This window comes from Lissotriton helveticus, chromosome 2_1, assembly GCF_964261635.1.
Source record: "Lissotriton helveticus chromosome 2_1, aLisHel1.1, whole genome shotgun sequence".
NCBI classification, from domain to species: Eukaryota; Metazoa; Chordata; class Amphibia; order Caudata; family Salamandridae; genus Lissotriton; species Lissotriton helveticus.
Window position 1 is genome coordinate 862,960,716 of NC_136059.1, and position 144,179 is coordinate 863,104,894.

The following is a 144,179-nucleotide window of genomic DNA, read 5'->3' on the forward strand; positions in this document are numbered from 1 at the left end:
GATATTCATGCATTGCGGGCGTTTTTTATCGCATTTGCGATAAACCTTGCTAATAGCAACGTTTATTTGCGATAAAAATCGCCGATGTGCGGCGATAATTTTTGTCTCTAAACAAGTTAGAGACAAAAATTATCGCTAGTTGTTGATAATATACCCCTGTATTTGTACCTTGCAGAAAATGCAGACGCTATGTTTCCCGAGCAGTCCCTAATGTGTAACTAAGGAAGACATATGAAGTCGTTTAATGGGTCCATTAGACCATTACACATACGTGGTAAAAGGAATATAATTCCATTTTCTCTGCTCCAAGATCATGCAATAAACAGATTTCATAAAAATGAATGATGCGCAGTAAAAAGAGCCCTTGAGAGAAAATGTCACCACTCTTGAGAAGTGAAATTTATATTTTTTCCATATTTCAGGCTGATGGGCAATAATCCCACATGGCATAGTGTAATAGAGTGAACATATTCCATTTTGCTGAACAGCACGAGAATGGTCACGATTTAGAGAAACACGAAGAGGTGATTTATAAGACATGTCTTCAATAATGTAAACTAATTATTCAACTGCCCTTACGGAAAAAAAATCCGGATTAAGTTCAGCATGTCGGCTGGGGTGAAAAGAATGACAGAGCGCCGTACTGTTTAACGAGCAGAAGTTTATGTCTCTCCTGAGAGGGTTCCCCTTTGTCAGCATGTCTGCACCGAAAGCGAACCCTAAGACTGTCCTGGGTGCACCCTTCAAATCACTAAATACAAAATCACTCAAATAGCCAAGTGAGAGCCGAAAAATGGATACAAATGGGGAAAAAAGTACTGCTTTCTGCAAATATATTTAAAAACGATTAAACTCATGCCTTAAACAGAATACATTATTGCAATAAAAAGTGCAAGCGCTGGCTCAATTTAAATGAATATAAAACAATAGAGCAGCTGTAGCCACAGAGCAGTCCCTGGGACTTCGTTATTTATAGCCACAGCTTTCCCGGCACTAAAGCCTTGAGCTAGCTTTTTAAAGCACAATGTACAACAATTTCATTCACTTTCATGTCAGCGAGCTTCACTTGATAAATTAAAACGGAAAAAATGCTTGGTAAAGCACTGCAGGTCGGAATGATTCATTCTGCAGCAATTTTGTGGCAGCTGCCCGAGTGCGACCTGCTTTTCTCATTGTTTCTTTGTCCTCTTCTCATGCAGGCGTTTCGCAATGCTTATATTGTGTGAGAAGTCAGGGTCGGACAGGGACAGAATATAGGCTAAGGTAAAATAATAAAAGTGACCCTAAGTAACTAATGAAATAGCAAAGCAAAAGTTGCACGTATTTGCAAATTGGGGCAAGACATCTCAAGAAGGTGTTTTACAATGTAGGGGAGACTGAATGCATTTGTGCTTGCTTGCTGCAGGCAATATTTCTGCCATTATCAGGTAAATTAGTAGCAAAAACCGTCCTGGAGATCCTAAAGCAGGCAAAAACTCTGCACACCCACATACTTGTGAAACCAGCCCCTCTGGCACTGACAGCTTGCCCTATCAGTTAATCCCACACTACGAGAAGCAGTTTGTAAAAGACTGTTCTATACTCCACCAAATATCTTATCTTCCAAAAGGGTTTCTACTATGAGGAAAACAAAATAATAATACGCACTTAATCCATCTTCCTCAGCCCAGTGTTTCACATATGAGGTGTTTTACTTTCCACAAAGGGTCCCTTTTAAAAAAGGTCTTCTTTAAGAGAGAGGAAAAATTAAAAACCAGTATGCTAACTGTGGTTATGACAACACTCCATATCAACAGGAAGTCCTGCTTTTAGGTTTCGCCTGCACAGTGTTTGAGAATCTATTGTTTTTAATACAAACTTAAAAGGGACTTAAATCCTGCCTACTCTCATTCCTGGCTTCTCATTGGTTCCTGTGCGGGTCATTTACCTTTCCTTCATTTCTATTAGCTACAGCATATTTTCTGGCATTTACCAAGGCCTGGTCCTCGTCTGCTTCTCTAATCAGTTTCCAGCCGCCGAAATACTGTTAACATCTGCTTAGGCGGATATATATTTTCATAAAATTTTGCCTTTTACTATTTCAGCATATTTACATAACAACTTATTAGGATTTTGTGCGGCGCCCCTGAGACTCGAACCGGGATCACCAGTTCTCGAGTCAGCAGCTCTGGCCGCTGTGCCACATCCTCTCCTGTTATCTGTCAGGTAGCTCTTTTCTTCACCTGGATGATGATTGATGAAAACATCTCTTGATTCATTACATTAACGAAACCGATGCATTATCAATGCTTGTTTTCTCTGTCTCCATTGTGACCGGCTCTGGTTGATATTATTGGCATGTTGACTTTTATTGCTATAGCTTTTAATACATTGAGAAATGTTATTTTGGTGCCTGCTGCTATGCAACCTTCTCTTCTGTTATAAAGTTTTCAGGATAGAAGTCCTTTGAGACTGTTTATTCTTAAAATGCTTAATATCATTAGAAGCTGTGTGCCCTGAGGTGGCCTTCATGTGCAGTTGCTATGAGATTACTTGTGGTCAGGGGTGGCTCCTCATTAATGGCAGAGGAGGGTCACTCCACTGGTCAGTCAGTCAGCGATCAAGCGAAAAATAAAATGACCGCTGACTGACTGAGCAGATGCCAGCAGTGTAGGGAGGGGCAGCCACGGCCGGTGGTAGGTGTAACTGTAGGGCGGTGACGTAGGGAGGGGGAGGAGCAGGGTGGGGGGTTGTAATGTATGGATTACGGACTTTAACAGGTAAGTAAACATATAAATAAATAAAACGAATTTCGTTGAACGCACTGCATTGCATTTGGTGATGCAGTGATCATCCCTGCCTCCGCTCCTGTTTTCCACACTCCCCGCCCATTTTTGTCTGCTGCTGCCCCGTGGCCCCTCCCTCCTGCCGGTTGATCTGCTCCCGCTTCAAAGCTGCACTGGCCTCCCTTTCCCCTACTTAATGGCGGCCACTGTGCGGACGTCTGAACAGGATCTCTGACCTCCTGGTCAAAGACCCAGCTCTCCTCCCGTGCAGCTCCACTGAATGAGCCTCCACTGCTGCTGCCCCTTCCACCTCTGTGCCTGGCAGAGGTTTGAGTCTCCTGTATTTGTGTCCCTGTGACTTGCGGTAGTTTATTTTGCCGTATTTCTTTTATTTTGCCTTATTTGCCTTATTTCTCTTTCTTTTTGCTTATATTCTGTTGCCTTTAATGCTTTTGGCCCCCTGATCATTCCTGACTCTGTTCCTATTTCCTGCCCTCCCGGCCCACTTTGCGCCACTGCTGACCCCGCAGCCCCTCCCATCTGCTGGTTTTCTTACTCCCGCCTCCCAGCTGCACTTCCTTCCTTTCCCCCTATTTAATGGCAGCCGCTGTGCGGATGCACCGCTGGCACGCCAAAGGCAATGCCATCTGCACCTGCCCACAACTCGACTGTGTCCGGCACCAGGGACCCTGGTTCTCTGGCCACCGTCGCCTAGACTCATCTGCCCTCCTTGCATTCAACCTCGAGAGGAACAACAACTGCCACTGTTGATGCCCAACACCACCCTCGGCCAGTTCTCCTGCCATCACTTCTGCCGAACCTTCACCACCCTCCACACCACTACAGCCGCCGCTAACACTACTGCAGCAGTGATGTGCATTCTCCTCAACGTGCGCTCCCTGCACAGACATGCCACAGAGATCTGGGACCTCTTAGACACCCTCTCGCCAGATGTCTCCTTCTTCACGGAAACCTGGACAGACGACTCCTCCACCCCCGACATCGCCACCCCCGACAGATACAAGAACCAGACTGCCCCCACTGCCCGGGTGGCGGGCTCGCCATCGTATACAAGAGCACCCTCCGACTCTCCACCACCAGCACAAGCGAGCCCCTCTCCAACACCGAACACCTCCACTTCCAGATCCAGGCCACCCCTAGAAGCACGCTCCACGGCACCCTTGCCTACAGACCCCCTGGGCCTTGCGGCTCTTTCACCACTACCATTGTGGACCTCATTGCACCCCACACCATCACATCCATGAACTACATATGCATCAGAGACCTGAACTTCCATCTTACAACCGGAGTGACCCCAACTCCGTCGCCCTCCAAGACAACCTCGCTAACCACGGAATGAAGCAGCTCCTCACCACCCCAAGGCAGGACACACCCTCGACCCCATTTTCACAGGAGGGAACAACATCCAGTTAAGCCACACCTCGCAGCCCCTCTGGGCATACCATCACTGCGTACACTTTCCTGTCAACACCACCACCGCTCACAAGCCCACGCTGCACCCACCATGAAGGAATGGGAGCAAGGTCACAAAGGAGCACCTCAACTCGACCCTAATCCATGACCCCTCCTCCACTACGACTGACACCAACGCTGCAGCGAAGGAAATACACCGCTGGATCACGAGCTGTGCAGACAAGCTCTCATCCCTCCACAACCCCGACAGACAGCGTCCCCTGAAGCCACCTTGTTCCCCACCAACCTCTAAGAAGCCAGGCGCTCCTGCAGATGCCTAAGAAAATGATGAAGAAACAGCAAAACCACCACAGACCAGTCTGCCTACAAGAACGTCATGACAAAATACCACCAACTCATAGAATCCACCAAGAGCACCTTCATCAGGAGCAAAATCCTCACAAACTCTAGAAACTCGAAGGAACCTTTCCACATCATCCAGCAATTCACCAACCCCCCAGCAAAGCCATGGACATCACACCCTCCCAGGACCTCTGCAACAAGCTCAGCTCCTACTTCCGCCTTAAAATCAAGACCCTCTACAACTTCACCGAACAGATTCCAGCCAGCCCACCATCATAACCTGGGCCCCAGTCACCATAGAAGATACCACCACGACCATGAAGAGCACTCACTCATGAGCCCCCATGGACCCCTGCGCACCGCATATTTTCCGCAGAGCTGCCGCCGCCATAGCACTCGAACTACGCCGCACCATCAACGCCACCTTCAAATCTGGCATTTTCACAGATGACTGGAAGCAGGCAGTGGTCAAGTCCCTCCTCAAGAAACCCTTCGCTGAACCCACCAACCTGAAGAACTACTGTCCCATCTCTCTCCTTCCCTTCGCAGCCAAGGTCACCGAGAAAATCGTCAATACCTAGCTAACCACCTTCATTGAAGAAAATGTCATCCTCAACTCCTTCCAGTCCGGATTCCGCAGTAACCACAGCACCGAAACTGCCCTCCTTGCGGCCACTGATGACATCCGCACTCTCCTCGACCATGGCCACACCGCAGCCCTCATCCTGCTAGACATCTCCGAAACCTTCAACACAGTCTCTCATCGCACTCTCTGAGACAGACTCCACTACACCGGCCTACGGGGAATCGCCCTCGACTGGATCCACTCCTTTCTTGCCGGCTGAACAAAAAGGATAAGACTGCCACCCTTCCTCTCCGAACCCACAGAAATCAACTGCAGGGTACCCCAACGATCATCGCTCAGTTCCACGCTCTTCAACATCTACATAGACCCCCTAGCCACCATCGTCAGACAGCATGGACTCAGCATAGTATCCTACGCTGATGACTCCCAGCTCATCCTCTCCTTCACGAAGATCCCCAAAGACACCAGACTCAGCTTCCAGGAAGGAATGAAAGACATTGCAGCTTGGATGAGGAGCAGCTGCCTTAAACTGTACTCGATGAAGACTGAGGTCCTCATGGTTGCCCCCCACCCTCGGAAACACCCCCACCCCTATACACCATGCCTGGAACCTCAGCATCATCCTCGACCCCTCCCTCACCATGACTCGCCAGATCAATGCCATTGCTTCCACCTGCTTCAACTCCCTCCAAGACTTTATAGTGGATCCTACCCAAGGACAGAAAGACCGTCACCCACCGCTCTCACTACCACCAGACTCGATACGGAAATACCCTCTATGCTGGAATCAACAAATCCCTGCTACACAAACTCCATACCATCTAGAACAATGCTGCCAGACTCATCCTCGGCACCCATTGACACGAGCACATGAACCAACACCTGCAAGACCTCCACTGGCTCCCCGTAGAGAAAAGAATAACCTTCAAGCTACTCACCCACACCAACAAATCACTCCACAACCTTGAACCCAAATACCTCAACAAAAGAGTCTCTTTCCATGTACCCAAAAGAAACCACTGCTCAACCGACCTCGCCCCAGCAGAATTCCTGCGCATCTGCAGAACCAGAGCAGTTGAATGAGTCTTCTCCTATATTGCTTCCAAGGCCTGGAACGAGCTCCAAGTCAACATCAGACACGCCACTACTCCGCACACTTTCAGGAAGAGCCTCAAGACCTGGCTTTTCAGATAACCCAGAGCTGCACCCCACAGCGCTTTGATACCCTCACAGGTGAGTAGCGCACTTAACATTCCCTGATTGATTTATTGATTATTGGGTGGGGCCAGGCATAACAGGGTGGAGTGGTAGGCACACAGTAATTGCATGTCTGATTGGCCAGCCATCTTAGGCTGGCTAAACAGACATGTGAACTAAGGTTTCTCTAACCAAGCTGTATTGCACAGCTGGGTCGGAGAAATTTCACAGGCTCCTAGACACTGTCTGAGCGGCAAACCATGCCGCTCAGACCAAACTTGGTGCTGCTTGCATGCTATTGAGAGCAGTGCCAAGGATTGGGTGGGGAGTCTGTGCTTCAGTACATGCTGTGAGGAGATCCGAAGAAGAGGACTGAGGCAGCCGCATTTTCAGGTAAGTAAAAAAAAATGTATTATTCCCCTTAATCCCAATCCCGCCAGCAAACCGTAGTAATGGGGCAGCCACCATTGCTTGTAGTCTGTCTCCTCTCCGAGAGTGTGAAGTGTGTTTGCAGCGTTCATTCTTTCTAACACTGGCCCTTGGTCAGGCAAAAGTGGTGGCTTTCTAGTGAGTCGCTGCTGCAATCATAAAGGATAATGACCATTCCTCTTCTCCAAACAAGTGTGCTTTCAATCAACCTCATTTCAGCCGCAAGCAGGACTCTGTTCACCATAAACATTGCCAAAAGCACAGGTGACATTTAACTTTGAAGTCTTCTGACCCTCATTTTGCTCAAATGCTAATAGATGATACTGTTTTCTCCACAACCATGCCTTCATCCTCATCCTAATTTCCAGCCGCCTGCTGAACCGCAGAGAGATGTTCTAAATTACACTTAGGATCCACTTCCTGATAGCAATGATTCATCCGACTTGAAAGCTAATGGTTGTTTTATTACAAATTAAGTGCTGGAAGTGATCATCTTGCATCACCACTCTAATATGTGTTTTGATGATTCCTCGGAACCATTAACTTCTCTGAACTGCCAATATGAAGTGTTTGCTCTCAATCTTACAGCAGAGTCTCTGTGTCATCCCTTGCAAGATATGGAGAAGTTTATGCTGCAGAAGTGGCAGGACCTTGAAAAGGCTTTGATTCCCTAGCCTTCTTCACCTCACATTTCTGTCCCCCAACGCTAATTGGACTTAAAAGTCTAGATGCAGCCCTTGATACCTTCGAAAAGTCAATCTTACAAGCCTTGGACAAAATAGCACCAGTTTCAAAAGTCAATAACAAAGCATTGCACAAGAGTAAGATTGCCTCATGGTTTACAGATTCTCTGAAAACAGAGAAGGAAGCATGTAAGAAAGCAGAGCGTAAATAGAGAGCATCAAAAACAAATGATGACAGACTATCCTAGAAAAAGGCTCACAGACAATATCTAGACAACATTAAGGATGCTAGGAAAGCATACATCTTCAACAGAATTGATAAAGCAGCCAACTCACGTAAGGAGCTGTACAGAATCCTAAAAAATTTCACCAACCCCAAATCCTGTCAGGTATCTATTCCAGAAATCACAGGACGTGGTAGAAAAGCGCTCCATCTTCTTGAGGAAAAAATAAATAAAAATTACACTTATATCAAGAACATGACGGAAGAACAGAATGTTGAGTGCAATAGGATGGAAATCACCCACACATTATTGTTAAAAGAGTTTACCACGGTAACCTAAGAAGATGTTAGGCCCATAGTAAACAGGGTTAGATCAGGATCCCCGGAGGATCCAGTCCCCCTCTATTTTATGTCCACACTAGCTTCCGCATTACTGAATATTCTTACTGGCCCACTTACATGTCACTAAATCTGGAAGCAGTCCCAGCAAAATGGAAATCAGCAAGGATTAAATTAATCCTAAATAAACAAGAGCAGACCTGAATGAATTAATGCACTTTAGACCAATTTCCTTACTCCCTTCCTTCGGGAAGGTAATGGAAACTGGTGAATATACAATTTAGAAAGTCAAATATTGTACGACCCTTCTCAGTCAGATTTCCAGGCTCGGCACAGCACTGTAATACCTTTAGTGGAAGTACTGGACAACGTAAGACTTTCCTGAGATGAGGAACACTCAGCAATGCTGGTCTTATTAGAGCTATCAGCTGCCTTCGACACCATCTCCCACGTAATCCTACCAAAAAAGTTAGAAGAGATTGGTGTCTGGGGAAAAGCCCTCAGCTGGCTAAAGAACTTTCTGAAGGAAAGGACATTTTCCGTACAACTACAGTCATATGTATCCCACACCATATAGGTTGATAAAGGAGTCCCCCAGGGTTCAGCGTTGATCCCCACTCTTTTCAATGTATACATCACACCACTCACAAAAGTTATAAAATCAAATGGATTTGGTGTTATCTCATATGCAGAAGACACACTGCTGGTCATAAACATGGGACCCAAACCAGCAGATATCAAAACAAGATTTAGAAATGACATGAACCATATCGCCAACTGGATGCAGATTAACTGCTTACAACTTCAGGCAAGTAAAAGAGAGGTGGTACTATTCGGTAAAGTGCACAAATTCTGGTCAGACGACAGGTGGCCTACAAGTCTTGGTCCGAACCCCATTCCAAAAGCAATAGTAAAGAACTTGGGAACAATAGCAGATAACAAATTGTCAATGAAGGACCATGCACATTATATCTCGGGTACCTTCTTTCAAATTACCTGCATCCTATGGAAAATATTCCAATGGATTCCACTAGGAGTAAAAAAATCCCTAGTACAATCACTTGGTATCAGTCACCTGGACTATGGAAACACCTTAATGGCTTCCATGAATGAAGAACCATATACCAGGCTCCAGGCGCCACAAAACACAGCAGCATGGTTAGTACTTAATTTCCCTCCCTGTTCACAGTCAAGCCCCATCTTAAAAAAACTACACTGGCTTCCTAAACAAACACGTTTCAAACTCATCTGCCTCACACACAAATCTCTATAAGGAAATGTTCCCCTGTGCTTACAGATAAAACTTAATTGGTATGCGCCAATAAGGAATCTACTGTCTGGTGGAAAACATCTGTTGCTTTCCTATACGACCATTACTGCCAGAAGTGGCAGCAGATCATTCTCATACCTAGTCCCTCAATACAGGAATCAACGCCCCATACAACTCCGGGCCTGTGCCAACCACAGCCAATTAAAAGAAGTCTAAAAACCTGGATGTTCTAATAAATCTCGATACCACTGTCAATATTTATTTATTTTTATTTAAGAAGTTTTACATAGCGGTAGCCTGACCGGAAGGTATCGGATCGCTTCACAACAAATACAGAGCCGTGCAAAAAAAAAACATAATACAGTAAAGCAAGACATTCAAGGTACGCATCGTAGTAAAGAGGATGATGACGAGTTCCAAATACAAGGTCTTGACAAAACGCATTTGAGAGAGGAGCAATGTCGCTTTAAACTCTCCGAGCTGCTCCTATCTATTCGACAGGGAGCGGTCAAGGAAAAGGATTTTGAGCTGGCTTTTGAATTTAGGGAAGGAAGGAATAGTTCTGATGTGGGGGGATAGAGTTCCATATTTTGGGCGAATTTCCGGCAAAGCACCTGACCGCAGTTTTTTGTTTTCGAGCTTTTAGCGGGATAAAAAGTAGGGTATTAGAGCTTCTGAGAGTCCTGTTCTGACCCGCTTTTCTGGGTTTGGATGCCAGATATTCGGGTTTGCCTGTGTGAAGGGCTTTGTGTGTGAGGCAGGCTGTTCTAAAGTTCACCCGCATTTCTATTGGTAGCCACTTGAGTTCTTTTAGTGCCGGAGAGATGTGGTCTAATTTCTTTATTCCAGTGACCATTCTGGCGGCCGCGTTGAGGGTTGTTTTCAGAGGAGCAAGATGAGTTTTGGCTATTCCCGAGAGGATTGCTTTTCCATAGTCCAGTTGTGACAGCACCAATGCTTGGGTGGCTTGTTTGAGATCTTTGGATGGAATGAAAGGTTTGATTTTGTTGAGTAGCTTCAAGTTAAGTAAAGCACTCTTTGCCAAGATCTTAATGTGTTTGGTCAAGTCTAGTTTGGAGAATAGCGTGATGCCTAATGATTTAACAGAGTCAGCCAAGGTGAGATTCCCATTGAGCGCATCAATATCTTTTAATCACTCGACCATTTGTGGGTTCTCTTCTTTTTTCAAGATGAGGAGTAATTCGGTTTTCTCCGGGTTCAGCTTTAACCCCTTCGATGCTGATGACTGAGCGGTTCCGTCATCAGCATCGGTTGGGCTGTGCTGATGACGGAACCGCTCCGTCATCAGTACAGCCCTGGGGGGGAGCGCTGGCGCTCCCCCCCTGGGGCATCGATCATGGTCTTTTTAGCAGGGGTGGCAGCGGAAGACTTTCCGCTGCCACCCCCTGGCCCCGCCACGCTTCCTGGTGACATCAGCGCGCACAGCGCGCGCCGACGTCATCAGGAAGCGCTGGATGCGCTGGAATCCATTTCATTCCAGCGCGTCCAGGAGACAGGTTTGTGTTTGCTGCTCCGGTGGGGCGGGGGGGCCCTTTTTCGGTGCCTTGAGGCATCGGGGGGGAGGAAACTGTGTTTCCTCTCCCCTGATGTCCCAATACAGGGCATTCCTGGTGCACGATCGCGCACAGCGTCGCGATCGTGCACCAGGAATGCCCCACTAGACACCAGAGATTGTGATTTGGTGATTTTATACTGTGCAGGAAGCGGCCCCTTGGGCAAGGGTCGCTTCCTTTTGGGGCCAAATTATTTTTCAGACTTTTCTGCCCCCCCTGGAGCAGATCGGCCGTTTCTTTGGCCGATCTGCACCCAGGAGGGGCAGAAAAGCCCACTAGACACCAGGGATTTGATTGTAATTGTAAAGGAAGCGACCCCTTGGGGAAGGGTCGCTTCCTCGTGGCCCTTATTTTTTTTTTAGACTTTTCTGCCCCCTTGGCCAGCTTTTGCAAGAGGGGTTACCTGGGTTTTTGGCCCCGTGCTCAACGGCTATCTAGGGAAACCTACCAAACCCACACATTTCTGAACAGTAGACACCCGGGGGCTTCCAAGGAGGTATGGCTTGCATGGATCCTCCAACGTTCCTTTACACAGAATCCCTAGCAAACCTCAATTTTAGCAGAAAAAATCTGTTTTTTCACACTTTTTTGTGTGGGAAAGCGTGGCATCACTGGGCTCACACAAATTACCTCCCACTCAGTGTTCCCCCAGTTCTCCCGATAAAAATGGTACCTCACTTGCATGGGTAGGCATAGTGGCTGCAACAGGAAAAGGCCCAATTCGTACGGTGGAGACTTAAAAATTACCTTTAGCAAAACTATCTTATTTTTTGAGGGGGTCACCTGAGCTTTTGGCCCGGGGCTTGGCGGGCAACTTTGGAAACTACCAAACCCAAACAGTTCTGAAAACTAGACACCCGGGGGAGTCCAGGGAGGTATGGCATGCGTGGGTCACCCAATGTTTTCCTACCCAGAAATCCCTGCAAACCTTAAATTTAGGTTAAAAAAAACACTTTTCCATACATTTTTGGGTGGGATCTCCCAGCCGGCACAAATGTCCTACCACCCAGCGTTCCCCTTGATCTCCCGAGTAAAATGATACCTCACTTGTGTGGGTGGGCCAAAGGCCTGTGACTAAGGTGGGGTGCCTAATTTGTCAAACCTAAATACTATATTTTTTAAAATTCATTTTTAGCCTGTTCTGCTTTGGGGCACCCACACAAGTGAGGTATCATTTTACTCGGGAGAACAAGGGGAACCCTGAGTGGTAGGACATTTTTGCCGGCACGGATATCCCACGCAAAAAAGTTTGGAAAAGTGATTTGTTTACCTAATTTTAAGGTTAGCAAGGAATTCTGGGTAGGAAAACATTGGGGGACCCACGCATGCCATACCTCCCTGGACTCCCCCGGGTGTCTAGTTTTCAGAACTGTTTTGGTTTGATAGTTTCCAAAGATGGCCGCCAAGCCCCGGGCCAAAAACTCAGGTGCCCCCCCCAAAAAAACAAGGAAGTTTTGCTATAGGGTATTTTAAATTCACCACCGTACGATTTGGACCTTTTCCTGTTGCAGCCACTATGCCTACCCACGCAAGTGAGGTATCATTTTTTTGGGGAGACCTGGGGGAACGCTGGGTGGGTGGAAATTTGTTGAAACACGCAGATTCCGGAACTTTCCACCACAGAAACGTGAGGAAAATGCATTATTTTCACAATTTTTTAGCTTTGCAAGGGATTCTGGGTAACAGACCCTGGTGGTAGGCAGTCGAGTCACCCCATCCTGAGTACCCCTGGGTGTCTAGGTTTCAAAAATGTATAGGTTTGCTAGGTTTCCCTAGGTGCCGGCAGAGCTAGGTTTCAAAAACAAAAGGTAGTCTCTTTGTCCAAAAAGGCACGATTTCACTGCGAAATTGAGGTGCGACCACGTTGCGTTTTGCGCTGTTTCCTGTCGCAGGCACTAGTCAGACCCAGGCAAGTGAGGTACCATTTTTTTCAGGAGACCCTGGGAAACGTTGGGTGGGTGGAAATTTGTTGATCCACGCAGATTCCAGAACTTTCCACCACAGACATGTGAGGAAAATGCGTTTTTGTGTCAATTTCTTAGGTTTGCACGGGATTCTGGGTAACAGAACCTGGTGGTAGGCAGTCGAGTCACCCCATCCTGAAGTCCCCTGGGTGTCTAGTTTTCAAAAATGTATAGGTTTGCTAGGTTTCCCTAGGTGCCGGCAGAGCTAGGGTTCAAAAACAAAAGGTAGTCTCTTTGCACAAAAAGGGCACGATTTCACTGCGAAATTGAGATGCGACCACTTTGCGTTTTGCGCTGTTTCCTGTCGCAGGCACTGGGCAGACCCAGGCAAGTGAGGTACCATTTTTTTTGGAAGAACCAGGGGAACGCTGGGTGGGTAGAAATGTGTTGTTCCATGCAGATTCCAGAACTTTCCACCACAGAAATGTGAGGAAAATGCGTTTTCTTGTCAATTTCCTAGCTTTGCAAGGGATTCTGGGTAACAGAACTTGGTGGTAGGCAGTAGAGTCACCCCATCCTGAATTCCCCTGGGTGTCTAGTTTTCAAAAATGTATAGGTTTGCTCGGTTTCCCTAGGTGCCGGCAGAGCTAGGGTTCAAAAACAAAAGGTAGTCTCTTTGTCCAAAAAGGGCACGATTTCACTGCGAAATTGAGGTGTGACCACGTTGCGTTTTGCGCTATTTCCTGTCGCAGGCACTAATCAGACCCAGACAAGTGAGGTAGCATTTTTTTCGGGAGACCCGGGGGGAACGGTGGGTGGAAATTTGTTGATCCACGCAGATTCCAGAACTTTCCACCACAGAAATGTGAGGAAAATGCATTTTTTTGTCAATTTCTTAGCTTTGCAAGGGATTATGGGTAACATAACCTGGTGGTAGGTAGTCGAGTCTCCCCATCCTGAATTCCCCTGGGTGTCTAGTTTTCAAAAATGTATAGGTTTTCTAGGTTTCCATAGGGGCCGGCAGAGCTAGGGTTCAAAAACAAAAGGTAGTCTCTTTGCCCAAAAAGGGCACGATTTCACTGCGAAATTGAGGTGCGACCACTTTGCGTTTTGCGCTGTTTCCTGTCGCAGGCACTAGGCAGACCCAGGCAAGTGAGGTCCATTTTTTTCGGGAGACCTGGGGGAACGCTGGGTGGGTGGAAATTTGTTGAACCATGCAGATTCCAGAACCTTCAACCACATGAATATGAGGAAAATTTGTTTTTTTGTCAATTTCTTAGATTTGCAAGGGATTCTGGGTAACAGAACCTGGTGGTAGGCAGTCGAGTCACCCCATCATGAATTCCCCTGGGTGTCTAGTTTTAAAAAATTTATAGGTTTGCTAGGTTTGCCTAGGTGCCGGCAGAGCTAGGGTTCAAAAACAAAAGGTAGTTTCTTTGTCCAAAAAGGGCATGATTTCAATGCGAAAATTGAGGTGTGACCACGTTGCGTTTTGCGCTGTTTCCTGTCGCAGGTACTAGGCAGACCCACGCAAGTGAGGTAGCATTTCTTTCGGGAGACCCGGGGGAATGCTGGGTGGGTGGAAATTTGTTGATCCGTGCAGATTCCAGAACATTCCACCACAGATATGTGAGGAAAATGCATTTGTTTGTCAATTTCTTAGCTGTGCAAGGGATTCTGGGTAACAGAACCTGGTGGTGGGCAGTCTAGTCACCCTATCCTGAAGTCCCCTGGGTGTCTAGTTTAAAAAATGTATAGGTTTGCTAGGTTTGCCTAGGTGCCGGCAGAGCTAGGGTTCAAAAACTAAAGGTAGTCTCTTTCCCCAAAAAGGGCACGCTTTCACTGCGAAGTTGAGGTGCGACCACGTTGCGTTTTGCGCTGTTTCCTGACGCAGGCCCTAGGCATACCCAGGCAAGTGAGGTAGCATTTTTTTCGGGAGACCCGGGGGAACGCTGGGTGGGTGGAAATTTGTTGATCCATGCAGATTCCAGAACTTTCCACCACAGAAATTTGAGGAAAATGCGTTTTTTTGTCAATTTCTTAGCTTTGAAAGGGATTCTGGGTAACAGAACCTGGTGGTAGGCAGTCGCGTCACCCCATCCTGAATTTCCCTGGGTGTCTAGTTTTCAAAAATGTATAGGTTTGCTAGGTTTCCCTAGGTGCCGGCAGAGCTAGGGTGCAAAAACTACAGCTAGGCACTTTGCCATAAAAGGGTCAATTTTTAACTGCAAAATTGAGGTGTGACCACGTTGCATTTTGCGCCGTTTCCTGTCGCAGACACAAGGCCGACCCACACAAGTGAGGTACCGTTTTCATCGAGAGACGTAGGGTAATTCAGATTTGTAAATCAACTGTTATTACCAATTGAGTTTTCATGCCTTTCTCCCTTCCCAATGAAAGACATTGTGTAAAAAAAAAATCTTTTTAAAAAATGACCAATAATTCTCATGCTAGTATGAGTATTTCCAATTTAGAAAATGAGCAATTATATACTGTTTCTAAACTCTATAATTTGTACCCAATTCATAAATAAATAGGTGTCTTTCATACAGATTTTTCCATGTATACATTTTCCAAGAAAAAGTGCTCTATACCCAGTAAATAAAAAAATACCATTGCAAGTTGCTGCTCAGTTTTTGGATCTGGGTTCGTCGGTTTCTTGGTGAAACTACAAGTCCTATATATCCCCACAACCAGGAACGTCTAACGGGTGTAATGGTATATTGCTTTCCAAGAGCTGTCAAAATTACAAGAAGTTATAGGTGAAAACGTTGAGACAAAAGGCTGGTTTTTTTTCAACAAATGTTCAATTATTCCAATATTTAACTGTTAGTTTCTATAAAGAAACCTTCATGGATTTAGACAAATGACCCCTTTCTGAATTTAGAATTTTGTCTACTTTTCGGAAATGTATAGCTTTCCAGGATCCATTATTGCTTTCAAACTCATTTCTACCATTAACTGGAAGGAGGTGGAAAGCTCTAAAAATAGCAAAAATAGGCTATGTCCCAGAAAAATGCCAAAACTGTGTGAAAATATTGGTTCTCTGACAAAAGACTGTCATTCCCTAAAAGCTGAGAAAATGGAGATTTCAGACCCACAAACCCTTTTTTGATAACATTTGCAGGGAATAACTCAGAGGCTTTCATTTGCAGCCCGTTTTTCCCATTTTTCTGAAAAAAACAAAAATGTCACTATATTTTGGTTAATTTCTGGGACCCCTCCAAGGGAATCCACAAACCCTGGGCCCCTTTAGAATCCACATGATGTTGGAAGAAAAGGACGCAAATTTGGCGTGGATACCTTATGTGGTCAAAAAGTTACAGGGGCCTAAGCGCGCACTACCCCAAATCGCCAAAAAATGGCATAGCACAGGAGGGGAAAAGGCCTAGCAGCGAAGGGGTTAAATGGTTGCTTGACAGCCAACGTTGCACTTCCTTTAGTGTTTCATTGAGTCTATGAATGTCTTTGGAAGAGGAGATTTCCAAATAGAGTTGGGTATTTATTTATTTATTTTGTGTATTTTGTAAAGCGCGCAGTTACCCCAACGGGGTGTCCGGCGCTAGTGATCAGACAGCAAAGAACACCAGAAACAGAGTACTAACGGAAAAGGAAGGTTTTGAGAGATCTACGGAATTCAGGTTCTGACTGAATCAGATGACGAGAAAGCAGAAGTTTATTCCAGTAGTTGGTGGCTCCAACTTGAAAGGTTTTACCTCCGGATCGAGCTTTTTTGAATCTGGGAATGATTAGTAACTGTTTGTTATTGGAGCGCAAGGTTCTGGAGTGACTGTATGGGAGAAGACAAGAAGTTAGATACGCTGGACCTGAGCCTTTATTGGTCCGAAAAGCCAAAATCATGGCTTTGAACTCAATCCTTTTGGGGATAGGCAGCCAATGTAGTTTCCGTAGATAAGGAGAGATATGATGTCTAAGTGGAATGCCGCAGACCAGACGGGCGGCGGCATTTTGGACCATCTGGAGTCTGTGACGCAAACCTGCTGTCAATCCCAGATAAAGTCCGTTGGCATAATCCAGGTGCGATGTTATAAGGGCCTGGACTACCGCTTTCCTAATATTGCTGGGCATGTAATTAATGAATTTTTTAATCATTTTAATTTTGGTAAAGCAGGCAGCCGAGACTGTGTGGATTTGATTGTCAAAAGACAAACGATTATCCCATCTGACCCCCAGGTTTCTAACCAAATCCTTAGGGGAGGGGGCAAGACTCAAGTCATCCGGCCACCAGAGATTAGAATCGAGGGGAGATGGTTGATTGAAAAATAAGACCTCAGTCTTGCCAGCATTGAGTCTCAGAAAATTGTGATCCATCCACTTTGCAATGTTCCTCAAACATACTTTAAGGGGGTCAAAGGTCGATGAATCATTGTAAGAAAAGAGAATCTGAATGTCATCCGCATATGATGTCACTTTAATACCAGACTGAGAAAGTAATTCAGCCAAAGGAGTAAAATAAACATTTAAAAGGAACGGACTCAACGCTGAGCCCTGCGGGACACCCCACTTGAGTGGCCTAGCTGAAGAGGTAAACAGGGGAGTATGCACAGAAAAGATGTAATCCATTTAAGGACCGTGCCTTGGACTCCAATGGATCTTAAGCGTTTCAGGAGGACCGGATGGGAGACGGCCGACTCAGTGCTCAATGCTCCATGCTGAGAATCATGAAGGAGGTCATTAGATTCTATGAAACTAGACAGTTGTCGATGGACAATCTTTTCCAAGATCTTAGCCGGGGCGGGAAGTAAGGAAATTGGTCTATAATTTCCCGGGATATCTGCATCAGCATTAGCCTTTTTCAATAATGGTACTAGGAAAGCATGTTTCCACCACTCTGGAAAAGTACCAGAGCTCAGGGATTCATTCCATATGGAATTAAGGTAGGGATTTAAAAATGTTGCTAAGGCTTTGTATTGCTTCGCTGGCCATGGGTCACCAGGTGACCCTGATTTGCATTTAAGAAGTTCCTGAAGAGAAAGGTCCTCTGGGATTTCGGAGAATTCCGAAAAGACTGAAGCTGAGGAAGGTTTAGCTAACTGTTAATCCTCCACCTCGCCACCATCCGTTTTCGGGAAGGAAGCATAGATAAGGGCGATTTTTTCTTCAAAGAATTCAGAAAGTTTTGCACATAAAGACTGAGACACAGGAGGGCGACTGTTCAGGGCCTGTGGATCTGTAAAAGATTTAACAATATTAAAAATCTCTCCAGAGGAATTAGTGGCTTTCTCAATTTTGTCCGTTAAATAATTTCTTTTGTGCAGAATAATCTTTTTTCGATATTCTTTAAGGGCAGTGCGGTACTTAAGTTTGCTTTCTGCTGTGAAATTAACTCTCCAACAGCGTTCTAAGGATTTGCAGACAGACTTTTTTTGTCTCAATTCCTCTGAGTACCATGGTGCCGCTGGAGCGGATCTAAAGGTTTTAATAGGTCTCAGAGGTGCTAGTGAATTGATGGCTTTAGTCACCCACTCATTGAATTTACAAATGCGTAAGTCAAGGTCCGGGACAAAGGGAGGGTTGCAATCTTTAGTGAGTTCAAGAAGAAGTTCCGGAAAAATTTTGCTCCAATTTCTGCCAAGTTTCTTTGGCAGAATAGAGGGTCTATCATGCTGAATCATAGTAATAACGAATGGTATGAAGTAGTGATCTGACCATATCACAGGTCCTTGACCAAAATATAAGTAAGGTTGGAGCAAATAAGAGCTAATGTGTGGCCAGCTTTATGAGTGGGGGAAGTTACCAGCTGGGTAAGATCACCAGCTGCTAATGTGGTAGTAAAATTCGAACAAAATGGCAGGTATCATCATCAACATGAAGATTAAAATCTCCTAACACCGTAAAGTTAGAATACCATGAGCAAGCCTGAATAATATAATCCATGAGTGATGCTAGATGTGAAGAACTGGAATGGGGGGGTCGATAGGTCAAAAGGCCAGAACAGTTGGTCGAGGCCGATATTTTGATACAAAAGAGAAGGCCCTCAATACTATCGATTTGTTCATAGTGAGGCGACGCTATCATCCATTTGGATTTATGTATGATTGCCACCCCTCCTCCCTGTTTACCGTTTTGATGATTGGCACATAAGATATTATATCCATCAGGGATTGCCAGGGAAAGAGCTGGGTTTGTCACCTCACTGAGCCAAGTTTCTGTCAGGAATAAGAGGTCCCAGTCATTATCTGGTATAGACTGGAAGATATCTAGAGCATGCTTTACCAGCGATCTGCAATTTATTAAGCCGGCTTTGAGATTTATTGTCACTCCGGGACCATGGGTCAGAGGCAAGGTGTTCAATCTAGGCAGTCTACATCTATGTGAATCATTATTCCAGGAGAAACCACAGGTCTCACAAGGGGAGTCCGTACTCAAGTTTTCGGGAGTATTGAGCATAGTGTGAGGTCCCCCTGTAGGTCTTAGGGACATTAATGCCTGCTTGCTGTACATGTTCCTTCTATCACAATTAATTTGGGCAGCGTTTCTGGCCGCGGAAGGGTCACGGACGGGCGCAGACAGGCCACTGCGCCAGTCCGCTGCGCGGCCAATTGAGGGGGGCCATGTCAAGCAGAGGATGTCGGGAGTGGCCTGTCCACTAGAGCGCAACCCTCGACCTACCCCCAAGATGGAGGCTAGTTTTGTGTGTCCCCCTTAGCAGCACCTACTCGGCTGGAAGGACCTAGTAGAGTGGGGAAGTATGCGGACTCAAAGCGGAGTCCCCGAAGGTAATGACGTTTTAAAATCACCACAAAAAATTTACAATAAATCACCAGAGTATAAGGTTAAAAATTGTGTCCACTAACTTCCCGGCTTTCCGCCTCAGGAAGTGTAAGCTTGGTAAACACAGCGCGCGATTCCCAGAGCGTCTTATGAGCAGGGGATGTCGGGAGTGGCCTGTCCACTAGAGCGTAACCCACGACCTACCCCCAAGATGGCGGCTAGTTTTGTGTGTCCCCCTTAGCAGCACCTACTCAGCTGCAAGGGCCTAGGCAAGAGGGGAAGTATGCGGACTCAAAGCGGAGTCCCCGAAGGTAATGACGTTTTAAAATCACCACAAAAAATTTACAATAAATCACCAGAGTATAAGGTTAAAAATTGTGTCCACTAACTTCCAGGCTTTCCGCCTCAGGAAGTGTAAGCTTGGTAATCACTCCGCGCGACTTCCAGCGCATCTTATGAGCAGGGGATGTCGGGAGTGGCCTGTCCACTAGCGCGCAATCCACGACCTACCCCCAAGATGGCGGCTAGTTTTGTGTGTCCCCCTTAGCAGCACCTACTCGGCTGCAAGGGCCTAGTAGAGTGGGGAAGTATGCGGACTCAAAGCGGAGTCCCCGAAGGTAATGACGTTTTAAAATCACCACAAAAAATTTACAATAAATCACCAGAGTATAAGGTTAAAAATTGTGTCCACTAACTTCCCGGCTTTCCGCCTCAGGAAGTGTAAGCTTGCTAATCACCGCGCGCGACTCCCAGCGCGTCTTATGAGCAGGGGATGTCGGGAGTGGCCTGTCCACTAGTGCGCAACCCACGACCTACCCCCAAGATGGCGGCTAGTTTTGTGTGTCCCCCTTAGCAGCACCTACTCGGCTGCAAGGGCCTAGTAGAGTGGGGAAGTATGCAGACTCAAAGCAGAGTCCCCGAAGGTAATGACGTTTTAAAATCAGCACAAAAAATGTACAATAAATCACCAGAGTATAAGGTTAAAAATTGTGTCCACTAACTTCCCGGCTTTCCGCCTCAGGAAGTATAAGCTTGCTAATCACCGCGCGCGACTCCCAGCGTGTCTTATGAGCAGGGGATGTCGGGAGTGGCCTGTCCACTAGAGCGCAACCCACGATCATCAGCGTAGAGGTGAGAGGGGATGTTAGCTTTTCTGAGTAGGGTGGTGAGGGGTTCCATGTAGATGTTGAAGAGTTGGGGGGAGAGCACTGATCCTTGGGGCACTTCCCTGTTGACTGGGTGAAGGTCGGATTCAAAGCTTCTGATTTTGATTCTTTGGGAGCGGTTGTGCAAGAATGAGGAGAACCAGTCGAGGACCACGTCGTCAAGTCCTGCCCTTTCTTCAAGAGCTTTGAGGAGAAGATTGTGATCAACTGTGTCGAATGCCGTCGATAGGTCTAGGAGAATGAGGAGGCAACATTGGTCTGAGTCCAGTGATTTGTGTATGTCATCAATTACGTTGAGGATTGCAGTTTCCGTGCTGCACCCTTTCCTGAATCCCGACTGATGTGAGTCGAGGTTGGTATCGTCCAAGTGCCAAGTTAGTTGATGGAGAACACATCTTTCTAGGATTTTGGAAAGAAGAGGACGGTTAGAGACGGGTCTGAAGTTATTTAAGTCATTTCTGTCCAGGCCTGTTTTTTTTTAGCAGTGGTGTGACTTGTCCCACTTTCAGACAGTCTGGGACGACTCCGGTTTTTACGGTGCTGTTGATAATCCAGCACCACAGTGGGGCTAGGGAGACTTTCCGTTTTTTGGTGAGTTGAGCCGGAAGGGGGTCAAGGGTGTGAGATGAAGGTTTAGAGGTGGACATAAGTTTGACTATCTATTCTTCTAGAAAGGGCTGAAAGAGTGACCAAGGTGTAGTAGTTAGAGGGGAGCGCTACCAAGCATCCCAACCTGTCTGCTATGGGAGGGGGAAGAACAGTTGGTGACCAGAGAGCGCTCGATCTTGGAGATCTTATCATTGAAGAAGTTGGCGAAGTTGTCACATCGTTCTTTGGAGGCCTGCCCTAGGAAGGTATCTGGTTTGGAGGTTTGCTGTCTAATAATACTGAAGAGTTCCTTAGGTCTGTTTTTTGCGCTCTCCAGAGCAGAGCAGAAAAACATAGATTTTTTGTTCTTGATCTGATTATTGTATTTCTTCTGGATAGTTCCGAGTTTGTCGCAATGGCAGGTAGTGGGCAAGCTCCTCCAGCATCTTTCTGCGGCTCCTAGTTGTCTCCTTTCTTCATTAGTGTCAGACTCGAACCAAGATGTGAACAGAATGGCTCGATTTTTTCTTATTTTCAAGGGTGCTAATTGGTCAAGAAGGAATACCATATTTGTGTTGTAGACCGAGGTGAGGTCAGTGTGGAGAGATCTTTGTCGCTGGGTAGGAGCAACTTTAGTCTATCTTCCATGACGTCCAGGGGGATCTGGGTGAGATTTCATGACCATTTGGGGGAGCCTTGAACAGGAGGCAGGGCTAGAACTCTTTGGTTGATGTGGAATAAGATCATGTGATGATCCGACCAGTCCACTGGGAGAATGTTGTCGATCATGATTGCGTCTTGGTGGGCAATGATGGCATCCAAGGTCGCTCCTTTGTTGTGAGTTTCTTCAGAGCAGTGTTGGGAAAGGTTATTGTCACAAAGGAGAGCATTGAGAGATTGAATTAGTGTGTTGTTGGCCTTGTTCCAGCAGAAGTTGAGATCACCCAGGTTTATGAAGTTAGTGTCTATGAGAGCGCAGTGGGCAATCAGGTCGGATAAGTGTTCACCAAAAGTGGGGGAGTTGCCAGGTGGCTGTGCGGGCCGTGGATGTGATCGCAGTAGGTTATCCAGCGGCAGTCGCCTGCCACGAGCCCATGTTGTAATCTCAACGTGCACAAATAATTGAAGACCCCTTTTTATCAAGGAGTGTTTCCACGGGAATTCCGTGAGTTTGTATAAATTAATTGTCTATCCCCACGCAGTGTTTGCGCCTTAGGGTGCACATACCAGAGTGGGGTAGTTAATGGTCCTGACGAATGCTGAGCGCAATGAGCTTGTGAAAGCAGAAACATGTTGACCACGAAATTTACATAGGACACTTTGGTTCAAATTGACTCAACCATTAGTTGTCCGTTTTCACTTTGTTTTTACTGAAGGTGAACTGTCCCTTTATTAAAAATCTAGTCAGGGAACAGTTACATCTTCTATTAAATCACTAATTTCACACATGGGCACTAATTCACTAGCCTATAAAAAAAGAACCCAATGAAGAAGCCAGTCACCGATTTTGTTGGTGTATGAGGGTTCATTTTCACAGTGTCTCTGACTAATTTCACCCGTTTTTTCATTTGGCTGTGGGTTTTTAGGTAACAAACTTTTACCCAGGTTAATAGTCCACCTGATTACTCTTCTGTTGTTTGATATAATTTACCTAAGGGGTGTACAAGTGATTGTCTGACCCTTCTCTCTCCTGTTGTTTGAATATGATAGAGAAGGTGACCAACCAACGGGCGGTTATCCTTAGTCTTGATGGTGACAGATAGACATTCAAAAGAGCTGTATTTGCATTGGTCCATCACAGTGATGTCAATGTCATCTTTATGGATGATGGATACACCACCTCCGCGTTGATCTTTTCTATCTTTGTTGATGATGGTGAAAACTGGGGGCACCAGCATGTGTAAACAAGGTGGGGAGATCTCATTTAACCATGTCTATATGATGAACGCAATGTCTAGGTCCTGAGAGTGGATGGCTTCAGCTAATTCCGTTGCATGCTTTAGGGCTGATCTGCAGTTAATGAGCATGCAGTTAGTCGCTAGATTATTTTTGTTCAGATGCTTTCCTAATAGGGCCCTCGGTATGAGGTGAGGGAGGCCGGGGGTTTTGAGGTTTTTCACGAGAGGGAGGTCTCTTCCGAAGCCCGTGATCACTTAAATATTGGAGTTAGAGGAAATTGGGAAAGGGGAATCATAAGTGGTGGCTAGGTCCATAGCTTCTTCAGCAGACATGCTGCTTTCGTTCTGGATGGTGTTTGTGTGTCCACATCTTTATTAGTGTGGCTCTCAGCTCCAGACGCAGGGGCTTTGATTCTTGTGAAAGATTGCTGTGGGATCACGGCGTCGGTCGGTTCTAGAGGGCCCCAGCAGTTGGTTTCCCCAGGCGGGTGCGGTCCCGAATTAGGGTTTTAGGGGGGTAGAGTCAATCGGATAGGAAGCCATTAGTTGGGAATGATTGGGCTTTCGTGCCTTGTCTAGGTTGGAAAGGATTTCATCAAGGTCACTGAATATAATTTCTAGCTGGCTTTCTAGTAGATCGAGTCGGTGCGTCATATTTTCTGTTACCCGCACACAGTTGCTACATCCAACAGCCCGTCAAAGTGAGAATGATAAATTGAGATTTAGAACAACTTTTTCGGGACAAGCACAAGATGTGCGTCGGATACTTAGAAAATATTGGCATATTTTGCTGACTGATACAAATCTTCGTAAGCATCTTGCCAGCTGCCCCCAAATCACTTTTCAGAAAAGCTAGTCTCTTAGAGATGAATTTAGCCCAAACCTTGTGATGGGGAAGGATGGTGCAATGAGCACGAGTCACCCAGTGTTCCGGTGTTGTCACAAGTGCAAAGCATGCAGGTATAGTAAGGACTGAACAACACTTGCAATAACAAGCAGAAAGAGAGAATTTGTAATTAGGAAAGCCCTTACCTGCAATCCTATGTATTGCATATATGCACTAATATGTCCCTGTCAGAAAGCCTACATTGGCAGTACGATTCACTGTGCAAAGAAACGTGTACTCAAGCATGTCAGGGCAATACGTCATAACAACAGACAGTATCCAGCTGCCCGACATTTCTTTGATTACCATCTCCAAGATGAGAAATTCTTGCGAATGGTGGCGATTGATGCCGTACCAGTGAATGTGAGGGGTGGAAATAGACTATTGGCATTACGCTAACTTGCGTCAAAATACATCATTGACCTAGAAACTATGACTCCCCTAGTATTAAACTCAAGTGAAGAGTTAGCGGTACATCTACGACAGTGAGGTTAATGTATTATAAGATGTGTAACTTTTAAGATGCAAAGTTTATCTAATTTGTCTGCTTTTTAACTAGTTTTCTAAATATGGATTATTGATTTTATATAATTTTTTCACATTTTCAGGTGGGGTGCACTTCTTTAACTAAGGCCATGTACACGTATTATGAGGTTGGTAACCATCGCCCGCTGGGGCAAAATTGGTGACTGCATAGAGCAGATATGAAACATAAGAAATGGCCAAATGAAAAGTTGAATTTTGTCATCTAATATGTAAAGATTTTTTTTTTCATGAGATATTTCATATGAGAGACATATAATCCTTACGCCCACTTGGGCACAATTGTGCTACAACTATTGAAATAGATGGCCTAGCTTGTTTTACTGCAGTTATTAGGCAAATATAATGAGGTGTGAGTACAAGCAAGTCTTAAACATATGAGCTATTGTTTTAAATATGCAAAGATGAATGGCTGATGGTAGTTTAAACCACAGGAGTATACAAATGATATACGTTGTAGAACTGCAAACAGCAAGTATTTTTGTATTTAATATATTGTAATGCTACTAGCATCATGTGTGGAGAAAACACCGGTGGCCAGGACATTATATGTAAAACAGGGCCTCTTATGTGTTCAAACTGAATGATATGAACAAAAAGGCTGCCATGCTTATGGAAATTTTCACTTTGGGTTATAGTCCATCTATTATGTTCAGTGCACGTGCAAATAAAAATATGATGTTGCTGCTTGGCCTTCAGCGTGACTAAGGCATAAGCTGAAACGTGTTGCTGGTGCAGTCAGTAATATCTTATACTGCAAATCCCAAGGTGTCCTTGTTTTTCTGTGATTTTTTCAGGATTTGGTGTTACATGTTTCAGGGTTTCCCATACCCTGAGCGAGGACCGTCCCATGTGACAGCCTCTATCATTATCGGATTCTGTGAGAATATGTGAGTAACTATGTATGTTTTTAGACAGTATATGTGAGTGTTGGGGTGTATAATTGACTATACATGAGAGTGCGTGATTGCAAGAGTGTCTACATACATGAATGTGTACTTGTATTAGTGATTGTATAAGAGAGTAAGTATGTGTTAGTATCTATATAAATAAGGGAGGTGGTGTGCATAAATAAGTCAGGTGGTGTATACATATCTGCATAGGTGAATACATGGGTGTGTGATTGATTTTTGGCATGACTGAGTAGATGTGTGAGTAACTCTGTGGATCAGTAGCACTGTGGGAATGTATGTATGGGTGTATGAGTGGATATAATACTGATGTAATGATGAGTGACAGCATATATGAGTGACTGTATCAGTGTATATCTGGCTTACAATATAGAGATAGGAATCAGTGGATGGTTATCTAGTATCGGTGTGTCTATGGTTTCGAAAATGGTAGTCTGTATTTTAGAGTGCGTGTATCAAATGTTATATTAGAGTGTGAGGAGGTGTGTCAGACTATTACGTGGATTATGTCATCAGTGATGTCATTTGAGATGTCATCAGTGATGTCATGAGTGATGTCACTGACCAGGTTATGAGTGATGTAATATGTGGCATCATCACCAGTGCATTGCTGGCGCGCGAGTTATAGTTAGCTCAACTAACTATAACTTGCGATTTTCTCTGGTTTTATAGGAGTCAAATGTCAAAGTAACTATTATGCCTGGGCGGTAAATTATGTTCCGCTCGCGAAATTTGCAGGATTTGGGTAATTTTGCATTCCGCGGAGAACGCGAAATTGCACAAAATTCTGCGTTCCACAACTTTGCGACATTTTTTGCTTGTTCGCTTTCTCAAAAGGTGTGTTTGCAAGATATTCCCCCCCCGAGCATGCAAACAGCAATTGCGAACAGGAAAAAAGCGTGACGAACAAGCAATTTCGCTTGTTCGCGGAATTTTTGCGTGTTCGCTGAGATTTTCTACCGTTTTGCGGAGATTTGCGTAACGCGATTACGCAAATTCCGCCCACCCCTAGTTTTTTTGGTGAATTTCTAAGGTTTTTTAAATGCTAATTTCTAACTATAACGTCCCTGAAACCTATGGGTTTTGTAAGTGAATTTCTAAAGTTTTTTTAATGCAAATTTCTAACTATAACGTCTGTAAAACCTATGTTTTTTTCAGTGAATTTCAAAGTTTTTTAAATATCGAACTACTATTGTGCTATTTGTCATTAGTACTGTCTTTTCTAACTTTTCAACTACATACAATAAACTGCAAAACTGCTATGTAATGTAATATATAACAAATTACAGTGAGTTTTTAAATAATACAAAATAATGTAACATTCAGAAAACAAATTTTCTCCCTTTTATGCTGTCAGCAGCTTCTACTTAACTTTACTATTCAAAGTCATGTCAGTGTAGTTTCATCATGAACAGCAGGAAAAAAAAAACAATCAACTAGATTGTTAAAACAAATACCAAATCCTTAATTCTCGCAAATATAATACAAAATCAACACAAATAACACATCCAATACACTTTCCGATCTTCAAAGATTACCTTTACTTTGTAGTTTCTATTCACATTTTCCCAATACGCCAAATAATGTATCAAAAATTTCGCTTTGAAATCCTCCAGTATGAATTCCTTAAAGTATCTTTACACCTTCCGACTAGGCCGAATGATGTATCTAAAATCTTTGTTTCAGAAATATCAGGTATGAGTTGGGAAATTCATAAGGCCATCTCGGTTTCATTTCCAAGTGTGTATCGTTGCAGTGACTCCAACCATTATTACACTTTAAATAAGCTGTATAATTTCCACTTGTGGTAGCACTTCCAGCATGGAAAACAATAGCAACTGTTGCAAAAGTTCTTCCAGAAATAGATACTTGACTAGCAACAAAGAAATTTTATTTTGGTTTCCACTTTTCTTCCATTTGGTCTACAGCGTTGCAGCATTATAATCAAATATTTTCCATATCTTTGTAGGCATAATGTAGATAGCATTATTGATTACAACGAGAACAGATCATCTTGTGATCAACTTCTTTTACTAATTTGGAAAACGGTACAGATTTGCAGTCAGGTATTGTTAAATATAGAAATTGTGCTCTGTCAACTATAGTGCTTGAAGTTAATGAACACAGTTCACGTTTATGTTCCCATTTGTAACTGAGTCAAAATAAACTCTCAATCTGAATTCCTTCATCTTCTAGTACTCCAAGCATAACCATCAGAAATTCTTGTGCATTTTGTTGTATATTAGCACTGAACGTTAAAGATCCAGTAAATGTATCCAACAGTTGGCGAATACCAGAAGCAGAATGGATCTTACTTCTATCAGTTCTCAATTCTTGAAATAAAGTATAAAGTGCAGAGCATAATCTTTTTTCCTGACTTCCCATAATTTCACCATAAACATCTTCAAAATAAAACAAAATGTTTAGAATTACATTACCATAGCAGTTGACACCAGAAGCATTTTCTAATTGATATCCGACAACATCATCACTTGTTTGTATTTTCTGCTTCTTTACATCTTCTCTTTTCTCTTGATTTTGTTTCTGCTTTTCAACCATAGTTGATTCTTCAACATGTTTGTGTTTTGAACACACAACACATTTCTCATAAATAGGATATTCATCTAAACTTGGAGCATAAAGCCTTCTCAAACAATTATATTCTCTGACACAATTAACATCAGCACTAACCTTGTTCTCAACAAAATCAATTATTTACCAGACAACGTTCTAACTCGAGATAATGCAACATGTACCTTTACCTCTTTGAACACAGTTCTTCCTACATTTACCAAAGCATTCTCTACACTTAAACCTTGAGATTTATGAATAGTTCTTGCATATGCTAAACAGGAGGGAAACTGTTTTCTACGGAAAAAAACAAGCCTTTTTACAAGCAGAAAACGTGCAGCAGACCGCGCAATCTGTCTTACCTCTGTAATCTGATCAAATTTTTTGTTCAAGAATTCAATTCCATTTCTATTTTGATATTTCACAAAACCAACAACTTTCCCCATTGCTCCATTCACTAAACCTTCCTCTATATTCAGATTACGCCTCACAATTACCCGATAGTTTAAACATACATCTAAATTTTTTTGTAAGCCAGCAGTTTTTGATTCAAACTTTTCCAAAGAATCCAACTTAGTCTGTAGATTTTCTGAAAGAAGAATTGTTATTCCTTGATGCTCGATTTTATCAATAGCTTCAATGTAAACTATTTCTTGATTTTCCAATTTCATAAGCTCTATATTAAATGTTTAACACTCTTCCACTGTAGGCATTAAGCAAACTATAGACATTGTTTCTTTCATTTTCTTATACATTACTTCTGCTGGTGTGTTTTCATTTGTAAACAAGTTCTTTAGTAGACAACTTTGAAAAGCTTGTTTACCATGTTTGCTTAGAACACCAATTTTTACATCTTTTAAAATTTTTGCATAATCTTCATCTCTTGCTTGTCATATGTTCTTTATATTCAAAATGTAACCACAGATTCACATTTCCAACACTTCCCAAAGATTTCGTAGTGTCTTCATGTAGAAGAGTTTTAAACACCGGTTCCCTTTTTACAGGGGTTAGTTGTAGCAGATCTCCAAATACAATTAAATATTTTCCTCCAAAGAGAACGTCGTAATCTGTTTTTAATACCTGTGGCATTCTTAAGCGTACAAAAGCAAGCATTAAGTTTGAGACCATGCTCACCTCATCAATAATGAAAAGTTTCATTTTCTTCAGCACTCTTGACACTTCATAAGAAGCATCTCCAGACTACTTCTGATATTCTAATTAATTATCATGCTCAACTGGTAACATCAATAATCTATAAAGTAACTCCTTTAACATTATGTGTAGCTAATCCAGTTGGAGCTGTTACCACACAACATAAATGTGAACCAGTAGTTTTTTTTTAGATAACTGGTTAAAACTTTAATTTAACAACTTTTACCTGTCCCAGCTTGACCACTGATGTACATCAGAAGAGGTTTAAAAGATGAACACACACATTCTATTTTTCACGCAACAAACCATGTTCTATCTGTTCTCTCACTTGTACATATATTTCTTTCTGTTCAAAATGTACTTGTTCTTCTAAGTTTTCCAAAGTTTCTCCTCGTGTGCTTGTTGCATTGCAATTTCAACTTCATGCATGGCAATCGCTGCTTCATTTTCCAGTATTGGTTGTCCAAGAGGATCTTGACTACATGGACCACTACTTTGACTATCTTGAGAACTTTCATTAGCTATTTCAGCTGTAATAGTCTTTTCCTGTTCAACTTCATCATTCAACATGTTTAAATATGTACATGCAATGCTATCTTTACATGCATTAAAAGAATCTTCATAGCAGTCAAAGTCTCCAAGTAATTCACTTTTGCTACGCCATGGTGTAAAGAGTTGGAGAAGTGCTAAATAGTAAAATTCTCGCTTAACAGGAGTTTCACAACTGAGTTTCTTATGGTTTATAAGATTACCCTTTGCATGTTTTACTAAACAACCATGACATCCAACTACTGCATATTTTCCTTCTTTTATATTTGTTTAACATCTCTTTTGAATCTGTAATAATGTTGAAGTATTTCATACAGACATAGCTGTTCCAGATGCCGACTCTTTTTCGGATAGTATGTGTCCAACATATTTGTTTTAAGAATGTCTGTACTGTCTGTACTATCTGGTTCATTTGCTGCTAATTCTTCAATTTCTTCAAATGATTTCAACACTCTATTTCGTTTGCAGGCAAGACCTAAACTTACCCAAATTATTCCTCGTGACTGAATATAAACTTGATGAGCACAAGCGGTCTGAACATTCATAGGATCCAATTTTTCGGTGTGAAAGCATTTTCAAAGTAAAGCTGTATAATTTTTGCTAAGGCTTTTCTCTTGTGCAATTGCTTCCCAAATTTGTTTCATCTCAGTTTTTTCTGATTTTGCTATGTACGATGTAACATAACATGCAACAGCAATTCAGTTATCTGCAACATACTGGATGTCCATGTTCGCATTCCACATTTTTAAAATGACTGAATTGTAGTCATTGATATACTTTTACACTTCTGTTCTTTTAAGTTGTAGGTATTCTTTGGAGATTTCTGAGTTATTGTGTGCCTTACAGAAGAAAAAAAAGAATTTACTCTTCCTTTACAAATGACTGGACGTGGAAAACCAAACCGACATTTGGTGTAACATTTTTCTTTAGGCTTGTATTTTCTTCTGCAGTAATTTCCACACGGGTGAGTTTGGAAACGTAAAACTTGCTGTCTCAAGCTTCTATCTCCTTTTTTTCTTGGAATCTCACATGTCACATACTGTTCGATGTAAGACAATACTGTTTCATCAGAATCAGTTCCAAATTTAGGTGCATCTTTGATCCATAGTAGCAAATGTATATGAGGTGCACCTCTTGCTTGGTGCTCCTTTCTCCAATAGAAATCAGTAACTTCTCCAAGAGGTGGTTTCTTTTTATTGCAGATAAAAGACATCATAGCTTGAAACCTATGAATAAAATATCTGCACAGATTTACAGGATCCAATGAGCACAATTCACCAGGAGTCTTTATTTCCACATTGTTTATATTGGAATTCGCTTCTCTTAGAAACTCAAGCGAATCTTCCCATGCATACTCTGCACAGGTAAGTGTGACAAACAATGCTGGTGTACATAAGTTCCGTAACATACACTTCACTTCTCCATGATGACGATACCAATACTCATTTGTTCCACGTTGACATGCCATCAAATTGATTAACTGTGCTTCTAAATTTTCATCTGTTTCTTGAACTTTCTCCACAAATTCTTTCACAGAAAGAAGTGATTGATGAACTCCAGTTTTAAGTATGTGCTTCACTGCATACGACAGAGAAGACAGATCACTTTCAAATAAAAGGTGAAATATTTATGGAATGCACTGTCAAAATCTAGGATTTTCAGAATGTAATCTTGTTGACCGATATTCTGAAGCTGGAATCCGTACAGGTCGGTCATCATATCGTCCACCTTCTGCAGTAGGAAACAGCTGTGGAAAACAACGATCCTTGCAAGCTTTTCTCCCATATACTCATTGGAGTTCCCTGTGCTTTTTTCATTTGAAATAACTCAATGCTGCATCCTATTTCTTCTTTTGAATGCAAAGGACATATTGTGTAATGTTCATAAATCTCTTCAGTCCTTGACTTGTCAACTTTCTCCATTTGGCCACTTGAAATTTCAGATTCATCTTCTAAACTTATTACCTGTTCATCCACATTTACAGTTTTGTAATAAATATTCTTCTCTATAAGATATATGGTAGCCTTTTCAACTTTATTAACGTCCACAAATTCTTTCCATATTTTCTGACTCTTTGTTGGTACACCATTTACTAGAATGACTACTAACTCTTTTTCCTCTTTCTCTCCAGCAATAGTTTCAATATTTTTCTTAAAATCCGAAGGTAAGTACACCACCCTTCCATTCAGCCCTCTTTGCAAGTCTGTTCGTGGCAGTTTACCTGTTTTAGGCTCCATCCGAATTATAATTTGAAAAGGATGAACAGATTGAATTAGAACCGAATCATATGTATTCAATTCTGCAAGTTCCTCCGGAATAGCTACTAATTCTAAGTTATTAAGTACTGCTCTAGCAGGCATTTTGTTCTCTTCTAATTAGTTGTAACAATCTTTACATATACGTTGATCACTACCTAACTCTAATCGACCTTCTACCAACAAGTAAGTTGAAAATTCTTCCCATTGTTCTCCTTTTCACCTTTCAAATACAAATCAACATTCCTAGTTTGACTTTTAAAATGAGTACGTCGACAACAAACACAAACATAGTTTGGTATTTCAGAGCACACTACATTAAACTTTCCAATTTCTTCTTCAAACTGATCAGTGATAAATCACTTCCCCATCTACTTCAACATCTGTAATTGTCAAACTTTCACTTTCTGTGGACTGCTCTTTTGAACCAAAATATCGCATTTCAATATCATCACACTTTTTTGAACATCTGATAAAGAACCATGTAAAAGACCTGTATTCAGTTCACTTAAACATAATGCAGGATTTTTTACAATGTACAGTTTCCTTACAAACTTCCGCATTTCTGAATGGTGTACTGCTAACATCCTTAAGTGGGGAAAATAACTTTTACACACTTTTCTTGAGAGACAAGCCAGAGAATGCCCATGCTTCTCAGTATATTTTCTTACATTACATGTATCTAGTCCTTGTAAGAACTTAATATCCTGTTTATTACTTTTCTGTGTATATTCTCATAGCAAATTTTGCATTATATCAATAGATTCCTGTGAATAGATTCCTGTGGAATACTACAAATACTCCTACAACCCCATTTATGCACAGCAGCTTGTGTATGTTTCCCTTGTACTTCTTCAGCTATTAACTCTTCTGCACTTTTACCAACCAATTCCTCTTTTGGAAGGGGACAACTATCCTGAACTTTGTAACAACAACCTCAAGTATCAACTGCAAATGGTAAACTATTTTCCTGGAAGTAACTTTCCTCATTAAAAAATGCTCACTAGTAGAAGTATGTTTCCAATGTCCACTAAAGATTTTGCAAAAGTTGGTTCTGTTCACAAGTCTTTTTCTTCTACTTTTCTCTTTCAACACTTCCATTATTTTATCCAACACTTTGATCCTCTTCAAAATCACAATGAATACCTTCTGTTTTAAATTGAAAGCAGTATCCACTATACTTTCAATACGCTGCTTCTGTTTGAATTGCAGCACTTTCTTTTTATATTTGCAGCATCTTTTCATTAAATTCTGAATCACTCTAGTTCAAAAAAGTCTCTGACGAATTTCCTGAAATTGTTTTTGTCTCCGGGTAACAGATACTGTTTCTTTATCATGTTTTCTTTTCCAGGTCGTACTATTTTTTTCAGAAATTGTCTAGTTTTTTACCAGCAGAAACTGTTTGTGTAGTACTCTAATTTTGTTTTAATTAAAAATCTTTCCTTTTGCTCAAATCTATATATTTTTTCTCTTTCCTTTTTTTCAGTTCTCCTAGGCATTATCAAATTTTAATCCAAACGAAATAAGTTTCTGAAAAAGAAAAAATAGATTCAATTATTTTTGACATCTGTTTAATATGTTAAAATCATAACATACAATTATATAAGTTTTACTGACGGCTTCCAGAGGCAGTGCTGCAACGTGATGGAGCAGGGCAGGGGAGCAGTAGGATGACGGGTAGAGCCATAGAACATACAGCAAGTATTTCTTTAATTATTTACATACACCTTTACAATTTATATGTAACTGCACTACCTCATACTTTTCACCTCTCTGCCGAACCCCACCACCCCACAGCACTCCCTCTGCAACCCACCGCAGACAACTTCATAGATAGTATTTTTAAAATTGTGATCTATGTACTTAGGATGATATTATCAACCAAATGGCACACAGAAAAATTATCATTATTAGCCTAACAATTGTATCTACAACTTCACAAACATAACACTGCACCCTAGTAACAAAGAAATGGTCCAAGCTTCCATTTAAATCTACAATGGCACCAAGTTTCATAATTTGCCATCAACGCTGGCACCCTTCTACCAGAGTGCAAGAGTGTCTATCAGCAGGAAGATTTGTTATCCACAGAAATGTTGCGTGATTTACGTAGCTGTCTGCTGGAACACTCATCACCAAAAGGTATTAAAACATGCAAATTTGCGAGTAAAACATATACCATGCCATAAAGCGTTTCATAAATGGGCCCACTGCCACTACACCACCCTCATCCCCATCCTTGCTTTACTTAATAAAATCAAAGAAAGAGCCCCTGCAAACCTGGTAAAGCCACAATAGTAATACAGGTACCTAATTTCTACAAGTGACTGCCAGAACGCTCAGCAACAAAAGGGTTTAAAACATGCAAATTTCTGGAGAAAACATATACCATGCCATAGAGTGCTTTATAAATGGACTCAGTGACACTACATCATCTTTACTAGCTACACATGTGCACGTTACAAATGTCTGTGTTATTATCTGCAACATACCCACCTTCCTCACCCCCATCCCTGCCCTTGCTTAACCTTACGAAATCAAAACACGAGCCCAACAGTCCTGTTAGCTCCACTATAGCCATACATAAACTTAATTTCAACAGATGTCTCCCGAAACGCTCATCAGCAAAACGTATTAAAATATGCAAATTTGCGAGTAAAACGTATACCATGCCATAGGGCGCTTTATAAATGGTCCCAGTGGTACTACATCAACTTTAGTAGCTAGACATCTGCACATTACTAAAGTCTGTGTTTTAATCACCAACATACCCACCTCTCCCACCCCCACCCCACCCTTGCTTAACCATACGAAAACTGAAAGCCAGAAACCAGTCCTTGGATACTTGTTTCCAGTCCAGGGAAGCCTGGCTTGGCAGTTCGGGCTGGACTGTTCCCATGGGGCACAGGGTCAAGACTGATTTGCATATGGCTGGGTTCAAACTGGAATGGCATGGTGAGCAAAAAAACGATGGATTTAGGCACAGATCCCTGTACTGGGGTGAATGTACGACATTGTTCTGCATTCTGTCAATCCACTGTTATTTTTGCATTAACCATACGAAATCAAACAGAAACCCCCACCATTCCTAGTAGCGCCACTATACCCATACAGAGGGTTATTTTAACAGGTGTCTGCCGGAACGCTTAATTGGTGGGTAAAACATTAACCATCCCATAGCACGGTGTATAAATGGGCCCAAGTGGCACTACACCACCTTTACTAGCTAGACATCTGTATGTTACTAAAGTCGTTTAAATACTCTGTAGAGTGTATAGCAGGAGATGGGGAAAGTAAACAAAGTTGTCATTCCCAAACATTTGATATACCGTCCCTTTACTGTATGTATATTAAGGACATTAAATGGAATGAAAAAATTGACGAGTGTCTCAAATGGGATAGTCAAGCTGGGCGCTGGTAAAACCCGGACCACTTAAACTCCTACGTATATTCAGCACAGGGACACAACCTGACAATTAGTATCACTTATAATCACATGTAGTTTACTAATGTCAAGACAGTCATACAGAAAATATACCTAACATTTTAATTTCTTTTTTATCTCTCACACATTTATAAAATATCTCCCCAACCACTTCTATTTCATAAGAACAGACAATCATTAATACGTTTACTACCATATATTTTAGTATATCTACCTTTTTATTATTCACTAGTCAGAAACTACTAAAACTATTAACTATACCCAAATGCAAACCAGAAACCATGTTCATATTATATCTCACCTATGATCAAATGATTCAAACTACGCGTACATATAAAAGGAACATATCACTTTTACTATCTCCATCTCCTCTCCATGTAATCTCCAAACACTGTAGACGGCCTCACAGTACAATAACCTACCTCGACTTATATTTAAATCTACATCTAAGTGTCAAAAATGAGAAGACAACCTGTCCACAAAACATTTCTGGGTTTGGTTTTATAGCTTTTAACTTAATAACACATACATCTCCTACCCTCCCTTCCCAACTATTTCCACAAAAAGTATAAATTGCAAACGTAGGACATTTTGTTTATCTCGCCTGAATTAATTAGCAAACCCAAATTAACGCTGTACCTCATTTTCGAAACCATACAGTACTTTAAAGATGACAAACTACACTTTTTCTTTGTTTAAAATTCCTAAACATATATAAAGTACTTATTTAACAGCAGGTCAAACTTTATGAATATTTTATACCCAATATGAAACACCACACTTTACTAACAGTATATTATTTTGAAATAAAACATAATTTCAAACTTAAAAATATCACCTCAAATACTTAATCACTACTACAGAACACATAACACACCTTGTTCATTTCTACCTCACCTATGTAGTGGTATGCAGATTTCAAATGTCACACACGCATGCAATTCTTTCTTTGTCACACAATACATGTAATGCACTGCTTTCATCAAGAAAGGAACCAGTTATGGAACAATTTATCTGTCCCTCCACATATAAATACAAGTAAAGAACAAATCAGAATACTTCATTCCTTCATCGACATTCCAAAACTTATCTCAATTGGTTATTTTTTAATTTTCCATACGAAAAGCTTCTTCATATTCCACGCCACATACAGGTCAGAAGTCCAACCTATTTTATCACCACACTTTCTGGAACATTCTACGACACCTGCAGGTTAAAAGTTCATAATTTTTTTAAACGTAAGATTTTTTTTCAGTATATTCTCGAACATTTAACAGCACCTGCTGGTTAAAAGTCCACCATTGTTTTAAGTTCCAAATGTACCTTTCAAATGCAAGTAGCACATCTGGTTGAGCTGACAACATTTCATCCTATCGTATGCACTCCACGTTTAGACTGCTCTTTATTAACCAATGACAAACATGCTTTTTCACACAACTAATATGCACCCTAGTGTTTAGTACCCAATGCTTCTTATTTTGTAATCAATTATCGTTTTCTGTGGAAAAAAAAGATTTTTCTCCAACTTTAAACATTTCTCTTACTCTACGAAGGAACTGCATGAGCTACAGACATCTTTCCATACCCTCCAGCCATACCTTCAAAATACTAGTGTGGATCGTAGGAAATAGCTATGTTTTCTGGTGCAAGAGGTATGCAGAGCAGAGACGTACTGACTTAGACCTAGGTTCACAAAATGTGGACATGAAATGGTTTGCACAGAGAGGATTGAAGTGGCACCAATTGCTACCTTCGGTTAAAACCTCTTTGCATCTTCCACACCCTGACCTCATGATTGTGCATTTTGGTGGAAATGACCTAGGCATATTGACTGGGGTAGGTTTGGAAATGCTTATGAAGGACACCTTTGGACAATTGATGTTACTTTTGCCTCAAACTGCCTTTGTATATTCCAGTATATGCCAAAGACCGAAGTGGAAATGGTCAAAAAATGTTGTCCTCAGATTGAAAAATCTAGGAAGAATGTCAACAAAGCTGTGTCTGCATACCTCAGAGACCACAGAATGGGGTTGATCTGCAACAACAACAAACGTTTTGATATGACTGATATCTACAGATGTGATGAAGTACACCTCACAGATCAAGGAAACAGAGTTTTTCTGAATAACCTGAAGTTGTGCATCCGTACCTACATGTAGCTCCTACTAATGAACACAAGGGCTCTTTTTAGAGCCACCCTATAACTGACAACTTAGTCCCGGTATTTTAGGACCAGGTAACGGCAACTCCTGGACCCTCGCCAAAATGTTTTCTCCACACAGCTGTGGCGCAGCGCCAGACCACCTGACTATGCAACACAGAGCTCTCGCTTTCATCACCGGCTCTAGCGACAGCTCAGAATAGCACCATGTGACTCTGGGAAATAACTCACTTAATTTCAACGCTGGACCCTAGCGCCTGAAGACCCGTACGAGTGAGTAGTTTGCACTTTACAAATACCGGATTGATTCAAAACGGCATAATTGTACTTCACACTCCCTCTGTAGCACCCCCCAATCACCCTACAGACGTCACACTGTTTAAAACAAAAGTTCTTCCTAGTACGTATGCACACATTCTGACACTACTTGGAGAGGTGTGCCGCAGCGGCCAGAAAACATGAGTTCAGTACACAGGGCTCACGGTTTATTCCCCTGCTCTGGCAACAGGTCAGCTAAGCACCATATGACTCTGGGCAATAGATCACTTAATAGCTCACATCATTTCCATGTCGGCCTCCAGGGCCTTCAGCCCCATAGGGGTGAGTAGTTTGCGCTTTAACAGTACTGTATTGATTTACCTTCGCACTCCCTGTATAACACCACCTAAGCACCATATATAAGTTACCGTGTTCCAAACAAAACTTCCTCCTACTACGTATAAAATATTGCTGACACTACTTGGACAGGTGTGGTACAGCGTCCAGAGCACATGACTTCACAGCATAGGACACACAGTTTGGGCTCATGGTTTCATCCCTGAGTCCAGCAGCAGCTCAATTTAGCAGCATGACACTCTAAGCAATACCTCACGTAATTTCCGTACCCGGCACTTTCAGACCGGTAGGGGTCAGTAGTTCAGCGGCTTTATCTCCGAGTCCGGCAGCAGCTCAGTTTACGCCCCCAGAGCCATCAGACCTGTAGGAGTGAGTAGTTTGCACTTTACAAATACCAAATTGATTTGATACATGCGAATTTACCTTCGCACCCCCTAAGCACCATACACAAGTTACAATGTTCTAAACAAAAGTTCCTCCAAGTAGGTATAACTATATGCGGACACTACTTGGACAGATCCCCGAGTCCCGCGGCAGCTCAGCTTAGCAGCATGAGACTCTAGACAATACCTAGCATATTTTCCTTAAACCAGGAGTTTCAGACCAGTAGGGGTCAGTAGTTTATCCTAGTAGGTATAACACATGCTGACACTACTTCCACAGGTGTGGTGCAGCGGCCAGGGCACATGACTTCACAGCATAAGACACACAGTTTGGGCTCATGCTTTAATCCCAGAGTCCCACGCTCACCGAAGCAGCATCAGGCTCTAGGCAATACCTCAGTTAATTTCCGTAGCTAGCACTTTCAAACCGGTAGGTATGAGTAGTTCTCTTCGCACCGCCTGTATAGCACACCCTAAGCACCCCACAGAGGTTGCAGTGCTCCTACCCTCCTCTTTCCTACTTTTTTTGCCCTTTTTCCCCTTACTCATTTTAACAGAATCACAAAATGGTTGGCAACACTTCCAAGTTGCAACCTCTCGCACCGCTCACAGCCAATAAGCAGCAAGCTTGTGCTTGTAGCGCCTCCGCCAATCAGATAGCAGAATTCCCAAATATCGAAATCTGTAAATTTTGAAATTTCTCCAAAACTACTGAATGGATTTACACCAAATAAAACAAAAGCATGCTTACTAGACCAAGATCCTTCTCCCTGCCAAATTTGGGGTAATTCTGTTCACCTGTTCGACCTGTAGCCTTGTCTAAAGTTTCCTACAGGAATAACATGGAGAAAACACGGTTTGGGACCCCCCTTTGTTCTCAGCCCCCCTTGACAAATCACCCCCAAACTGTCAACATAGGAGCTGATATAAACTGATAATTAGTTTGCAAAATTTCATGAAGATTTATCAAACGATGCCAAAGTTATAAGCAAAACAAAAAATGCTCTTCCTAAGGAAACTTGGTCCTAACTATAACTACCAACTGGCGACCACCAGTAGGAAAGATATATATATATATATCAAAAGATTTCCTCCCAAATAGAAAGGTAACAAAGCTGTGTCTCAAGCCAAAACACTTTTATTTGTTGGCTGTGTTTCGCCTGCACAGCAGGCTTGCTCACCAATAGTTGAATAAAATTTTCAACCTGTATTTGAAAACCATCACGTGCCACATCACATAAGAACAACTGGATTAGTGCAATGGAAAACAGACTACTAGTTTATCAATTTCTTTCATTGCCAATGTAGAGAAAAAAATCAGGGGTCTTTTTTCTTTTAAATATTTTACATCTATACATCGCACAAAGGTTTTGTTACATTCATAGAATTAATTTCCTTAAGAGTTATAGCGGGATGCATTGTATAGTCCCAAAAAAACACCCTCATTTCAGCAATGTCATCACATATTTGCCTAACTTGATGCCATCAAGCCACAGAGGGCGTTCCTTGCAAATTAATCACTGTAAACCATTCTGCGATTCAGCCCAAGTGGGCAAATCCCTCACCGGACATACTATATTCAAACTATGTTATCCATTGTCACCATCACCATTTAAAACTAGTTAAAACAGAGAGAATTCTGAAGCAGCCAATAATAATTCATTGAAATTCATAAATATGTATGGAAATCTTTTTCCATATTCAGTCCTGAACGAGACTTTGTGTCGAGTTATATTATATAGCTAGGCTTTAGCCTTTTTAACTTCTTTTCACGATTCCCTCCACATATACTTTGTGGGATTGCATCCATTACAAAATAAATTAAATCATCTATATTTTTGTTAGGATGATGATCAAAGTGGAGTGTCACTGAGTATGTTTTGTCACCATTTTTTATTGCCCGTAGATGTTGCAACATTAGGTTGTTAACTGGCAGGATTGTGCTGCTTACGTACCTCAGGCCACATGGGCACTGGAGCACGTAGACAGCATAATCAGTTTTGCATGTAAACTGTCCCTTTATTTTCACTTCTCTTTCTGAGAGCCCTGTTTTGTATACACTAGTATTTTTCCTGTCAACACAGGCTTTACATTTTGCACATTTAATAAAACCATCTCTTCTGCTGAGCCATGTTGTGACTGTTTTTGCAGGTTTGACTGAAGGCAGCATATTTTTAACAAGTGATTGTTTAAGTTATTTAGCTCGCCTAAAAGTGATTTGGGGTCTATGTTGTACAAGTTTTCCCAATACTGGATCTTTGCGAATGGTGTGCCAGTGTTTACATAAAATTGACCTCATATTTCCTGATTATTATATGTAGTGACCATTCTGCACTTGTTAACATTCGCCAACTCTGCTCTAGCCTTAGTTTTACTTTTCTCAAAGAGAATAGATTCTTTTCTTTGCCTTGGTTACAGCAGAATTTATGCATTCATCTGTGTATCCCCTAGCTTTAAAGCTGGTCTTCAGGCAAGCCAATTCCTTTCCTTGTTCCTCCTGGTTACTACAGTTTTTTATAGTTCGCAAGCATTCCCCGGATAGAATCTTGTTGCATGGAACAACATATTGCCCGCTGTGGGCTTACGGAAAAGTTTTGTTTCAAGTTTTTGATCCATAATATAAACCATTAAGTCAAGAAAATTCCCACTTATTGCACTGATAGTGCTTGTGAGTTTCAAATTGAGATTGTTCACCTGCAATTTATTTATGAAGGCCTTTGCTTCCTTTTCTGAGCCTTTCCACACGACTAATAAATCATCAATGAAACAACTCCAATGCATTATATGCTTCTGCCATTCCCCCGGGTATAACATACGGACCACCTGCTCCTCCCACCAGCCCATATGCAAATTCGCATAGCTGGGGGTGAAGCAGGTGCCCATTGCCATCCCATATGTCTGATGGAAGAGTTCTCTATTAAATAGAAAATAGTTGTTATTGAGACATGCTGCCACCATGGGCAATAACATCTGGGTGTGCGACCACAATTTTATCGGTCTAGTTCCCAAAAAATGCTTGATCGCATTCAATCCGACACTGTGTTTGATACTCGTGTACAAAGTAGCCACGTCTATCGTTATGAGTAAATAATCTGGTTCCCAAGGTAGATCATACATACTACTCAAAAAATCACCTGTGTCTTGTATGAAAAACAGTAGTGTTCTCACAAGGGGACATAAAAATGAATCTATATATTACGAGATATTTTCTAGGGCGCTACTTATAGCTGATAGAAATGGGCACCCTGGGAGACAGACAGGATCTTTTTGCACCTTCGCTATCATATAGAATTCGGGGGTGACTGGATTGGCGATCGAAACGCGTCTGGGGCGGACACTTGTCTGTACAACTTGGTGTCCATGCAATAAAACAATGGAACTGTGAACCCGCGTCTCCGAAATTCTTTTTGAACTGTGTTGGCGGTCCGTACCTGTGTTGACTCTCCTCTTGACTGCATCCGGAGGGAACAGGATTTGCTGTATATATATATATATATATATGTATATATTACCTACTGGCGGTCGCCAGTAGGTATATATAGTTAGGATTTTTTCCCTATGGGATTTTTGAAAATTCTATGTCTAATAACTTTGGCGTTTGTGGACAGAATTGGCTGAAATTTTCTGGAAAATGGAACATTTTGTTTCTGAGCAGCCCCTGAAAATTTGGGGGGGGTTCGTCCAAGGGGGGCCGAGAAAAAAGGGGGGTCCCAAAACGTGTTTTTAACATTGAGTTTTCCATAGGGCGGTTGGCCTCACTTTTAGCCCGAACGGCTGAATGGATTTGCATGAAACTTGGCAAAATTGTAGGGACTGGTAGCCCGATGTGCCTTTTGTAGGTCTCAATATATGTGCTCCAGTGGATTTTGAGAAATTAACATTTAAAAAAGATATATATCTGTAACAGCGGACCGGGCAGCTCCCCGGTTCGCGGACCGGGGCGCGTACCAGAACTTCGCGTAGTGAAGCTGATTGGTTCTCCTGCGTCTGTCAACATTCTAAACAGTCCGGAGCGGCCGCCATCTTGTCTCTCGGTAGGATCGAGAGACAAGAGGAGGCCAAAACAAAGGGGGAAATAACCATAAGGGGGCATAGTAGATCCTCCCTGACCCCCTAGGTTTAATGTGGAGGCTTTAAAAGGGCCCCGCGGGGCAAAAAAAAAAAAAAAAAATTGGTTTTTTTGCGTGGGTAGCGCCCGGTCCGCGAACCGGGAAGCGTTCTGGGCAGCGTACTACAATGAAAAATGAATGATAGACTTTTCAAATGCTGTATGTTAATTGATTGTTGGTTTTGTTGATTATTTTTTATTTTCTTTATTTTTTAAGCATTTTTTTTATTGTGATTGTGTTTCATAATTTATTAAACTTTCTAACATTTCATTGTCAGAAATTTCATAATTATCATGGAATATACATTGTAGTCTCTGAGGGTGTAAAATGTCCTCATTTGCAAGGAGGTTATCTACTGCTTGTACACATTGCAGTAGTTCATTGTCCCAAGTTTCATCGAAAAATTCAATGTCAATTTGATCAATTGTATCAATCAATTCTTGGCTGCTCTCTTGCAGGTCCATTTCAAAAGAAACTTGGTTTTCGCCTTCCATTTTGCCTGAAATTTGGATTAAAAAAATATATATTAGTAGAGATAGGGCAATGTTGGGAATAATTTTAGATAGGTATTTTTTATCAGTGAATTTATCTTTGGGCAGTGTATAGTATCAGAGTGGAAGTAGGAATATAAAAAAGTGTATGTGATTTAACGTAAGTAAATTCATAATTATACAAGAGAAGCCTAACTCCATCCATAACTATAACAGAGAAGTCTCTCTAAATCTATAACTACTACAGAGGGATAGTATATATCTATCAGAAAAAGTTTACCATATTAACTTATAGTGTACAATATACTTCAGTTTTAAAAATAAAAACTTACCTTTAGAAAGAAGTTGAAGGAATTAGTGAAAATACTATTGAAATGTACAGCAAGAAGTAGTAGTCAAAATGGCTCTGTTTTCTTCTCTTCCTTTATATATATTCAGGTATATAACCAATGAAATGTCAGGTAAAAAAAGTAGAAAATGAAAGTAACATATTAATTGGTTGTCAATTCCAACACTTCAGATGTGTTTTGTGAAGTAATTTACCTCAGGGTATTTAGAGAGGTCTACAGGCTAAATGACTACATGGAATTCCAATCAAATTTGTGAAAATGGTAGGGATTGGTATGTCGTATGAGCTAATCTATATTTGGTGAAATTGTCTCCAGTAGCTTTTCTGTGAACTACTTTCCCACCTTTTTTGATGGTGCGCTTCCCAGGGAGCGACCCGGTACGCGAACCGTTGAGCGCCTCGGTTCGCGGACCTTAAGCGTTCCGGGAGTCCACCATTTTGTGTTTCGGTCGAATTAAGATACAAGATGGAGGGCAAATAATGTTCAGAATGGGTAGAAGGGGGCACGGTAGAGTTATCTTGACTCCCTAGGTTTTCTGAGGGTGGCTGAGGAGGCTTATATGTGCGAAAAAAAAACATTTTTTTTTAAAATTTCGCGAGGTTAGCTCCCGGTTCGCGTACCGGGTAGCGCCCCAGGGAGCGTACTTTGTTGAAAATTAGTGAAAAATGTTAGAGTAAAATAAAAATTGTGAGTGATTAGATGTAGGGTAGCTCTGAGAAGAGCTTTTGGGTTTATGGTACATTTAGGTACTTATAAGTAGGTACCAATGCACATTCTTAAATTCAGAGTGAAAATTCTGTTGCCCTCATCTGAGAAGTGAACTCCATCTCCTCTGTAGATATCTTGCATGTAGTAACGCAAGTTATTGTTGTACAGGGAGCCCATTCCATGGTCTCTCATGTAAGCTGAAACAGATTTGTTTACATGCTTCCTCGACTTCTCAATTTGTGGACAAAATTGGTTTGACCACCTCCATTTCTGTCTTTGGCATATATTTGAATATACCAAGGCAGTCTGAGGAAAAAGTGCCATTAATTGCTCAAAGGTGTCCTTTAAAAGCATTTCCAGACCTACACCAGTCAAAGTGCCCAAGTCATTACCTCCACAGTGCACAATTAACAGGTCAGGTTTGGGCAAATGCATAAAGGTTTTCACCAATGGTATCAATTGGTGACATTTTAATCCTCTGTGGCCAAACCACTTAATTTCCACATCTTGTAAATTGAGGTTAGGTAAATTCCTGTTTTCAACGTACCTTTGAGCCCAGTGAATATAACTATGTCCAACAATCCAGACAGAAAACATGGTGAGAGAAGGTTCTCCTGCAGTCAGATGAAGTGTGGCAATGAAATGGCAGTTGAAAAAATGAGAGTGTAAAATGAAAAAAAACTGTGGAGTTTCTGTGTTCATGAAGCAGTAACAGTGATTGGTGGATTTTGATTGCTGAAAACAGAAAGTTAGGGTGCACGGATGTGTTCTTTGAAAGATGTATTTTGAGTGGTCAATAAAAAATCATTAAATGAAAGAATGCACTGGATATGCAGGTGCACTGAGAGTTCAGAGTTCAATTGCAACATTGTTGTGTGAACTTGCAAACAACAGAGGTCTTCCAAGAGGTGGTTGCCATGCAGATAAGGCAGAAAGGGCAGAGGGGGGATGGGTTTTCATTTGAAAAAAAGTGAGGGAAGACTTTTGATTGGGTGACATGAGAGATAGGTGTGAAGAATTACAGCATTTCTGTGCTTTTGATAGCTGCAGACTCTGGAGTGCATACCTTTTGCTCTGCTGAAGACAAATTGGTGTGTTTCTGAGACTGTTTTCAAACTCAAAGTATTTGCTAAGGTGAGAAAATATTTCTTTAATTTAGATAGAGAATAGTGTGCTTTAAGGAGAAAATTATGAATTATGTGGCGCAAATTGCTTGTAAATATGCTCCCACCTGTGCATGGAAAATTAGATTTGAATGTTTGTGTTACATAGCCATGTTAAAAGTGATACAAACATGCTGCAAAGGCAATCAAAAAACGCTTTTATGTGTCTTAAGGACATTTTAAGTAATTTTCCCATGTGCAGTGTTTTGAAATTATGATTTGAAAATCGTTTTTGGGGAAAAGGAATTGTTTTTAAATTTATGACAAGGACATAATGGTGTATGCTTCTTTATAAGGCAATTGACTGTCCCTGATGTTATTTTTCCCATTTTAATGTAAGACCTTTCTCTGTGGCGCAAATTGCTTGTAAATATGCTCCCACCTGTGCATGGTAAATTTAGATTTTAAATGTTTGTGTTACATAGCCATGTTAAAAGTGACCCAACCATGCTGGAAAGGCAATCAAAAAACGCTTTCATGTGTCTTAAGGACATTTTAGGTCATTTTCCCATGTGCAGTGTTTTGAAATTATGATTTGAAAATCGTTTTTGGGGAAAAGGAATTGTTTTTAAATTTATGACAAGGACATAATGGTGTATGCTTCTTTATAAGGCAATTGACTGTCCCTGATGTTATTTTTCCCATTTTAATGTAAGACCTTTCTCTGTGGCGCAAATTGCTTGTAAATATGCTCCCACCTGTGCATGGCAAATTTAGATTTTGAATGTTTGTGTTACATAGCCATGTTAAAAGTGATACAAACATGCTGCAAAGGCAATCAAAAAACGCTTTTATGTGTCTTAAGGACATTTTAAGTAATTTTCCCATGTGCAGTGTTTTGAAATTATGATTTGAAAATCGTTTTTGAGGTAAAGGAATGTTGTTAAAATTTATGTGCGCCATATGCCCCCAAATTTCTTTTTCAGGGGTGCAGCAGGGTGTTATTGAGACACCCCTGCACCTTTGGAAAAATTCCTAATTTGCGATGAGCTAATTGCTAATCGCAAATTGCACCTTCATTCCTATGGGCCTCCTGGCCCATGGAAATGAATGGGTAATTTGCAATTAGCAATTTGCTCATTGCAAATTTGGAATGGTAAAGAATCGCTATTTATTCCTTAAAATTCGCTATTTTGGAAATGCAAAATAGTTATATGATACATATGGCGGTTGATGTCTAACAAGATAAGAAGCTTAGGGATACATTTATGATGACTGGCGCAATGAAGTGGACATCACTTACTTCATTGGTAGAGCTTTACATGTATTATGTCCTCTGTATTCTTCATCAAGCGTAACTTTAATCTGCAATCCTGAGTAGGCCTCACTTTAAACAAACCTCTGGATAGGCCACATCTTATTGTCATCCTGAATTAATCATTTAAAATGCTAGGGACAGATTTATGATAGGTGTATGCCTCTTTTGCGCCACTTAGAAAACACTGTCCATGGGGAAATGACTTAAAATGTCCTTAAGACACATGAATGTGTTTTTTTAAAACGTTTGCAATTTTTTTGGGTCACTTTTAACATGGCTATGTGACTCAAACAGTCAAAATCTAAATTCACCATGCACAGTTGGGAGCATATTTACAAGGAATGTGCTACATGGGGAAAGGTCTTATAATGTAATATGGGAAAAATGACATCAGAGACACTGAAATGCCTTATAGAGAAGCATACACCATTATGTCCTTGTCATAAATTTGCAAACCATTACTTTTCCCCAAAAACGATTTTCAAATCATAATTTGAAAACACTGCACATGTGGAAATGACTTAAAATGTCCTTAATTCAAAATTTGCTATTCCTTATTTTGCGATTGCACTGAAGGATTTGCAAATTTTGCGATTCCTTAAATGCAATGTATCAAACAAAAAATATGTAAAAAATGATATTAAGGATTTGGAAACTACCACCAACTTCTAGTTTGTGGTAATTTGCGAATTCTTTTCAAAAAGCATTTTTTTCCCCAAAAAAAAAAGTCACATATGACGCCCACACATGCCCTTAGGGCATGTATGTGTGCCATATGCCCCCAAATTTCTTTTTCAAGGGTGCAGCAGGGTGTTCTTGAGATACCCCTGCACGCTTGAAAAAATTCCTATTTTGTGATGAGCTAATTGCTAATCGCAAATTGCAACCTTCATTCCTATGAGCCTCCTAGCCCATGGAAATGAATGGGTAATTTGCAATTAGCAATTTGCTCATTGCAAATTAGGAATGGTAAAGAATTGCTATTTATTCCTTAAAATTTGCTATTTAGGAAATGCAAAATAGTTTGATGGTACATATGGTGGTTCATCTGTAACAAGATAAGAAGCTTAGGGATACATTTATGATGACTGGCGCAATAAAGTGGACATTACTTACTTCATTGGTAGGCCTTTACATGTATTATCTCCTCTGTATTCTTCATCAAGCGTAACTTTAATCTGCAATCCTGAGTAGGCCTCACCTTAAACAAACCTTTGGATAGGGCACACCTTATTGTCATCCTGGATTAATCATTTAAAATGCTAGGGACAGATTTATGATAGGTGTATGCCTCTTTTGTGCCACTGTGCGTCACTTTTATGATGCAGCGGCGGTGCTAATTTGCAATTAGCAATTTGCTCATTGCAAATTAGGAATGGTAAAGAATTGCTATTTATTCCTTAAAATTTGCTATTTAGGAAACACTTTATCGTCATCCTGGATTAATCATTTAAAATGCTAGGGACAGATTTATGATAGGTGTATGCCTCTTTTGTGCCACTGTGCGTCACTTTTATGATGCAGCGGCGGTGCAAAAGATTTGCTATGAGGCGACAACAGTACAAATTTATGCATTTAGGCAGATATGTCATGGTGTAAAAAAAACGTACCACATGAAACCGATGCAGCAGTGATGCAAAAGATGCACCATGTTGCAAGACAGGCCTCACTTGGGGCCATATGTATCAAGCTAATTAGCATTCGCAAAGATCAAAATTCTACGAATTTCGGCCTTTGCGAATGTTAATTAGACAAATGGTATGTATCAAACAAGTTTGATGCAAAATAAGGAGTAGCAAAATTTGCTATTCCTTATTTTGCAATTGCACTGAAGGATTTGCAAATTTTGTGACTACTTAAATGAAATGTATCAAACAAAAAATATGTAAAAAATGACATTAAGGATTTGGAAACTATTGTGGTAAATTGGTGGTAATTTGTGAATTCTTTTCAAAAAGCTTTTTTTCAAAAAAACAAAAGGTCCCATATGACGCCAACACATGCCCTTAGGGCATGTATGTGTGCCATATGCCCCCAAATTTCTTTTTCAGGGGTGCAGCAGGGTGTTCTTGAGACACCCCTGCACCCTTGGAAAAATTCCTAATTTGTGATGAGCAAATTGCTAATCGCAAATGAAACCTTCATTCCTATGAGCCTCCTAGCCCATGGAAATGAATGGGTAACTTGCAATTAGCAATTTGCTCATTGCAAATTAGGAATGGTAAAGAATTGCTATTTATTCCTTAAAATTCGCTATTTAGGAAATGCAAAATAGTTTAATGCTACATATGGCGGTTCATCTGTAACAAGATAAGAAGCTTAGGGATAGATTTATGATGACTGGTGCATCACCAGGGATGTGTCAGTCATCCTGCGCCGCTGTTCCGCCACCCATGGTGTGCTGCATTTAGAATGCGGGGCATCATGGGGCAAAAATGACACAGATGCGTGACGTATCTGTGCTGTAAAGGTAGTGATTGCTGGAGTTGTATCGCAAGTGCGATGCAGCTCAAGCAAGGCTCAGGGGTGCCCCATCTCCACAATGTTGCGTCAAGACCTATGCCTGCTTAAAGCAGGCGCAGGGTTTTGACGAAGCTTTCTCCTATCTGATTGTAAATACGGCACACCATGGGTGGCAGAGTAGTGGTGCACGTTAACTGGTGCATGCCTGGGGATGTGCCATTTACCATAAATCTGCCCCTTTACATTTAAGTATGTGCAGGACACACAGAGTTGGTGAGGCTTATCCAAGGTTAAGAAGAGATGAGTCCTGTTCACTGAAAATTTAGACATAGTCTTCACCTGCTCAGCATTGTTGGACATGGCTAAATAATAGCTGCAAAATATTACTCTTGTTAAACAATTTTACTATTATAATCTCTGAGATTTGTCTCTTACTCTGCAACATCTCATTGTTGTTATCTTTCTTTAAAGATAAAGACAACCTCAACATGAGCGACAATCTGCAATCAGTTGATTTTGACCTCATCATTGAACTTGTAATTGAAACATCAGTGGATGTTGATCCCTTGGATGATTTAAATCCTGAGGATGAAGAAGAGCGTGATGAGGATGCAGATTTGTCCGAATTATATGACATAGGATGGGAAGCTGACCTGCTTGAGCCTATGGAAATATAAACATTTATTTTTAAAATTTATAATTAATAAAAAGTAAAAAGGTAAACCGTTTAATTTAAAAATAAAGACACCTTCAAAAGCAGGTTATGTGTAGTGTCTTCAATAAAATATTAAAATATGCTCATAAAATTAGATCAGATTCACATATAAAATAGCATAGGTAACATAAATATAAATGTCATTTCTTTTCTGCTATTTCTGTATTGTAAATTTGCAAGGACTAAAAAATCTTCTATTTAAAATGTCAAGTAGTGTGTTAAGTTTTTGATCACTGTTATTGTTTTACTGTTTGGTAATAATGGTTAATAACATTTTTTATTATATTTTACCACAGATTCAACTGCAGATCATTTCAAGATTTCACCATGCCAACAATAGAAAGACAGAGAAAGGCTGCAAAACGTCAAAGACAGCAGGTGAAAGAAAATAAGCAGCAGTCCTCTAACAAAAAGATTTGTCAAGTCACGAAGAAAGCACCGGGTAAGAGCACAAAATATTTCATAAGAAATATGTGTAGTAAAAAAAATATTACTACAGAAAATGTTTCAGTCCATAAAACGAGAAGGAATTCAAATGGAAAGGAAAGGCCAATCAAAAATGTTAGTGCTAGAGCAAGAGATAACTCTGTGCATGATAGTAGAAGGAAACAACAGTTTAGGGAGATTCGTAAACGAATGTTCCGCAACAGGATAATTGGCAATTTGTTAAAAAATATTAAGAAAGGTCAACAGAAATTGGTTTTTTATAAGAGAAAAAAAAAAGTTGAGAAAGTTATTGATCAGGCATTTGAAATTAAACGTAAGTTATTTATTTTGATAATCAATAGAATTAGGAAGCTAAACACGGCAATTTATGATTTCAAAAGAAATAGTAGATGGAAGAGAATAGTTAATCGTAGTAATTTTTGTGAAGTTTTTTCTGGAGAATGGATGCATAGTTCAAGCTGTGAGGCATTTTTTAATGAGGAGAGTTATTTCCAGGATAATGATTTGGTGCATGCAGTTGACACCAGTGGTCGTGCTTATGAAGTGAAAGATGGTTGTCCAGTTGAAAAAGAAAAACTTGTGACAACAGAGGCAGAAGAGGTGTTAGGTAATGAGGTTTTAGGAAGACGTGCTAAGGGTCCTGTGTACACCTGGAAGTGTAGTAGTATTTGCAGTGTGCGACAGGATTCCATCAATTTGCTTTGTGATTTTGTACGGTCATTTAATAAGAAAAGTTTGAAGCAGAAAATAAGGTTGTTGCAAGAATTAGATCCTTGCAGAGTAAGAGAAGTGACAGGTTTGCATGGTTATTCACTGGCTTGTCTTTCCAGGAGAGTATGCCAGAGTGTTTTTCATCATTTCAGGATGCTAGCAGTGCATCATAATAAAGTGAGGAAATTAGTTAGAATGTTGTATTATGCTAAGAGTCCAGCAATTATGCTTAAACAATTATGCGCTGCTCTTTTGCATGGTTCTGAAATAGATGTGAAGAATATATGTGAAGAAATTGAGTTTTGTTACTTTGGAAGTAAAGAGGAGAATGTTGAAATTGAGCAAGAAGAAGAGGGTCATGTGGAAGATAGTGTACAGGTTTCCAGTACAGATAATTTCCAGAGGGAAATTGCGACGTTTGAGGTGAAATCAAGTGAGAGGCCTAATTTCACTTGTGTGTGTTGTCGACGCACTTATTATAAGAATCAGACTAAGTTAGTGGATTTATATGCAAAAAGTGAAAGGGAAAATAATAGTGAATGGAAGGATTTCGCAACATACTTGATGGTAGAAAATTGTTTTGATTTGGGATTGGATCAACGTGTGTGTAGTTATTGTTGTTGCAAATTAAATCAAAACCAGATGCCTGCTAGAGCAGTTCATAATAATCTGGAATTGGTTGAGATTCCTTCTGAATTGAAGGATTTAAATACTTATGAATCTATTTTGATTCAAAGTATCCATCCCTTTCAGGCTATTGTAAGAATGGAGCCAAAGACAGGGAAATTGCCTCCATCAGATTTACAGAGAGGATTAAAGGGAAGAGTTGTTTATTTGCCTCTAGATTTGAAGAAAAACATTAACACAATTGGAGTAGAAAAAGTGGAAGAGGAACCTCTGGTTATCTTAGTTAATGGGGTTCCGACAAAGAATAAGAAAATATGGCAAGATTTAGTAGATGTTAGGAAAGTTAAAAAGGCAACATTGTATTTGAAAAAAAATAATAAATACTATAAGAATGTATATGTTGCAGAAGAGGAAGTAAGTGAGGAAGAGGATAGCGATTTGTGTGCTGGTCAAATTGAGAAAGTAGAACCCTCTACTAGTGAAGAAATATATGAACATTATAGTGTTCATCCTTTGCATTCCAAGGAAGTCATGGGGAATGCTATTGAGTTGTTTCAAATGAAACAAGCCAAAGGGAGTCCCATTAGTGTTTGGGAGGAAAGTTTGGAAGCTCGGTGTTTCCCACAGCTTTTTCCAACAGGTCAGGGAGGAAGATATGATGAGCGACCTCATCAAATTCCTGCTTCTGAATACCGGACTTTGCGATTGTATGCAGGAGATGCTAGGTTTCGACAATGCATTCCTTATTTGTTTCATCTCCTGTTTGAAAGCGATCTGTCTGGACTGTCATATGCAGTGAACCATATCTTGAAAAGTGGTATACACATGCAAAACATCTCGGCAAGTGACTTTATGGATAAAGTCAATGTCCAAGACAGTATTTTGGATTCTCACCTGATTAATCTCATGGCGTGTCAGCGTGGTACTAATGAGTACTGGTACCGTCGTCATGGTGATTTAAAATGTATTCTGAGGAACTTAGGTACTCCCACATGGTTCCTCACTCTGAGCTGTGCCGAGAATGGCTGGGAAGACTTACTTGAATTTCTACGAGAGGCAAATGCTAACGTAGATAACATCGAATTCAAGACACCCGGAGAACTGTGCTCTTTGGATCCAGTCAATGTATGTAGGTACTTCAATCATAGATTTGAAGCTATGATGTCTTTCATCATGAATAAGAAGAATCCACCTCTTGGAGAGGTGTTGGATTTCTTCTGGAGAAAGGAGTACCAAGCAAGAGGTGCTCCTCATATACATATGTTGCTGTGGATCAAGGATGCACCTAAATTTGGAACTGATCCAGAAGACTCAGTGATGAGTTTCATCCAACAGTATTCTATGTGTGCTGTTCCAAACGCAAAGGAGAAGAAAAGCCTAAGAGAAAAAGTTCTGCGTTTCCAAAGCCATCGATGTGGAAAGTACTGTCGTCGTAAATTCCGAAACAAGGACAAGTTCTACACTAAATGTCGTTTCGGCTTTCCACGACCGGTGATTTCTAAAGGAAGAGTAAACAGTTTGATGTCTTCGCTGCGACACAATGTCATGAAGAAATCACCTAAAAACACTTACAATTTGAAGAGGAACGAAGAGTCCAAGTACATCAACGACTACAACCCGGTGATTTTGTCCATGTGGAATGCTAACATGGATATACAGTTTGTGGCTGATAACTGTATGGCTGTGGCTCGGTATGTGACGTCTTACATCACCAAAAAAGAGAAGACAGAATTGAAGGATATGTGGGAGGACATTTCCCATGAAAAGAGCCTCAGCAAGAAGTTGTACAGTTTCAGTCTGAAGATGTTGTCGCATCGAGAAATCGGAGCGTACGAATGTTCTGACCGGTTGTCTTCAGCAAGTCTCTATGCCAAGTCCAGGAGTATCGTTTGGGCGAGTCTTGGTCTTGCTGCAACGCGTAATCGAGTTCTCAAACCTGTGCGGGAAATTGAGTATTTGGCGGAAAAGGAGCCAAACAGTACCGACATTTTGAAGACCAACATGTTGGATACATATTATCCAAATCGAAGCATTCACCTCGACAATGTTTGTCTGTATGAGGTTCTTCAAAATTACATATTCAAGAGGAACATCAAAGAAGATACTGAGAAAGGAGTGTATGCTGTAATAGGAAGTGAGGGATGTCTGGTCAAGCAAAGAAAATGCCACTTGGTAAACCATCAAAAATTGAGTGGCGAATCTCCTGAAAAAAAGGAGTTTTTCTATTTAGCACTTTTGCAACTTTTCAAGCCTTGGCGTGCAGAAGAGGAACTGCTTGGAGATTTCCTCTGTTACGAAGACTCTTTCAATGCCGCCAAGGAGACCATAGAATGTCCTGCTTTTCCCAAATATGTAGAAATGTTGAATGCGGAAATTGAGCAGGAAGCAACGATTGCAGCCGAGATTGCCAGAGACAGTTCTCAGGACAGTCAGAGTTCTGCTTCATTGAGTCAGGATCCACTAGGAGGACCTGTTATTGAAAATGAAGCTGCCACTGCTATGAATGAAGTGGAAAGAGCCATGGCACATGCTCAAGAGGATGCGGTTAACTTAGAAGAGTTGGAAAGACAACTCAACGTTGAGCAGAGGAAAATATATGACGAAGTTACCATGCAAATTGATCATGGATTAAGTCATGATAAGAAAGAGTGCTCATGTACGTCGTTGAAGCCTGTCCGACTGTACGTGAGTGGAGAAGCGGGAACTGGAAAAAGTTTCCTCATTAAAGCAATTTCATGCTATTTGCAGGAAAGGACAGAGTCATCGCTGTCTTGTGTTGTCACTGCTCCAACTGGACTGGCAGCACATAATATTAAAGGGATTACTTTACATCGTTTACTGATGCTGCCAGTGGAGCATGACAATAAATTACAATATCACAAGCTATCTGGAGATGCTTGTTTTGAAGTTTCAAGAATCTTGAGGAAAATGAAACTTCTTATCATTGACGAAGTAAGCATGGTTTCCAATGTCATGCTTGCCTTTGTGCATTTGAGGATGCAAGAAGTTCTCAAAACAGAGTATGATGTGTTATTTGGTGGCAAACACATCATTGTTTTCGGAGATCTTCTGCAGCTGACACCAGTGAAAGGGCAACCTGTGTTCAAAATGCTCACGCATGAAGATACCAGAAAGTGCCTAGGCAGCATTGGCAACGTCAATATATGGTTAAACTTCAATTATGCTGAACTGCATGAAAATATGCGTCAGGCAAAGGATGAAGTTTACAAGACTATTCTACAAGATGTTAGAATTGGAAAAGTGACCGAGCATGGGAAAGAAGCTTTACATGCATGATTACTGTCAAATTTATATCCAGAACAAGATGTTGTGCCTGAGAATATTTTTCAGAAAATTACTGAGAAGAAATCTGGAATATGTTTGATGCCAACTCTTGCAGAATGTGCCAAATTTAACAACAAAATGTTGCATTTAGAAAAGCAAGAGATTGTGAAACTGGAAGCTATTGATAAAGTAGAGCATATGGGATCAACAATTATTTTGTCTGAGAATCTGAAAACAAAATTGGATTCATTAGAGAAGAGTATATCTAAAACTGCAGGTTTTGAAAAGACTCTGAATGTGTGCTTGAACTGCCGTATAATTTTAAGAAGGAATTTACATGTTGAAAGAGGTCTGGTAAATGGATCAATGGGTAATGTTGTTGATTTTGTGAAATACAGAAATAGAGATGGAATTGAATTTTTAAAAATTAAATTTGATGGCATTGAGGAAGTACAGCTAATTGGTCGTTGTTCTGCTAGATTTTTGCTTGTAAAAGACTTATTTGTTCGCCGTAAGCAGTTTCCTGTTTGCTTGGCATATGCGGTGACAATTCATAAATCGCAAGGTTTAAGTGTAGACAGTGCATTGGTGAATATTGGCAGTTCTGTGTTCAAGGAGGGTATGGCATATGTGGCATTGTCACGAGTTAGAACTTTATCGGGATTGTACTTGATTGAGTGTGATGTCACAAACATTTGTGCGGATCTAGATTGTGTTAAGGAATACAATAGGTTAAGAAGAGAGTATGCGCCACATTTGCCTCAGTATCCTTTGTTTGAGAAACGTGTGGTAGGCCGGAAACGAAGAAATGAGAACAATACTGGGGAGGTTGTAGCAAAAAGACAAAAAGTCAATGAACCTAAAATTACAAGCAGAAACAAAAAGGATTCTGTTGAAGATGTTGTTGGTTTTCAGTTTGAAAACAGTTCTGGTGTCAACTGCTATGCTAATGTAGTGGTTAATGTTTTGTTTTCTCTAGAAAATGTAAAAGAAGAGATTGTGGTCAATTCTGATCAAAGATTTTGCAGTTTGTTAAATTCTGTGTTAGAGAAATGTAGCACTGATAGAAGAAACATAGAAAGTGTGTCTGAAATTCGAAATCTGTTAGACAGATGTTCAGGCCAAACACAATTCTCTTAAAATATTCAGCAAGATTGTCAGGAGTTTTTAATGTATATGCTTGATGTATTACATGCTGAAGGTGTAGATGTAGATCAGCTGTTTGGGCTTTCTTATCAATGGCAGCCTGACTGCGAGAACTGTATGGTATCAAGTACTACTAGTGTAGACTCAGAAAGATTTATATATTTAACTTTGCCAGACAGTAAATCAGTCTCCTTTAATAAGCTAGTAAAAGCAGCTGATCACAACATGGAGTGTAGCCAATGTAAATCTGAAATGATGTCCACATTATTTATACGAACATATGGCCAGTATGTCATTTTAATGTTCCAACGATGTAGGCCTGATGGAACAAAATTGACAACTTTATTTAAAAATGTTGTAGCTTCGCAGTTGTCAATATCAGGAAGGACTTTTGTAACTGCAGCAATTATATATCATGACGGCCCTTCAATAACATCAGGACATTACACAGCTTATTTAAAGTCTAGAAATGGCTGGTCATTCTGCAATGATTCTGTTTTAATTTTAAAAAAAAAATTGCCGTATGACCTTAAAAACTCTTACCTGGTGTTTTTAAAACCAAAATTTTAGGGAAATAATCTCGGGATGTGCTCTGTGGAATTTCAAGAAGTTCTAATGGCTCCTACACAATTTGGCCTTGAGGATAAGTGTAGTTCAGAGACATAACTTCTAACCATAGGACTGGACGTCATGGAGAAATACGTGCACTTTTAATGAGTTCAGAAAAACTGTTTCTTTTTATAAGCTAATTGAAGCAGCCAATCAAAACATGGAGTAGAGGGAATGTAAGTCTGCAATGCTGTCTACTGTTTTACATTGCTTTGTGATTAAAAGTGATGTAGAGAATTAAATAATTGTAGTAGTCATAGAGGTAAGGTAAGTCTGCTTCATAGTAAGCAGTATCAGTGTCATAGGAAATGTAGAACATGACTGAGCAATAAGGGGAAGATATTACTATTCCAGGATTGTGAAAATGATCTTCAACATTTTAATTCTGAAAGTTGCGGAAATGCCAAATGACGGGATTGGCTTACAAGAAATCCAAGAGTTATAAATGGCTCTGACCAGATTTGGCCTTGTGGAAAATTGTGGTAGAGAGCAAGAAGTCATTTATTGCATGTAACGTGTTTTTAAAAACGATGGAGATTTTCTTTCAGAAAGTGGCGGGCTGAAAGTAATAACAGCACAAAAGAGTGTAAGCTGTTCATAGGACATCCTTGGACGTCATGGAAAGTAAGTTAACTTTAAGGAGTTCTGAATTTTGATTTCTGATGTTGTATGGGTTTTTTAAACACAATCATTTTGATTGTGTTTTTTTTTCCCCGCTGTTACATGATGAATACCTTCAAGTCACTGTTTTTAGTGAATTTTGATACATTCTGAGAACAGCAAAAATAAACCATTTAACATGTATAATTAATTCTGTATTGTTTGCATTTATGATGTATATGTAGAACTGTGTAGGAGGCATGGAGAAGGTGAGGCTTCTGTAAGTGTCAAAGTTGTTGCATGCAGTTCTGCACTTCTGCGTATTCTTTCATATGCTAGACTACATCTGCACAATGAGATACCTAAGCAAAGGAAACACAAGTGATGTGATTGTGAAATGAGCAAAATAAATTGCACGTATTTCAATTACATCACCTGTGTTTCCTATCATTACGAATCACATTGTGCAGATCAAGTTTAGGTCTGTCCAGGGAAACATAGGAGGTTTGGACTTTGTTGAAGAGTGCAGTGGACATGACTCACTTCATTGGTAGACCTTCACATGTATTATCTCCTCTGTACTCTTCAACAAGTGTAAATGTCATCTGCAACCCTGAGTAGGCCTCACCTGAAACAAACCTCTGGATAGTAGACATCTTATTGGCATCCTGAAGCAATTATTTAAAATTTTAGTGTCTTGCGACACTTTTCTGAAACAACAGCAATGCAAAAGATGCACCATGTTTTAAGATAGGCCTCACTTCATCTGCATCAAGATACTGTTAGTTTAAAATGTATATCTTTAGGACTGTGTAGGGGGCCTGGAGAAGCAGAAGCTTCTGTAAGTGTCAAAGTTGTTGAAAAACTGTTTGTCCTTCAATCTTTTCCCTTGTCTTTTCTAATTTTTAAATACATGTTTTAATATTTTTCAAATGTTTGTTCTCTCTTTCACAGATTGAAAGTATAAAAACAAAAAGTGAGTAATTTAACGACAATTATAAGGTAAATATTTTGTACTGTTTTCGTTACATTTCTATCACATTTAACTACTATTAGTTCCACTGCTTCATTTCTTTAACCCTCAGTTTCCTGCCTTTGCTACTTCCCTCATTCCTTTCTCTATTACCTACTTACTCAACTCCTTCCACTCTTTTTCTCAGTCCCTCTCTTCTCATAGTTCCTCACTCTTGTTCACTCACTGCGTCTCTATTACTCTTAGTGTCTTTGACTGATCACTCTATCACTACTTGTTCATAATGCTTTCTCTGTGTAGTTGAAGCACACTAAGGGGAATATTATGAACACAGCCAATAAAATTATTGCTCTTTTTATTGGCAGAAAACTGGTGCAAAAGTGGTTTTAGTGGCAGTTTTCTGCCACAAAAGCAGCTTTAGCGACACATTTCTGCCAATAAAAGCTACAAAACTTTTATTGCCTATGTTGATGATATGGCTCTATGTTAATTACATTTCTTTGCTGTTTCAATTAATCTTTTTCTGTTATTTTTTGTTTTCTGTTTTCTATTTTTTCTCTCTGTTATTCCTCATGTTTTAATCTTATTTTGAACATTCACTCACATTCTCCAAGAAACTCTTCTTTGTTAATGTTATACTCTCTTTTTTTTTCTTTCACTTCGTTATCTATTTTGTTTTTCACAATTATACCCTCTTCTGTCTTTTCTTCGGTAAATAGATCTATTAAACAGTATCTCTTCTTTACTCCCTATAGCTGTCTTTCTTTTAACATCACTCTCTGTTTTTTTTTTTTTTTGGTTAGCTCCCGGTCCGCGTACCGGGAAGCTAACCCGGAAGCGAACCAAAAGAAATAGAGCTTGCCAGAGTGCTAAACATTCTAGCAATTTTTTTGGAAAGGGAAGGTAGTTCTGAAAATAACTTTTTTTTTTGTATTTTTTGAACGATTTTATATTTTTTTTGTTTTTTTTGGGGGGGGGAAACAACAAAAAACAGGCGTTGAAAAGGGCTCAACAGGAGCAAAAAAAAATTACTGGGGGCGGTTAGGACAATCATGGTGTTCATACGCCAGGTTTAGTGCGTTGATGCTCATGTTGCCACAAGCTAATAATGCACGACAGTGCATACATAAGTGAATCATGTGCCCAAAATTTTCTTGAATATTTGGCACAGTTTCCCGTGCCTCTTCTGGTGTTAGAGAAATCGGTATTGTTGGTCTGGCCACAGGAGTTGGTCTTGGATTGTCGTGCATATCCCTTATTTCCGCCCGGCTGTAATTTAGGGGATGTTTCCTTGTCATGTGCCTGTGCATTGTGTGATTTCCATAGCTATATTTTTTGTCCGTCCCTCTGGACAATTGTTCCTTGCATATGAGGCAGGTGACATACCTTGCATTGACTTTTTTTGGGGCACGAGGTATTGAATAAAACTGCCAGATGAAACTGGCTTTCTTTCTGGAAACCCGGGGCAACTCTTCTAAAAATTGTGGTTCTTCTCCCTCCTCATCCATTTCTTCCTCTTCCTCCTCAGTGTTGGTCAGGACCTGGGGAGGTGGTCCTTTCTTCCCATGAGGAGGTGGTGGTGGTGGTGGGGGTCCACCAGCTGAAGCTACCAATGAAGCCATTTTCCAACAAGCAAAATAGGTCTTCCTCTCACAATGATGAAAGTCAGAGTGAGGAAAGAAGGAGGGGTTTTCATCATTTGGGAAAAAACAATACTTCTCAACCAATGAAAAGTGTTATTTTTAAGTCACCTGACCTAGCCTTCCATCATTATGAAACCAAAAGTGAAATGAACCAATGAAAAGTTTTATTAACAAGTCACATGACCTCTCACGCTCATGTTACGCGCTGCGGAACGCTCCCCGGTTAGCTTCCGGGTCGCTCCGCTTCGCGCCTCGGTCCGCGCCCCGGGACACTTCCGGGTGCGCTAACGCGATACGTCACAAGACGCATTTCGCGGCAACGCGATACGTCGCGCTTTCGCGCCGCGGATCGCTTCCGGGGAGCTGCGTTTCGCGCCTCGGTCCGCGCCCCGGGGCACTTCCGGGTGCGCTAACGCAGTACGTCATAAGACGCATTACGCGGCAACGCGATACCGTCACTATGTTGTTTTCTTACCGGTTCGCGTACCGGGTCGCGGAATCAAATTGAGCTAACGGGAAGCTTCCCGGTTCGCGGACCGGGAGCGAAACAAAAAAAATATTAAAAACAAATTATTAATAAACATATAAAATATATTTTTGGATTTAAAGAAGAATACATTTTACAGCTATAGATATTAGCTTTTAAAAAACCAATGAAATTCACTGAAAAAACCATATGTTATAGACCATATATAGTTAGGAATTAGCATTTACAAAACCTTGAAAATTCACTGAAAAAACCATAGGTTATAGACCATATATAGTTAGGAATTAGCATTTAAAAAACCTTATTTTACTCACACAAAACCATTGAAATTCCATATATAGTTAGTTGTACTAACTATATATCGCGCACCCGCAATCCACTGCTGATCATGTCACATATTACATCATTCATGACATGGTCAGTGACATCACTGATGACATCACTGATGACGTCTCAAATGACATCACTGATGACATCACTGATGACATCTCAAATGACATCACTGATGACATCACTGATGACATCTCAAATGACATCACTGATGACATCACTGATAACATCTCAAATGACATCACTGATGACATCTCAAATGACATCACTGATGACATCACTGATGACATCTCAAATGACATCACTGATGACATCACTGATGACATCTCAAATGACATCACTGATGACATCACTGATAACATCTCAAATGACATCACTGATAACATCTCAAATGACATCACTGATGACATCTCATTTGACATCAATGGTCACATCACTGATGATATCATTCATGTGACAATACAATGCATCTCCTCACACTTTAATATAACCTCTGTTACACCCAGTGTTAAATACAGAATATATTTTTTTAAACAATTGACACACCAATACTAGTTACTACATACGCACTCACTGATTCCTACGTCTACACACACATTCACTCATTCACCCATACAATCATTCATACATACAATCACTCATCTTTACAACACTATCATATGCACTCATACACCCTATACAGACACTCACACTCTGCCACTCATCCTTGGAGTTACTCACACACCTAGTCAGTCCTGTAAAGAATCAATCACACTTCCATTTTCTAATCTATACAGTTAAACATAGAGTACCTTACATTTTCAAACATATTCTAACACATACTTACTCTCTTATAAATCATTGATACAAGAACACATTGATCTGCACAGAGTCGCACATCTCCCAGCCAGCCACACACACACTCAGTCTCCCATACAAATACTTGGACAATCAATCAATAACCCATATAGTTACTCATATAGCTACTGATCAACACATGCAGCAGTTTACAGAATACCAGACATAATGATGCACAAATTAAGACATTTTAGTCACTAACCTATGCATTCAGTGAGACACATTTAATCACTCACTCATACAGTCAGTCACGCACCTACTAAAACCTTCATTCAGACACTTATACATCCACTCATTCAGTTGTGATGTGATGTCATCAGTGATGTCATTTGAGATGTCATCAGTGATGTCATCAGTGATGTCATTTGAGATGTCATCAGTGATGTCATCAGTGATGTCACTGACCATGTCATGAATGATGTAATATGTGACATGATCAGCAGTGGATTGCGGGTGCGCGATATATAGTTAGTACAACTAACTATATATGGAATTTCAATGGTTTTGTGTGAGTAAAATAAGGTTTTTTAAATGCTAATTCCTAACTATATATGGTCTATAACCTATGGTTTTTTCAGTGAATTTTCAAGGTTTTGTAAATGCTAATTCCTAACTATATATGGTCTATAACCTATGGTTTTTTCAGTGAATATATATATATATATATATTACCTACTGGCGGTCGCCAGTAGGTATATATAGTTAGGATTTTTTCTCTATGGGTTTTTTGAAAATTCTATGTCTAATAACTTTGGCGTTTGTGGACGGAATTGGCTGAAATTTTCAGGAAAATGGCACATTTTGTTTCTGAGCAGCCCTTGAAAATTTGGGGGGGGTTCGTCCAGTGGGGGCCGAGAAAAAAGGGGGGTCCCAAAACGTGTTTTTAACATTGAGTTTTCCATAGGGCGGTTGGCCTCACTTTTAGCCCGAACGGCTGAATGGATTTGCACGAAACTTGGCAAAATTGTGGGGACTGGTAGCCCGATGTGCCTTTTGTAGGTCTCAATATATGTGCTCCAGTGGATTTTGAGAAATTAACGTTTAAAAAAAGATATATATCTGTAACAGCGGACCGGGCAGCGCTCTGGTTCGCGGACTTTTCGCGCAACGGAGCTTTGTGAAGCGAAGCTGATTGGTTCTCCGGCGTCTGTAAACATTCCAAACAGTCCGTAGCGGCCGCCATCTTGTCTCTCGGTAGGATCGAGAGACAAGAGGAGGCCGAAGCGAAGGGGCAAATGACCATAAGGGGGCATAGTACATTGTCGCTCACCCCCTAGGTTTGATGTGGAGGTTTTAAAAGGGCCCAGCGGGGCAAAAAAAAATAAAAATAATAATAATCGAACAGCTGAATGGATTTGCACGAAACTTGGCAAAATTGTAGGGACTGGTAGCCCGATGTGCCTTTGCTAGATCTCAATATATGTGCTCCAGTGGATTTTGAGAAATTAACGTTCAAAAAAAGGTATATATCTGTAACAGCGCACCGCTTCGCGTACTTTTCGCGTTACGGAGCTTTGCGAAGCGAAGCTGATTGGCTCTCCGGTGTCTGTAAACATTCCAAACAGTCCGTAGCGGCCGCCATCTTGTCTCTCGGTAGGATCGAACAGCTGAATGGATTTGCACGAAACTTGGCAAAATTGTAGGGACTGGTAGCCCGATGTGCCTTTGCTAGGTCTCAATATATGTGCTTCAGTGCATTTTGAGAAATTAACGTTCAGAAACAAGATATATATCTGTAACAGCGCTCCGCTTCGCGGAGATAAAATTATATGTGTATTACCTAGCTGTTGCTAACACCAGTTAGCGACGGCTAGTAGAAGATAGCGACCATCTTGGGCCCCACTTTGCATGTGAGTGATATTTATCACTAATGACATGCAAAGTGGGCATGCCAAGATGTTAGCGACTGGAAACAGTCGCTAACATCGCTATCTCCTATTATCAACTTTTGGAAATATTCGAGATAAGGGCGAATATCTCTAAAAGCTACCACCTGCCCTGAGCAGTTCTTAGCCATGTTATCCAATGGGAGGTGGATAACATGGCTAAGAGCATTAGCTCGGTAATGCATGAATATCGCTGAGTTTTCAGCGATATTAATGCATTGCGGTCGTTTTTTATCGTATTTCCGATAAACCTTGATAATAGCAAGGTTTATCTGCGATAATTTCTGACGGTAAAAAAATCGTTGCTAAGCATCGTTAGGGATAAATATCGCTTAACTTTGGTAATATGCCCCAACGTCTGTTAACGTTCGATTCGAAGGAAATCAGGAAGTGTTGAAAAACATTGTCTGCGCCATCTTGTCTTTTTTCAAATGCCACACTTTTGTCGTGCACGGCAGCCATTTTAGATGCCTTGACCAAACCCACTCTGTGCACGCTGTCGATCCTTAGCATGGCTCCCCACCCTCGCAAACATCTCCCCCAGGCAGTGGTCACCCCCGCTCTCTGTCTTATGCATGGGTAATAAACCTCCCCCATCTGCGCTGCTGTTCCCTGAGAATCACACCCTGTGCCCGCCCGACACCTCCCTTTCGCCCTATTCACTACCGCACCCTCTGACACTCCTTTTCCTCTGTGTCCAATTGTCCAGGCTGGTCCTAGGGTATCAGCTAGCCCTGCAGATGTAGTTTATGGCCACAGCTGTAAAGAATCACCCCTCTTCAAAGGAGTTATAGTAGATCAAGGCCCACACTCGATGAGATTCGTCACAGCAGAAGCGTTGCTATTATCTGAAAACCATCCTGTATTGTGATTGGGGAGGGGACCGAGCCTGAAGCGGAAGATTCCAGGGATGACTGTTTGTACATCAAAGTTTTTACAATTATGTGTCACATTAAAAATATATAGCACTCCGACAAAGTAGTAAGATTATAAAACTTTAATAATTTATAAATATATACAAGAAAACAAAAATAGTAATAACATATAAACATTTTTAGGGAAAAACAACGAAGTAGCGGTCGGCTGTGCGAATAGTCCCAACGCAGCACAACGTCCAGATTTCCGGCGTGGGGCGTCGCGGGGGGTGGGTCATCAGTAGCAAACTGTTGTGCGAATAGTTCCAAGGCAGCAGAACGCGTTGAAATCTAGATGACACGAAAGTGATGTCTAGTAAGTTGCCACCCAGCAAATAACGGCATGGGGCGTCGCGGGGGGTGGGTCATCAGTAGCAAACTGTTGCGCGAATAGTTCCAAGGCAGCAGAACGATGGCACCAAGGTGATGTCCAGTAAGTTGCCGCACTGGTTTTGGTATCCTACAATGCTGCTCCGAATAACGGCGTGGAGCGCCCCGGGGGAGGCGGCGTGAACGGGCCTCTCCAGGTGGAGTGTCATCTGTTGTAGTGGGGCGCCCCTTTACCGTTTCAGTTGCCATTCCGTCCGTTTTTGGTCCACTGTGTCAAAAGCCGCAATTCAGCTGAGTTGCGCCCACTCTTGCGGTGCAGCGATAGGCGGCTGTCACAGGACTCTCAAAATGGCGGCAGGCTGTTTCCTTTTTGGGCCTGGTCCACTGAAATGGCCCTGGGACACCTTGGAAATCGGACGCTTGTCTGCTAGGTCTTGGACCTCATTCTCGAAAGCGTCCCCTCCGCCTTGAGAATTCATCAAAAGTTTTGGGGGCTCCGACTCCTGCAGGCTTCTGGTGGGGAGCGGCTGCCATGATTGCTCGCGGAATGACCACGACTGAGCTACGAGATGGTGGTGCTTTCATGCTGACGCCAGCTTCAGTCTGAAACATCCAGAAACAAGGTGGGTCTTTCATCGTTTGGGGAAAAAAAAAAGTTTTCATCCTATGAAAAGTGTTGTTTTTAGGTCACATGATCAAGCCTTCCATCATTAGGAAACCAAAAGTAAAATGAACCAATGAAAAGTTTTATAAACAAGTCACATGACCTGTTATGCGGCATAGGGTGTAAAATTAGGAGAAAATACGTTGGCACGTGAGGCGGCGTCAGTAGCGGACCGATGTGCGAATAGGCCGAAGGCAACACAACGCGCCAAGATCTGGATGGCACCGAGGTGGTGTCCAGCAAGTTGCAGCACTGGTGTGGCCATCCTACAATGCTGAAAGTCGGCGTGGGGCGCCCCGTTGGCCTGTGAGTTTGCGTCAGTAGCGGACCGATGTGCGAATAGGCCGAAGGCAGCACAACGCGCCAAGATCCGGATGGCACCGAGGTGGTGTCTAGTAAGTTGTCGCACTGGTGTGGCCATCCAACAATGCTGAAAGTCGGCGTGGGGCGCCCCGTTGGCCTGTGAGTTTGCGTCAGTAGCGGACCGATGTGCGAATAGGCCGAAGGCAGCACAACGCGCCAAGATCCGGATGGCACCGAGGTGGTGTCTAGTAAGTTGCCGCACTGGTGTGGCCATCCTACAATGCTGAAAGTCGGCGTGGGGCGCCCCGTTGGCCTGTGAGTTTGCGTCAGTAGCGGACCGATGTGCGAATAGGTCGAAGGCAGCACAACGCGCCAAGATCCGGATGGCACCGAGGTGGTGTCTAGTAAGTTGTCGCACTTCTGTGGCCATCCTACAATGTTGAAAGTCGGCGTGGGGCGCCCCGTTGGCCTGTGAGATGGCGTCAGTAGCGGACCGATGTGCGAATGGGGCCAAAGGCAGCGCAACAATATTTTCTGATTTGAAGACACCACAAGGCGCTGAGATGCCAAGATCCGGATGGCACCGAGGTGGTGTCTAGCAAGTTGTGGCACTGGTGTGGCCATCGTACAATGGTAAAAGTCGGCGTGGGGCGCCCTGTTGGCCTGTGAGATGGTGTCAGTAGCGGACTGATGTGTGAATGGGGCCAAAGGCAGCGCAACAATATTTTCTACTATATTTTCGGAGTAGAAGACACCACAAGGCGCTGAGATGCCAAGATCCGGATGGCACCGAGGTGATGTGTAAGTTGCGGACGGATGTGCGAATGGGGCCAAAGGCAGCTCAACAATATTTTCTGAAGAGAATACACCACAAGGCGCTGAGATGCCAAGATCCGGATGGCACCGAGGTGATGTCTAAGTTGCGGACCGATGTGCGAATGGGGCCAAAGGTAGCGTAACAAGATTTTCTGTATGGAAGATACCACTAGGCGTTGAGATGCCAAGATTCGGATGGCACCGAGGTGATGTCTAGGAAGTTGTGCCACTGGTGTGGTCATCGTACAATGGTAAAAGTCGGCGTGGGGCGCCCTATTGGCCTGTGAGATGGTGTCAGTAGCGGACTGATGTGCGAATGGGGCCAAAGGCAGCGCAACAATATTTTCTGACTGACACCACAAGGCGCTGAGATGCCAAGATCCGGATGGCATCGAGGTGATGTCTAAGTTGCGGACTGATGTGCGAATGGGGCCAAAGGCAGCGTAACAATATTTTCTGTATGGAAGATACCACTAGGCGTTGAGATGCCAAGATTCGGATGGCACCGAGGTGATGTCTAGCAAGTTGGTGTGGTCATCCTACAATGCTGAAACTCGGCGTGGGTCACCCCATTAGCCTGTGAGATGGCGTCAGTAGCGGACCGATGTGCGAATAGGCCGAAGGCAGCACAACGCGCCAAGATCCGGATGTCACCGTGGTGGTTTCATAGTTGAGAGGCACTTCATCTGCAGTGGGGCGCCGAGATCCGGATGGCACCGAGGTGATGTCTAGCAAGTTGCTGTACTTGTGTGGTCATCCTACAATGCTGAAACTCGGCGTGGGTCGCCCCATTAGCCTGTGAGATAGCTGTTCTTTGGATTTGGGCCTGGTCCACTAAAATGGCCCTGGGACACCTAAGAACTCGAACGCTCGATTTTTTTTTCCTTTCCTGTACATGCAAAAAAAGGTAAATGCCCGGTATGTTACACGCTTCATCTGCCACGATGAACTCTCCAGAGGAACCGAAAAAATATATAGTTGTGGTAACTATACCATGCATCGTCATATGGAGAGGTGGCACCAATTAATTATAGTGCTGCATAAAAGAGAGATTTGGAGGAGAACCCCTGACCTGCTAGTACATTCATCAAAGAAGTGGCACTGAGAGCTTCAGAGGCAAGGGAAACGGTCCCAAATATTTAGAAGAACTTTGGAAAGATTAAAATGACATGTTTAGATTGTGGTAAATTAATTTCATGTGGGCAGATGAGTGTTACTCTAATAAATACAGCATATGAACATCATCATAGTCGATGGTTGGTAGAGACATTTTGACTATATCCTGGACCTGCCCGTCCTCGCCCAAAATGGCGCCGGAATAAATGGGACTCGTAACTCCTTGTTGTGTACTGGTTGCAGAACCTTGAAATCACGAGATACGTATGCAGTTTTGAAGCACATGGCGGGCGGGGACGAGAATTGATTGAATATTTCGACATCCCTATTGATATTAAGTTCTGATGTGTTATTGATTACTGTACTGTTGAAAATTCGAATTAACGTCACCCATGGTACTTGCCCGCAAATGTATATCTAGATAATTTTATTGTAACTGGCCCTGTCGTATTTTAATTATAAAATGTACGTCCACCGATTCCGTAACTGTTAGACACCTTAGTTTTTGCAACCTAATGGCCCGCCCGTTACGTTCCTCTACAGTGTAAATGTCTATTCATCATATACGATTACAGTTTGCTCCGTGGCAGGCCCACGTGGTTATAGGCTCGTATTTGTATAATGAAATTTTCACAATAAAGGTTTTTAAAAGAAAACATGGTAGTAGTGTATACATTGGTAAAGTTTTTAATAATAGTCACTGTTTTAGAATCATTAAAAGGCAAGTGAAATAAAGCAGACCAATTACATGAAGGGTAAAAGGTATAATACGAAGGAACGCAGTAAAGATAAATGGTCAAGGGCTGTTGTGTTTTCTATTCCTGCAACATAAAGTGATCGATAAGAATCTCATATTCAGGCGTATCGGCGACTAAGACAGCAGGTCGACCCTCTTTTGCTCAACGGCTCCGTCATGGGACGAAGAAACGCTCTTTTTCTCGAAAAAAGAATATATTTTACTTGCAGGACAGTTGTAAAATTTCCGGGAAAGTACATTAGCCTGGAACATTATAACATATATTTAAGAGAAAATAATGTTCGGAAGTAATTAAAAGCGTAATTTTTAGGTGATATGACCAAGGCTTTCATCATTAGAATAAGAAAAGTAAAATGAACCAATGAAAAGTTTTATTAACAAGTCACATGACTTGTTATGCTTACGTTACGCGCTGCGCGCCCCGGATGACTTCCGGATGCGCTAACGCGGCGCGTCATATGACGCATTACGCGACAACGCAGGTCCAGAATATAGTCAAAATGTCTCCACCAACCAGCGGTCGAAACACAACCCCTGTTAAATGACAACAGAAAGGACAGGCAACAAGAACCATCAGTCAAAGAGGGGAGGGCTAGTTCTTCTCTACCGGGTTACATTGGGGCGCTACCGGAACTGATCGAATTGGTAGTCTACAGTGTTTCTGGATGTTTCAGACCGAAGCTGGGGTTAGCATGAGAGCAGCACCATTTCGTAGCTCCGTTGTGGCCATTCCGCAACCAATCATGGCAGCCGCTCTTTATCGTTATTTTGGGCGGGGTGGGTGGCGGAGCCGAGCTGTTTTGCAGCCATCATTGTGTGGAGTTCAGTTCATCTCACTAGTTTTGTATTTGTCATGAGGGGTTGTTCCTAATGTTTCTATTTTAGCGAGGTCAAAAAGAGATCCCATTAGTGGCCTACTGATTTTGCTCGATTCCTTTTCTTTTTTTTTACACGATTTTTCGTTATCTGCAAAGACTAAACAGAGTATTGCGACTCTGTGTTTGTTTGTAAATAGAGAATGAACCAAAGAGAACTAATTCTAAAACAGTAAATACTTGGATAACAATCAATCAAATGGAGAGAGAAGCAGGCACGACGGATTACAACGGGGGCAAAGGCCTGCGTTAACTACCTTTCACTATCTGCAAAGAGAGAGTACTCCTAATAGAAATGAGGGGGGGGGGCACCATTCAAAGCAGATCAGTGTGCATAAACACGAAAATGTTTTCACTTACCACGTACTTGACATTCGACAGCTTATGATATTTGCTATTAAAAAACCATTGAAATTCACTGAAAAAACCATAGGTTATAGACCATATATAGTTAGGAATTAGCATTTACAAAACCTTGAAAATTCACTGAAAAAACCATAGGTTATACACCATATATAGTTAGGAATTAGCATTTAAAAAACCTTATTTTACTCACACAAAACCATTGAAATTCCATATATAGTTAGTTGCACTAACTATATATCGCGCACCCGCAATCCACTGCTGATCATGTCACATATTACATCATTCATGACATGGTCAGTGACATCACTGATGACATCACTGATGACATCTCAAATGACATCACTGATGAGATCACTGATGACATCTCATTTGACATCAATGACCACATCACTGATGATATCATTCATGTGACAATACAATGCATCTCCTCACGTTTTAATATAACCTCTGTTTCACCCAGTGTTAAATACAGAGTATAATTTTTGAAACCATTGACACACCAATACTAGTTACTACATACGTACTCACTGATTCCTACGTCTACACACACATTCACTCATTCACCCATACAATCATTCATACATACAATCACTCATCTTTACAACACTATCATATGCACTCATACACCTATACAGACACTTACACTCTGCCACTCATCCATGGAGTTACTCACACACCTAGTCAGTCCTGTAAAGAATCAATCACACTTCCATTTTCTTGTCTATACAGTTAAACATAGAGCACCTTACATTTTCAAACATATACTAACACATACTTACTTTCTTATACAATCATTGATACAAGTACACATTGATCTGCACAGAGTCACACACCTCCCAGCCAGCCACACACACACTCAGTCTCCTATACAAATACTTGGACAATCAATCAATAACCCATATAGTTAATCATATAGCTACTGATCAACACATGCAGCAGTTTACAGAACAACAGACATAATGATGCACAAATTAAGACAGTTTACTCACTAACCCATGCACTCAGTGAGACACATTTAATCACTCACTCATACATTCAGTCATGCACCTACTAAATCCTTCGTCCAGACACTTATACATCTACTCATTCTTCAATATGTAAAACATATTTAAACTTTACAGAAACACACAGTCACTGGATGATGTCATCAGTGATCTCATCAGTGATGTCATTTGAGATGTCATCAGTGATGTCATCAGTGATGTCATTTGAGATGTCATCAGTGATGTCATTTGAGATGTCATCAGTGATGTCATCAGTGATGTCACTGACCGTGTCATGAATGATGTAATATGTGACATGATCAGCAGTGGATTGCGGGTGCGCGATATATAGTTAGTGCAACTAACTATATATGGAATTTCAATGGTTTTGTGTGAGTAAAATAAGGTTTTTTAAATGCTAATTCCTAACTATATATGGTGTATAACCTATGGTTTTTTCAGTGAATTTTCAAGGTTTTGTAAATGCTAATTCCTAACTATATATGGTCTATAACCTATGGTTTTTTCAGTGAATTTATATATATATATATATATATATATATATATATATATATATATATTACCTACTGGCGGTCGCCAGTAGGTATATATAGTTAGGATTTTTTCTCTATGGGTTTTTTGAAAATTCTATGTCTAATAACTTTGGCGTTTGTGGACGGAATTGGCTGAAATTTTCAGGAAAATGGCACATTTTGTTTCTGAGCAGCCCCTGAAAATGTTGGGGGTGTTCGTTGAGGGGGGGCCGAGAAAAAAGGGGGGTCCCAAAACGCGTTTTTCCCATGTTAATTTCCATAGGGCGGTTGGCCTCACTTGTAGCCCGATGTGCCTTTTGTAGGTCTCAATATATGTGCTTCAGTGGATTTTGAGAAATTAATGTTCAAAAAAAGATATATATCTGTAGCAGCGGACTGGGCAGCGCTCCGCTACGCGTACTTTTCGCGCAACGGAGCTTTGAGAAGCGAAGCTGATTGGTTCTCCGGCGTCTGTCAACATTCCAAACAGTCCGTAGCGGCCGCCATCTTGTCTCTCGGTAGGATCGAGAGACAAGAGGAGGCCAAAGCGAAGGGGCAAATGACCATAAGGGGGCATAGTACATTGTCGCTCACCCCCTAGGTTTGATGTGGAGGTTTTAAAAGGGCCCGCGGGGCAAAAAAAAATAAACATAATAATAATCGAACAGCTGAATGGATTTGCACGAAACTTGGCAAAATTGTAGGGACTGGTAGCCCGATGTGCCTTTGCTAGATCTCAATATATGTGCTTCAGTGGATTTTGAGAAATTAATGTTCAAAAAAAGGTATATATCTGTAACAGCGGACTGGGCAGCGCTCCGCTACGCGTACTTTTCGCGCAACGGAGCTTTGTGAAGCGAAGCTGATTGGTTCTCCGGCGTCTGTCAACATTCCAAACAGTCCGTAGCGGCCGCCATCTTGTCTCTCGGTAGGATCGAGAGACAAGAGGAGGCCAAAGCGAAGGGGCAAATGACCATAAGGGGGCATAGTACATTGTCGCTCACCCCCTAGGTTTGATGTGGAGGTTTTAAAAGGGCCCCGCGGGGCAAAAAAAAATAAAAATAATAATAATCGAACAGCTGAATGGATTTGCACGAAACTTGGCAAAATTGTAGGGACTGGTAGCCCGATGTGCCTTTGCTAGATCTCAATATATGTGCTCCAGTGGATTTTGAGAAATTAACGTTCAAAAAAAGGTATATATCTGTAACAGCGCACCGCTTCGCGTACTTTTCGCGTTACGGAGCTTTGCGAAGCGAAGCTGATTGGCTCTCCGGTGTCTGTAAACATTCCAAACAGTCCGTAGCGGCCGCCATCTTGTCTCTCGGTAGGATCGAACAGCTGAATGGATTTGCACGAAACTTGGCAAAATTGTAGGGACTGGTAGCCCGATGTGCCTTTGCTAGGTCTCAATATATGTGCTTCAGTGCATTTTGAGAAATTAACGTTCAGAAACAAGATATATATCTGTAACAGCGCTCCGCTTCGCGGAGATAAAATTATATGTGTATTACCTAGCTGTTGCTAACACCAGTTAGCGACGGCTAGTAGAAGATAGCGACCATCTTGGGCCCCACTTTGCATGTGAGTGATATTTATCACTAATGACATGCAAAGTGGGCATGCCAAGATGTTAGCGACTGGAAACAGTCGCTAACATCGCTATCTCCTATTATCAACTTTTGGAAATATTCGAGATAAGGGCGAATATCTCCAAAAGCTACCACCTGCCCTGAGCAGTTCTTAGCCATGTTATCCAATGGGAGGTGGATAACATGGCTAAGAGCATTAGCTCGGTAATGCATGAATATCGCTGAGTTTTCAGCGATATTAATGCATTGCGGTCGTTTTTTATCGTATTTCCGATAAACCTTGATAATAGCAAGGTTTATCTGCGATAATTTCTGACGGTAAAAAAATCGTTGCTAAGCATCGTTAGGGATAAATATCGCTTAACTTTGGTAATATGCCCCAACGTCTGTTAACGTTCGATTCGAAGGAAATCAGGAAGTGTTGAAAAACATTGTCTGCGCCATCTTGTCTTTTTTCAAATGCCACACTTTTGTCGTGCACGGCAGCCATTTTAGATGCCTTGACCAGACCCACTCTGTGCACGCTGTCGATCCTTAGCATGGCTCCCCACCCTCGCAAGCATCTCCCCCAGGCAGTGGTCACCCCCGCTCTCTGTCTTATGCATGGGTAATAAACCTCCCCCATCTGCGCTGCTGTTCCCTGAGAATCACACCCTGTGCCCGCCCGACACCTCCCTTTCGCCCTATTCACTACCGCACCCTCTGACACTCCTTTTCCTCTGTGTCCGATTGTCCAGGCTGGTCCTAGGGTATCAGCTAGCCCTGCAGATGTAGTTTATGGCCACAGCTGTAAAGAATCACCCCTCTTCAAAGGAGTTATAGTAGATCAAGGCCCACACTCGATGAGATCCGTCACAGCAGAAGCGTTGCTATTATCTGAAAACCATCCTGTATTGTGATTGGGGAGGGGACCGAGCCTGAAGCGGAAGATTCCAGGGATGACTGTTTGTACATCAAAGTTTTTACAATTATGTGTCACATTAAAAATATATAGCACTCCGACAAAGTAGTAAGATTATAAAACTTTAATAATTTATAAATATATACAAGAAAACAAAAATAGTAATAACATATAAACATTTTTAGGGAAAAACAACGAAGTAGCGGTCGGCTGTGCGAATAGTCCCAACGCAGCACAACGTCCAGATTTCCGGCGTGGGGCGTCGCGGGGGGTGGGTCATCAGTAGCAAACTGTTGTGCGAATAGTTCCAAGGCAGCAGAACGCGCCGAAATCTAGATGACACGAAAGTGATGTCTAGTAAGTTGCCACCCAGCAAATAACGGCATGGGGCGTCGCGGGGGGTGGGTCATCAGTAGCAAACTGTTGCGCGAATAGTTCCAAGGCAGCAGAACGATGGCACCAAGGTGATGTCCAGTAAGTTGCCGCACTGGTTTTGGTATCCTACAATGCTGCTCCGAATAACGGCGTGGAGCGCCCCGGGGGAGGCGGCGTGAACGGGCCTCTCCAGGTGGAGTGTCATCTGTTGTAGTGGGGCGCCCCTTTACCGTTTCAGTTGCCATTCCGTCCGTTTTTGGTCCACTGTGTCAAAAGCCGCAATTCAGCTGAGTTGCGCCCACTCTTGCGGTGCAGCGATAGGCGGCTGTCACAGGACTCTCAAAATGGCGGCAGGCTGTTTCCTTTTTGGGCCTGGTCCACTGAAATGGCCCTGGGACACCTTGGAAATCGGACGCTTGTCTGCTAGGTCTTGGACCCCATTCTCGAAAGCGTCCCCTCCGCCTTGAGAATTCATCAAAAGTTTTGGGGGCTCCGACTCCTGCAGGCTTCTGGTGGGGAGCGGCTGCCATGATTGCTCGCGGAATGACCACGACGGAGCCACGAGATGGTGGTGCTTTCATGCTGACGCCAGCTTCAGTCTGAAACATCCAGAAACAAGGTGGGGCTTTCATCGTTTGGGAAAAAAAAAAAGTTTTCATCCTATGAAAAGTGTTGTTTTTAGGTCACATGATCATGCCTTCCATCATTAGGAAACCAAAAGTAAAATGAACCAATGAAAAGTTTTATAAACAAGTCACATGACCTGTTATGCGGCATAGGGTGTAAAATGCGGAGAAAATACGTTGGCACGTGAGGCGGCGTCAGTAGCGGACCGATGTGCGAATAGGCCGAAGGCAACACAACGCGCCAAGATCCGGATGGCACCGAGGTGGTGTCCAGCAAGTTGCAGCACTGGTGTGGCCATCCTACAATGCTGAAAGTCGGCGTGGGGCGCCCCGTTGGCCTGTGAGTTTGCGTCAGTAGCGGACCGATGTGCGAATAGGCCGAAGGCAGCACAACGCGCCAAGATCCGGATGGCACCGAGGTGGTGTCTAGTAAGTTGCCGCACTGGTGTGGCTATCCAACAATGCTGAAAGTCGGCGTGGGGCGCCCCGTTGGCCTGTGAGTTTGCGTCAGTAGCGGACCGATGTGCGAATAGGCCGAAGGCAGCACAACGCGCCAAGATCCGGATGGCACCGAGGTGGTGTCTAGTAAGTTGCCGCACTGGTGTGGCCATCCAACAATGCTGAAAGTCGGCGTGGGGCGCCCCGTTGGCCTGTGAGTTTGCGTCAGTAGCGGACCGATGTGCGAATAGGCCGAAGGCAGCACAACGCGCCAAGATCCGGATGGCACCGAGGTGGTGTCTAGTAAGTTGCCGCACTGGTGTGGCCATCCTACAATGCTGAAAGTCGGCGTGGGGCGCCCCGTTGGCCTGTGAGTTTGCGTCAGTAGCGGACCGATGTGCGAATAGGCCGAAGGCAGCACAACGCGCCAAGATCCGGATGGCACCGAGGTGGTGTCTAGTAAGTTGCCGTACTGGTGTGGCCATCCTACAATGCTGAAAGTCGGCGTGGGGCGCCCCGTTGGCCTGTGAGATGGCGTCAGTAGCGGACCGATGTGCGAATGGGGCCAAAGGCAGCGCAACAATATTTTCTGATTTGAAGACACCACAAGGCGCTGAGATGCCAAGATCCGGATGGCACCGAGGTGGTGTCTAGCAAGTTGTGGCACTGGTGTGGCCATCGTACAATGGTAAAAGTCGGCGTGGGGCGCCCTGTTGGCCTGTGAGATGGTGTCAGTAGCGGACTGATGTGTGAATGGGGCCAAAGGCAGCGCAACAATATTTTCTACTATATTTTCGGAGTAGAAGACACCACAAGGCGCTGAGATGCCAAGATCCGGATGGCACCGAGGTGATGTGTAAGTTGCGGACCGATGTGCGAATGGGGCCAAAGGCAGCTCAACAATATTTTCTGAAGAGAATACACCACAAGGCGCTGAGATGCCAAGATCCGGATGGCACCGAGGTGATGTCTAAGTTGCGGACCGATGTGCGAATGGGGCCAAAGGTAGCGTAACAAGATTTTCTGTATGGAAGATACCACTAGGCGTTGAGATGCCAAGATTCGGATGGCACCGAGGTGATGTCTAGCAAGTTGTGCCACTGGTGTGGCCATCGTACAATGGTAAAAGTCGGCGTGGGGCGCCCTATTGGCCTGTGAGATGGTGTCAGTAGCGGACTGATGTGCGAATGGGGCCAAAGGCAGCGCAACAATATTTTCTGACTGACACCACAAGGCGCTGAGATGCCAAGATCCGGATGGCATCGAGGTGATGTCTAAGTTGCGGACTGATGTGCGAATGGGGCCAAAGGCAGCGTAACAATATTTTCTGTATGGAAGATACCACTAGGCGTTGAGATGCCAAGATTCGGATGGCACCGAGGTGATGTCTAGCAAGTTGGTGTGGTCATCCTACAATGCTGAAACTCGGCGTGGGTCACCCCATTAGCCTGTGAGATGGCGTCAGTAGCGGACCGATGTGCGAATAGGCCGAAGGCAGCACAACGCGCCAAGATCCGGATGTCACCGTGGTGGTTTCATAGTTGAGAGGCACTTCATCTGCAGTGGGGCGCCGAGATCCGGATGGCACCGAGGTGATGTCTAGCAAGTTGCTGTACTTGTGTGGTCATCCTACAATGCTGAAACTCGGCGTGGGTCGCCCCATTAGCCTGTGAGATGGCTGTTCTTTGGATTTGGGCCTGGTCCACTAAAATGGCCCTGGGACACCTTAGAACTCGGACGCTCGATTTTTTTTTCCTTTCCTGTACATGCAAAAAAAGGTAAATGCCCGGTATGTTACACGCTTCATCTGCCACGATGAACTCTCCAGAGGAACCGAAAAAAAATATAGTTGTGGTAACTATACCATGCATCGTCATATGGAGAGGTGGCACCAATTAATTATAGTGCTGCATAAAAGAGAGATTTGGAGGAGAACCCCTGACCTGCTAGTACATTCATTAAAGAAGTGGCACTGAGAGCTTCAGAGGCAAGGGAAACGGTCCCAAATATTTAGAAGAACTTTGGAAAGATTAAAATGACATGTTTAGATTGTGGTAAATTAATTTCATGTGGGCAGATGAGTGTTACTCTAATAAATACAGCATATGAACATCATCATAGTCGATGGTTGGTAGAGACATTTTGACTATATCCTGGACCTGCCCGTCCTCGCCCAAAATGGCGCCGGAATAAATGGGACTCGTAACTCCTTGTTGTGTACTGGTTGCACAACCTTGATATCACGAGATACGTATGCAGTTTTGAAGCACATGGCGGGCGGGGACGAGAATTGATTGAATATTTCGACATCCCTATTGATATTAAGTTCTGATGTGTTATTGATTACTGTACTGTTGAAAATTCGAATTAACGTCACCCATGGTACTTGCCCGCAAATGTATATCTAGATAATTTTATTGTAACTGGCCCTGTCGTATTTTAATTATAAAATGTACGTCCACCGATTCCGTAACTGTTAGACACCTTAGTTTTTGCAACCTAATGGCCCGCCCGTTACGTTCCTCTACAGTGTAAATGTCTATTCATCATATACGATTACAGTTTGCTCCGTGGCAGGCCCACGTGGTTATAGGCTCGTATTTGTATAATGAAATTTTCACAATAAAGGTTTTTAAAAGAAAACATGGTAGTAGTGTATACATTGGTAAAGTTTTTAATAATAGTCACTGTTTTAGAATCATTAAAAGGCAAGTGAAATAAAGCAGACCAATTACATGAAGGGTAAAAGGTATAATACGAAGGAACGCAGTAAAGATAAATGGTCAAGGGCTGTTGTGTTTTCTATTCCTGCAACATAAAGTGATCGATAAGAATCTCATATTCAGGCGTATCGGCGACTAAGACAGCAGGTCGACCCTCTTTTGCTCAACGGCTCCGTCATGGGACGAAGAAACGCTCTTTTTCTCGAAAAAAGAATATATTTTACTTGCAGGACAGTTGTAAAATTTCCGGGAAAGTACATTAGCCTGGAACATTATAACATATATTTAAGAGAAAATAATGTTCGGAAGTAATTAAAAGCGTAATTTTTAGGTGATATGACCAAGGCTTTCATCATTAGAATAAGAAAAGTAAAATGAACCAATGAAAAGTTTTATTAACAAGTCACATGACTTGTTATGCTTACGTTACGCGCTGCGCGCCCCGGATGACTTCCGGATGCGCTAACGCGGCGCGTCATATGACGCATTACGCGACAACGCAGGTCCAGAATATAGTCAAAATGTCTCCACCAACCAGCGGTCGAAACACAACCCCTTTCAGCAGGCTAAATAGTTCTGTTAAATGACAACAGAAGGGACAGGCAACAAGAACCATCAGTCAAAGAGGGGAGGGCTAGTTCTTCTCTACCGGGTTACATTGGGGCGCTACCGGAACTGATCGAATTGGTAGTCTACAGTGTTTCTGGATGTTTCAGACCGAAGCTGGGGTTAGCATGAGAGCAGCACCATTTCGTAGCTCCGTTGTGGCCATTCCGCAACCAATCATGGCAGCCGCTCTTTATCGTTATTTTGGGCGGGGTGGGTGGCGGAGCCGAGCTGTTTTGCAGCCATCATTGTGTGGAGTTCAGTTCATCTCACTAGTTTTGTATTTGTCATGAGGGGTTGTTCCTAATGTTTCTATTTTAGCGAGGTCAAAAAGAGATCCCATTAGTGGCCTACTGATTTTGCTCGATTCCTTTTCTTTTTTTTTACACGATTTTTCGTTATCTGCAAAGACTAAACAGAGTATTGCGACTCTGTGTTTGTTTGTAAATAGAGAATGAACCAAAGAGAACTAATTCTAAAACAGTAAATACTTGGATAACAATCAATCAAATGGAGAGAGAAGCAGGCACGACGGATTACAACGGGGGCAAAGGCCTGCGTTAACTACCTTTCACTATCTGCAAAGAGAGAGTACTCCTAATAGAAATGAGGGGGGGGGGCACCATTCAAAGCAGATCAGTGTGCATAAACACGAAAATGTTTTCACTTACCACGTACTTGACATTCGACAGCTTATGATATTTGCTATTAAAAAACCATTGAAATTCACTGAAAAAACCATAGGTTATAGACCATATATAGTTAGGAATTAGCATTTACAAAACCTTGAAAATTCACTGAAAAAACCATAGGTTATAGACCATATATAGTTAGGAATTAGCATTTAAAAAACCTTATTTTACTCACACAAAACCATTGAAATTCCATATATAGTTAGTTGCACTAACTATATATTGCGCACCCGCAATCCACTGCTGATCATGTCACATATTACATCATTCATGACATGGTCAGTGACATCACTGATGACATCACTGATGACATCTCAAATGACATCACTGATGACATCACTGATGACATCTCATTTGACATCAATGACCACATCACTGATGATATCATTCATGTGACAATACAATGCATCTCCTCACATTTTAATATAACCTCTGTTTCACCCAGTGTTAAATACAGAGTATAATTTTTGAAACCATTGACACACCAATACTAGTTACTACATACGTACTCACTGATTCCTACGTCTACACACACATTCACTCATTCACCCATACAATCATTCATACATACAATCACTCATCTTTACAACACTATCATATGCACTCATACACCTATACAGACACTCACACTCTGCCACTCATCCATGGAGTTACTCACACACCTAGTCAGTCCTGTAAAGAATCAATCACACTTCCATTTTCTTGTCTATACAGTTAAACATAGAGCACCTTACATTTTCAAACATATAGTAACACATACTTACTTTCTTATACAATCATTGATACAAGTACACATTGATCTGCACAGAGTCACACACCTCCCAGCCAGCCACACACACACTCAGTCTCCCATACAAATACTTGGACAATCAATCAATAACCCATATAGTTAATCATATAGCTACTGATCAACACATGCAGTAGTTTACAGAACAACAGACATAATGATGCACAAATTAAGACAGTTTAGTCACTAACCCATGCACTCAGTGAGACACATTTAATCACTCACTCATACATTCAGTCATGCACCTACTAAATCCTTCGTCCAGACAGTTATACATCTACTCATTCTTCAATATCTAAAACATATTTAAACTTTACAGAAACACACAGTCACTGGATGATGTCATCAGTGATGTCATCAGTGATGTCATTTGAGATGTCATCAGTGATGTCATCAGTGATGTCACTGACCATGTCATGAATGATGTAATATGTGACATGATCAGCAGTGGATTGCGGGTGCGCAATATATAGTTAGTGCAACTAACTATATATGGAATTTCAATGGTTTTGTGTGAGTAAAATAAGGTTTTTTAAATGCTAATTCCTAACTATATATGGTCTATAACCTATGGTTTTTTCAGTGAATTTTCAAGGTTTTGTAAATGCTAATTCCTAACTATATATGGTCTATAACCTATGGTTTTTTCAGTGAATATATATATATATTACCTACTGGCGGTCGCCAGTAGGTATATATAGTTAGGATTTTTTCTCTATGGGTTTTTTGAAAATTCTATGTCTAATAACTTTGGCGTTTGTGGACGGAATTGGCTGACATTTTCAGGAAAATGGCACATTTTGTTTCTGAGCAGCCCTTGAAAATTTGGGGGGGGTTCGTCCAGTGGGGGCCGAGAAAAAAGGGGGGTCCCAAAACGTGTTTTTAACATTGAGTTTTCCATAGGGCGGTTGGCCTCACTTTTAGCCCGAACGGCTGAATGGATTTGCACGAAACTTGGCAAAATTGTAGGGACTGGTAGCCCGATGTGCCTTTTGTAGGTCTCAATATATGTGCTCCAGTGGATTTTGAGAAATTAACGTTTAAAAAAAGATATATATCTGTAACAGCGGACCGGGCAGCGCACTGGTTCGCGGACTTTTCGCGCAACGGAGCTTTGTGAAGCGAAGCTGATTGGTTCTCCGGCGTCTGTCAACATTCCAAACAGTCCGTAGCGGCCGCCATCTTGTCTCTCGGTAGGATCGAGAGACAAGAGGAGGTCAAAACAAAGGGGGAAATAACTATAAGGGGGCATAGTAGATCCTCGCTGACCCCCTAGGTTTGATGTGGAGGTTTTAAAAGGGCCCCGCGGGGCAAAAAAAAATAATAATAATAATAATTGAACGGCTGAATGGATTTGCACGAAACTTGGCAAAATATTAGGGACTGGTAGCCCGATGTGCCTTTGCTAGGTCTCAATATATGTGCTCCAGTGGATTTTGAGAAATTAACGTTCAAAAAAAGATATATATCTGTAACAGCGCTCCGCTTCGCGTAACGGAGGTTTGCGAAGCTGATTGGTCATTCTGTCACTGGGCTATAGTTGGGCTACATCTGGCTGATATTTGGGCTACATTTGTTTTTTTGTGTGTCTGGCGGCCATCTTTGGGCTACATTGGGCTACATTGGGCTTCATTGGGCTACATTCGGCTAATTAGCAAATAGCTCATCGCAAACTAGGAATGGTAAAGAATCGCTATTTATTCCTTAAAGTTCGCTATTTAGGAAATGCAAATAACTTTGATGATACATATGGCGGTTCATCTCTAACAAGATAAGAAGCATAGGGATACATTTATGATGACTGGCGCATCACCAGGGATGTGTTAGTCATTTTGTGCCGCTGTTCCGTCACCTATGGTGTGCTGCATTTACAATGCGGCGCATCATGGGGCAAAAACAGCACAGATGCGTGATGTATCTGTGCCGTAAAGGTGGCGCATTGCTGGAGTTGTATCGCAAGTGTGATGAAGCTCCAGCAAGGGTCGGGGGTGCCCCTGTCGCAGGGTTTCTGTTCTCACACAGAACTGTGGACAGAGGATTGGAACCTCGGCGAATGCATTGCTGGAGTTGTATCGCAAGTGTGATGAAGCTCCAGCAAGGGTCGGGGGTGCCCCTGTCGCAGGGTTTCTGTTCTCACACAGAACTGTGGACAGAGGATTGGAACCTCGGCGAATTAGGGTGTCCCAAAACTCACGTTAGTAATCAAAAACTCCTTAGCAAGCTAGGTACAGTGTCACATTGGATATAACAAACTCTCAATGTTTAGACAATCCAGAATATGAACTTATAGTACCTCAGGATACGTGGAACTCATGAACAGTCGGTCGTTATAGATTTCTTAGAAACCAGAACATGGAGTTAAGAAGAACAGATGTGTATTTGAAATGTTTATTTACTAATGCCGTCTTCTCAGGCGTAGTACCTTAGATAATAAAAGTACACATATTATCAGTAGCAAAATTACCAGCATAGTTACTAGTACATAAAAAGTGAATGGTGATAGTATGTTAACATGCTGTAAATGAATAAGAGTTAGCAACACTTATAAGCAGCCGCGGGCCGTGGAGGGAGTTACGGTGAGGCAGGGAGGCGGGGAGGGGGAGAAGCAGGGTGGAGAATACAAGTACACATATTATCAGTAGCAAAATTACCAGCATAGTTACTAGTACATAAAAAGCGAATGGTGACAGTATGTTAACATGCTGTAAATGAATAAGAGTTAGCAACACTTATAAGCAGCCGCGGGCCGTGGAGGGAGTTACGGTGGGGCAGGGAGGCGGGGAGGGGGAGGGGCAAGGTAGAGAGGGCTCCACCCTGCTTCTCCCCCTCCCCGCCTCCCTGCCCCATCGTAACTCCCTCCACGGCCCGCGGCTGCTTATATCTCACCCTCCCTAATACACATATTATATTATTTGCTAAGAAGGTCTCTTTGTGTTGGTTTAGGGCGTGCCCATACTTTAGTGTCTTAGATTTGAAGGAATCACATCAGCATACACCAGCTCTCTCTTCATGTGAACCGCATCAACTGTTGTGTATGTGTGTTCGGCAAAGCAATATAAAACCCGCCTCATGCCCAGAATTGGCAGAAGTTGCACTTATGTTATGAGTATGAAGTCGTGGAGATCAGACCTCATAACAATTCTGTATCGTGTTGTTCTTGAAACTTTAGCACTCGCTGTACAGATATAGTTTAACAAGTAAAGCAGATAGTAGACCAATAACATATTATTCTCATGTAAACCACGATGAACTACTAGGTGGAAAGCTAAAGCAACAACTAAGTGTCGTGTGCAGAAGTTGCAAAAAAGGAAAAATGGCGTTTAAACCGGTAATGAGCCCATGCTAACTTAACACGGTGTAAAGATATCCAGGACCTAGATGACACCTCCTCATGATCCGGAAACGAACTGAATAAGATAATAGAAGTGCCATCTCATGAGAGCAGATTGCAAGTTTATATGTGGACGGTCCGCAAGGTAAAGCATTAAAAACTAGGAAAATTTAATGCTAAAGAAAAATAAAACAGCCAAGTACTTTATCGAGTCTTAAGCCAATAGGCAAGGTAAATAATAAAAACTTGACAAATAAGTCAATGAATTGTCAATGAAATGCTAGTACTCAGCATATCAAACATGAAAAAGGTCTATGACATAACTGTGTATGCAAAATAAGCTGCAACAGCCTCCAATAGGAAGTCACCGTCTTCATCCGAAAACAGTTCAGCCATCCAATTTAAAAGCGGAAAAGAACATACGTGCTCTCCCAGCACCGGATCCTCTATCACCATCAGAGGACAGCTCGGTGGGTTTTCAAAAAAGCTCTGTTCCAAGAAAGACTGTGCTGCCGCCAGTAAATTCCAGGGACCAAGTAGTCCATGCATCAATGCCACAGCCATAATCCTTTCGCCAGGACAAACCAACTCGTGAGTAATGATAGGAGTCATCAGCTGATTAAAGTCGACGTCAGGAGAAACCGGTCCGCAGAGACACAAATCAATGGCCCAATCGAAATCACAGGTCAGGCAGTGAAATACAGGCTGGACACAGGTGAAGTAGGAGAACCGAAAAGATAATCCATATGCCGTGCTTAATATCGCCAACGGCATTGTGCCATAATATTCTAGCATGCGATTGCGGAACAGTGTCAGCAGCTGCAGGGTCGGAGGTTGCATAGGAGGGACATCCATATTTAAAAATGTAAAAAAGCACAAGAGCGTCCGCTGGTAATGCAAGTAAAAATGCCAATCTACGAACCAGAGTGCAGAAAATACAATGAAAGGAAGCAGGGATGACTCCAAAGATTTTCTCAAATGAAGTCACGAGACCACTGGTAACAACTTTAAAAAAGTGTGCCAGGGACTTTGTGGAGGATGCGTTAAAGATAGTCGGAAACATGTTGCTGAAATTGAAAGGCAAATCTTAATTGAAAAGGGTGTGCACCTCTGTATGGGTGTTCGCTATGTGAAGTACGAAAGTTTCACGGGCCGAACTCAAGGCCACCTCTCTCTGAGACAAAAGAGCTCTTATTCTTGCCATGCCGTTGAAACGTGTCCCAAGGTTGGTATTTGTGGCCAGATTGAAAACTCCCTATGTTCATGTGTGGGAGGAAATAGAACATTTCTGCAGCAAATAACCCGTTCACTTACTGTTACGATAAAAGGAATACTTTTAATTAACTCAGAACAATCTTCATTATTGAGCATCAAATAACTACCATTTTCCAACAACTTGAACGTGGGGATGATAGCAGGAACTGGCGTGCCTTGCAACACGCAAGCCATATTTGGTCGGTGTTTGTTGCATGAACCGTGTAACTGTATGTGCCTACACATTAGTGAATGATCTGGCGTCTCAGTGCATTCCTCTCCATTTAGATAAACTTCTTGATCATCTTTGAAACATCTGTATGTGTATGGAAGCGACCAGACCTCATGAAGAAAAGCACTACCTAAAGGTTCATAACGACCTATTGGTATATATTTCATACAATTTGAAAACTTATATAAAGCAAAAGGCAGCGTTATTAAACCGTGGATAAGGCATGTTGCCAAAAAACCCGCAATCCTCTGCTGATGATGTCACTGAGCATGTCATGAATGATGTAATATGTGACATCATCAGCAGTGGATTACGGGTAATGGTATCTCTAGTTTACTCCCTTATAGCTGTGTTTCTTTTAACATAAGTGTCTGTTTCCTTCCCTTATACTTACTGTTTTTGGTTCGCTTCCGGTTCGCGTACCAGCGAGCGAACTAGGAAGCGAACTAAGAGAAATAGAGGTTGGCACAATTCCAAATATTGTACCAATTTTTTAATAACGGGGAGGTAGTTCTGAAAAGAACTTTTTTTTTAATTTTTCTGAACATTTTTTTACTGTTTTTGAATTTTTCGGAACAGTTTTATATTTTTTTGGGTTTTTCTTGGAGGGGGCAATGAAAACGATTCATTGTAAAGGGCTCAACAGGAGCAACAAAACAAAAAAAATAAGTATTTATTATTTTGGGCGTTTCGGACAAACTTGCATATGATAGTCAATAGCTCTGTTGATCAGAGTGATGCTTTTTTCTCCGTAGGAAATGAATCCATCGCAAAATGCGCAGATGTGTTTTACATCACCAAATCTCATTTGTATATTTGGCACCATCTCCCTGCCCTCTGGTCCCGTTACTTCCGGTACAACAGATCTTCTGGCCATAATAGGGAGATTATCTAGGTTGTTCCGAAACTGTGCAGCACTGTAGTTGTTAGGATGCCACCTAGTCATATGGCGATGCATTGTGTAGTTTCCGAAACTGTATTTTTTGTCGGTCCCTCTGGACAGTCTATCTTGACATATAAGGCAAGTTACGTATCTTGCATTTACTTTTTTCTGACCTTTGGGAATTTTAAAAAATTGCCAAATGAAGTTTTCTTTCCGGTGAGACGTCCTGGGCTGCTCAGGCAAAAACTGCCTCTCTTCGTGCTCGTCCTCCTGTTCCTCTTCTTCTTCTTCTCGTTGAATTAGAACTTGAGCAGGTGGTCCACTCTTCCTTGGATGTGGTGGAGGTGGTGGGGAAGCACCAGCTGAAGCTACTAAAGAAGCCATTGCTCAGTGATCACAAAGGGTCTTTCTCTCACAATGATGAAAGTCAGAGTGAGGAAAGAAGGAGGGATTTTCATCATTTGGGAAAAACAAGAGTTCTCAACCAATCAAAAGTGTTCATTTTAGATTATATGACCTAGTCTTACATCATTAGGAAACCAAAAGTGAAATGAACCAATGAAAAGTGTTATTACCAAGTCACATGACTTGCTGTGTTTACGTTAAGCGCTTTGCAGGGCCTCCCGGTTTGCTTCCAGAAACCTGCGCTTTGCGACTCGCTTCGCGTACCAGTTCGCTAACGTAGCACGTCATATGACGTATCACGCGACAACGTGAAACGTCATGCGGACGGGAGGCGTCACGATGTTGTTTTCTAACGCGGCACTTGCGGTAAAGAAACGTTTACCGGCTCGCGGTCTATTTCGCGGCATCAAGGTCAGCTAACGGGAAGCTTCCCGATTCGCGAAGCGGGAACGAAGAAAAAAAAATATTTAAAAAAAAAATTATTCATAAACATATAAAATATATTTTTGGATTTAAAGAAGAATACATTTTACAGCTACAGATATTAGCTGTTAAAAAACCAATGAAATTCACAGAAAAAACCATAGGTTATAGACCATATATAGTTAGGAATTAGCATTTACAAAACCTTGAAAATTCACTGAAAAAACCATAGGTTATAGACCATATATAGTTAGGAATTAGCATTTAGAAAACCTTATTTTACTCACACAAAACCATTGAAATTCCATATATAGTTAGTTGCACTAACTATATATCGCGCACCCGCAATCCACTGCTGATGATGTCACATATTACATCATTCATGACATGGTCAGTGACATCACTGATGACATCACTGATGACATCTCAAATGACATCACTGATGACATCACTGATGACGTCTCATTTGGCATCATTCTTGTGCTAATACGATAAACTTCTTCAGACTCTAATATAACCTTAGATACACTCAGTGTATACAGACACTCACACACTGCCACTCATCCATGGAGTTACTCACACACCCAGTCAGTCATGCAAAGAAACAATCTCACCTCCATTTCTTCAACTATACAGTTATACACACCTTAATTATTGAAACATATACTAACACATATTTACTCTCTTATACAATCCCTGATACAAGTTCACAATGATCGATACAACCACTCACTCAGTGGCTCTCATGCACAGTTATTTATATATGCCAACTCTCACATGTACTGTGTTTTACATATGTACTTACTATGACATGTAGCATTGAGATATCCATTCACTCATCAATACACTCATGCACACAGTCAACTGCCCATGTAGCTGTTTCCACATGCACTCTTGAACTCATACACCTAGTGAATAAACTGCTCACACATCTATGCACAGAGTCACACACCTTCCAGCCACCCCCACACAAACTCAATCTCCCATAGAAATACTTGGGCAACCAATTAATAACACATATAGCCTCTCGTATAGCTAATGATCAACACATGCAGCAGTTTACATCACAACAGACATAATGATGCACAAATTAAGACAGTTTAGTCACTAACCCGTGCCTTCAGTAAGACGCATTTAATCACTCACTCATACAGTCAATCACGCACCTACTAAAACCTTCATTCAGACACTTATACATCCACTCATTCTTCAATATGTAAAACATATTTAAACTTTACAGAAACACATAATCACTGGATGTTGTCATCAGTGATGTCATCAGTGATGTCACTGACCATGTCATGAATGATGTAATATGTGACATCATCAGCAGTGGATTGCGGGTGCGCGATATATAGTTAGTGCAACTAACTATATATGGAATTTCAATGGTTTTGTGTGAGTAAAATAAGGTTTTCTAAATGCTAATTCCTAACTATATATGGTCTATAACCTATGGTTTTTTCAGTGAATATATATATATATATATATATATATATATATATATATATATATATATATATATATGTGTGTGTGTGTGTATATATATATTCATTGAAAAAACCATAGGTTTCACACCAGTTATAGTTAGCTGGACATTTTACTCATACAAAACCATTGAAATTCCCACGTTATAGTTAGTTGGACTCACTATAACTCGCGCGCCCGCAATCCACTGATGATGATGTCACATATTACATCATTCATGACATGGTCTGTGACATCACTGATGACATCACTAATGACATCTCAAATGACATCACTGATGACATCATCCAGTGAATGTGTGTTTCTGAAAAGTTAAAATATGTTTTATATATTGAAGAATGAGTGTATGTATGAGTGTCTGGATGAAGGATTTAGTAGGTGCGTGACTGACTGTATGAGTGAGTGATTAAATGTGTCTTACTGAATGCATTGGTTAGTTAGTAAACTGTCTGAATGTCTGCATCAGTATGTCTGTTGTTGTGTAAGCTGCTGCATGTGTTGATCAGTAGCTATATGAGTGGTTATATGGGTTATTGATTGGTTGCCCAAATATTTGTATGTGAGGGTGAGTGTGTGTGTGGGTGGCTGGAAGGTGTGTGACTTTGTGCATATATGTGTGAGCAGTTGATTCACTTGGTATATGGGTTCAAGAGTGCATGTGGAAAGAGCTGTATGGGTGGTTGACTGTGTGCATGGGTGTGTCGGTGAGTGAATGGCTATCTCAGTGCTTCATGTCCAAGTAAGTACATATGTAAAACACAGTGCATGTGAGAGTTGGCATATATAATTGACTATACATGAGAGCCTGTGATTGCGTAAGTGACTGTATGGATCAATATGTACTTGTATTGTAGTGTAGTTCCTATTATCCCAATAGGCTCTGCGCATTGGAATAATATCTTCAATAGTATAGACCTAGGGCAGAGGTTAACTAGGTCTTCTACCGACGATATTAGACTTAAAGTTTTGTGTTTGCCAGCTAGCACAGAGTTCACTAGAAACTTTCTCGAATAGGCAAGGAGGATTTTAACCTCCCTGGATAGACAAGAAGGGATTTAGTTTCTGACAACCATAGAACATGACAACTTTGCTCTCCCCTAATCAAGAGTGTATCTCTAGAGTCGTGTGAAAACAATGGACAACTTATTTTACTCAGTCAGTACGTGCATTCTTAGTTTCACCAGTTTGTAGAGAAATAAGAGATGGGCGTGGTTCAATAAAAGATGTTATTTATTGATCAGTCTCTTTTCTCATACAAGAGAAATGAATCGCTATTATTGCAATACTTGTAGTTAAGTAAAGTGCATACAGTAGAGACAGAATTATAAAATAATACTGTAAAAGCATTGATATGGTTTCTGAGCCATATGATACTTTAAAATGGATAAAATAGATACATACATATATACATTTGACTAATCATACTCAACTGGTGCTTCTAACCACACCTACCCCAGTGTACCTGACCTAAGCCTAATACGTGGGCGGGAGTAGATGAGTAGCAGTTTAAGTTAAGTTTGTTTTGCCAAGGGACTGATTCGAGAATTCTCTGCAAGGGGTTATTCAGTTCTGTACCTGAGATCTAGAATGATGGCGGGCTGGTATCTCTTATCTCAGGTCTTGATATTCCAGCTGCCTGCGAGGGCTGCTTGGAAGCGCCGGAGCTGGATTTCTCGGCAGGAGAAAGGCAGCGTCTCGTTCTCAGCGCGTCAGGAAGGCGGGGCAGCGTCTGTGGGCTTCGCTCTCTGCTGGGCTCCTCAGCACGTCTCGCTGCTCCGATCTCGTCACCACCGCATGTGTTTGCTTAAGGCAATGTCGGTAATATTTATACCTGAAAGGTGCCGAGATTGACGTAAGGATGGACATATATACGTCAATAAGGATGTCATATGAACGGGCTCGTTCGCACATTCTTTTGCTGAAGTTCTCGGTGAAATCAAAACAATGGCTATGGGAATTTCCCAGGTCGCTGTAGGTTTGATTTGTTTTGAGAACTCCGTATGCCTTATCAGGGGCTGGAGGAATATCGCTTGTCTAATTAGATGGCATGCGTTATGACCTAATCAGATAACGCGCTTCTGTGCCGTGGTGTGGCTTAATCAGATAACGGTTTTTGCACCGTTGGATGGCTGCTAGTTAATTATTAACCAGACCAGGGTCAGGAATAGGGGAATCGATACAGTACCTATAGGAATACATCACACCCACTCCACGTAGACTATGTCCATATTTACAAATCTAGGCATAGTGAAACCAGTAGCGTTTGTGTATATCGTACCACCCCAAAATACATTCATATGTATCCTGAAAATTTTGAAACATAATCACATGTACTATATGCACAAGCAGTCTAATAATGCTAAACATATAACGCATATTTCTAAATTTAGCATGAGTAAATGCGAAAACCACACATACAGAAAAAAAGTGCGAGACCATTTCATCACAATCATAAAGTTATGTATATTAGTGCTAGAGGATAGCGAATGTCTCGTGACTACCTAAAATAGAAATTTAGTTCTCTAAGAATAATGTCTACTTTAAGCAGAAGATAAGTGTCCCAAAAAATCGTAAACATTTTTGAATTGGGAAAAAAGTACTTGCAGTCTGAAAAAAAATTATGAGAGAAAAAAAATTTCATATCGCTTTTCTTCAAAAGTTGAAGGCCAAATTCAGCATGTAGGGAACTCCAAGTGCTAGTTTGCTCAAAGTTATTCCTGCTGCTCTGGTGAAAACATCATATTATTTAGACTATTGAAAAAACTGTCAACAGCTTCTTGCGTAAGTTCCACTAATTCGGAAAAGGTTGTTACCATGCATTCATGAGCCTGAGCATGTTTGCCTCCATTGATGTTTGGATCAGCATAGCTGACTGAAGGTCGTACCTGATCGATGCTGCTTTCATCTTGTACTTCACTACCCCTCAATCGTAGTGGTGAAGACTCCACGAATGCCGTCATCAGGATTGGTAGCCGCTGGGGACAGCACAATGCATGAGCCGTTACCGGACCCAACAAGGTATCTGCGTCCATTGGCACATCCGATTGTAGTGCCAGACAGGTGTCCAACACGCATTCTTCGCCGCATAGCAAGCACCTTAATACAGGCATAACACAACTTTGCCACATTGGTCTAAATGAAAGAAACCAAGTCATGTTCAGGTCTCTGAGCCGGGATAGTCCAAGGATTTTAGTTACCCGGTCCCGGTAGCCAATGGCTAGGATCATTTCTTCCCTTGTCGCAGTTGTTTTGTCTGTGACATGGTTTGCCATAGCGAAATAACAGGATCAAAAATAGAATACCCGCTACTAGTCCCAAAAGGAGTGGAAGTCCGCCAAAAATGGAATGGACAAAGTCTGGAAAAATACCCAGGATGGCTTTGAATGGAGTTAAAGCACCCGAAAACACTGCTTTAAATACACTGGAGATACCAGTGGTATCAGAAATATTTAAGATTTCGTTCAGTATTTCTGCGAAATGTATGGGGGAATTAGTTGATAATAATGAATGAATCTCTTCTGTTGTCCTTGCAACTTGGAGATCATACGTTTCTTTTGATGACGTGAGCCTTGTCGGCGTCTGTAGGAGCACAGTCTTCATTCTGCTTAAAGTATCTATTCGAATAGAAGCAATTTTCAAATTGGGCCATAACCTTGCCTCCCTGTCTGCAGACTCGCTGGGGAACAATACATGTTCACAGCACATGACCTTCCTAGTCACAGTTATGAGATAAGGTTTTCCGGGCAGCAAACTACAACATCTGCGATCTACTATTAGAATGTAACTCCCGTTCGAGAGTCTCCTAAAGAATGGTTCTATTCGTGTTGCAGGTGTGCCTAGCTGGTAACATGAAAGGTTATTTGAAGTCCCTTCACAGGCTCCGTGCAAACTAATACCCTGACACAGAAGTGTACCGCTCAGTGATCTTGCACAATTATCGCCACTGAGAAACACTTTCTGGCCTTTATTGCTGACACATTCGTGTGTATAGGGCAAGTTCCATATTGACTTAATGTATCCTTTACCCAACCTTTCATACTGACCTGCCTGTATATATTTTTGGCAGAATTGAAACTGGAAAGTAGTTATCGTAATATTTATTATCCCATGTATTATCCATTCAATGACAGGTCGTTCTGACATTGTCAATGGTAATCTCTCAAGTTTTTCAAGGCTCAGAATTGTATAGTCAGCACCCTTCTGTGCCAAACTGATTTGTTTATCAGTGAGGTTAAAGATATTAAATAATGACGTTGTGTTGATTAAACGCCAGGGCACATAGCCAGAACGCAAATTTTGTAACGTCCAGCCAAGCTGTACAATAGAACGCAATTGGGACTGACCGTGTTGTAACATCAGTAAGTCTTGCGATATTATATCGATTGCTGAAGACACAATGCAGTCCAGAGAATATATTCTGGAGGACAGAGTCATTAACCCATTGTCCACCACAGAAAGTGATTTTTCCAAATTAATACGGTCAATTTCCCATATTTTTTCTGCTGTCTCAATTTGAGTTACTTTCCAGACTTCGTTATAAGCTGCATATATAGAGGCCGCTATGAAACGTTTTTGACGCTGTTTGCGTGGTCCCAATATGAAATCACGCAAGTCAGCACCTTCTTTAAGTAAAGTTAGGTGTTGCTTAATTTCAGCCAGTGTGGACGTTTGTAGCCATTGAAGGCAGAGCTTGCCCACGCTGTAGGTTGTTACTATCCCTGGATGTTGTCTTTGGGAATATCTAGGGTCTGGTCTAGTCAATGTGAACCCCTGTTCTTTGTTCAGGAATCTGTCTTGACAGTTATTTGTATCTGTGGGCCAGATCAACCATTTTTTCCATTCAGGATGTGTTCTGTTTTGGTTTAATATATGGTTTACGTCTATCTCAACATCTATAGAGCTATTACTGTTTACTGTTGGCTTTGGAATAGACGGTTTTTCAAATCTTTGATTTTGGCTAAGCCAAGACAGGTAGTTTGTTGAATAGTGTCGTTCAAAAATATAATTTGTTCTGGGATCATGCAGGCTCTAAACAATGATTCTATACCTTGTACTTGCCAATCTCTTGTACCCCAAACAGTTTTTGCTTCAATATTATTGTTCCAGAAATCAAACCCAAATGTATTCATTTGTTCAAAGAATGAATCGGAATATATCAATTTTGTGTTTGTAAGCATGGTCTTCATACCTGTCTTATTTGACAATTTGAAATAAAATGTTTCTGCATTACTTGTGTTAAACCCTGAAAAGTATGAATATTTATCATAAAATGTTTTTGAGCTATCTTTTGGAGGAGTAGCACAATGTTCCCATTGGTTATAATTTAAAACATTTCTAGGTTGAGCAGATTTATGTAGATAATGGTTGCCATAATGGTTGTAGCAGAACATCTGATCATAATTAGACGAACCCTGCAAATAATCATGTTCTGTAAATTTAGCAGACATCACAAGATCAGACATCATATCATTAATACTTTCAAAGTCCCAATCATCCGCAAATGAGCTTGGTTTTACAAAGTCACTCAATGAGATCTTGAATTGGTGTGGATACTTCAGGATTTCAACCGGACCATATATTTCATAATCAGTTTTGTCCCATGCTACACCGCCTGGTATAGGATTGGCTGTGAAGTTTACTGAAGAAAGTTCTCTTTTCTCGATGTGTGAAGATGTGTGTGGTTTAAGGACCAAGTTGATTTTCTGGCTTGCTGTGTCCATTTTAGCATATTTCCTTTCAATGAAATGTCCCAAACATAGTACTAAGATGAGCCAAAGAATGAGGATAAATGCACCGAAGGCCACCCAAAATTCAATCCATGGAGAGATCAGATAGGTTTCTTTCAGCTGTTGAAAAAGTTCCTTAGCTTTGTCTTTAAAAGTTTTTGTTGATGGCTGTTTCTTTGCTTCACTCAGGTCTTCAGATGAATCATCGAAGTTGATGAAGTAGCCGGATGCTGTTCTGTCAGTTGTTCCAATTGTTTTTGGATTTTGCTTTGTTTCATTAGCAAAGTCTGCAGTTACATCATCATAGGTTGTTGTTTCTTGATGAAAAGTTTTAATTTGGGTTTTAAGAGGTTCAAGTTCCATTGCTTTGTTGCATAGTCCTTGTTGATTCACTGTAGATTTCCCAAATGTGATCAGTCTTCCAGTTTGAGCCTCTGTATTCGTAGCAAACATTGGTGTTCTGCTACTTCTTGGGAGTCCACTTGGCCTACTGTTTGTTATCGGCCACATGATTGTGGTTTAACCAGGTCGATGGATACAACTCGGTTCTCCTTTTTACCAGCAAGGGGCGGTAGTACTACTGATCTTGTCCCGTTGACAGACAAGACAGGAACTGCTTTTCTGTAAGAAGGCCCAAATTCCTTCTTTACCGAGATCTTCTCTCTGACTAGATCCCCGACTTTTGGAATCCAGACAGGCCTTGCTGGGACAGGTGGTTTCTCTTCAGTGGTTGTTGGCTGTTGTTTCAACTTTATGTTGCTCAGGTCTTTTCTTGTTTCATTTAAGTCCTGTAAAATAGCCAAACGATCTTTGATATCAAAGCTTTTGTCTTTAACCACTGAAGTCTGACTATCAAGATCTTGGATCATCATTCTAGTCCCGAACAATAGTTCGTACGGACTGAGCCCTTTCAGAGAATTCCTTGGCAGGTTATTTAGACTACGTTGGACACTTATTAGATGTTTGACCCACCCAGCACCCGAACCTAATACCTTTTCCGTTATAGATTGCTTTATGTCTTGGTTTTTTCTTTACACCATCCCGTATCCCTCAGGAAGGAAGTGAGAAGAGTCCCGCTATGCTATGCTCATTTGGCCATGCTTCCCCATAAGCTTGAAGGCTAAAAGGAATACATTAGTCAAAACGTAGCATGCTCCTAGCGTATATGCCATTATAGACTCGCAAATCCTTTTATAACAGTCCAGACGTCAGCCGAGCGCTGGGGTCTACATTATAAGTGAAAATTAGTCTTTTTATGTTAATATAACGCTTTTTTTCATGATGGGGGCTTTCTTATTGTTGTTGTTTATCTGGAGTGAAATGCCATGGCAATAGTCCTCCCCGCTCGCCACTGCGATCTCTATTGCAGTCTGGGCAGTTTTTTACAAAAATGTGATGATGCAGGCTCATGCCTGGCCACCAGTACACTGATTGTAATTCTTCCAGAGAATCTTTTAGCTTAAGGTGTCTGAGACCCTCACCCATATGTGCGTCTGCTATTAATAAGCCTCTCCTGTCCGTGTTTGGAATCACTCTATCCCCCACTCCAGGGATTCGAGCAAAAGGGACTGAGTTTGCATCGATTATGTATGTATAATTGAGTGGATAATTGATCGGTAGTGCTGAACAGTCGCCTTTTGATGACGTTTTCACCGCCAGCACCGTTTCACCGTCAATGTTTTTTACTGCACGCTTCTTTGTAGCTACGGAAGCCGGTTTAATTGCTCCCACTGTGGCTGTCTCAGCCAATGAATTCCCTGCAACGTGAACGCCATCACGCTGATGACTCAGTGAATGTATCACGTGAGTTTTTGGTAGTTCTTTCTGTAACAGAACTACTTGTTCCCAAAGCACTTTTTGCTTTATTGTTGCACCTGTGTCATCTTTGTAACCGTTTTGAATCCATTTCTTCAAATCTTTATTGTATGTTTTGACGCAGTAATACGAGTCGCACACAATAAGTGTCGGGAATTCGCGATCGGCATTATCTAGCGCCATTTTTAATGAAATTATTTCCGTTTGTTGTTCTGAATTATTTTCCACTGAGTGTGTTTTTGTAAGTAGAGGTCTTAATTTACCTCCGCTCCACACTTCTTTTACAATTTCGCATGTGGCCTTGTAAGCCAGCTCTCCCCAAACTGAGGGTTGAGCATGCCCGTCTGTATGTATTACACAGGCGTACTGTCGTAAAGGCAGAATGTCGATTGGCAGAGGGTATTCTTTCTCATATTCTAGATATTTTAATTCTTTCATTTCCGGGTCAAAATAGTATTTTACTTTGTCTGTAGCAACAGAATTTACCCATTGTATCCATTCTTGATTTAGTGCAGTTGTCGGTAAATTACATGGTGTTGTTAATGCCTCAAAAGCTGATTCTGCTGTTCTGACTGTAACCTGTCTACCGTCTGCTTGGTATTTTTCTTTTTCTACAGCTGTTTGAACCGCATGAACAATGTTTTCCTTAATGCTGAACCTTTTTTCAGCTTCTGTGTACAAATGTGATTTGTATGCTATTGGTACCTTCTCTCCCTCATTAGAGGTCAGGTATGTGAATCCGCATCTTCCTGGGATGACTCGAATCACAAGGTTGCGTGTGTTTTGTTACGTGTTTGTAATTTTGTTTTAATTAACATGTCTGTTTGTAAAGATCTCAAAATTTCTGTGTGTTTTTGAGTCCAATTTATTCTTTTAAAATCAGGTTTTATTAGATCATAAAGGGGTTTGACCCTTTCTGCATAATTTATAATATAAGTTCTTCCGAAATTCAGGAAGCCTAGAATTGATTGTAGGTTTTTTAGTGTTCTGGGTGCTTGGATTACAGCACATTTCTCTAGGAAATTGTCAGCCAGGCTTTTGCCTTCACTTGATAGTTCATATCCTAAAAACAGGACTGTTAGATGGGCAATTCTTGACTTTTTAAAGTTAAATTTGTAACCCTCTGCTGCGAACCCAAGTATTATGGTGTTCACTCTCTTCAAGTGAGTATCCAAGTCATCGTCTGTTAAATAGATGTCGTCGACATAAGATAATGCCTCGTCATCATAGGTTTGTAGTAACTCTGTTACCCTCGCTGAGAATAACCCTGGGCTGTTCTTGAACCCCTGGGGCAAACGACAGAAATTCTTTTGCGTGCCATTTATTGAGAACGCCGTCAAATATCTGCTCTCTGGTGCTATATTTTGACAAAAGAAACCGTTAGAAATGTCTAAGGTTGTTTTGTATTTTTTGCGCACTATGTTATTCATTAGTGCAGCACTGTGCGAGTTTTGTACTGCAAATGTTTTGCAACATGAGTTAAGGTGTCTGTAGTCCAAAACAAGACGATATGAATTGTCTGGCTTGGAGACAGGAAACAAAGGGTTGTTCATTTGTGAGGTGCAAGTTTCAATCACCCCCTGGTATTCAAGTTGATCTAGGATCTCTTTTACCTGTTTTTTAGCTTCCTGCTTAATCGGGTACTGCCTCTGTGCAGTAGGTTGTGATTTTAACTGGATTTTGTGAGGAGGAGAGTCCTCATCCCATCCACATGATTTTTATATAAGGCAGGGGCTTGAGCTACTGCCCACTTTCTTGCAAGTGTATATTTTTTATGAATTGGAATATGGTTTGAGAAGGCAGGCATAATTATTTCTTCGCCATGTGGGCACTCCCTGACAAACTCTGGAGGCCAGTCTTGTTCAGCTAGAAGGATGTCATAGCCCTTGGACAGATTATCCCAAAATAGTCCCCTTATTTTTCTAGTCTTATCCCCCTCTATACGCAATGTTATTTCATATATTTTATGAGGTTTGCTAACTCTGGTATCTGCAGTTTCCACCTGAATGTATTCATTCGTGTCCACTGTCTCCAAATGATTCATAAGGACTTTGCGAGCTATGCTCACTTCTGCTGCGCTGTCTAGCATTGTCTGAGCCCATTCTCCGTTTTTCAGCTGTGTCCTCAGTATTCTCGGCATTGTTGATTACTTTAATACTGGCTACCTTCTTTTTTGGAAATTGTAATTTTTTATTCAGATGAGCAGGTTCTTTGTCTTTGGACTTGACGTGCTCTTCCCTTTGTTCTGATCGTCCTCTTCTTTCCGATTTCTGAGAGGAAGTCTGAAAAGATTTAGAGGGACGTGTATCAATATCTTGATATCTATCAGGTTTCTTTATATTATCCCTATTTCTAAGGTTGTATTTTTTCACAGAGGGCTCCCGTTGGGGAGACTTGCGTCCTTGGTCGGGAGATCTTTCTCTCTGCCAAGGAGACCTTCCTCTGGACTGGAATCTTTTTTCTTTAGGATTGGATTGTTTATTTCCATCCCAGCTCTTTTTTTGATTGTTTAAATAATTTTTTATAAATACTTTTTCAGGACTTTCAACTAGTTGGGGTTTCACTGGTATTCCACCCAAACTATCTCTTCCTAGTTCTTCATAGGATTTTTCTATGATTCTGGCAATTTCAGATGGTTGGTCTGCTATATTTGTCTCTTTTAACCTCTGGCGAATCGCCACATTTGCTGCTTCTCCCTTTATGTTGGCTAATAATATTGCAGAGACCTGCTTGAAGTCTTTCAGTAATTTCATACCGAAAGTTAAAGCGGGTTCTGGACCGTATTCATCTTGAATCTGTTTTAGCACATCTGGTATTACTGACATGGATGGTACACCATGTGTTTTTGTGTAAATGGAAGCAAAGACTGTTCCCCAAGTGTCACAGTCCTCCACATGTGGTGCGATTCCCATTGGAAGACAGATAGTCAGAATCCTATGTTTCTCAACCGGGGTGGTATCCGGAAACACCGCCTCTATTTGAGTGATTTTTTGTGCTAGCCAGAAAGGAATTTGTTCCCGTTTTGCGGGTACTTTACCTAGACAGGACTGTATGTTCTGTGGTGTAATTTTATTAGTGTTCCCCTGATGATTGGTCAGCTGTGGAATTTTAAGTGCTGGTTGGATTGTTGATGTCCGCATTACATATTGGACTAATTGTCTATGTATTTTTATTAATTGTTTTAGCTGTGCTAAAAGCTCTGGTGCAGGCATTTCTTCAATGTCTGGATGTGGTGTATATCCGGCTAGGACCGGCCACGTTGCTCCTGGTCTACCTAGTGGACCGAGCCTGGTGATGTGATTATTATGTTTTAGGGCGCCATGAAACAAGAGCAGGTGCTCTTGGAATTTGAGTGGTATCTCCACTTCCTCGAAAGGAGTGTACTCACTAGGAGGTTCCTCTATTTTGTAATAGTGGAAGTCCTTTGTTACAGCGTTTGCTGCTGGAAAGTTTATCCATGAATAGAATACCTCTGTCTGCCGATATTCGTGTGCCTCAATTACGAATATGACTGTACCACCTCTTGGTGTCAGTCCATTTTCTATACCCTAATCTCCTGAGGCGGAAGCCGGGAGCATCGCGTAGCACTTAAACTGAACTGTATTTTTAACAATTTGTGTGAATCTCTGCTTTTAACTCACTCTGCGCCCTCCCCCTGCACTCACCTGTATCTTTGGAAAACAGCCGATCTGAAGGCTGGATGACACAGAAGCCACTCGCTCGCCGCCATTACCGGCCGCGAGGAGGCTAGGACACGCCCCCTTTGGGTGGCCACGCCCACTCCGGGAAAAAACAGATAAAAGCGCGCTCTGACTAAAAGAGTCGCACTTTACCCTAATCTCCTGAGGCGGAAGCCGGGAGCATCGCGTAGCACTTAAACTGAACTGTATTTTTAACAATTTGTGTGAATCTCTGCTTTTAACTCACTCTGCGCCCTCCCCCTGCACTCACCTGTATCTTTGGAAAACAGCCGATCTGAAGGCTGGGTGACACAGAAGCCACTCGCTCGCCGCCATTACCGGCCGCGAGGAGGCTAGGACACGCCCCCTTTGGGTGGCCACGCCCACTCCGAGACAACATCTCTCTCGCCTATAAATAATGTGCCAGTTCAGGGAGCGCAGCGGACGGGCGCAGCGGGCGCGCCGTCAGCGCGCCGAAGGCGCGCCAAAGGCAAGCCCGTCTGGGCCCGTCCGGGTCCAGACGGTCCCAGGCCCAGTGACTCTGCCTGGTGGCCCTCAAGATCGAGTGATGTATACCGGAGATACATTACGCGCACTTCGACCTAAGAAAATCCTTGCCTGCTATCACACGCATACTGAAGGTAATACCTTCTCGAATTGCTCGCGCTGCAACCCGACCCCCCGGAAATCCACAAAAGCCATTGTGAAGATGGGACTTCTTAATTGCCGCTCCCTCCCTAAACATGCGATTGAGCTAAATCTCTTAATCCTAGAGCAGGATCTCGACCTACTATTCTTAACGGAAACATGGCTATCAGAGAGCACCGATGCGGACATCGTCACGGCCCTCCCCACGGGGTATCTCTGCCAAGCTTTACACAGACCCAAAGGGAGAGGAGGGGGGGTAGCTATAATCTTCAGGGAACATTTCACTTGTAGAACGTCCAACGCCGGTATTGAGGACTGCGAGAGCTGCCAATTCTCCATCCAAACCTCCCCAGCTCACTCCCTGGCAGGGCTGTTAATCTACCGCCCCCCAGGTGCCCCCGGGAATTTCATCAATGCAGTCGTCGAAACAGCATCACAGCTAGCTTCGTCCACCTCCAACTTTCTTATGCTAGGTGACATAAACTTCCACTTTATGGACCCCGCGGATCGGGTAGCCTCTGACCTTCGGCAAGATCTAACAGCACTAAATATCCGATTGGTGAACAATGAGCCTACCCACATGAAGGGCCACCTATTGGATGCGATCCTCACCAATATACCAACTATTACCACCAATTCACCTGTGACTCTCCCATGGACGGACCATTTTCTGGTCCCTATTTCCTGGGAAATTCCCACGCTGAACCTCCTAACCTCTAAAATTCAGGTAACTGACCGACGTTGGCGCAAACTCTTACCTGAGGAATGGGCCGTCGCCCTTGCACACTCCATCCCCGAGCTCTCCTCCGACCCCACCATGGCTGATAAACAGTTTAGTGAGTGGATTACTTCATCTCTAGATACTCTGCTCCCAAAAACTGCAATCCTCAAACATCCCAAAAGACTTTCTCCGGCGCTGTGGTACACTCCAGAGCTCAAAGCTCTGCGCCAGGAGTGCAAGAAAACAGAACGCTCTTGGAGACGAGACAAATCGGAAATTAACAAAAACATCTACTCTACTTCTCTTCTATCCTATAAAACCGCTATTCGGAAAGCCAAAAGCGTGTTTTTTCAGGAGAGAATAGAGGAGGCGGGATGCTCCAGCAAGGAATCATATGTTATCCTGAAAGAGCTGTTAAAAACCCCAGAACAGGGATCGGGATTCCCCTCCGACCCTAAAGCCGATCAAGAGAAATGCCAACAACTGGCTAATTTTTTCCATGATAAAATCCGAACAATTCTGGATTCAATTCCTCCCCCGAGCTCGTGTGAAGAAATCGTTCTCCCATGCCCGTCATCTCCTACTTGTCTCTCCTCGTGGGGCCAAGTTACTATAGATGAAGTAGGAAACATGCTTAATTCCATGAAGAGCGGTTCCCCTAGGGACCCTGCTCCACTCCGGATCCTCAAGGAGGTAGCTTCCACTATCATCCCCCCCTTACTCATCTGATCAACGCCTCATTCCAACAAGGAGTTGTACCCCTGAGTTGGAAGACGGCTGTCGTAAAAGCCCTATTGAAGAAACCATCTCTTGACCCTGAGAATCTGGCCAATTACAGGCCTATTTCCCTTCTCCCAGGAGTCAGCAAAATCGCAGAAAAACTAGTCAATAGGGTACTCTCACAGTTTCTGGAGGTCAATAATAAACTAAAAAGCTCCCAGACGGGCTTTCGACCAGGGCAGGGCACTGACATCGCCCTCCTGGCAGCGGTAGAGGAGGCCAGAGCGCTATTGGATGGGGGAGGATCAGTGGCAGTGATCCTCCTCGACCTTAGTGCGGCGTTCGACACCGTTGACCACCAACTCCTCATTGAAAGACTTAAAAGAGTTGGCGTGGAAGGCACAGCCCTGTCCTGGCTCTCATCCTTTTTGGCCCAACGGACCTACCAGATCTGGGAGAAGAACGCCCGCTCCTCCGAAATGCCCCTCCAATGTGGTGTGCCTCAGGGCTCCTCCCTGAGCCCCACATTATTTAATATCTATATGTCCACATTGGAGGAGGTTATCACCCCATTCGGAGTGAGCGTCGTCAGCTACGCTGACGACACGCAACTAGTGGTGTCTCTGTCCCACCCCAGACAACACACAGCTGACCTATTCAACTGCCTTACGCAGGTCCACCGCTGGATGAATAGATCAGCCCTTAAGCTAAATGGGACGAAAACTGAGGCCCTTCTGCTTGGTCCAAAAGGAATCTCACTTTCCCCGGACATCTGGCCAGCCTGTCTGGGCCCTCCCCCTGAACCTAAAACAGAGGTAAAAAGTCTGGGTGTTTGGATCGACTCTGATCTTTCATTTAATATTCAAGCTAAGAAGGTAGTCGGGACCTGCGTTGGTCTCCTAAAAACTCTGAGGAAAGTCCTGCCCCTCCTACCCCCCAAGTCCCAAAAACTGTTAATCCAAGGCCTTATAATATCGAGGTTGGATTACAGTAATGTGATTTATCTGGGCGCCCCTGAAGCGACCCTCAACAAGCTTCAGAGTATCCAGAACACCGCTGCCCGGATTATCACAAACACCCCGGCCAGAACCTCGGCTAAACCTGCTCTCAAACTCCTCCATTGGCTCCCGATAAGGGAGCGAATTAAATTCAAGGCCTTGTGCCTTGTCCATAAATCACTGCACAATCAAGGCCCCCCAGTCCTTAGCAAATTCATCACCCCCTATAAATCTACAAGATCCCTCCGCTCAGACGCAGAAAACTTCATTAACGCCCCAAGATTCAAGAAAGCCCGATCAGGAGGAAGACGTTTTTCGGTCCAGGCTGCACGTCTCTGGAATTCGCTCCCTCGTGACCTACGACTTGAACCACAATATCTGCGCTTCAGGAAGCAGTTAAAGACTCATCTCTTTCCCTAATCATATCTGTCTGCCCTCTCCTTATTCTGTATCTTTGTCCCTCCCCACCTCCTTCTTTTTCTCTTGGTCCTTGGCCCACCGTACTTCAGAATTAGGGTCCCTAGCGCTGGGATACCTCTGGGTGACTACGCGCTTTACAAAAATAAAATAATAATAATAATAATAATAATAAGTTTTAGGGTTATAGATTTCCTTATGTTGACCGGGATGAGTATTGCATTTGGGTCATTTTCCAGCAGAGTATTGTCTGCTTCTAGGAGTTCAGTTGCTATTCTAGCTGTCTCCCTTTCTTCTTCAGTTTCTGACATACTATTGTCAAGAAGATTTTTTTATTTGTTTGCAGATCAGGTTTCTATGGAAACAAAGATTAGATGCACAATATTTTGGAACAGTGTATCCTTCAACGTTGAATAAACCAAGAACCATACATAGGAGTCTCCTCCTGCGAGGTTTGGCGGATATGACCTTTCACCCACTCCAGACGTCTTTGGAGTATTAAGGGAAAAAAGGGGTCTGTGTGAAAAAGCACGACTGAGTTACTCTAATGTCTTACGTTAGTTTTATCGCCTATCCAAACGTTGGGCGCCATGTAGTGTAGTTCCTATTATCCCAATAGGCTCTGCGCATTGGAATAATATCTTCAATAGTATAGACCTAGGGCAGAGGTTAACTAGGTCTTCTACCGACGATATTAGACTTAAAGTTTTGTGTTTGCCAGCTAGCTCAGAGTTCACTAGAAACTTTCTCGAATAGGCAAGGAGGATTTTAACCTCCCTGGATAGACAAGAAGGGATTTAGTTTCTGACAACCATAGAACATGACAACTTTGCTCTCCCCTAATCAAGAGTGTATCTCTAGAGTCGTGTGAAAACAATAGACAACTTATTTTACTCAGTCAGTACGTGCATTCTTAGTTTCACCAGGTTGTAGAGAAATAAGAGATGGGCGTGGTTCAATAAAAGATGTTATTTATTGATCAGTCTCTTTTCTCATACAAGAGAAATGAATCGCTATTAATGCAATACTTGTAGTTAAGTAAAGTGCATACAGTAGAGACAGAATTATAAAATAATACTGTAAAAGCATTGATATGGTTTCTGAGCCATATGATAATTTAAAATGGATAAAATAGATACATACATATATACATTTGACTAATCATACTCAAATGGTGCTTCTAACCACGCCTACCCCAGTGTACCTGACCTAAGCCTAATACGTGGGCGGGAGTAGATGAGTAGCAGTTTAAGTTAAGTTTGTTTTGCCAAGGGACTGATTCGAGAATTCTATGCAAGGGGTTATTCAGTTCTGTACCTGAGATCTAGAATGATGGAGGGTTGGTATCTCTTATCCCAAGTCTTGATATTCCAGCTGCCTGCGAGGGCTGCTTGGAAGCGCCGGAGCTGGATTTCTCGGCAGGAGAAAGGCAGCGTCTCGTTCTCAGCGCGTCAGGAAGGCGGGGCAGCGTCTGTGGGCTTCTCTCTCTGCTGGGCTCCTCAGCACGTCTCGCTGCTCCGATCTCGTCACCACCGCATGTGTTTGCTTAAGGCAATGTTGGTAATATTTATACCTGAAAGGTGCCGAGATTGACGTAAGGATGGACATATATACGTCAATAAGGATGTCATATGAACGGGCTCGTTCGCACATTCTTTTGCTGAAGTTCTCGGTGAAATCAAAACAATGGCTATGGGAATTTCCCAGGTCGCTGTAGGTTTGATTTGTTTTGAGAACTCCGTATGCCTTATCAGGGGCTGGAGGAATATCGCTTGTCTAATTAGATGGCATGCGTTATGACCTAATCAGATAACGCGCTTCTGTGCCGTGGTGTGGCTTAATCAGATAACAGTTTTTGCACCGTTGGATGGCTGCTAGTTAATTATTAACCAGACCAGGGTCAGGAATAGGGGAATCGATACAGTACCTATAGGAATACATCACAGTATCAGTGATTGTAAAATAGAGTAAGTATGTGTTAGTATATGTTTGATTAAGTAAGGTTTAGTAAGTAAAACTGTGTAGTTAAGAAATGGGAGTGTGATTAATTCTTTGCATAACTGACTAGGTGTGTGAGTAACTCTGTGGATGAGTGTCAGCATGTGAGTGTCTGTATAGGTATATGAGTGGATATGATAGTGTTCTATTGATGAGTGACTGTATGTATGAGTGATTGTATGGGTGAATGAGTGGATGTGTGTGTCGACCTAGAAATCAGTGAGTGCGTATGTAGTTACTGGTATTGGTGTGTCAATAATTTCAGGAATGGTAGCTTGTATTTAACACTGCGTGTATCAAAGGTTATATTAGAGTGTAAGGATGTGCATCGTATTATCACATGGATGATGTCTTCAGTGATGTCATCAGTGATATGATTTGAGATGTCATCAGTGATGTCATCAGAGATGTCATTTGAGATGTCATCAGTGATGTCATCAGTAATGTCACTGACCATGTCATGAATGATGTAATATGTGACATCATCAGCAGTGGAGGGCAGGCGCGCGAGTTATAGTGAGTCCAACTAACTATAACGTGGGAATTTCAATGGTTTTGTATGAGTAAAATGTCCAGCTAACTATAACTGGTGTGAAACCTACAGTTTTTTCAATGAATTTCAAAGGTTTTTTAAATGCTAATTCCTAACTATAACGTTTGTGAAACCTATGGTTTTTTCAGTGAATTTCATAGTTTTTTTAAAAAGCTAATTCTTTTGTATATCGACATTGTAACCTACGTTTTTTTTATTAGCTGTTTTTCACAACAATTAATTATATATATATATATTTTTTTTAATTCTTTGTTCAATGTATATATATTTTTCTTAACATTTTTTGCTGGTGCGCTCAGGGTGCGCGCACTGGTGACCTTACCCGTATCATTTTGACTTGGAGCGCTCAGGGTGCGTGCACCGGTAAGCTCTCCCGAGAGCACAGCGAGAGCGCTATTTCTGCGTTCGTAAAAAAAAATGTATGAAAACTAAATAATAATGCAAGACATTCTGTACCATACTTATAAAGCAGTATTTTTGATTTTCCGAATGAAAATGATTTTGCATTTCCGTAAAGCTACCAAAACGTCACTCAGGCGCGTCGCGTAAGCGCCCCCGGAAGCGCCTACGTTCGCGCCGCGTGAGCGCTCCCGGAAGCGCACCGGTGCGCGTAGCGTAAGCGCGTCAAGTCATGTGACTTTAAAATAACAATTTTCATTGGTTGCTAACAGATTTTTTTTCCAAAGAATGAAAATCCCACCCTTTTCATTCACTTCTTCTTTCACTTTGGTGAGAGCAAGACCTCTTTTTTTCGCTGCTTATAATGTAAATGTAAATGTACAGGAATTTATATAGCGCAAATCACCAAGCGGTTTCTAAGCGCTTGCTTAGGGAACCCGTCCTGGTATTCCCCTGTGAGATAACCCCGGCAGGGTATCCGCAAGGTGAAAGCCAGGCATCCCGCCGCGAGGGGCCGTTGTGGAGATTAAGCAAGCTATTGCCCAGAGTCGCAGAGTGTGAACCCGTGAATCGAGTAGGCACCGGAGCAAGAATTGTCGTGTCCATGGACATTTTAGGACTCAAGACCCCGCCGAGCCGGGAATTGAACCCTGGTCCCGGGCTGACCTCTGCTTCCAGGTCTGCCTCCTCTAACCAGTGAGCCACACTTCTCCACTATAATCTGTGGATACAATGGCAGCCAGAGCATCCAGCAGCAGTGAGAAGTCAGATGGATTCATAGATGAAGAGCCTCCTCAGCCGAAGGTGAAAGAACATTCCATCTGGAAATTTTTTGATATTCCTGAGGGACATAAAAAAGTAAATGCTCCAAAGGTGGAGTGTAAGATCTGCCATACTGTACTTTCCAGAGGTAGCCAGGGATGAAGACCTATTCCTAGCACTTAATATTGTCCCCCAGATTGAACACTTTTAAACAGATGTAGGTCACTGGCGCAAACTTCCCCTTTCACTGATTGGAAGAGCGGTCCTCTTCAAAATGATGACCCTCCCGTGAATGCTATATATTTTTTTAAATACGCCATTCAAGATACCGGAAACCAAGATATGAAGAATTAGCTGAATCTTGAGGTCCCTCATATGGGACCTATGGGACTACTGGGCTACCCGAATTCCGCTGGTAAAAATACAGAGAGGAGTCTATGATGGGGGCCTGGCGGTCCCAGACCTTAATGTTTATTACTGGGCCGCCCAACTGGCGGTGGTGAATGAGTGGGCATTCGGAGATTGGCAAGAACACGCTTACAGAGTGGACCGCCTAGCCATCAGAAGAAGAGACTATTCGGCACTCCTTTATGGAAAGACAGGGCAGAATCGGCTTTCACCGCACACGCTGGCAGTTGTTTGAGCTTCGAAAGCAGCTAATAGATGTCGGGGATGGGAAGGGAAACTTACAGCAGCAGAAACTCCATTATGGGATAGCGACGAACTAGGCGAGGTTAAGAAGTTGAGAGCAGACACGAAGTGGCACATGATAGGGATTGAAAAGTTGGGGGATGTATGGAAATCTGGTACTCTGGTTATTTTTGAGCAACTAAATATCGAATTCAACCTGGCACAGATTAAATATTCCAATATCGTCAGTATCAACATGCTCTGAAAAGTCACCTGACAGAGGGGGAAACATTCCCGAAATGTTCTCCCTTAGAAGATAGGCTGCTACTAGATTCAATGCCCTTTAAAACAGTATCTCGGATATACAAAAAAATCTTAAACAATATGTCTAGTCCCCCTTCGAGAGGCATGGGCGGCTGATCTGGGGGTACTAGATGATGAAGAATGGAGCAAAAATGTTCGAAGTCCAAGAGAGATAAGGTTCTGAACTAGCGTCCGACTAGTGCAGCTAAGGATATTGCACAGATCCTACCTGTCCAGGTCAAGAGTGTTTAAAATGGGTTGGATAGACTCTGCCGACTGCCCCAGGGGGTGTGGTGAGCTAGGTACATTTTATCACACACTTTGGACCTGCCCTGACATACAAAATTACTGGTCCAGAATAACTGCAATAATGAAAGAGGTAACAAAAGAGCAGGTGCCAATGGAAGCTAAGTGACTACTGCTAAGAGTGTCAGTAGAATAAAAGTGGCCTAAACACGTTAATACCTGGCTGGGAGTGGTAGTAGCAGTAGCAAAGCAGAATGTAGCTAGATTATGGAGAGGAAGCAGGCCTCCAGCGATAAAAGATTGGAAGGAGGACCTGGACTGGTGCCAGCAGGCTGAACAGATAACATACCGCTCCAGGGGTTGCCTTCATAAATTTCAGAAAATATGGGGTCAGGGTTTGCAATACAGGGGTGCTAAACCAAATTTGTTAAGGAGAGGGAACAGTAATTGACGCACCATTTGGGGAGGGAGGGACCTGAGACTAGTTAACCAATGCGAGGACTCTGGGGTTGTCAAACATAATTAAGAACTGATGTTACAAAAAGATTTAGCCTCCTGCAAGGGGCATGCTCATAGAATTGTGGTCATTGTAATTGCTTACATGTCATTACTCACTTATAAAAATAAAAAGAAGTTAAAAAAAACAAAAAAACTTGCCAGAGAGAAGCGTGTGATGCAGTTTGAGGGAAACACATTGTCTACCTACCCGGACTTCATGCTGACTGTCCAAAAAGCACGTAGGAAATACATTCCCATCAAGCAGAATTTACAGCAAACTAACATCTAGGCCTGTGCTGAGTTCACAGAGTTCTGGCTGGGTCAGAACTGGGGTGGGGTGGGGAAGTGGGCAGAAGAATGATGATAGAGTTCACCCAAATCTAAAAGTGAGTGGAGGTGAATGTCTGAAAAGTTTCAGTGCAACGTCCATCATCCTATTGTGTTTGCTTAGCTAGTCAATATAGCACCATTACATACACTGTTTGTACACGCTCACTCTCCTTATGAAACGAGTAATACCCTCAAAGTCCATCAACTCTCTGTCCACCATGGCTGACCCTGGGCACACGCATCACAATGGCACGTGGGTTCAATACAACTGCTTAACATAGAATGTGCAGGAGCTGAGTGGCTCACGCAGATGTTGCCATATACTTGCATACCTAGATAGAAACCATATTAGGATCGCCCTAATACAGGAAACTCACATATGGGCATCTGCCCACACTACATTTGCTGCTCGATGTGTGTCCCATCGATGCTTCTAGATGCTTCTCATCTTACTCCACCTATGCAATAGGGACTGCAATATGAAAGGGCACCCCGTACGCCCATGTAGGCACCCTTACTGATTTTCAGGGACACTATACTCTTATGTGGGGAAGACTCACTTCAACATCTGTCTCTATAGTCAACTGCTATGGCCATAACAATGATGATCCCACTTTTTTGATTGGCACTCTCCCTGGTTCCAGGGAGTCTTTCTGGCACCTCCTCATCTCCCTGGTACTCAAGGGTCTGCCTGGTAACGTACAACCCAGCCATGGGGCCATGGGGCCCAAATTCTTTGCTCTGCCCCAGTTAAGAAGCCCTGCCATGGCTCAATGGGGGGGGGGGTGTTTGTCCTATGGAACATCTGTCCTGTATATATGTTGCCTTTAAATATTCAAGGCTACTGGCTGTTACAGATGTCCAGGACCTATAAAACTCAAGTCAGAGAGAGATATGCTTGCAGGCACTGGAAAGCATCTCAGCACCAGCCATGTCAGGAGAAGAATGTCCGCCTCTTGGGACCAGATTTGTGCACTCAGGCTTCCAGTGTCACATCTCTCCCACACTCATGCTCATGTACAAATACACACGTTCCCATCTCTCTCTGTCCCTCTCCCCTTTCCCTATTTCCCTCTTTCTTTTTCTTGCCCCCACTCTCATCTCTTTCTTTCCCTTCCTCTCTTGCAGTAATGTCTCTTTTATCTCCACTAACCCACTCTCTGTTTCATACTGATGCATTTCTAGGTGCTCAAAGCAGGACATACCTTATCCCCCACTGTCTCATCCATTCCCACATGCACACATACATCTCGTCCTCCTTAAAGTTATAACCATGGGCCTGTCCTTTACCAATGAGACTTTCAGCCAGACTGTGTGTCTGACATGACCAATGAGCTGTGAAGCTAGAAACAGTTCTGACAACCTGAAAGTCATGTTCATTATTCACAGGAAGGGTGGGGGACAGCAAACTGCTCTCCTCCTTTGGACTGTCAGTCGGTCTTCATGCTCACATTTTCTCTTCCCTCTATTCACTCTGCTCCCTCCTCTTCCTCTAAGTTCCTCTTTCTCTGTTTGACAGTAATCTATCCCTCTGACCCATATATTTTCTCGTTTCTGCTTCCTCCTCTCCAACCATCAAATGCTCCTCAGCCACTTTTCTTCCCATATCTTACTCCTTTACTTCACCAATCATCCTCTAACACCTTCCCTTGTTTACCCCTCCTCCGCTTTCCTCTGCTGCTTGGAATTCCCTTTCTGTTTGTCCCTTGAGCACCTGCCTCCGGTACATCTACATGTCCCTTGTACTCTGCTTCCTTCCCTCCCCAGCTACCCACCATATACTCTTCACCGCATCTGTACCCCACTTCTTTCTCTTCTTTCTCTTCTCTCCTCTTCCACTCTGGTGCCCACCTCTCCCATATCTCACACTGCAACCCTCACTCTGTTTCACCATCTTGAGGCTCTAAGCTACATCTTCTGCCCCCATGGTCCTTTCAGTTCTGTCTACGTGCCCCCTTCCCCTGCTCTTTCTCTGCTCCCCTCTTCACTACCTAAGCTGCCATCTCTTCCCCTCCTTCTCCATCTTGTTGCTCCCTGCGGTTACTCTGGGGAACTAACAAGTGTATGCCTCCGTGTGACACCAGAGGCCCAGGTTAACCCTGGCCACCTCTCTGTCCCGCTCTTCTTGCAGTTTTTCACGCAGATGAAGAAGTCAGAAGTGTTTGTGAAACAAAAAGTACACCTACAACTTCCCTACTGTTAGTAGGGGGTACTCTGTGTGAAGAGGCCAGGGGCTTAATAATTATGGTAGTGTGGGAGGAAGGGCAGGGTCTGAGAGGGTTGAGCAAACTTTTTGTACTTACCTTGCTGCACATCCTAAACTTCCATTTGAAACTGAAACCTCAAACCTGATCTGTTTCAGATTTTAGGTTTTAGTCTCTCCTTGTTAACGCCACCCTTTCCCAATCTTGTAATGAGTTGAGAAAGGTAGGGTGTGACAGGCTAATTGGCATGTTACTGTGGGCACTGCAGGGCTTAAGCATGCAGCGCCCATGTCTCCTTTAGCTGTGACGCCTAGCAGGTGACTTATTGGGGAAGTACAGAGGCATGTGAGCGTCCCAAAGCCAAGGATGGAATCTCTCTAGCCCTTTACTCTCTCTCTGAAGGCTGGTGCAAGCACCTTTGTGTACCTGCACTGGACACTGGACTTCGGATACAGACTGTTGCCAGACCAAAGGAGGTCAGAATTATTTTTATACCAAGACTGTATAATAGATTATTATTCCCTCTCGATATTTCATTTCATGAACTTTATTCGATTGTTATAAAAACATCATAAAAGTATACAGTTAAAAAACATGACACATATGATATTACACAGGGAAAGTACATATCATGACATTACTTAATGGGTAAAACATGGACTAGCAGCAGTAGTTATAATAAATGTATTACTAGAAAACCATACTTTTTCTTGCAGTAATAGATTTTAAAATGAAGGTTGCAGTAAAAAAACATAGCTCTGGGCTAGCAAGTGAGAATAATAGTTTAATAGCATTTCCTGTGGTAAACACAGAACATTTTTTAAACAAAGGTTTAAGATAAAAAATACGCAGGGATTTATACAGGGGACAAATTAACAGAAAGTGCAAGGTACTTTGCTTAGTTAATCCGTCACATGGACAAGGTGTGGCAGAATGGATTTTCATCATTGGAAATGCCACCAAATTATGTACAATCCCAAGTCTAAATCTTGAGAGGACAAATTGATGGGACCGTCTACTAATTACATTGAGGTACATGGGTAACCCAAGTCCTTCAACTAAATTGGAAAAATAAAAAGCGTGGGTTGGGTAGTCTTGTGTTTCAGCTTTACGCTTATTAAATTTAGCCCTCAGAAATTCGCCTTTAACCTCCTGTTTGGACAGAGTAATTACACTTGCGGGATCTTTACATACATCCATATCATAAAGTTCACTGAAGGTAGAGATCACATACTTTAACCAAGGAATTTTGTAAACTTTATCCAAATACAAACAGTCTTTAATAATTTCCTTAGTAAAGTTTGTTTCGGCCTTGATCCAGATAGATCTCCATACCATTAAGGGTCTCAATCCAATTAGGTCGGCTATGTAATCCATCCCTAGATCTTTATGGGTAAGATCGGAAGATGCCGAGGGTGGAAGGCAAAGTAATCATTTTAGGAATACATTTTCCAATACTTGCAGGTCCCTTGGAGTCCAATATCCCCAAACCCCTGAACCGTATAGTGCTATAGAAGCACATCTCTGTCTATAAATATTACACATGTCGGGGATCCGTCAGCTTCCCAGTTTGGGAGCAAAACGGAATACACCTAGGGAAGCCTTCCCCACCCTTGCTTTGACATTATTTTGCTCTGGGGTCCAGGACCCTCCACTATTAAAGGTAATGCCCAGATAACAAAAATTGTCTACAACCTCAATACGGTTTTCTTTAAAATGAAAAGGTTTAAGATGATTTACCTTCTTGCCGCAAGCCATAATAAAAGTTTTGGAGTTGTTGATTTTGAATTTCTTTCTCTGTATAAAGTCATAAAAACAGTTCATAAGCTTCTGGAGACCTATTGGGGTTCTTGAGAGTAGAACAGTATCGTCAGCGTAAAGCAACACCGGAATAGGTTGGCCTCCTGCTTGCTGGGCGTCTGCTTGGACATTTTTTAATTCCTGCTCAATTGAATTAATAAAGAGGGAAAAAAGCAACGGGGCCAGGACACAGCCCTGCCTGATACCAGATTTAACATTGATCTTTCTAGTACATTCCCCTTCTGGTCCGTAGCGGATCTGGGCTGATAGATTGGAATAGAGTCTTGCTAAAAAGTGAATAATGGCAGGAGGTGCACCCATATCAAGCAAGGTTGTCCACAACAGGGTGTGATCCACCAGATCGAAGGCACTAGAAAGGTCCGCATTAAAAACTCTAGTCAATAGTGGGCTCCACAGGGCCAGATCGTATTTATAGAGGTCAATTGGGACCCCGTCAGGTCCTGGGGCCTTCCCCCCTTTGCTGGTGTTAATTGCCATGTCAACTTCATGAAGGGTAATTCCCAATGTCTGAGATGGTGTAACGGGGTTGTTACAGGTATTATCTTGGATCTCCCTAATTGGGTCAAAAATCCCAGTAAAATGTAAAACCCAACTATCTTCACTTACTTGGGCAGTGAGGACTGGGAATTCTTCCTTCTGGAGGAATGGACTATTAATTGTGCTCCAGAACATCTTACTATCCCGGAGAGCTGCGGCTTTGTTCAGGTCATCCCAGGCTTCTTCTCTGAGTTCTTGTTTCCTACGCTTCAATTCAGTGTTGTATTTGACTCTCAGAGTTTTAACCACTTCCTTATCTCTAAGGAGATTAGATAGGGCCTTCTTGAGGGCTTTTAGCGCCAAGGTACAAGCTTGGTCGAACCAGCCTAGCGTTTCCCGTTTAGTTGTGCCCTTGTTGTTGGTAAGGGATATCTTGATTATAGTACCAAGTTCCTCGAAATCATTTATGGTACTTTCAGAAGGAGCCTCGATTTCGAGGCAACGGAGTATCACTATGGTACCGGCTATCGCCACTATGCGGTGTAGTTTCTCAGATTTTTCTGCGCACCATTTGATCCGTGTCCCGTTTTGCCTACATGGGATGATGTCACCTACAACCCTACCAGAAAAAACATTTCTTGGACCCCATGTAAGGATATACATTGTTATGGCATTATGGTCGCTCATACCAAGGTCCACAATAATTGGGACCGTGCAGAGCGGAACTATCGGGGTCGAAATCAACAGGTAGTCGATCACAGAGGCTGTATCCCTCCCAGTGAAGGTGGGAGCGATATTACCCTCTTTATCTGGGGCAGGTTGATGGATGACCAAGTCGTACTTTAACAAAAGATTATTAAGAGAGACCCCATAGGGGGAATGTGAAAAATGCGCTAAGTACTCCCCATTATCCCCATCAAACCCACAAGCAGAGGTATAAGAGTACGGGCAGGTTCTAATATTGAAGTCACCCCCCCAAATGATGTCATAAGATTTGTGTGATTTGTTACAAATTTTGTTCAGGGCTACTTCAAGTTCATCCACAACAGAAGTGCTGGCAGGATCGAAAGTATTGTTGTAGTGATTGATTAACAGGATGTTCCTACCCCTGTTAACTTCTAGTTCCAATACTTGGGAGTGGGAACCAACTGTGAGACAAGATCTTACATGAACTGGGAGGTGCACAGACAATAAAACCAACAGACCACCTTTTGCCCTCCCCATAACAGATTCTTGGGCATGACAATTATAAGAAACAAAGCCATCATAATAGATGTCCGTGGTAGACCAGGGTTCCTGTAGGCATAGGATGTCAAAGCCTAGAATATATTCCCTCCATCCCAGGGCTGAGACTCTCTGTCGCCACCCAGCAATATTCCAGCTCGCCATTGAATAACCTAATTGACTGGAAACCGACACCTGTTCTATGGGGATGTTAGTAATGGGGGGGGACTATACTTGCACTTCCCATGTCAAAAGGACTCGGGGCAGGTAGTGTAGGATGGATATCCGTCGGTTTCGCAGGGACAAGTAGTGTAGAGTGGATATTCGTCGGTTTAACAGGTGGGACAGGTGTCGGGGAGATCATATCTGATATAATAGGGGCTGCCAAGCATTCATCTAAACATATGGCTTTAGCCGGAACATCCCCATCTGTGGTATTAGTAGTCGATTCAAGGGATGAAGACTCGGGATGCATGATGGAGATAGTCAGTCGACTCCCTCGAGACCCTCTAGGCAGCTATACTGATTATATTCGGAAAAAGGATTGTGCTGGGGCAGATATTGGGGATGGCATAGGAGGTCTAGTGTCATATAATCTTTGCCTGCCCCTACGTTCAACTCTAGTCCAATCGTTTCTTCCAGTATGATGGGTGGCAACATTAGGTGGAAAAAAAAAAAGAAACTGGAAGAGTTTGAATAGTGGAATCAAATGACCTATTGAATCCCGCACATATGTGGGATACCGTACGGGGGTCTCTAAAACTTACAGTAATGCAGTCTCCATTAATAGATTTCGTCGTCTTACCAATCCAGGGTACCCTCCTTACCATAATAATTTCATTATGCAGATGTGCCGGTAAGGGTCTATTCCAATTAAGCCATTTAATGATTTTACTTTTCAGGGAGCTTAAAGTTTCGTTTTCCCCTTTTTCTAATGGGGGTGCTCCGGCTAAAACTACCATGAACCGGTTAGCTTCCGGCGGCAGATCAGGCCGTCGGGGTCTAGGAGGTTTATATTCATTAATTGGGGAACCTTGTGATTCAATGGCCATAAGTCCAGGGGAGTTAGGCATACCGGGTTGAGTGCTTTGGGGGTGCTGGGGAATTGCAGGAGTATCTTTGCGAGGGAAAGAGGGGGCAGGTTGGGAACTTACTATAGAAGAGACAAGGGGTTGGGTCACATTAGTAGGATGGGGGCTGGGGGGATAGGGGCAATATGAGAGGTACTTAGACTGTTGGGCTTAATGGAGTTGGCTAAGATAGTAGCTGTGGTTTTCTCAATGTTGGATATTCTGAGATCCAACCTATCTAATTTGGCCTTTAACGGAAATACAATTGATGCAATCCTTTCCAAAGAAGCCTCATAACTGAGGGTGATCACTTCTTGGATATTATTTGGAGGTGTCGGGTCGTTATGTAATTTAGCTGTTTTAGAGGACCTACCGGCTTTTTGTCTTTTTTTTTATAAGGTCTTTTCCGTTTCCTAATGGCACCTTCTCTTTCCCCTGGGTGTTAGGATAGATAGAACTATCTTCGGTGACAGAGATAATGGAAACATTGTTACTATCAGGGGCATGGTTAATTTCAACTACGGTAACAGTTGCATTTGTCATAGTATCAGGGTCAGCTCTTGGCGGATGAACTACTTCGGAAAGGAGGGTTTGGGCATCCACCACAGAGGTAAGATTGTCAATAGTTCTTTCTGGTGTTTTGGCATTGGCCAAAGTCCCCATAGAAGATCAGTTCAGACATGGCCATATGCAAATCAGTCTGACCCTGTGACTCATGGGAACAGTCGAGCGCAAACTGACAAGCCATGTCTTCCCTGGACTGGAAACAAGCATCCTGGGATCAGTTTCTGTCTAATCAACCGTCATCAGCCAGGCTAGCTTGAATCCAGTGGCAAAGTGAGCAAGGGACCCACGTCTGTGCATACCTTGCCAACTTATGGCGAACAAAGCAACACCAAAGGGGACGATGGACAGAGTGTTGAACATTGCAAGCACGCATCCCCAGTCAACTGACCTGGTTTTAATCCATCATCATTCTTTAGCTCACTCCGCCACCCCAGTTCAGACATGGCCATATGCAAATCAGTTTGACCCTATGCCTCATGGGAACAGTCCAGCCCGAACTGCCAAGCCATGTCTTCCCTGGACTGGAAACAAGCATCCTGGGATCGGTTTCTGTCTAATGAACCGTCATCAGCCAGGCTAGCTTGAATCCAGTGGCAAAGTGAGCAAGGGACCCACGTCTGTGCATACCTTGCCAACTTATGGCGAACAAAGCAACACCAAAGGGGACGATGGACAGAGTGTTGACCATTGCAAGCACGCATCCCCAGTCAACTGACCTGGTTTTAATCCATTATCATTCTTTAGCTCACTCCGCCACCCCAGTTCAGACATGGCCATATGCAAATTAGTCTGACCCTGTGACTCATGGGAACAGTCCAGCACAAACTGTCAAGCCATGTCTTCCCTGGACCAGAAGCAAGCATGCTGAGACCGGTTTCTGGCTAATCAGCCGTCACCAGCCAGGCTAGCTTGAAACCAGTGGCAAAGTGAGCAAGGGACACACGTCTGGGCATACCTTGCCAACTTAGGGGAGCAAAGCAAAACCAAAGGGGATATAATAACCAATGTCCAGGATATCAACCACTCCAGCATCGTTCTGGTTGAGATGTTTCTCATTGGTGGACCCGATGGGGTCTATGGCATTCATCATAACCAGTTCCCTTGGTGCTGGTTTTAGATGGCCACACAATCAAAAACCATTCATACCATTCACACCTTGTGCATCCTCAAATATAAGGAAAATATGCACAATTTGTGATCACTTGGAAGAACCCTGTATAGCAACAAGTTCAGTAGTGATGGAAGTACACAAGGGGGAATCCCTTTTCGTCACACATTCTTCAAAAGGGAAATACCCACATCTGGCACCTAAGTGTCAGCTCGTCATCCACATATCTATTAATAGAATAATATGGAACCTATTACTGAACAAATAGAGATAAACATGGTGAGATGGAGACAGGTTAATCTGACTTCATGGCGGAAAGTAGATATGTGGTATATAATTGGCAATACTTGTATTGCATAAACCTATCTGGGAAGCAAACAATTACTTTATATTAACATGATAATGTTGTCAAAATGAATGTATTTAGTCATAGCATTCATCTTTAGGATTATAATTGGACATTTCAAGCAATTATAAATAGCTGTAATAATTTTTGAAATGAGATTTACAAAAACATAGAATTAATGTGCAGAAACCTCTGTTGTGAGTCATTATGGACATCCTGAATTTACCAAAGCTAGTGAACTAATCTAACACAGCTGGTTTAATGCAAGTATCAGTGATATTAAAACCTAAAGATAGGGAGAGGCTTGATTGGTTGAAATCAACAATTTATTTGTTAAATCACTAACACTTGTTTAGGAGCCAGATTCTTAATGATCGGTCAAAAACATTCTTTATCACTAAAAGCAGTACAGGAAGTTAGAGATGAAATAAGGGATTACGCAATTAAAATACTTGCCCATAGGGAACCTCTGTATAAATATCAAACGAAATCCTTTGCTGTGGTATGAATGGATTGAAAGAAGAGTATTATTTTTGCACAGGTATGGTAAGATGAATACTGTGAGAGAATGATAGATTACTAGAATCATACAGGAAAAGAATGAACCATTAAAAACTTATTTGATGGACATGAAAGACAATGTATAACAATTGGCACAGGAATTAGTAGTGTGTCAAGTGTGTTTATATATAGACAACTCATATGATGAGTTCTAATCAGAAGAATTTGATTACACTTGTTAATATGCGTCTCGAAGTTATAGGGGTACAATCTGTTTAACTAAACCATTATCATCATCGTATAGACATTAATTTAATATATTGTCATGAGGTTACATAGGCCCTGGGGACAGAACAGCTCCATTTTGCATGTTCACATTTTAAGTTGATATCTTTTTTAAACAATGACTTTTAACACACATTTGCTTGTGCACCTGTATGGGATGATGCTCTCAGAAATTGGTTTGCTTACACTTACACTTTTTTGTAATCATAATATCAGGCCCTGGAACATTCTGTACAAGGACTAAGTTAAATGCGCAAAATGTCATTGTTTGGTGTCTGTTCAGCGACAGCTCATGGTGGGTAGAATCAACAATGACAGGTAGACCAGAATTCCGGAATAGAGAGAATGGGGGAATTTTATTATGTAAACAGTACTCACCCTTTGTTTACACAGAGGGCCATTTTGATGAGATTTATGAGGTTGCCCCATGCTGGAATTCTTGCCCAGCTGAATCTCGTTACCATACTGAGAGGGACGGTGGCCTGTACTACAACTAGATTGGCTACCAGAAGACACAAACCTCCAGGAAAAGGCGAGTTTGATCACTCTAAGGTGTTCCGGCAGACTCACACACCCTATGCTTTGTGATTGGAAGGGTTACGTAGGAGTTCAATTGGGGTCCCAGGACACCCCCGCGCCGCACGGCCACCAGCTGTTGTGTGTGCTCCTCTCCTCGCTGAGCCCGACCTCTGCCTCGTTGAGCCCGACCCTCCGCCGGTATCTGCGTGTGCGCCTAACCATTTTCCCCACTTGTGCCGTATTTTATCTTGTTGTCCCCAATTTGTGCTGTTCTCTATTTTTTTGTCTCCCAGTGCCTTGTTTTATCATTGTAGCCCCCTGTGCCTGCCCGCCCCGCTCCCCGCTTCCTGCCGCCGTGCTAGCGGCCACGCCCCCTTTTCCTTCTGTGCCCTCCCCGCTACCGCCTCCCAGCTGCTCCTCCCTCCCTCCCACTTGGCAATAAATGGCGACCGCGCGGCGCAGGTGAGTGTGACCTGTCCCAGGACACCCCCGCGCCGCACGGCCACCAGCTGTTGTGTGTGCTCCTCTCCTCGCTGAGCCCGACCTCTGCCTCGTTGAGCCCGACCCTCCGCCGGTATCTGCGTGTGCGCCTAACCTTTTTCCCCACTTGTGCCGTAGTTTATCTTGCTGTCCCCAATTTGTGCTGTTCTCTATTTTTTTGTCTCCCAGTGCCGTGTTGTATCATTGTAGCCCCCTGTGCCTGCCCGCCCCGCTCCCCGCTTCCCGCCGCCGTGCTAGCGGCCACGCCCCCTTTTCCTTCTGTGCCCTCCCCGCTCCCGCCTTCCATCTGCTCCTCCCTCCCTCCCACTTGGCCATAAATGGCGACCGCGCGGCGCAGGTGAGTATGACCTGTCCCAGGACAACCCCCGCGCCGCACGGCCACCAGCTGTTGTGTGTGCTCCTCTCCTCGCTGAGCCCGACCTCTGCCTCGTTGAGCCCGACCCTCCGCCGGTATCTGCGTGTGCGCCTAACCATTTTCTCCACTTGTGCCGTATTTTATCTTGTTGTCCCCAATTTGTGCTGTTCTCTATTTTTTTGTCTCCCAGTGCCGTGTTGTATCATTGTAGCCCCCTGTGCCTGCCCGCCCCGCTCCCCACTTCCCGCCGCCATGCTAGCGGCCACGCCCCCTTTTCCTTCTGTGCCCTCCCCGCTCCCGCCTCCCAGCTGCTCCTCCCTCCCTCTCACTTCGTCATAAATGGAGACGCGCCGATTGTGCGCCGAAGGCGCGCCAAAGGTAAGCCCATCTGCGCCCGTCCGCGCCTGGACCGCGCCCAGTGCCAGGACCCCTGGCCCCCACCAACGCAAGATGACCCGACAGACCTACGACGACGCCGCCCTCAACGTGCTCAATTCCGGCCGGAACCCCGCCTGCTGCCGGGCCACCCCGAAACGCTTCCACGGACCCTTCTCCTGCACAACCTGCAAATTCACCTGCCTCCGAACATGCACCGTGCCCGCCAAGCCTAACTCCAGCAGCGACCTCAAATGCATCCTGCTCAACACCCGCTTCGCCAACAGACACGCCGTCGAACTCTGGAACCTGCTCGATACAACATCACCAGACGTCGCATTCCTCACTGAAACATGGATGAACGCCTCCTCAGCCCCCGACATCGACATCGCCATCCCGGATGGATACAAGATCATCAGGAGGGACCGTGTCAACCAGACCGGAGGAGGAATCGCCATTGCCCACAAGAACACCATCCGCATCACGACCAACGCCGACAACACCTTCAACGCCGCCGAACACCTCCACTTCCAGATTCACACCGACCCTAAGACGACCCTCAGAGGCACCCTCATCTACAGACCCCCGGGACCATGCACACAATTCAGCGAAGACATAACGGACTTCATCAGCCCACACGCCCTCCCCTCCGCCGACTACATCCTCCTGGGGGACCTCAACTTCCACCTGGAGAACAACAAGGACCGCAACACCGTCACCCTGCTGGACAACCTCGCCAACCTCCGACTCAAGCAACTGGTAAACACCCCCACCCACTACGCCGGCCACACGCTTGACCCCGTCTTCTCATCCAGCAAGCACATCGCCTTCAGCCACTCCACCGGACTTCACTGGACCGACCACAGCTGCGTCCACTTCAGCTTCAGAAAAACCACTACCCACCACCACCCGCAACAGGTTCCTCACAGAAGCTGGAGTAAGATCACCGCCGACCAGGTCACCACCTCCCTCAGCCAGAACCCACCCGCCAACACAACGGACCCCAACAAAGCAGCCCGCAACTTCACGCAATGGCTGACTGCCTGCGCCGACAACCTCGCACCATTAAAGAACCCTCCCAGCAGACCCAGAAGCAAGAAGGCCCTCTGGTTCACCGACGAACTCATGGACTCCAAGAAGACCTGCCGCACCCTCGAGAAAGCCTGGCGCCGCGACCAGACCACAGACAACATGACCGCCCTCAAACACGCGACCCGAAGCACCACCAGCTCATCCGCACCACCAAGAAAAAATCTCTGAAGGATCGGCTGGACAACAACACCCACGACAGCAAGGAACTCTTCAGCATCGTCAAGGAGTTCTCCAACCCCAGCACCGGCAACAACGACATCACCCCTTCACAAGATCTCTGCGACTCCCTCGCCTCGTTCTTCCACCGCAAGATTGCCGACATCCACAACAGCTTCGGCGCACCATCCTCGCACCCAACCGTCGAACCAACGCACCCCACCGCCACCCTCTGCACCTGGACCGCAGTGACCACCGAAGACACAGCCCGCACGATGAACACCATCCACTCCGGATCTCCGACTGACCCCTGCCCCCACCACGTCTTCAACAAGGCCGACTCCACCATCGCACCCCAACTCCAAGACGTCATCAACACCTCCTTCGACACCGCCACCTTCCCGGAAAGCTGGAAGCATGCGGAGCTCAGCGCCCTACTGAAGAAACAAACAGCGGACCCATCTCGCTCCTCCCTTTTCCTGCCAAAGTCATCAAGAAGATCGCCAACAGACAGCTTGCCACCTTCCTCGAGACGAATGGATCCCTCGACTCCACGCAGTCCGGCTTCAGAGCCAACCACAGCACCGAGACCGCCCTCATCACAGCCACCGACGACATCCGAGCCCTTCTTGACAACGGTGAAACAGCGGCACTCATCCTCCTGGACCTCTCCGCCGCGTTCGACACTGTCTGCCACCGCACCCTAGTCCAACGCCTCAGCAACACCGGCATCCAAGAGAAGGCATTGAAGTGGATCATCTCGTCCCTCGCTGGACGAACACAGAGAGTCCGCCTCCCCCCGTTTTGCTCCGAGGCCACCGAAGTCATCTGCGGCGTCCCGCAAGGGTCATCACTCAGCCCCACCCTCTTCAACGTCTACATAAGACCTCTCGCAGCCATCGCACGCCAACACAACCTCAACATCATCTCCTACGCCGACGACACCCAGCTGATCCTCTCTCTCACCAGAGACCCCAACACCGCCAGAACCAGCCTCCACGAAGGGATGAAAGACATCGCCGAGTGTGTGGAAAATGAAATTTTGCCTGACCAAGATGTCCCCTACGTGTACCCTATGTTACATGTCATGTGCATGTCACCCATGCACTTCCTCGTAGTGGCCTGAATCACTAGGCCCCTGCAATCATGTCCTGCATTAGAAATGCCAGTCATCAAAGTCTCCCAAACGTTAAGGTAGCATAAGGCCCATGTATTTGCATTTCATGACTCCTGACACACTGAAGCTGCAGTTACGTCCCTCTGACCTCGCATACTTCTAGCTCAGCCGAGAGAAGCCCAGCAAGAGGCCTGCCAAGACAGTATTATGAATAACAGTTATCTGTTTGCTTTACAGAATCACATTTCAGTCTGGTGAAGAAGGTACACAGAACCCATCTGCATAGATAGGGCCCAGCCATTCTGTCTCTGTTTAAGTGGATTACAGTGCTTGCATCCATAGAAAGCTCATGCAACGAACGAATAAATATGCCCTTTCTGTCATTTAGTGACGAGCAACCTTTGCTTCAGATAATACATCCCCTGACTCAAGATATCAGTTAGTACTAGATGTGCTGGTCGCCCTGACACAAGAGATCTCTCTTCTAGACTGAAAGTCAGCTCTCCTCCCAGTTACACGTCAATTGCACGTCATGCTCATGTTGCACACAAGTAGGACAAAGTTCGAGCTGGTCATGCAAACTCCTCCTCTAAGTACCCACCCACCTATGACACCTACCTATCACCTACCTATGACTCATCAAAGTACACACCCTCATGTACGCCCACATGCTCTTATCTTTTTCTTTCTTGCTCTGCATGGAGCGCTCCGCCCTATGTACAAGGAGTAAAATGTATATATTCTGTTCATTGTTATTAAATGTTAGAAGACTCTTCCTGAACCTCTGTGGTGATGGAACATATTCTCCCATGACTCGAGTTATTGGAATAAAGCCCATTTTAACTCAGATACCACGGACTCTGCTTCTCACTTGATGCATGATAATTGTTAATGCATAGAAATTATGCCAGGGTAATATTTTATTTACCACATAATTTGGCGCCCGAATAGGGACATATCCCTTTCCCCACTCGCCGGAGTTGTGGGTCTAGTCTTTGCCCCCTTCTACAGCCGTGACGGACTTCAAAGTGCGCACGCCATCGGGATTTCCCGCTACTCCCTCAGGCCCAGGAGGAGGACGGACTGCGACCAGGCATCCATGCGAGGCGGTGAGGAACGCGGATCGTCTCAACCAGAGCCCAGCCCGTGAGAGAGCAAGGTCCGAGGTCTCCAGAGGTCCACCTGTTCCAAGGCGCAAGCGTAGTCAAGTCAAGTTTCCGAGGCCTTCAAGTTTCAAGTTCTGCTTTCCCGGTGAGTACCACTATGGGGAATGTATCAAGTTTCAAGACGGGCTCATTTTAAATGAGAACGGTCAAGACGGGTCCACGGTTAAACGTGGGCCCGATAAAGACGTGTCTCATTTCTGAGATTGGTATGGTTGTACTGTTTTCCAGTGCACAAAACTGTTTTTCAAGTACATGTTTAACTCTCTGTAATGGTATCTGTTTTAGTGTTTCAATGTTATGTTGTTTTAGTGTGAATGATTGTTGATTGTTACAGTCTATTTTTTGTGTATTGTTCTCAAAATTACGTCAGATAGGGACCAGGAAAGGTATACTAGAAGAGTCAGTTAACATCCCGCCAAGAGATACACCTGGTCATGATATGTATAAAAGAAGTCAAGACCCTCTCAGAAAGATGCCATTGAGTTATGGCGCAAAGAGTCACATAGGTGATCAGAGAAAGAATTCAACAAAGTAGAGAGAAATAAACTAGCAGAGGAAAAAGCCAAAGAAAAAGAATCACGTCCTCTCAGAAGAACTAGCTAGAGTTAGAGTTAGAGCTATAAGTTTACTGTGGAGTTCCTTGTAAATAGCGCCTTGTAAATATGCCTTGTGAATAGCGTGTCATTTTTGTGACATGTTGAGTTTCTTGTAAATATGGCTTGTGAATAGCGCCATGTGGTTATGTTTTGTGCAGAGCTTTGTATCATTACGTTAGTCAGGAGAGAGCTGGATCTCTTTCAAGTACTTGGAGAAAATGTTTTGAAGATGTGCGTACGTGTTATGTGATAACGTGGAGAAATGAGTTCATGACTTTCCCATGTACTGCAGTCATTGGGGAATGATTGTGCTTCAGCTGCCAAAGAGTTAATATATTGTACTGAGTAGGCAGTATTTGTTTTAACGTGCTGTTTAACAAGGTGTTGAGGGATTTTGGCGTTTTTTTGGTGTTTGCGGGGGGCGTGTTTTTGAGCGGAAATTCGTACCCGTTCCAGTGAAGGGATTTGGTTGCTTTTTTGTGAGGATTTAGGGAATAGCTTGGACTACTGTGATGCAAAATTTGAAAGGGATCTGAGCTGTGGAAGTGGTGGAAAAAGCATGTTTTGTGTGGAGGTGCGATTTGCCATGTTATCCAATGGGCGTATTTCTGAAAATTGAGATAAAGGTTTCCTTGACTTTTCATTCTTTGTCAGTTTGCAGATTGAATGGTAAAATCTTGCATGGAGAGTAAAGAAGTGTATTTGTAAAGGGTTTGCCTTGGAACACTTGATTTAATGTGTTTGGCTCAGAGGTCGGTAGTTGTAAATAAACCAGTCTTATTGAGATAAGCATTTTTGCACGGAGAGTGCTTTAATGTTTTTCACGGTTGAGAAGAAATTATAGAATAGACCCATTAGAGAATGTGCTATTAATTAGTGTACTGCAACCGTGTGGTTTTTTTTTAAATAGGAATGTTTCTACAGAATATTTTTCCCAATGCAAGCTGCCCTTTAGAATAGCGTTGTGACAGTTAATAGACTCAATTAGAAAACATGTTTTTTTATATTTATTTTGTTTGAAAAATCTTGATTCTGGCCCTTTGAATAGGATAGAAGAGCTTGCACACTTAATTAGGAAAAATGGTTATTTGAAAATTAATGAACGTGGTCCTTTTTGATAGCTATAATACACTACCATCTTAATGCATTGCTAAGTGTCCCCTACATTAGTTTAATTTGCATTCATTTAGTTTCAAGGCCCACCTATGTACTTTGACAGGCTGATGATAGAAAGGTATAATCTTGCACGGTAAAAGCAGTATTCATAAAACAAGACTTGGAAAATAGGATTTATTATGTCTGATTCAGAGGTCAGTTAGGCTGCAATGCTTACACAGATGGTTACAGATAAACATTTAGTGGAGACACTTCAATTGATGTATGCAGAGAACAGTCCCAACCCAACAGTCCATGATAATTCGTTTCTTTTTATCAAATGCAAAATGCATAGCCTTGTGTGCAGAAGCACATTGTCCCTTTTTTGTGTGTTAATTTGCATGCTAAACAAATGCCCATGTTTCAAATGTCTTGCCTTCTAGCTGAATTAGTTAGACAAAAGTGTTTATTAGAAAGTGGAGCTTTTAAGTAGCAGTACAGAATTATTTTAAAATGCTAGCATGTCACTCAGTTACAGAAAAATACATGTCTTTATTAATTTACTTTTTAACACGTTTTAAATTTTACTTCAGTTAGTTAGAGAATAATGGTTCTGGCCTGGGAAGAGATATGTTATGACGTACAAGGAATGTGTTTTTCGACCTTGAGACAGTCCGTCCGAGACCGAGATGGCCTGGCTCCCAGTAAATGTTTATGTAAAGGGAGGGCTTTTCCCTCTTGGAGCGAGCAATGCCTGTCTTGTTGATATTGGCCATACTCCAATTCTTTCCGCGATCCCTTTGTTTATGTAAAGGGAGGGCTACTCGTCCGACTGACACTAGCTTCCTTCGCATGTGGAGGGAGGAGGCTTGCAGCTCACTCTTTAAGAAACTTGGCAGACGTTTGACTCTTTCAATGAGCTCAGCGTTGGCAGCGACCCAATTTTAGAGAAGCAGAGACGAGTGAGAGGCTTGTCTCCTATTTGTTATGTTTGACACTGAGCCAGCTCCTGGCTCTGAGGGGAGGGGCAGGTGAGCAAGGAGTGAGTTTGTAGCGAAGTTACCTCCCCAGCCCCTCTGACTTGTGTAAAAAAAATTGTTCTTCCTTACAGTCAACACTAAAAGCTTCATTGACTTCAGATAAATTCACGCTTGCAAATGAATAAGTTTTTCCTTCAGTAGTGTAAACAGCATAATTGGCAGGAGTCTTGCTCTTGCAATGAGTTCGGCATCTGGCAGTCATTCAATTTTAGATCACAGTGTAGCCCGGCTTGGAGTTGATTCAAAACTCCGAGCGCGAACATCTTTCTAGAGGTGAGGAGTTGCGAGGCTCCAGCCCATTCTGTCTATGTTAGAATAATTTGGATTTTATTCAAATACATTTAGAGAACATGTTGTAGGTAGTATGGTCATACTATTCCCAAGATTTAGAGTAGGATTTTTTTTATAAACTGCAGAGCTTTTGGAAATAAACATTGTGCTTTTTAATTGAAAATTCATTTTTATTTATTTATTTATTTTTATATAAATCATTTTTGCTAGATTGATGACAGTGAGCCCTAGTATTTACAGTCAAGCATTAAAGAGACAGCTAGACAGTATTCACATGCCTGCCAACACAGCACTGATTCAGTACTGATTCAGTACTGATACAGCACGTTCAGGGAAAGAGTGCGAGAATGCATCACTGACAGTTACAGTTCTGTGAAAAGCAAGTGGTGTAATAGGACACTTGCTTTCCAAGGAGGGTGGACAGCTAACACAAGATCACATACAGGTCATTACTAACCTTTAACAGCCCATGACACAAAAGGAAGTTCGTGCATTTATTGGCCTCACTTCTTACTGTAGGCAATGGATTCCCCAGTATGCGTATCTAGCCAACCACTCATACAGTTAACTACACAGGAGGCAGCCACTCTGACTGTACTCCCTAGGACACAAGAACACACCTTGGCATTTGAGGAATTAAAAAGAGCATTATGCCACGCGCCACATTTTATGCTTTTTTATTTATATTTATTTTTACATTTGACTGTAGCGAGACTGACAGGATATGAACTGACATTGTTTCAACCACACATAGAGATCAGACGTTGTAACATTCTGAATCCTGCAACACTTTTGCCCTCAAGTACAGTAAATACACCACCACATGACTGTGTGGAAGTAATGAATATAGTGACAAGACCAAAACAAGACCTGACAGATATTGTACTCCCAGACCCTGACTTAACGCTCTATGCAGATGGATCATGCATGAGAACGAGTGCAGGAGAGTTAGTAGCAGCGTATGCCGTGACCACAGAAGTCATAGAGACACAGAAAATAGACACACTGTCTGCACAAGCAGCAGAGCTCATCGCTCTGACACAAGCCTGCATATTAGCTAAGCACTTGAAAGTGGACATTTATACTGACTCACAATATGCCTATGGCGTAGTTCATGATTTTGGGGTCCTGTGGCAAGAGAGAGGTTTTTTTTTTGACCTCTCATGGTACCAAGATTCAGCACGGCCAACTTATTCAAGCCCTGTTAGAGGCCATACATTTACCTACAGCCATTTCTATCCTGAAGTGCAAAGCTCACACCAAAGTTACAGACATCATTTCCCAGGGTAATGACCTGGCAGACCGAACAGCTAAACTGACAGCCCAGACACCAACAGACACGACAAGGACAGAGGTACCGTTACTGACAAAAAGTATGACAGTCAGGGATCCCACACAAGATGTACTCGACATACAGACACATGCCACTACAGATGAGATAAAGAAGTGGACTGAACAAGGAGGGGTTCAGACTAACCAAGGTTGGATGACTAAGGGAAAAGCTACATGGTTTCTCCCAGATTCTATGGTACAAGTAATAATCAACACAGCACACAGTCCAGCACACTTGGGAGAGAAGGCAATGCTAGACAGCTTACAGAACATTTGGTTTAACAAGCACCTACGTACAGCAGCGAAACAGAAAGTGCGAACATGTATGATCTGTGAACATGTATGATCTGTTGCCAGTTCAATCCAGGTAAAGGCATTCCGGTGGAACAAGGCGGATTTCATCCTCCTGACCACCCTTTTGAAGTCCTCCAGATGGATTATATCCAAATGGACAGATGTAGAGGTTACAAATATGTCTTAGTAGTTATGTGTGCACTATCTAGATGGACAGAAGCATATCCAGTTCCAGGTTATACTGCTGTGACAACAGCCAGACAGTTAGTGCGTGAGTACTTCTCTAGGTATGGATTACCTCGTGTGATCTATTCAGATAACAGTCAGCCATTCTCCTCTGAATTAATGGAACAAGTGTCACTTCTGTTAGGATAGAAGTTCCATTGTGTACGACACCCAGAAGCAGCAGGCCTTGTAGAAAGACATAATCAGACAATTAAGACAAATTAAGACAAAATATGTGCAGAAAAAGGCGTGGATTGGATGGTGGCCTTGCAGGTTGCCCTCTTTTACATGCGTATGGTAGCTCATTCCGGAACAGGCCTATCTCCTTATGAAGTAGTTTTCGGTAGACCGCCAAATATGTGAGGTACGCCTATGCCAAAAAAAAATACCTGATGTTGACAGTAACATGCTGACAGATTACCTGGCTTCCTTGATGTCTACACTACTCTCTTGTTGTTCACAGGTTGCTGCTGCCTTCCCTGACAACACCCAGGTCAAGGAACACGCCATTGTCCCCGAGAATTTTGTATGCATCCGGAATTTTGATCGTTCAAGTCCCCTTGAGCCACGTTGGAAGACGCCGAAGTTGGTGGAAGGACGTAAAGGCCAAACTCACCTTCATCACTACAAAAGATACTTTGGACTATTTGGAACTTTGGAACTTTTATAAAGAACACTGACCTTTGCTAGAAAAGACCCCTCAGCAGTAGTATAAATCTAAATTAAGATCTAGTAAGTCAGACGTAGTTTAATTGTCTAAGTCCACTCGGTGGTGAATCGGTTAGGCTAGATTTCTGACATGTATAAGATCACATACGAGAATAGTAAGAAAAGAAACATGAGAGAAAAATACTGCAAACTATTACGCAGTAGATGTATAGTTACCTTGATCATTTTTTTTATTCTGTGCATTGTTATATTTGGTATCAGTTTATTGCTACATGTTTTCTTTCCCGTTTCCTCACATATACATTCTTCCAGTAATAGCACCGCAGAGCATACATTTAGTGAACTGCCACCCCATGAATTGTCATATCGACTTGCACTACGTAACAATACATTTATTCGAATGTTACACCATTCTCACCAGACCAGCAATGCAACTGATTGCTGGGTATGTGGCCAACTGCCCCCTTACCAGAAAACGAAGGGAGTTTTGCCATTCTATCCTCTACCTTTCTCACACAATGGTTCATGTGGAGCATGGTTTGCTCTAATGACCTCAATAGATAGAAAGTACATAGCTTATCCAGGTGGCTGGATATATGGAAACCTGAATAAAGTAATGAATGAAGCATGCTTTCCAGACAAAGACGGATTCCCCCAAAAGAAAGGGAACCGATTTAGAGAATGAAGAGTACGAACAGGGAAATGCATCTGTTAATTTTATAATGTTAAACGTTCAGCCCAAGCAAAATACAGGTCCACCAATTATTTCAGTCCTGCCAGCAAAAGGTGATTTATGTGTTAAAAAGAAAGGCTCAGTACTTATGGGACATAGCGAGTGTAACACTGTAGTAGAATTTAACGATAAAGGACTTTCTTCTTTCAAAACATCACGCCATACCTATTTCATTTGTGGTCAGACAGCCTATGTACATCTGCCCTTAGACTGGGGTGGGACTTGTTATATAGCATTCCTATTGCCACCTGTTTTCTTGGCCCCATCCCATTATCACAGAGATTCACAACTAGAACATGTTAGACAAAAGAGAGAGACAGATTCTGCAGGGATTGATCAGACTGAAACAACTTGGGAGCAATATACAGATTTCAACAAAGGATTCTTTTTCTTCATAGGTCCCGTCCAAAACAGTAAACTGATACGCAGGTTAACAAGGACTCTTGAAACAGTTGTAAATATAACTGCATCTGCCCTGGTGAACTTGACCCAGGAACAGTCTGCTATTAGACTTGTCGTTTTACAAAACCGCCTCGTTCTAGACTTCATTTTGGCGGATAGGGGCGGAGCTTGTAGAGTCATCCGATCTAGTTGTTGCATTTTCATCCCAGATAATGCACCATCTGTGTACGAAGCAATAACAAGGCTCCACAAAATTGCTCATGCCATACATCAAGATCCAGGCACATGGACTTGGTCCAGTTGGTTCTGGGGTGTAATATCGGCATGGGGATGGAAGGTCATGTCTTTCCTAGGAATGATCCTACTTATGATATTTGGTTGCTGTCTCTGTTTGCAGTGCGGCCCGGCGATTTGCGGCATGTGTGCCACTGCCTGTGTTCCCCATCCACGTAAACAAAGAGTTAAAGATGAACAAATGATTCTGTATGATGAACTATACGGTCTCATGAATATAGATGTATCCTAAAGGGTTAAGTAGGGGACAAGGAGGGAATGTGGAAAATGAAATTTTGCCTGACCAAGATGTCCCCTACGTGTACCCTATGTTACATGTCATGTGCATGTCACCCATGCACTTCCTCGTAGTGGCCTGAATCACTAGGCCCCTGCAATCATGTCCTGCATTAGAAATGCCAGTCATCAAAGTCTCCCAAACGTTAAGGTAGCATAAGGCCCATGTATTTGCATTTCATGACTCCTGACACACTGAAGCTGCAGTTACGTCCCTCTGACCTCGCATACTTCTAGCTCAGCCGAGAGAAGCCCAGCAAGAGGCCTGCCAAGACAGTATTATGAATAACAGTTATCTGTTTGCTTTACAGAATCACATTTCAGTCTGGTGAAGAAGGTACACAGAACCCATCTGCATAGATAGGGCCCAGCCATTCTGTCTCTGTTTAAGTGGATTACAGTGCTTGCATCCATAGAAAGCTCATGCAACGAACGAATAAATATGCCCTTTCTGTCATTTAGTAACGAGCAACCTTTGCTTCAGATAATACATCCCCTGACTCAAGATATCAGTTAGTACTAGATGTGCTGGTCGCCCTGACACAAGAGATCTCTCTTCTAGACTGAAAGTCAGCTCTCCTCCCAGTTACACGTCAATTGCACGTCATGCTCATGTTGCACACAAGTAGGACAAAGTTCGAGCTGGTCATGCAAACTCCTCCTCTAAGTACCCACCCACCTATGACACCTACCTATCACCTACCTATGACTCATCAAAGTACACACCCTCATGTACGCCCACATGCTCTTATCTTTTTCTTTCTTGCTCTGCATGGAGCGCTCCGCCCTATGTACAAGGAGTAAAATGTATATATTCTGTTCATTGTTATTAAATGTTAGAAGACTCTTCCTGAACCTCTGTGGTGATGGAACATATTCTCCCATGACTCGAGTTATTGGAATAAAGCCCATTTTAACTCAGATACCACGGACTCTGCTTCTCACTTGATGCATGATAATTGTTAATGCATAGAAATTATGCAGGGGACTATTTTATTTACCACAAGTGGATGAAGAACAGCCGCCTGAAACTGAACTCAGACAAGACGGAAGTCCTCATCCTTGGACCATCACCCTCCGCCTGGGACGACTCCTGGTGGACCCCAGCCCTGGGCACTGCCCCCAAGCCGACAGACCACGCACGCAACCTGGGCTTCTTCCTGGACTCCTCCCTCTCGATGACCAGACAAGTCAACGCCGTCTCCTCTTCATGCTTTCACACCCTCCGCATGCTCCGCAAGATCTTCCGATGGATCCCGATCGAAACCAGGAAGACAGTCACCCAGGCCCTCGTCACCAGCCGGCTGGACTACGGAAACACCCTCTACGCCGGAACCACAGCCAAGCTACAGAAAAGACTACAACGCATCCAGAACGCCTCCGCCCGACTCATCCTGGACATCCCTCGACGCAGCCACATCTCCGGCCACCTGAGGAACCTGCACTGGCTCCCCGTCAACAAGAGGATCACGTTCAGGCTCCTCACCCACGCACACAAGTCTCTCCACAACCTGGGCCCCAAGTACCTCAACGACCACCTGACCTTCCAAACGCCCGCCCGCCAGCTACGGTCCGCCAGCTTCGCCTTCGCCGCCATTCCACGCATCCGAAGAGCCACCACCGGAGGCAGGTCCTTCTCCTACCTGGCGGCCAAGACATGGAACTCCCTCCCCATCCACCTTCGACTGACCCAGGACCACCTCGCCTTCAGGAGACAACTCAAGACCTGGCTGTTCGAGCAGTAGCGACCCCCTTCCCTCAAGCGCCTTGAGACCCTTCCGGGTGAGTAGCACGCTATACAAGTGTTATGATTGATTGATTTAATCAGCACAATTACAGAATGATTTAACTGCTCATTCGTTTCACCATTCTTGCAACACTGGTGACATTGATTTGCTCCATTCTATTAATCATAGTAGCACACATATTTTACTCAAGAATTCAATCGCTTCAATAAATGTTTCAAATACCACTTTGTCTACTTCTTGTATCTCCCTTTGGGCACGTATGAGTTAACAATGAAACAGAGATTTGTTTCCAAGATTTCCTTGAGAAATCATGGTTGTCATGTTTAGAGGTTGCCTATACCATTCAGTACTTTGTAAGGCTGGGGATTCAGATGGTGCACAGTGAGCTAGCCAGGACTTAGGTCAACATATTCTGATGGTGTGCTTGGACTCAGTGCTGCACAGTTTTGACACTTTAGTTGTACACATGCACAGTCTTACTGAAATAGGAGGAGCCACATGACATGGCCCCAACATTTCAGGTACTTCTTTAATATGTCTCATGAGTATTTCATGTGCCCAAAGCCCCTATTCGCCATTTTAACCACAGAAATCCATGGGATAGGGAAAAATCATCCTCAGTAATGTAGGGAACCCCTATTTATGGCTGTAGGTTTTTGAAGTTTGCACCTTTAGAACCACACAATTTCTATCCTCTCTGAATTCCACATATTTAAATGGCTAACCCAGTACTAGTGGTTATACCACATAACTGCAGACATGTAGTAACACAGTTTTTGCAACATGGGCTCCCTCTTATCCCTATTACTGGAAGGGATGTTACATTCATGGTAGAGGACCACGAAGCATACAAAGCAGAGGTATTCTATTCATGGGCTAAATTTCTGACAGCAGATGCCACTACATAAAACTTTCACAGATACACTGTAACACCAGTACCCAACAATTATAAACCATGTGAAGACCTAGAAATTTCACTAACATTCCAATAACACACAAACTGGTTCAAAGGTGCCCAACCACATCCACTAACTAATGTCAGACTGGGTCCCCTCAACAATGATGGGGCAACATGGGCAGTCTTAGTCGGTTACACACCACATCCACAATTAGCAGCACTCAATGCAGCTGAACTACATACATTTTACAATGGTCTAGTCAGGTTAGACAAACGTATGACAAAATCTGTTTTGGAAACAATAACAACAAATCCAGTGAGGACTGCTCAAGCTGCACAAACACATTTAGCAATGCTAGCAATTAGTCCAGTGACTAATAAATTATGGGAAAGGTTCCCACCAGACATGAGGAAATTCCATGCTGGATTGCACAAAGAAACAAATCAGCTTGAACCAGTATTTCCCTATATAGGACCTCAAGTTAAGCATAGAATTTTCACAGTGTGCCTACTTTTAGGGATGGTTCCCAAGGTAGAAGAGTGTGTCACATGGGCAACAGAATTTGCAGTGATCTATTTCATTATGCTTATCATTACATCTATAGCTGTTTTGCCAGAGGTGCTTAAACAGATCTAAAATGAATACAGGGCAGCCCCAGCTCTGTACCTACGGATGGAACTCATTGGCAATAAAGACACAATATCCTCAATTATTTTAGGTAATATTAAGGGGTAAGCAGCAGATTTGGTAGTATGTCAACATCTCACACAGGTTCTAGCGGATCAAGAGCAGGAGCTGCCAAAAAGTTTTGCTGACACGTATAAATCCGTAGGTCGAAATAATTTGGAAGCCAGACCTAACAAACAACAACGTAAGGGTACTTGTGGAAAGGATAACTCGAAACAGACTCTAGAGTCTTCTAAAAAACGGTGGGACAATAGAAAAAATAAAGAAAAGACTAAACTACAAGGCGGATCATCTTCACACGAGACCTCTGAAAAGTGATATAAATCTGTGCAACACTTATACAATTAAGCAGCCTGATAAGTTTATTGACACACGTCCTTCTCATTCCTTTCAGGGATCATCCAAAAAGCACTCAGAGTGGGGAGGTCGATCACAGTGCAGGTCAGAGGAGAACCTGAAACCAGAGAAGGACTCACAACACTTGTCTGACTTCATAGTAAAAAAAGGAAGAAAAGCTTTCACAACAAAAGCCTCAATTTAAAAAGAAGAATGTGGTTGAAATCCTACTCAAACATGCCGAACATATTGAGGACTCTGATTAAGGAGTGGGCTCTAACTCTGATTGACAGCACAGCAGAAGTCAAGATAGTTTGCCAGAATATTTAAGAGATTCTGGTGGTGAAAGCAGTGAAGGGTTTTGTTCAGGTAGAAAAACTGGCTCAGGGAGTTAGTGCTCCAGGCAGATTATATGATTAACGATTCCAAATGGAAGGTCACTTACCTCGCACCAATAAAGTTCTCTTTTGGAAGAAACAAACATTTGGCTATGACATTCTCTTGGCAAAAAAGTATTGGCCGCCAAAGTTTGTACAAAGTCTCCTTCAAGGAGAAAACGTGATTTTAACAGCCTTCCCTGCCCTCGTTGCAGATTCAGTTAAACATTCATATGCCAAGGAGTAGGCCCTAGCACAAGCCCCAGGATTATACCACAATCCTGTGGGTTGGGGTGAAGATTCACCTAACCATATAATACCCATGTGTTCCAGTCGACAAGTGCATCTACAATACCCTATTAAATATGAAGCAACATGACAGGTTAGGGAAATCCTAACACAACTTGAATATCAGGGTGTAATTGAAAGTTTGTTGGTATGAGTCACATTAGATACAAAGAGTTGTGCTAGCCATAACATTTATGAGAAGAGCCCGCCATGGCTGCGGCTTGGCTCCAAGAGCCAAAAAACGTTACTAGCCAGTAAAAGATTGATATTCTGTGACATGTCAGATGGCATTTGGTGAGTTGTCATCTGTATGCCTTATATGCCCTGGCTCTTACTGAACCCTATTTATTTCCTCTGCCCTCTCTCTTACTCTTCACTGCCCTGTCTTTCTCTCCGATCTTTCTCTCCTCTCTCATTCATACCATGTGCCACAGAAGTCGGACTTATGCGCTCTGGAGTTGGAGTGCCTGGAAGCAGCAATAACATGATAATGAGAATAGTCAATGAAAGGATCATATGGGGTTGTGTGATTTGGATCGGTTCTGCTCACAAGCCATCTTTTTGTGGCTCGAGGGTCCACAATGACCTAAAGTCAGCTGTATGGCTTAAGCTAGTCTTAAGCTTTCAGTGGCTCACACACCTCTAGGCACAAAGGTAAACATACTGTTGTGGTTTATGGTCTCTAAAATATCCTTAGTACTTTATACGTCCAAAAACATTACATTTTCTTATCAACATACATGTTAATAGTAGATGGAGACGATTTACTTTGACTTTTGTTCATTTTTTTTTTGTTCATATGTGTTTCATATATTCAGTTTTAACCCTGGCATATGCCTTCATATCTCCTTTCATCCCAAAGTACCCGCTTAACGTCTTTCTGAAATACAATTCTCACGCGATTAAGGATAAATTAGGGTATTATTTGTTGCTTCCTACTGTTAAGACATGAATTTTTGGGTCTCAGCCTACTTTTTTGGTCATAGTGATGAAGTGATGTACATGTGCCTGTTTACGTCCACATCTTCAATTAATCACAAGAAGGCTGCAGGTCGTTCACAACTCTGCGGCCAGATTCACCCTCAACCTCCCACACCGCACTCACATCATGCCATATCTGAAGAAGCTCCACTGGCTCCTATTCACAAATAAGCACAATTCAAACTCCTAACTCACACTTTCAAGGCGCTACATAATACCTGTGTAACTCTTGCATTTACTTTCACATACCTTCCAGACACATCCACTCTTCCAGACTCCTACTAGCACACATCCCTCTAACATGGAATTACAGATCTGGTGGTAGAGCCTTCTCCTACATCGCTCCTAAAGCGGATGGAGCATTTGGTTTTTATAGCAAAACCGGATCATTCATACCGCCTGGTCTTAGATGATAGACAATTAAACAGCCATACATGAATAGTTGCTATACAAAATGCACACAGCGCAGCACTAATGAACACAGTGCGCAAAAAATACAAAACATCAGACATTTTAAATACCAGTATATCAATAGCAATATCTTAAAATGTTTTTGAGAATTTCATGGCCCTCAAAAAAACGATGCTCAAAGAATATGGCATAATTTAATAATATATTAAATGTAATTTTACGATTAACATACTGTAACGTGTTAGTTGCAATAAGATGTTTACATCATTTCTAACAGTTATTTTAAGATGCTGTTGAACATATGTTTGGGAGGGTGTAGGTTATACCAGTTTTATGTGCATGTCTAATTTGCATATTTTGTTAAATCACATTTATAATTAAGAAAGGAATGCATTTCACGTGAAGGCGTAATAAAAATGTGTTGTAATGTTTAGTCATTGGGGTAAATTACACACCAGAGTGTGTTTAAGGCAGCTATCCATTGGGTATATTTTATGTTACAGACAGACATTATGAACTAGGCTGTGTTGATATTATTGAACATGATGCAGAAATTCTATGAGTAAATAGGACAACATTTTAAAAAAGAATTGAAAATAAACAGATTTCGTTTAATAGGTTCACTTCTTTCTTTTAAATATTCTCAGAGTTATTTTCCCAGCTTCTGTATTCTCAAAACAGCCATATTGTGGCTTAGGAAATAATGGAGCCAGTGCTTAAAAAGGCATCTATATTTTATCCTCGAAGAGCAGTTTTGAAGCAGTTCACAAAGGAGTTTCCACTGCATTGTATAATGTTATCAATCTGTGCCGAATGAAACACTTCAGTCAGAGAGGACAGATTATTCATTGTAGAATTGTTGCATAGAAATAGAGGAAAATCAATCCCTGAAGAGTGCCCTGTCTACTCCTCATAAAGCATTAAAGCAGTAGTACAGTTTGGAAAAAAGATCTTTTATATGTATTTCCTCACATCATTTTGTAGATAATTAAACCTATGTCATTGTTAAAGCATTTACATTACACATCATGGAAAGGTGAGAGGGAAGAGAAAGAAAAGAAAAGAAGGAGAAGAGGAAAAGGGATGCATGTGCAATGCGCTTATTACGAAGTTGATTAAATGCTCACATTCCAACAGGTAAATATGTTTGAACAAATGTGCTCAAATGTGAACAAAGTCTACATATACTGGGGTAGATAACAGTTTGTTGCTGTGCATCTAGTAGGGTAGATATTACAAGCTCACTGTTAAATGGGGACAGCTGTGTGCTATCAATTATAGAGCGGAAAGGATGTGGCGTAAAAACCAGCACCCTGTAAAACTGAGGAACCGGGTTTGAGTCTTTGCGTCGGATCAACATCCTGTGATTCGGGGCAAATCACATAATCTTCCTATGCATACAAAAAATGAATGTGTCCTTGTGTAATGTAGCGGGTGCTCATGTATTGTGCTTCAATACCTTTGGGCTCAGAACCCACTATATAAAAATACATGTGATTGTTTCCTGCATAGTTTTCAATTAGTGGTTTATCAATTACCATCAAATTCCTCAGTGGCAGCTGGCGCGGGTCACAGGTCACATGTAATGCTGGGGGATGGAGCATGTGGGGGAGAGAGCACGGGGTAACGCATAGTAAAATCCTATTACAAAAGTTATTTTAAAATGTACCTTTACGCTGGGTCCCGCATCTCTGCTCCTGCACTTTTCCGGCCAGGCCTCACTGACCAATCACAATGCTGCAATGCTGTGTTGTGATTGGAAGGCACCCAGGTTCCCCTGACAAAACACAATGCTGCAATGCAGCACTGTGGTTGGTTTTGAACGTCGTGGTTGGAAGCTCAACCAGATAATGGGAGCCTGGGCTTGCTCTCAATGCAGTCTGTAATGCAGCCTTCATGGAGAACGGGGAAAGTACACATGAATGATTTGGGTGGCCGGAGAGGGCCAACCAAACAGTTATTACACACTTAGGAGTGGGCAAACCACTCCTCCCCTGCCCTGCTCTAAGAGCAGAGCAGCCCGCCCACCCGCAAAGCAGCAGGAAGCATAATAGATCTCCCCCATGTCTCGACCCCCATCCACAGTAGGCCAAATGGTGGAAGTGGAAACATCCATTTGCACCTCTGCAGCCATTCTGACATTGGGTGAAGACTAGGATTGCCCGCCAACTAAAAGAGAGAGAACTGGTGGCAAGAGAGCATTGAGAAAATCACTGCGGTCAAATACAATTCCACATCTAGCTGACCGTAATTTGGAACTGTTGGTGGACAATCTTGCTGTAAGGCTGGAAAGTTTGACCAAAGGTCTGTTAGCACCCATATTTTCAAAATTGGAAGAGATTGAGCTGAAACCTAATTCTTTTGTCTCCATGTATAATAACTGTTCCCCAGGGCATGTCATAGCAGCAGGGGAGAGGGGGTCCTTGTCTGGCGACCGGTGGTGCGACCCAAGGCCACCGATTGAGCAGTACCCAAGAAGCAGCGGCAGTGTCTTTAACCAGCAAGTCAAACATTAATCATACTAATTGCACATCAAGGGAGCTAATCACTGTACCTCAGGTGGTCCACATGAAGGACAGGCAAATCTCAATGAGGTCCACCATCCATATACTCTTTTTCCGACCCCAGTATGGCCATGGCCGATAACCATTGCATACTTGACCTCCCGCCCCAATCTGCTCCTCTAGTTTTCTGTATTATTAGGGGTTACCGCACTCACTCCAGGCACGAAGGAAACTTCTTTGAATCTCATTCATAAGACCACTCATTGGTGTAAAAACAATGTGATTAACGGTCCTAAAAATTCCTCCGCCACCATTATGGCCAGAAGAGTGGGGTGGATAGGTTAAAGGGACTAGGAAAAACGTTGACGGGGATTGCATTTTTGTCAATTTCAAGAATGCCATGCAGGCTAAAGCACTGGCAGGTTGCCAATTTAAGGACGGCACCAAGACCAAAATTAGTACAGTCCCCTTACAGTCTTTTTATCCTTTTAAACAAATCCCAATGGCAGTTGCCCTTTAAGTTGGTCAAGTCTTTTCAAGACAGAAATGTGAACCCAGTAGTATCTCTGACTAATCATTATCTACCTCTAGCCTGCCCCCAGAACCTCAACAAAAATGATTGACTACTGGCGGCGGCTGAAAAAACTCAGCTCAAGATGTCATCACTGAATGCGTCTACTAAGCTATGTGTATCTGCTCCTACTTTCCCACCTTTGCAGGATAATTCCTCCAATCCTATTTCTACCCCAACCATTCCCTCATGAAAGTATTGTCATGGAATAAAGCTGGTCTCAGATCAAAGAGGGCCAACATATTCTGGGAACACTTTCTTGCTATACATCACATTATTGCTTCACAAGAAACATGGGAGCCTAACAATTGTTTCTATTTGGACGGTTTTATTACATTTTGCAAACATGCAATCCCTAAGAACATGGGAAGAGCTAGAGGAGGTCTTCTCTTAATGTTTTCTCTTAAGCTTTCCGATAAAGCCAAAGTGATTGATTGACATTTAGATACTGAGGGACTCAATGATTCCGTCCCATGGAACACACTATCCAGATAGATTGCCTCTGTATGTACCCTTCTCCCCAGCACTAGATATGAATGCCCAGCACGTGATTACAATCATGTCCCTCGCCAGTACATGCACACACAATACCATGATTGTGGAGCCATTTCCATAACCCCCCGCTCGCACCACGAGCGGTAGCCACCCTAGTGCCCATCACCCAGACAACCATCAATAGGTGACCACCAGTGACAGTGATTAGTTCTCTACTTGGTTCATGAGCTACTCCACCGAGTATTGACATCAGTCTAGTGGTGTCCTGCGGCCATACCTTGCCCAGGGCTCCCCCCCAATCACCTCAGCCCGCATAAGAACACTCACAGGGATTCCCTGACCCACTCCAAGATGGCGCGCCATTCTCGCCACTCAGCTACTCAGACTTTGCCACCTGACACCAGTCCTCTATAATCACCCAGCAACCTGTCTGATCACACACCCCACAACTACGAAATTCTTTCAGGACATGAATCTGAACGGCTCTCTACCTTGTTTGGCCCACTGTTGAAGCATCCTTTATTCATATGGGATGGCCACCTTGCCGTTTGCCCTGAATACGGCTCTCTAGAACCCTCTCAAAGATGGCGGCGGCCTTTTACACTAGGGCGCTCTGACGTCATCCCGGCGCACCGGTACTCCCGAGGTGTTGCCCAGCAACGGGACGTCAGACACGTCTCTGTCTTTGGCCCGAACGTATATCATCGAGCGCCACTGCCAGATACCCACGGCTGCTCTACGCGACACACCGTGTCGGAGCGTGGGACTAGGTGAAGTGGCCACACGTCCGCGTCTATGAGGTAAGGTGACCGGCCTGGGAACGGGTTGATGCGGGCGCTTGGACTGACAGGAGCCTAGGCGCCCCGGCTGGTGCCTCGGTGTTGTCGAGCCAGCACCCAAGGACTTCAGGTTTCGGCCCCCTCTGAGGCCGTTTGCAGGGTGGGGTGACCGGTGGTGAGCTTGGAGCCCCGACCGCCATGGTGGTGGTAGAGACGTGCGTCCGCGAGCGCGCGCGCCCCCTGCCCCCGCCGCGCGGCCATTACACACCGTTCTGGCGGAACCGAATTGTGAACGGGGTGACTGTTTCGTGTGGGCCGGCGAGGGGCGTGGCCAGCGGTACCTCCCCCACAGATTGCGCGGCTGCTGCCCCACTGAGTGCTACCGCGGTACTAGCGGGGCCCTGCAACTCGCTAACTTGGCCCCCACTCAGGCTGCGACCTCCTCGGGTGGTGTGATTATCCTGGGGCTATTGGGTGCCTGGCGAGACCACCGCTGGTCGAGCTGAGGTCGTTCATTCTTCTCCGGACGTCCTCCCCGGTAGCCTAAATCAGCCCACCACCCCGTTAGTCTAATTGCCTTATAATCAATTCGGACTTTCCTTGTGTACCCTCCAGACAACTGTCACATTACGCAGACCCCACGGGAGCAGCCTTGGGGCACTTAAGCCCACCAGCGAGGGTAAGTTCTCTTAAACCCCGTGCTACTCCTATTAATACGCCGGCTGGCGTTAGATCCTGTTAATGAATTGTCTAAGTACACAACCATTCGGTTGAGACACCTAGTGTCTGCTGTAACATTAACACCCAGTGATGTTATAATTTATATTTTATGCGTAGTCACTATTTATAGTCTTTCCTCTCTCCTCACTTCATACCCCTGTATTTTTTGACAGAATTAAAGACGACTCTCCGCTCTGGTTTACTCGGGGAAATGAACCACCAGCTTAAGTTTATTTCTCTCCCCACAGGGTATCCCTACGACGCAGGAACCCCCCTGGCTGGAGTCGGCAACCACACAGGTTGTATCCTTTACACGCCTCAGCCTTTTGCGGGGCACATCACTAAGTTTATGAGCACACCCTAGGTCCTGAAGAATTGCCAATAGGGCATGAAACATGTTGACCTGTTCACAGATGAGGGTTGAACGGGACTAACTTTCTTAACTACTGTAATCCCATTGCCCCTCTTGTTTTAAACAAGGTGGTGAACTACACGAATAAAGAGAAGGGAGTAGACTACACCAACCTTTTTTAACACACTTTACTCACGCTCACTACTTCACATTCTAGGGGCCCTCACACCCACTCATTCATCGGCAAGGAACAAAAGATCTCCACAAAAGTGTAGCACCTTGTGCTACCCGTCAGGCATTGCAGCGCCGGCTTGACGCTGGAGCAGGAAGCCGATGATGACACGAGACGACTAGCTGGTGATATGACAACAGTCGTTAAACCAGCCTGTTGTGTGAGGCATCCCTAGTTCCGAAAAGGGATACCATTCCCTGTTTCACTTTGGTACATTAACATCTTTGTACCCCACGAAGAGAGGAAGACAACTTACTGCACTACGCTATCACCCTTCCCCAGGGGAACTGTGTTCATCTTTTTGTTTTATAGATTGATGGGACACGCACACTGGACCCCTATAAACATCGTCCCCCCCTGTGTCCCTCCCTGTTGTTGACTGATTATGCGTGGGTCATCCCCACGGGACCCTTGAGGTTACCAAGAGTGAAACTCCTTCACTACCTTGGCCCAACACTTCAACCACATAAATTTATTTGTGGTTGATTCACGATTTTTATTACCTTCCCGTCCACCCTCCCAACACTATGGAGGATGTACCGGGCCTTAGCTTTGATGAGGATGCCATAGCCGAAGCACTGAGAGCAGCTCCGTCTATACTGAACAACCCAACTGCCTCTGCCTCGGGCACATCCAATGATGACTGGGCTACCCTCATGGAGCTGAAAAAGGAATTGATAAGGATCACGCTACATGGGGTGATGATGACAGAATACCTCAGATACAACATAGCCCCACAAGGACTGATTGTGAACATCATACCAAGGTTGTTCCTGATAGAAAAACAATTTAAAATGGACTGGTGCCAGGTTTCTTGGAAGTGCACTAAGGATCTGCTATTTTTGATATCCCAAACAGCGAAACGTCTCGCGGATGCCCTGCAGGATAAAATCTCAAGCATAGAGGCTACAATGAAGAGTGCTGTTAATAAGAACAGCAAAACCGCCTTTACCACCAAATTGGCCGACATCAACCAAGAAATGGCAGACCATCACGAATATCTGTTAAAACAGAAAACAGATAAACTACAGAAAGACATCTCCAAGTTTGATAAAGAGAAGGTTTATCCTTATCTTAAGGACGACTTCAAGAGTAAAAAGACCAACTACTCTTCAGATGACAACTCGGACGGGAACAACAGACGAGGATCTTCTAGCAGTGACTCGAGTGGAGGACAAACCCCCAGAGGCAACCGGATGCAACATCAACCGAATTGGCAGCAAGGATACCAACCGGGCCCAATGTTCCACGGCCCCCCTCACATGACACCGCCTTGGCAATATCCCTTCTTTCCACAGGGTCCACCGCAATTCTACCCTTTGAATCCGCCACCTTTTCAAGGCAGAGGTTGGGGCAGAGGAAGAGGGCGCAAGCGAGGAGGACAGAAAGGTGTCCAGTGGTCCGACCAATCGGCACCTCAGACCATGATGGAAACGCGGAGCATCACCACCAGAGGGAGAGGAGTTTGATTGTTAACCTCTCTACGAGAACCTTGACCCCTGTAGAAACCAGCGTTCTGGAGAAAGGATTGGGTTTCGTCCCTACACCCATCCCAGACAGTTTCCAGGAAATGATTGAGATTAAGAATCTCTTCAGGAAGGTACGTTTACGAGCCTTCTTCGATGGGAAACCCCAATCCCCTACACTAGACTCCGGCCTCAGGAAACCGTCTTCCTTCACCCCTACTGATGGCATGGTCCCTCCAGAGGTACTGACTTTCGAGCGAGCTGTCCTCTCGAGCCTCAAACAAAAAACACACATCAACCAATTCCACAATCTGACGAACGCGGAAAGACAAGCTTCAGTCACCTTGGGTAACAATGGTGCAATTGTGATTAAACAAGCAGATAAAGGGGGAGCCACAGTCTTACAGGATCACCGTGACTATGACCTGGAATGCAGACGACAACTCTCTAATACCACTCATTATAGGCCCCTCACAGTGGATCCGACCAAACGCTTGGCTACTTCCATTATGAGCCTAGTGATCGAGGGGGAGACCAATGAATGGATCACCAGGAAAGAAGCAGACTTTCTCACAACTCCGGATCCGATCACACCGTACTTCTACACTCTTCCCAAAATCCACAAAGGCATCACCCCCGTCCCCGGCAGACCGATTGTCTCCGGCATTGGCTCTCTTCTGGAACTGCTGTCACAGTTTTGTGACGTTTTCTTACAACCAGTAGTGAAGAAAATCCCTTCATATCTTCAAGACACCAGAGATGTCCTTCGCCTAATCAATGAGATGGACGGCAGCACAGATGTGGACTTATTACTGACCTTAGACGTGGAAGCCCTGTATACGAACATCCCTCAACAGGCAACTTTAGAGGCTGTAGAATCCACGCTGAGACTGGAGGAATGGA